The following is a 144,179-nucleotide window of genomic DNA, read 5'->3' as shown; positions in this document are numbered from 1 at the left end:
AGACAGCACGTAGGCGCGTAGACAGCACGTAGACAGCGCCTACGTGCTGTCTCGTGTCCCCCTTCTTTGTGCGTTGTTTTATTCGGCTCCGTCTTTGTAATCAAGGTGTACATGTGCGTTCTTTGTTCATATGCGTCGTTCAGTACTGACAATGTCAACTGTCGTAGAGCCGCTGTGGGATGACGGGTCTTCTTCGTAATCACCGAAATTGTGAGGTGTATATGTGGCTGTCGTAGGCACCACATGGCCAATAGTGGTCTTGCTGTTGGCGTAAAGCCCGACGGAATACAACCTTGATGTGTCGCAACAAGTTTAGAAAATGTGGCTTGAAGTCTTTGCGCCGGGAAAGCCGCTGGGTACGCGGCAAAGATGTCAAGTGTGTGCTCTGAGGTTGTCAACTGTGATGTATGTTGAAATCAAGTACTCTCAAGCGACCATGACTGTGGCGTGAGTCGAGGCTCATCGTGGTAGTCCAGCACACGTTCGTAGAGCCTGGCCTTGTAAACTTTCGATGCAGCGAATATTTGTTTCGCATGGTGTTCGCCCAAACCGTCCATCTGTACCGTAAAGACGCCCCGAAATAGTGCTTTGTACAGCTGCAGCATGGACCGTACCGACGGGCCCCAGGTTTTTCCGCACACGAACGTCATTACATGCACAATCAAAATTGGTCTCCGGTTCACGTAGATGCAAGGGGGAGGGGGGGGAGGGGCTCCATGAAAGGTCCCTGTCAATAATCACCCCAAAAAGGCGATGAGTTTTCTGGTATGCGATAGCGTGGCCATTGAGATAAACTGGGTACGGTGTCATGGGTTTGAGCGCATACAGCATTAACGCGCATTTTTTGATGGGCACACTAAGGCCTTGTTTGTGGAGATACAAACAAGTTAGGGTGGCTCTCGGCTAAATTCTTGTGAGCACTTTAAGACGAGCTACCGCAAAATACCAAAGACAAATATCGTCAGCGTACATTGATAGGCTAATTGATTTGGGTAACATTTCAGCAAGACCAATCATAGTTAGGTTAAAGAGAATAGGGCTCACTGTGCCACCCTCTGGGACGCCACAGTATGTATAATTGGCAGTGGGACCATCTTCGGTCTGCACAAGGAATGACTTTCTCGTGAAATAGTCACGGATCCACTAAAAGGTTAGGCCACCGATTCCAGCAGCCTCCTATGACTCGGGGATCGCGTCATGTGTGACATTATCGCATGCCCCTTTCACATCGAGAAAGGGCGCCACTGATACGCGTTTTAAGCATTTTTGTTGTTGTATGAACTTTGTGAGATGAATAACATTGTCTATCGATGGCCTGCCTCGCCGAAAGCCTGTCATGGAATCCAGGTACACATTGTGCCGTTCAAGGTACCATTCCAGACAGTGAAGGATCTTCTTTTCCATTACTTTCCTTATGCAATTTTCCAGGGCAATAGGGCGATATGATGTCAGGTCAAAAGGCGACTTTTCTGGTTTGCGTAGTGGTACAATCCGACTTATCTTCCATTGCTGAGGAACAACGTCTTCATTCCATGAGCGGTTGTGGTAATGCAAGAGCTATTGACTGGTCTCTTGTCCAAGATGGGCTAGAGCGGCATAGGTGATGCCGTCGGGTCCTGGTGAAAATGAACGTCGAGAAGCAGCCAAAAAGGCGTCAAGTTCTTCCATAGTAAATGGAATTTTCATTTCTGGGACCCGAGACACAGGCACGACACTCACATCTTCGACGTCGAGGGAAACACGCACACCAGCGATCCGTGCAAAAAATGCACTATATAGCAAGTAGCGCTCAAATTGCCAGACATATTAAAGGAACGAATGATATGGGAGCTTGCTTTAAACTTATTATACAGGGACGAAAGATATAGGCCGAGAACCCGAGTAAACGTAAAAAAAATAAATAAGAAAAATAAGAATAAGAGTAAAAAGTACAATGTCATGATACTATCAAACCCGGCTAACAGTGATTAAAGCTTCCGTTGGGGTTACTTGGAATAATATACTTGTGTTTCAAAAGGAGTGCTGCAAAGTTGAACAGAGACGAGAACAGCACGTATAAAGCGCCAACAGCCCATTTGCGATCCCAGAGGATTTTAGCAATACTTAAGTGCCTGTGTACACGAAGTGTCCCATCTAGAAAAACGTTAGCTATCTTATTCTTCATTACAATGTGATTCAAGACCGTAATTAAATGTTTCTCTTAGATATTAAATACATGTATAGCAATAACCAGCTGTTACGCAGTTATCTGACTTTTCACTGCAAATCGAACGTTTCCTTGCCTCTTCGCCTCACATTTCCGGAGCTGCTGGTTGCGTGCAGGATGCTGTCTTGCCCGATTGGTTGGTGCCGGACATTGGCCAAACAAATACCGGTTATAGCCCGAACTGAGGCCACCCAGGGAGGCAGGCAATGCCCGTAGTCGCGGACGTCATCTCTAACAAAAAACACGTCGTCATCTTCATTTCCTTCGTCGTTATTTCGACGATTTCATTCCACTACGATCATTCCTACGTTATCATGCATGCAGTAGCCATTCTTCCACCATCTTCACTTTACCGTCATCGCGGTGTTGTCACTTCGTCTTCATCATGATGCCATCATCACTCCTTGATCATCATGTCGACGTCATGAATGGCTCGTCATCGCTCCATCATCGTCATTCCCTCGTCATCCTCCCGCCATCGAGAGGCCCCGCAGAGTAAAGCAGTCGTGGTCGTTAAATGGTCCACGTACCGTCGTCATCATATACAATCACCATCACACCATCGTAATCATGCCGTCATCATGCCATCATCATTCCATCTATGAACAGTGGTTTTTGGCTGGACGAAATCTGGGGAACACCCAGAATTTCTCACTCTTCATTAAACCGCTGCACCGGAAAAGAAATGAATACTATGAGTATAGGTACTAAATTAATTTATCAGCGTCCGCTGGTTTACACTGCTTTAGGCTATAGGAACTATAGCAGCAGCTTCTGTACTGGCGATTTACAAACCAAGAGTAGGGAGTGAACAACATGTTCGCAGTGACAAGCATGCGCCCACAGCAGTGTAATGGTTTGGAAAAAAAAACTGATATAACTTGCTGCTTTAATCTAACGGACAAGAACCCTTTAACCTCTACCATTCTTGCCAGGCTGCTAAACATGCTAACCAACTCAAGGCTTCGAATTAAAGGATGCACTGATTTTAAGGATGAAAAGAAAAGTTCTTGCATGGAAGAATGGAAATATACTGCATACAAAAGTACAGCAACAGAGCCATCAACTTCGGTTAGAGATAACGTATCACCAGTGTACAGAGATGTTTGTTTATAACTTATAATGCATGCAAAAGAGAAACGGCACTCATGGTATCGCGTTATGTAGACGAGCCACACTCAGCGGTTCTTGGGGAAGTCTACGTGCGATACTGGCGCTGAGCCTCTTTTTTAAGATTACGAAAATTCTGGGATCAGGGGCGCGTGCGTGTGTGAAAAATGGGGGGGGGGGGGGGGGGGTAGGTTGCTGTGGTGCGACAGGTGGCGATCATTAAGTACACGGACAAAATTTACCAAGAAGTTCCAGGATAACTAAGCTAGAAAACTCATCTATATAGTTGGGCAGGCAGTGCCGATATGATGTGATGGATTGGCAGCCACAGGCATGCGTTGGGAATTACCTTTACTTAACCTCCCTTCGTGGCAAACTTCCCGTGACAGATCGGTGGTAAGCGGCAAGTGCTCTCGTCGAGTACCCTCCGCATAGTTTTACTTTTCTTTGCTTTATTGTGCTGTACCTGCAAGAAACGTTGTGAAGAGAGAAAGGGAATCTGTCCTCAGGGAGCGATGATAGGAAGGCAATGGGCTTTTCTTAAAAGCATAAGAGATTCTTGGGTCATTTGTGAAGACGAAGTCAACGTCCCTTTTCTGCATGATCACTCGGTTAAATAAAACTTTATTCTTTAGAATCCTATGGAAAGTTTAATCTAATTCTGTATGCTCGTCTTCTTGAGCTTTTTTTTTGCGAATATCTGTGCGCAGCCTTCTTGCCATAATGAAACCTTTCGGCAGAGCTTGAATAAGTTTGTGCTAGGGAACTATTTCAGTTTCTCTTTGCACGTAATTAGTGGCTAATGCAGCCTTATTTGTCCTTCTCTTTACCACATTGAAGAATCAGACATACCGTGCTGAAATTTCGTGTAAACGTAGCTATTGTAGAGATTATATAAAATAAAAACATTCGTTGATAGGGAGAAGCATCAGGGCTGGAATGCACAAACCCGGAAAGAAAGTTAAGCTGATCTATGTCTCTTTTTGTCGGGCCACCGACCCTGAGACACCACTCAGATTGTGATAGGGAGGGTAAAGCTCAATATAACACGTTTTGCACAGTGTATTAATCTGCTCCGTGTCAGCTTATAATGATGAAAAAGATGCTCAGCCGCTTTGACGACATTGAAGAAGCTGGAAGAACAACTCTTTATCTTCGTTCAAATAACAAGTTGGGTAGCTTGTACACTGCACACTTTTCGAAAATACATAAATATTTCGCACGAGAACTATTGCATCTGCTGTTTCTGACACATATCCTGAATAACTACTTTGCCCACGAAGCCACTGTATGGGACCATAAGTTTCCCCACAATTGGACCGGTAAACCAACCTTAAGAGTCTCTTTATTTCAGAATTTCACTAGTGGAGCTTTTCATTTCAATGGGGTCGTGTACCCAGCTTGTGCACCGAGCAACCAGCACACAACTAAGGGCACCTGCTCTTCCCTTACAGAATGAAGCAACAAAGAACCACAACGCGCAGTAATAAAGACATCGCGATGCGCACTTGAGGTTGTTGTCAAACCGGACAGTGTGCATCTTTCTCAGTAGAACTCCTATAGTGTGTTCTTTGCTGTTATATTCTTGAAAAAGCTTGCGGAAAATTACCAAATATTGTACATAGGACGAAGGCAAGGACGGGAAATATACGTTTTATTCGGTCTTGCTTTGCACAACCACAAAACATATTTCAGGCGGGAAGACACAGAAAGCCAAAAGTTCCTAGATAGCGCAGTGAGAGCGCCCTTCTGCCACCTGCACTAGAAATAGAAAGGTCTTCTAATCGCGTAAGAATTACGTCTGAGAAATGGAGGGGTTGTAATTGTGCTAATTATTGTGCCACGCGCAGCATAAACAGTGCAAAACACAGAAAGAAGAACTTGTCGGAAAACAATGGAGCATTCCGGCCACCACGGAAGCATTCATTACGGCCTGAGAGCCGCGCACCGCTTCTGTGTCGCTTCTGTGCAATTTGTCGTTAGGAGTAGCATCCACAAAGCATTATATAAGCGAACTTCACCTACTTTCGAGGTAGCTAACAGAAAGCTCGGTGAGTGTTGAGCGTACGCGAGCGCATCACCGTCCACGCGAAATCACAAGATGGTCACCCGTGACGTGACTGAGCATGCGCCTCTGTTTAGGCGTCACAATCATTGCAGTCTAAATATGTTCGCGCATACTTAGAGGGCGGTGTTAAGCTCTAGCCCGCTATCTTTTTTTTTTTAGTCAGCTCACAGTAAAATTGATAATGAAGAACAACTGAGGAATATGGAAGGAAGTAAATGGGCTGGGAGAGTATTCAGGTATTTGTACAGGAAAAACATTGATTCACTGTGGAGAAAAAGAACTAGGAAGCTTACCAGCAAGTATGCGGCCTGTATGGTGGCCAACATGACAACAAAGAACGTCAAGCGGAAACTCCTCGTCTCATATAATCTCATGGGTGGCGGCATTTGAAAAGAAACTTGCTATGAGTAACTAAAGAGGGGAAAACAAAATCAGGAAAGAATTGATGGTAACTCAAAGGGAAGCTCGTTACTTTTCGGAGCGAGACCACTATGCCTTAGAACGCGCACTTGTAAAGCGAGATAAGGAAGAAGAAGCACGTGCTTGCTGCGATAAAGCTACGGTAATGATGGAGCTCGTTTTATTAGAACGTGAAGATATCTGCGCAGTGGTCGCTTTAGGCACCTCTGGCCTTCTTGGAGCCCTTCGGTTCAACGAGAGCAGAAGGAAAGTAAACATGTCCGCAATAGAGATTAGTAAGAGGCGATTGCAAGATTGGTGGAAGACAAGTTGGGAAAAGACAAAAACAGAGACGTACAAAAGCAACGTTCACAACAGGGGTTCAGAAAGTTTGGTTATGGGAAGTCTTCACAGTCTTTTTTTTTCTTTTATTTTTTAACATACGGAGGGCATTAGGCAATATATTAAGAGCTTATAGTGGCGCAACCCACCACCCCGTTCCAAAGGGACGCTCATAGCATTCATCCATCCTTCTATCCGTGTCCCAGCACGAAGCACTCAAGTGGAGCTACTGTAATGTGGTCCTATACTATAATTCGTATTTTTTCTGCTAAGGGCGCCCAACGGGGCTAAATCTTTGATCTATGAATGTACATATAATAACCGACAAACATGGTTAACATGTCATTCTGTTACAAAATAAGTAGACAATTGTTTTTATTGTACTACTGTTATTAAAGTATCTGCTTTATTACTTGAATAAAGGTCTTGAGACCTCACTGACGTTTGATAAGCAGCATCCCACTAGTATTGATTGCAGTAATGGTCGTTTGTCGATTAAAATTGTACGTCAGTAATGTTTCCGAACGGGGTGGTCGTTTTCGTTCAGCAACAGTATGCAGGTTTATTTTAATTAGATAAAAATAATATCGCAGTCAGTTTATGCTTCCAACATTCGACAGCCACCACCAAGCGAACGTGGTTAAATATGGTGAATTTCATCAGCAGCGGCGTTTCTCTGGCATAACGACTGCATGCACGGCTTCCGCTGTTAGTGATCTGCCACGTCTGTCCGCGTAATGACATGTTGGTTTTTTTTTTAAAAAGTGCTAGCTATAGCGTGAAAATTCACCACTAGAACCGAGCACAGTCTGTTTGGAGACTAGCCACGAAAGCGGATTAACCTTCCAGCCTCTGGGTCTGTGCATCGGTGAGTAAAAAAGCACTGCTTCGCATTTTCAACTTTGAATTTCTTTGCGTGCGAGGCGGATAAAACAGATTCCTGTAGTCATTTTTTAAAACTGTAAAATAATAATTATCAAGTTATTGCTCTTCCAAGGCAATTCAAGTGAAGGTGTTCTTATTTTACCACTTTCATCAAATGCCCAACACGAATTACAGTATCAAAAATGGTTTTGGCTGTTCCTACATAAATAATACGCTGCGATATATCCACTGCACGTTACTTCAAATGTACTTCTGCGGATACTGTTGGATGAATTGCATTTCATACAGAACAAAATTATTGTATGTGTTACCTAGCATCTGTCAAAAAAATTTCATCTAATCAAGGCTTCACTGAGCACAGCCCAAACAAGGACACCATTGAAATAAATTAACACTCAAAACAGTGTTGTGTTTGTCTGTGCTCTTCTGTCATGGAGCGTATTGTGCATTGTTCTCAGTCATACATACCCACACCAATATACCCACATTTTCACCACAGTAACTGAGCCTTTTTTTTTTCTTTCGACTACAGCCTCCAAGCTGCTACTCATATTTGTCCACCCCTTTTGACACTATTTTCTCTGGACGTACACGTCAACAGTGAATTTGCTACCACTGTGCCAAAAGCTGCACAATGTATGTTTTTGAATACTTAACCTAGAACCGTTATTTGTCATTTATTTGGCTAGCTTTTGTTTCACCATATTTTGCTTGCATGCTTGTCGTGACTTCATCATTTCTCTTTTCAGGCAGACGGACAAAAGAGAGATTAATGGTCTGCGAGCTGCCCACGCCAAGCCACAAGAAAGTCAACGGTCACGATAATGACAACAGGTCCTCTTGAACTATGTGCGTCGCCATGAAATGTTTGCATATTTACCAGATAGAGGGATGTGAGCCCTATCGGGAGAGCAGCACTCTACAGTTTTGTATGGTACCGAGCGGGAATACTAAAATTTTAATTAGAAGCTTCCTCGCGTTTTATGACAACCGGAAAAGTACCATGTTTCTTTTCTAGTCTTGTTTCTTTTCTAGTCGTAATAGCCACGACGACCAAAACAAAATGTAGCAAGCTCCAATACTTACTAATGCACAAACTGTCATCTGCTCTTTGTAAATCAGCTTGACGAGCATTACCAAGAAGTATCGCATGCTCCCTCACAGCGTTACTTAGTTGCATGAAAATGCAAATAATTTTAGAACCCTCAAAAGCACTCAATGCCATTTTGGGGAAATTATACTTCATTTTGACAGAAACCTTGGCAGTCACTCTTCAGTTTATTATTCTATATTTCATTTAAAGTACCCCCAAGTCCATATGGCATTAATGAGGGGAGTGGTTACAATGTAGTAGGGTAAAGCAAATAGACATACAAAGAAAGTGAGTTCTGGTGGCGTAATTATTCTCCTGATTATACAATTTTAAATAATGTTTGGCAAAAAGTTTGTTATTGGTGATGGCTATCATACGTGAGGGTAGGTGCTGTATTCCAGAGATGTGCTAGGGATGAAAGATTGAAAGCAAGACTACGTATAACATGAATCAATTCCTACTTTACTGGCGATAAGCAACGTGGTTTGAAACGTACTGAGGCCGCAGTGTGAAGTCGTCGTTAAGTGTGGTGTGATTGAAACTGTTATTAAATAGCAAAAGACGGATGACTTTCGGGCGATTACATAGGGGAATAAATTAACTAGATAACTAGTTAACTAAATAGTTAACTTTTATTGAGGGTATACGCGTGGTACGGTTAAAATAAGAAAGAATGAAACGAGCAGAGTTATTTTATACTAGTTAAAGTGAAGTAATAAGATTAACGCTACTGGGGTTCTCTATTTCAGATGCATATTCAAGTTTAGAGCGAATTAGAGTCGTGCAAAGCTGTAGATTCAGAGTAGATCGTGCTTTGTAAAAGTTGCACCATAAGTACCCGAGCAAGTGATTAGCGTTGTTAATGATTTACCTTATATTAACGGTCCAATTTAAATTATTTGTAATGTGTACACCAAGATATCTATATCAGATAATGAAATCTCAGAGAACGTTGTTAAGGCGGTAAGTGCTAGGATTAGAATTAGATCTGGATATGCGCATTATTTTACGTTTGTTAACTACAAAAGGCTCATGTACAGTTTGCGTGAAGTCAATAACTAGGCTAGCCCTGCAGCATAAGAGATAGCTAGAAAATGCAAGTACACACAACCGGCCTACTCCACGCTTCTCAAACATGACAAATCGCTAAAAACAGTTTTTCTTTCTCTTCAAACAGCAGATGCCAAAGATGAGCAGTGTGTTCCCAAAAGCTTTTCGAAACATACTCCGAGTAAGTATGGCTTAACATTCAGCCAATCAGCAGTGGACGAGCAAGGGAAGCCTCAGCGGGGGAACGTGTCTTCGTCACGACCCTGACAAATGTTTGCTTGTTGATACGTTGGCTCCAGGTTGAGGCTCCTCTCGCCCACCTCTCTTACTCAATTAAAATGTTCTACTTGCAACCAATCTATTGGGCTTATTTGATTACAGAAACTAAAATGTTTTCTCAGCAGGAAACCGTAAATTGCATTTCACAACTGTCGATGAGAATTAATTGGTCTTACTTGTATGTTACTTAGTGTCCTTGTTTATTGCCACAATATTTGAAGAGGTCCTTGTAAGCACTGTTTTCTCCCCAACGTTCCGCGCTTTTCTTCGTGTACTCCACTTGTGCCTGTACGGCCGCACCTGAACACTAAATGTGCAGCAGAAATACAAGTGCAGACAACATGTGATGTAAAATTAAGCGTAACGTTTTTTCTCCATGCCTCTCGCCAAAGTGTAATGAAAGCAATGGGACATTGCATACCGAGCTTCTCTTGCAGGCAGTACATGTTTGCAGAGTGCTTTTTATGTTTCTTTTTTTAATATAGATGAAATCGATAAACGCAGACAATATACTATGAAACACGTCAAGCAGCACTGTACGCAATACAAGTACGAAGGTATCTAGGCATGAATATCGGTGTCTGAAGCTTTGTTCTCCCTGTTTTAAGTTCAGCTTTCAATTTCAATAAATAGATGACTATATGTGTTTCCGTATGTTGTAAGCTCAGTAACTGACAGCATTAACTCCACCGGAACTGTACGAAAATCGTAGGCATGTGCTGCATCAGTCACCATTGACAATATACAACGTAAGCTTACTTGTTTGAAGTGTGTGCTTTCCTTTTGCCACATGAGGCCTCTCCCTCACCTGGTGACATAATAAAGACCTCTGAAGTCATGTTAAAGCACCGTATACACACGATTATAGCCCCGAAAACGGTAACGCAGCGCCCAAAAACAGCGAATGAGCAGCGCAACGAGCCCCACCAGCCGCTACCGTAGAGGCCACATTTCTCATTATCTAATATTGATGATATTAGTTTTTTTTTCTAGCGCCATCTCTCGGGGGTCATATACTTTAGTTCACAACGCCACCGCTTCTCTTATTTCCGTTGAACTGTGGAAGGTACAGTCTCCCTTCTCTAAGTTTATGTAGGTATTCTGTGGGTTGACCGCGTTGGCCTCCTAGACGTACTATAGGATAGACGTACTAGATAGACGTACTGGGATAACATTTTCCTCACGCGCGGTACGCTGTATGTGCAAGTGAAAGAGGCAACCGTGAGCCTACGATGGCGGCCCGATCCAACACCACCTAGATAGCACAAGGCCTGTTCACTACGCTCCACGACGTCATGCTACTTGGCCCGAAATTTCCATTGCCAAGGCTGGCGTGACGAAAGCGGCGACGTCAAAGTCACTGTTGCTTGCTCGGGAGCATCCCCATTAGATTCTATGGCAGTCGGGCCAGGTAGCATGACGTCATGGATAGGAGTGAACAGGCCTTGTGCTATCTAGGTGGTGGAGCCCCATGCGCATGCGCGAAAAAAAGAAGAGAGAGGCGCGCGATTGGCTGCACCAGTCGGGACGTTGTTTGTCTCCGTCACAGCCCAACGCGCGCAGCAGTTTCTCTCCGGCTCCAAAGCGGGTAGGCCACGTGTCATACGTACTCCTGCGGAGAAGGCAGCTTTCGATGAGCACCGCCGCTAGCTTAACCGGGAATGGGCTAGTCTACGCCATGCCAATGGTACAGTTCGAGCGCAAGAACAGGCACGTGCAGCCGAGCGCAAGGAGCAACTGCGTACCGAGGATCCGGCAGGTTACCAAGCCGTCGTTTAATGAACCGTCGGAAGTGATAAACGTCGGGGCCACACGTTTCAGCTTCGCTGGTTAACCGTCTGTACTTAGCGCTTGGGGAGCCAGTTTTTTTTTTTTACATGATAAATAAATACCTCGATGTTCTTCGTTGTCACTTAATAACAGATTTACCGCACAATCACTGAAAGGGGTCTGGGACACTGCTTGCATAAAGATAACATGTCATTATATGCATCAGAAACCAAATATTTATTTATTTATGATTGATTGATTGATTGATTGATTGATTGATACTTAGTGTACTTTTTGTGCGTCGTTTATTCGAGCGCTCGCATTGAGCTCACTTAGTTCACGTAGTCAATAAAATACGCAAGAAATTAAGCAAGATGTGTCCCGCCTGTGCGAACACTGTAAATTACCTGAATTATTTCTTGGCCCTGTCTATAATTTGATGGACAAGTTTGCATCGCTACTTACTACACGAGGTACGTGAGCTAAGGTTTGAAGGCTGGTGTTAAGAAAAAAGAAATGACGGGCACAATGCTTACCACGAAGATGTTCTTTTCACCGAGGGTGGTTGGTTGTGAAATAAAAATGAATGCAATAATATATCTTGTAATATGTCTCCCATTTAAGGTAACACGATGATAATAATAAAGACCCCTTGTGTTATTGTGCACAACTAACAGTTTATTACCATTTAAGCAACTGTGAAGATTGCACTGTGATGTTCATACCGTGTTTTCACAAATATAAGCGAGCATCCAGTACAGCTAGAATAAACATCCTGAAAAGAAAATTGCATGGGATTGTAACGTTTTCTTTATCTTCCATTACGTGCGGTCGAATGTTGGACTCGCATTTGCATATGGCGCGAAGTCTTTTATATCTTTGATATTACGATATGTAACTCGGCACGAATAATGTACACTCACTCACCCTAACACATTTCTCGGCGTCCACTGGTGCTGACTCACAATAACACCCACCTGCACTGGCACTCAGCGGTTCTGACTCTCATTTCTATTCACGTACGGTCACCAACCTGTGCGCATTCTGCTGCAATCTCCCTTCTACTCGCCCCACTTGCGTACTCTGGTTCAGATTCTCTTTCTCTATTCATATCATTTTGCACCTTTCACACCACTCACGCACAGCTCCACCACACTTACCGGCAGTAACCTCGCTAAACATTCAAATGCTATATATACACGTAAATTCAAGAAAAGAACATACGTTAATCTGGAATACGAATACGATTCCGGAAAACTTCAAGCATTTATAGATAAATCTCGGCAAATTATACACCAATTTCCGCTGCAATATCACACTATTGAAGTCGATTTTATTTACCGGGACATCGGAACGTTACGACAATGGAACAAAGACTGGCTAAAGCATGCTTTCGTGGCTGTGCCTTCTGTTTGTAATGCACGTCCAACAAACTAGCAAGCGAGAGGTAGTTCAAAAAGCTAACGCACTGGAACCAGCCTAAAGGCTTCGAACATGGCAGAAGATATCTATAGCGTGCTGTCATGATTCACGTTGACGAAAGCGCACACTACCCTTTATTATAATTAGTTGACACGAAGACGAACTTCAGCTTTCTTTTTTTCTACGTTACCTACTTAAGAGCGTTGCAACCCAACGGGTAGTTCGGATACGCGAAAAACTGCCCGCCTTCCATTGCTCACTAAAGAAAAACAAGAGAGGAAGTTCCTAGTGCTTGAAACAAAAACCCGCTATAGCTTATGTTCTTTTTGTTTTCACTGAATGCGATGTGGTTGGCAAATGGCTTTGGCTCAGCACCGAGACCTACGGTGAGCGAAAGAGATCCTATACTGAATGAAGTTCGGTAATATGCTTGCAGCGAAAAATGCAGCGAGTGCTGACAACAGAACGTGAACGCTGCCACCCACAGGTAGTATCTCGGAATAGTTTGCCGGAAGAGGCACACGAGAGTGCTTCGGGTAATACCACACACAGATGTATATATATATATTTATATATATATATATATATATATATATATATATATATATATATATATATATATATAAACGAGAAGAAAGGCGGATAACCAAGGGCCCGATTTTTATAATTCATATCATAAGAAGCCAACAAACACTGACACCAAGGACAACATGGGGGAAATTACTTGTGCTTAATAAATGAAATAATAAACGGTAAAGTAATGGATATGAAAGTGGATTAAAAAACAGCTTGCCACAGGTGGGGCACGATCGCACAACCTTCACAAGTGGATGAAAAAGACAACTTACCGCAGGTAAGGAACAACCCAACAACCTTCGCATGCGAAGTTTGTGGGATCGTTCTTCACCTGCGGCAATTGTTTTTTATCCACTTTCATTTCCATTACTTTATCGTTTATTTACTCAATCTATTAAGCAGAAGTAATTTCCTCTATGTTGTCCTAGGTGTCAGTGTTTGTTGGCTTCTTACCATATGACATTATATATATATAAACAAAAGATAAAATTGTGGGGGCTTCCTCAGCCGCAGTAGCAGGGACCTCTCTTCTGTTTTAAGAACAGCGTTTGTGTTTGACGGCGCTCTAATGAACATTGCTGCAACAATGCCAGGCGGAATGGTGTCATCGTTATGGCCTGCATTGCGCCTGTGAAGTATAAAAAACAAGAATATAAACGGAAGACAGCGCCTTTTCGGAAAGCTGAACTGAAATCCAGTCCGTGTTATGCTATTTACAGTACAACTACTGCATTAGATGATCTAGTTCTTTGATTTATTTTAAAATCGAGCCTGCATGTATTGCAAGATGTATTTTTCTTTTATTAGACGTTATATCCGTCCATGTACTATCATGCATCTGATAATAGACAGTTTTGGTACTGCGTACGTTGCGTACGTAACGGCGTTGCGTACGCAAAATCGCTACGTCATGCAAAGTGCGCATGCGTAGAACGCTACACGAACGGCGCGTGACGCGCACGCGGCTGCTGCATATGCACGCATCCGATTTTTACGTGCGTACGTAAGCCTTGCGTGCTGCTCTCGCGGTTCTCGTTTGTTCGGGATAGCACGAGACAAAAGAGTTGCGCAAAATGGCGGCGTCGAAGGCGACCAACAGAAGACTGTACTTTTGAATGGCCTACGATTTGGCTTTGCTGCGTGAAGTTAACGCGCCGAAGCCATTCCCGGATCCTGCACGGTGGCAATACATAGCAAAAAAATATGAACTTTGTCTTTAAGAAAGAGTTCAGTGTACGCTGCTCCCGCGAAAGGATCGACCTCCTCTCGACGCAGTTCGTCGCCAATGGCCGTTCCAGCCTCAAAAAGCGAGTACTCTGCTTTTATTTTTCTCGATATGATTCGTGTATTGCATCCGTATTAAATGTAGAGTCTCTTAAAGGCCTAAATACAGCTTGACGTTGCGTAAACGCGCCCACACGATTCATAATGCTGGCGAGATCAACAGCGTCTGTAGTTCGACCGATGGTTCGACGCACCGGCGGGCGCGGCCAACGCGTCCTGACGCGTCCGGCGTCTAACAACGCTCGCTCGCTTACGTACGTAGACATTTCCCAGTACTAAAAGCCCTGACGTGACTCGCACTCCTATGTCCCGCAAAGTGTTTGCCTGCTGGGTGCATATCGTCATGACGCAGTACTAAAACTGTCTAATCTCTCTATACGGGCAAATTATTTGTTTTCATTTTTAAATGCGGCCTTTCTGTGTGTAAACGTAGACATTTCAGTAAAAAAAACACATAGCCTGAAGTCCAACACGTTCGCTTGTACCTACGTTGACAAGTTCAGACCGTTTTCCTTGTCGATTCGCCAAAATGTACGCTATTTACAAAGCTGGTCTTATCAGCTATTGAAGAAAGCCGGTGACACGAAGCAGCGAAAGCGCACACAGATAGCAGACGACAAAGACGAATGGCGAAAGAGCATCTGGCGGACAGTCTTATTGCTGATGTCGCGTTACAAGCCTGCAGAATTGTATCATGCGTAAATTGAATGAATGAATCCCGGTGTTTTCACGTGCCAAAACCATGATTTCGTTCTGAGGCGCGCCCTAGCGGGGGACTCCGGGATTAATTTTCGACCACAGGGGGACCTCCCACTGGACGGCACACGTGCATTTCTTTGCGTTTCGCCCCCATCGAAATGCGGCCGCCTCGGACGGGATTTGATCCCGCGAGCTCGTGCTTAGCAGTGCAACACCATAGCTTCTAAGCTACCGCGGTGGTTGCACGTAAAGTGCCGAGTGCTGGTTTGCAAAGCAGATTCTTGTGCATAATGGAAGCTGCACATTTGATACGCCCAATGCGCTATTTCTGCCTCGTCTTATTTATTTATTTATTTATTTATTTATTTATTTATTTATTTATTTATTTATTTATTTATTTATTTATTTATTTATTTATCATACCCTCAAGGTACGGTTGTACATTGCAGAGGGGAGGGGCAAAGTAAGTAAATACAGAGGCAAATCACAAAATAAGGAGGGAAGGCAAACAACATGGCAAAAAACATCGTATACAAAACAAGAATGGTAAATAGAAACTTGTGAGCGTGGCAAAAATACATGGCGGAACAAAATAAAGAAAGGAAAGAACATACGATATAAAAATACAAGCAATAATGTAAAACAATGGCATAAAAGCAGTTATTATACAGAACAAGCAAACGCAACAATTATTTATAACATGAAGCTTTGAAGTGTGCTTTTAAAGTTATTGGTGTCAATAATGCTTGTAAGTAATGCGGGTAAGTTATTCCAATCTTTGCTCGTTTGGGGAAGAAATTAGTGTGAAAAGCCGACGGTGTTGCAGTGCGGAATGTTTACCTTTTGGCGGTGGTCTATGCGAGATGAAATGTATGGTGGTGGTTGGACAAAGATAGAGCGTAAATATGTGTTATGGTAGTAGATTTTATGGAAAAGACGTATGCGAGATAGTTTTCTACGGGTTGATAACAGCGGGAGGTGAAGGAGAGCTTTCATGTTAGTGACACTCGCAGTTCTTTGGTAGTTGGTGAGAATGAAACGGGCTGATCGATTCTGTATTGCCTCTAGAGAGTGTATGAGGGTGTCATGACCGGGGTCCCATACTGATGACGCGTACTCTAGTTGTGGGCGAATGTAAGTTGTGTACAATAAGAGTTTTAGTGATGATGGTGCTTGAGAAAATTTTCGACGAAAGTATCCCAGCGTGCGAGTGGCCTTAGATGTTATGTGATCAATGTGAGTTTTCCAGGATAGATTGCTGGCAATGTGAACCCCCTAGTATCGATATGACGTTACACATTCTAGTGGGATGTTATTTAGCGTATAGGTGGGGCAGATGACGTTAGTACGAGAAATCCTCATAGTCTTACACTTTATTTATTTATTTATTTATTTACAAATACTGCTGTCTCAAAATTGAGACATAGCAGGAGTGGGTGAGTACATCAAGATAACATACAATCAACATGTCACATGTAAACGAACTTCGTCCACAAAACGCTCAAGTGGCAATTCTCGTAGATTAATATGTAGCGTGTTCCACAATTCAATGGTTAATGGTAAGAAAGAAAATTTGAAGCTATCTATGTGAGCTCGAAAGGGAACAATATTCAAGGGAGTGGCTCTTCGCGTTACACGTGCCGAAGAGCCAACGAATGTCACAGGTACGTCGACAAATACTAAAGCATGTACAATTTTGTGCAACATTATTAGCCTTTCACATGTGCGCCTATGTGCCAACGGCTCCAGCGATAGCAGGACAGCATACAGAGAAGGGGAGAAATTGCGATCGTATCGTTTATAAATAAATCTGATAGCTTTCTTCTGCACAGCCTCAAGCTTTGATACATCATATGCGCAGTGGGGTGACCAGACAACAGATGCATATTCTAGAGTGGGCCTCACGAGGGATCTGTAAGCTGCTAGTTTGCATTCCTTGGTTGCTGCTTTTAGTGTTCTTTTTAAATATCCAAGTCGTTTTAAGTGTTTAATTCCATGCGCCATGTACGACACCACTCATTTATGTTATTGAGATCCTCCTGAATTAGTAGAATATCTGAAGAATTAGTTATTTTACGATACAAGACGCAGTCATCCGCAAAAGGACAAATGTTCGAGGAAACGTGAGTGGGCAAGTCATTAATATAAATTAGTAATAATAAAGGACCGAGCACAGACCCTTGCGGGACGCCGGAGTCAACTGGGGCTAAAGGTGAGTTAGCGTCATTAGTGGTTACATATTGAACACGTGATGTCAGAAACGCGCGAATCCAATTAATTACGGAGGGGTCGATGTTTAGAACGCCTAATTTATGAAGAAGCAATGCATGGTTCACTTTGTCAAATGCTTTAGAGAAGTCGAGAAATATACAATCTGTTAAAAAACCAGAATCTAAATTGGCATGTAGGGCATTAGTGAAGAGGATAAGCTGAGTATCACAAGAGAAGTTTTTACGGAATCCATGCTGCATAACTGTGAAGAAGTTGTTATTTTCAAGAAAATTAACCAGATGTGTGTATATTATATGCTCCATAACTTTGCATGGTACAGATGTAAGTGAAATAGGTCTGTAGTTGTGTGGATCATGGGTTGGTCCGGTTTTGTGAATGGGGATTACTTTGCCAATTTATTGGAGGAGAGGAAATACATACGGGGTCACCCAAACTGGAAGAGCCAAAATTTAAGATAACGCCTCTTGTAGTTTTCTCGCGGTTCCGAATTACTGTAGAGTCTGAATTTTTGGGGCTTCTTCCCTCCCCCTTCTCATGATATTCCACCGTTGCGCGTTTATACCCCTCCTTCCTGAAGAGCAAGCCGGTGTACAGTGCCCTCTCCGATGGCCAGTTTCCAGCATGCTCCTCGTCACCTTCGCAGTTTCTATGTGTGTCGTCGTTATGCCTGTAAGCCCAATATTCAGAATATTTACTTGCGCAAGTGGGAATGACTTGACGCGTGATAAGCTATAATGAACTAATTTTATGGCCGACAAATTGCTACTTGGTTTTACAGTCGTTCGCTCCAAAAGACTTCGACAATCCAGTGGCAACGGCTATTCGATGACCCTGTGACAATACAGCGGCAGAGCGCCATACGCCTAGCCTATAGCGTCCAGGAAAGCGAGACTGTGGTACATTTGAGTGCAAACGGTAAATTATTGACGAGCTGAAGCTGCAAGAGCACTATTTTACAATTTCTCAAATTACCCTCCATTTTACAGGGAAGGATTGAAGTGTCAACACACGCCAACGAAAGTTAAGTTCAGGCTTCACCACTCACCCGTTATCAGAGGTTACATAACACTGCATGCAGAGGCAACAATCTTACCTGCTGCTCCCCCGCATCAAAAGTGATGGTTGTTAGGGCAGAGCCATCCTCTGTAAAGGGGACCGCCTCAATAGTATTAAAAATGTTCTCAACAGCTTCGATAAGTCTACACCTTCCAATTAATTAATCATTACCATGCCTTCACTGGGCAGCGTAAGGGCCACTCTTTTTCCCCTAAAGTATGTAGTGGTTATAGTATAGCAAACGATATGATATGTCGACTGTTTGTATTTCTCTGGTAACTATAAACGGGGGCCAGTGGCGATGCCCTGGAGGATTATACCATTAGGCGACAGGCCTCTTCAGTCGGCGATGCCACCGCTTCTCGTATGATGCTTGCTCAAGTACGGTGAAGAGCTGGGGTCAGTCTGCGTCGTGAGTGTACCCATTCGCTTAGCTGCGTCTTCCAACAAGGTGCTTTGTATATGGTTACAAGACATTCGAGACCCAGACGACCGGACATTATTACGATCTGAGCTGTGTACGGCTCTATCATTTTGACCAGTACTTGGAGTGCCTTTGATACGTATTCGTCTGCGTAGCGTGTTATTTTCTTCGTCTCTTAGATGACGGCAGGCCACTTGACCTAACGGATAGCCGCGTGGACAGTAAGGCTCGCGGTTGGCTAAAAAAAATAAGAAATGAGCCACCTGCAAGCGAACGCAAGCAGACACCAAGTATATCCGACCAGTCAACCTCCTGATATATCCTAACGTCGGTTGCCACATGAACTGGATACGCGACCGTGCCTCGGAGCTTTCGTTGTCATTGAAAAAACGGCGCGTTTTTATCGAGTGTCTTTTGCGCCAAACAAACTGCTAGCGTTGCAACTGTCTCATCTTGCAACTGTCGGAAGAGGCGTCAATTGCTGATTCATGGAAAGAGCGATTTGTAAGAGCTAGCCAATAAAACGTGTCCTATGAAAGTGCACTGCACTCTGTTAGGGACCGTATCTCAAGGTTCTCATTCTGCGCCGTACACAACCGCAGGCGTAACCACATGGTTATGCTGCAACCCGGCTGAAATCGAGGTCGCGGGTTCGATCCTGACCGTGAAGGCCGCATTTCAATGGGGTTGAAATGCAAAAAAACGCTCGTGTACTTCAAATTATGTGCACGTGAAAGAATGCCAAGTGGTCAAAATTAGACCCGAGACCCACAATACGACGTGCCTCATATAATGTGATCGCAGCTCTGGCACGTAAAACCTCAGACTTTTTTTTTTTATGCAACATATACAACTTTCGCATTTTCAATTTCATACTGATGAGCGACAGAACATGGCGCTTACATGAAAGATTTTAAAGCGAAGCGTTCTACGTCTCACTGATTCGTCCTTGAGTGCCGAAAACGCACTGCAGAAAAGCCAACTTACACATCTGCGCAGAGCACAGTTCACATTTGCAGTACCGCGCCAGCATCGACTGGCCGGCCGGTCAGCCTGATAACGGCGGGAAGTGACGAGCTCAGCAAGTGTAGCGCATGTGCACAAATTTCAATGGAAGTGCCAGTTGGGTCTGCTAGGCATGACACCACCCCAGTCGTGATTAACTGAGCCCAACCATCCCACCGATCTATCATTCAATAATACGCCACGCCACCTGGATGAACTATATATATATATATATATATATATATATATATATATATATATATATATATATATATATATATATCAATAAAATCCAGTAAATACTCACACCAAGGACAACATAGGGGAAATTATTTGTGCTTAATGAATCAAATAAAGAAACGATAGATTAAGGGAAACGCAAGTGTATGAAAAAACAACTTGCCGCAGGTGGGGAACGATCCCGCAACCTTCGCATTTCGCGCGTATTGTCGGATCGTTCCCCACCTGCGGCAAGTTGTTTTTTCATCCACTTTCATTTCGACTAGTTTATGGTTTCTTTATTTCATTTATTAAGCACAATTAATGTCCCCTATGTTGTCCTCGGTGTCAGTGTTTGTTGGCTTCTTATGATTATATTTATATTTAACATTTACTATTCTCGTCTATGCTCAATATATTTCCTTTTCAAGATCAGACTCTTTCACTAAAGCGGGAAATAAACATCGCGTTTAGGTTTATCCTCGACAAAATCAAAAACACATTTCGATGGCCGGATTCGCAACAGTTTATGTATTGACAAACATCAAGTTATTCTTTGCGAGAGCTACTTTGTCGAGTAATAGGATTGCTAAATAAGCGCCACGAGACGCCGGCTCAGATGCCTCTGAATCATAAGCCGCAGTTGGGATAAAATTTCAAGTAATCTATCAGCTTCGTGCTAAACCAGTTGGCATGCAACATATAACATGGGAGTTGTACGGACATAATGGCAAGAACAGTGTAAGGATTCCTTGCACCGTATTTGGTGCCTAATGACGCCCCGTCCACCCCGTCCCCCCCACACACACACATTCAATACCAGCTGACCCTTTAGTTAACGTTGGCGGAGCGCTACTGGGATCACTGAGGAAACATGAAAAATAAAATTATTTGGATAGAAAAGTTACATTATTTTTAGCCTAGGTATGTGTTCACAACTTGCAACTACTGTTTCCTCTCGGTAGTCATTCAGATGCCGTCAAAATAGTAGGCAAGAGTGAAATCTTGAAATGCTTTTAAAGTTTTTCAGTTGTGGTTGCGCTTCTTCAGGATCAAAAGGAGAACGACATAATCTGCAAGAACTTTGGGAGCAGCGATGCCACCTCTTTTTCTGAAATGAAAGTATGCCGGGTGTAAAGTTTAGATAATATAACGGAAACGTTTTATCGTAAAGACAAGAAGCATAGCTAAAAAAATGAAGCGATGCCATTTTGAACAATTTTCACAAAGCTACGGGTGGGAGCCAGTGTTTTTTCGGCAACTTGGTGTCTTGGTCCAAGCAAACAGAGCACTGACCCTATACCAGTATTGTGACAAGTATTATAAAGCTTAACGACTGCCCTAGACGCCCCAGGCAATACGAGGCCGCCTTCTTTACAACGCTTCTTCCCTGCTGTCTTCACAAACTATCAGCATTCTAGAAATGTGTTGGTTCCTGTGAAGAAGCAAGAACAAGTCAAAAGTCCCGCAGGAAGTTTTCCCTATAAAGCTCACGTTAGGAGAGAACTGCGTAGCACTTCACAAACTGAAATTCTTTTTTCGTACGAGCCACTGAATTTGTGGGAGCCTTGTGAAACATTGCCTTCGGTGCTATTGACAAAAAAGATGTATTGTCCGACTTCCCGCCCCCTCATCCCCCGCTGCAGCAGAAATGTTTACTTGTTCGCTCGTAGCAAAACGTAGCGTGAGCCAAAACGCCTTGCGGGGAACTTCACGGATAAAAACACTTGGTGTGACCACCAGCCTTGTGCATTGCCACGTAGAGCGGCAAATGTCTACCACCATCAAAATTACTGATGTGAAGTAAGCAGCAAAAAAAATAATATAAACACTGACATATCACGTGCACGTTCGTTCATACAGGTTGTGTTGCTGCAGAGAGTACGCTGTGCCTTTCGAGCTGGCTCTCCACGTTCGCTTTCTCGAGGTGACGATGGCAGACTTGTTTGCAGTGCGAAGCCGCCAAGTCAGGCGTACTTTCTGCAATGGACGAGCAACACTGGAGTGAACCTTGTGACCATGGAGTAACATGGTTCTTGAGCTTACTGTGCTCATTTCTGCGCGGACGAGAAATAATGGGAAAGCAAACACGTGTGGTAATGACGCGTTAGACGTTAGTAAACGATTGCTTTACCCCAACAAACTTTGACACAATTGACACAATTTGCGCAACTGCATCTAAAACCGTTGGCTCTCTGAGGCGCAACTTGCAAAATTCATCTGTTGACGTGCGTAAATTAGCATACCTGACATTCGTACGCCCGCAATTAGAATTTGCATCCGCTGTATGGTCACCACACCAAGAATATTTAATAACCATGCTGGAACGCATCCAGAACAATGCTGCCCGATATATAACTCGGAATTTTGATCGAAAGTCAAGTATAACCCAGATCAAGCTCGATATTTCTTTACAGCCCCTAGACATCCACCGCAAGATTGCTTTCCTCTGTCTATTTCACAAATATGTTCATTCTGATAAACCATGCATATTACCCCTCGAAACTCCCGTCCGTACGTCTTCAAGATTACATAATCATTTTAGCTTCAAGCGCATTTTCGGTAAAACCACTGCTTTCAATTTATCTGCTGTACCTCGTGCCATATCCCACTGGAATGGTCTTCCCGATGATTCGTCACGATAACTGATCGTAAAATATTTCGTGAACGCCTGTGCGTGCTTTTTACATAATATATTATCCTCTTCCTCTTATATATCTGCTATGCTTGATCATGCTGTGCTTTGTATTGTTTTTTTAGTTCAGCCACTGTACAGTTGTCTTAGGTTTATTTCTGAGTTGTTTCCATTGTACTTAACAGTTCTTTGTTACATAGCCCCCGCCTACTCAATGCCCGACAGGGCCTGTAAGGTGTTTTCTAAATAAAAAAAATGCTTCATTATATATGTCGGGCACGCATCCGAGCGAACGGAACACTATCACAGCCATGTGTCGCCAAGAGCAGTGTAAAATCGATCCTCTTGTTTATGCGCAACTGCCAAGCCGGATAATGTTTAGACGAAGGTATCCTGTTAGTGTTATATGTGGCGTTTTTACAAGTATACTTTTGCGCGACGCGCGTATGCTTGTAACGCCCATCCCGGATGGTTAAATGTCTGGATGGATTCGAGAACGGGATTGACACGGGGTACACGGCATTAAGGTAATGAAGAGCGTCGATAAAATAAAACTTCATGAGCCAGCCGTCAATGGTCGGCAACGCTAATATTGAGCACTACTCTTACTGGAACGGTTCCGTTTCAGCAACAGTCTCCAAGATAATCTTTTTCGAACATTTTTAGCAAGACCAAGTCACTTAGGTTTTTCACTCTGTTAGGCCGCTCCATAAAAGAGCTTCCATTTTCCACACACCCTCTTATGAGTCCAGAGGATGCCCCTAGATGAGCATACTTTAGAAGTGGGTTGAGTAAAAGCGTTGAAATCCCGTCGGCGTCCCCTCAGTGCGACCTATGTAACGAGATTTGATTGCGCCACTGAAGAGGGGGCTGTCGGGTTGCTCAAGAAACCCTCCCTGTCTGGCATTATATAAGTAGAGAGAATTACAGCGGCTTCTATAGTGCCCCTGACAGTTTGTCGATTGAAATTGAAGTTGCTGTTTCGACGAATGGCCATGCAGTACAATCTTTTGCGTTGGTACGAGCATTACGACGAATCGGCGCAGTTATTATTTTGCGATAATTATATATTTAAACACGTTTATTTGCCGTCAGCGGGGGGGGGGGGGGGGGGGGTGGAGCACTGTCTACATAACAGAGAGAACGGCATTTATAGCTCTTAGTTGCTCGTCAATGTGTCACTGTTATCGCCGTTGTAAAACCGGCTACCAATTATTGTTATAGAGCTGGAAACGCACACTGCTCTTTATTTGGCATTTATTTTTATCGTGTTTTGTAATAGCACGTGCCCTTTAGAAACAGCGTTGACAAGCATTGGCACAATCATTTTGGTCTGTAGAGGGAGCTCGTAACTTAACCATCTACATTAAATCATATGAGTTATTAGTATTCATATAAAAAAAAAGCTGTAACTTAAAATGGCACATACGTTGTCGCCGGAGAGGAATGCAATAATTGTTCAAGTGTGAGCAACGTCTAAAAACTTTGCAGCAGTGAATTATAAATCAGAAACCAATGATACTAAATGCTGGAAGCCAAATCACCCAGCTATTGGAGTTCTGCATTATCAGGTTACTAAACTTCGAGATAAAAAAAAAACTACATGATATCTCGTGCGAACGACGCAGCCCAAGTTTCTTATTAAAACATTTTCCGCACTTGGGTCATACTTGTTTGCTTTTATGTTGAGATTATTCGCTCTCCTTCATAACAGGGGGAGGCGTAAAGCTATTCCAAGCTTTCCTACTTCAATTCTGCAATCAGCCCTCCACGATTGGTGAAAAACTTTTTGGCCCACCCTCACTTCGCCTGTCTGTCAGGCGACGTCAGAAAAACCACGATAGCGCCCCATCTGATATGACGTGTACACACTGATTATGCATGGCTGAACCGAACAAAAGAAAAATAGCTACTTCTTATTCGACGCCTTTTCGCTATTAGACCTCGGCTATTGGCCAAAAGTTTTCGGGCTGCACCCACTTCACCTCGCTGTCACAGAACCGCGAAAACTCACTGCGTCAGAGTGACGTATACGCGTAAAAGATGTATCAGAAAGCCGAACAAAGCTGATTTTTTTTTCTCAATATCCGCAGGCTGTCGCGTTCGGAAAGGAATGAAAGATGGCTGCCGCCGATCGCTCAGGCGCTGCATGGCTACTCGCACCTGCCGGAGAGCATGGGTTTATCTCCATGCAATAAAACTTCTTGCGTGGCCGTGTAACGCTTTAGAGCACTTTCGGCACGTTTAAGTCCTCAACTCTTTTTAGCTGAGGATCCGTTCTAGTGTCATTCTTAAGCTTCCGTTGCATGCCACCGCGATTTTCGACCAGCCACCGCAAGCTAAGTAAGGGAAAGCGGGCCAATCGCAGGTGCCGGCACCCCCCTCTTCATCCGGATCTCGATTTCCAGTGCACTGCCTCGGCCCCATCGAATACCTCCCCACTTGAATGTGCTCCTCGCCTGCTATCAGCCAATTATATAACACAAGCCGCCCAGTGTAGGGAAATGGTATTCGTTTATAAAGCAAACAAAAGTGACCTCCTATAAATGAGGAGAGCGTTTGATTGGTCTCTTCAGAAAATCATGCGGGTCACCTTCCCATGCTTGTTTAGACGGTTATGCAAATTTAACGTCAGGAGATTGGAATAAAAACATATTGGAATAGTTTTACGTTATAGGACCCCAGGTTAGGGTAATAAATTTAGAAAAATTCAAGTGCTGGATCAAATTTTTCGCATCTCCATGTATGTAGCTCTTCCATCGCTGCCCTTGTTGGAAAGCTATTTCACGTACTAACGCCTTTTTTTTTTTTCCAAATAAATCGAACTTGTGAAGTACCCGAACTTGGTGGAGAAAGCAAATATTTCTAAGACATGCTAGTTGTGTCATGATCAAGGCAAATGTCAAGGATGGTGGATATAGCATCTGGGGAGAAAACAGATGGGTATTTACTTAGCGCATAAAATGACCATTTTTTATTGATATGATATAAGGAGATATTGGCGGACAATTTAATCGCTGGCTACTCCTTATCTTTCGGGTGGTTCCGTCATATCATACAGGGTTCAGTGACCATTAACACGTATTTACATAGTATTTGTAAGAACAATGTGTGTGGCACTATATTGCAGCTCATGTCGGACATTTCTACAAAAGGCCATGTGTCGCCATTGTGACGTCTTGGTACGAATCAGTGAATTCTGGTCCACTGCAGCCACAAGTAAACACGAATGCTGGCCCCTATGATAGAATAAGATAATTCTTATGTAGAAGAAGCTGCGAGTACTTTAGCCATCTGGAAGTTGAGGCAGAATCACCCATAATGCACGTCTCGTATGCATTTAACAGATAATTGCTTTCGCGCTACAAGAAGCTGATTATTTTCGTACCCATTTCCGCGGCCTGAAACTCAGCTTCACTGTGTAACTCGCCACGCAAACCAGCACGTGCAGCATACTGACAAAATCTATTGTACATTGCAAAAAGGGTGATGCAGCTTCATTTATGGGAGTTGGTTAACTTTTTTTGTTGTCTTAAGCGTTCTACAAAAGCAAGAAGTGTGCAGGAACAGCCGCAAAAGCTACGCACAAACGCGCAAGAGCGCACGTACAATGTCAGAATGCCATTCCTAGCGATGTTTGTTTGCCTCTTTCGTCATATTCTGCACACCGCTTTCGGCGAGGTCACGAGATTAATTGGTGAGACCACGAGATTAACGAGGAGGCCGCGAGATTAACTTCCACCTCGTCGCCCAAAGAGCCGTGCGCAGCCGCGGGTAAGTCGTTGTTTCTGCTGCAAGCTGCGCGCCTGCGAACAAGCGTTCATCGCATGTAGTACGTGGTCTCCTGCACATGGTCCCTCCACTGCCGGTTCTGAGCAATACACTCCATTGGTGCTGCTATAGTGCTGTGTATCGACCGCACTTGGCCCGAAGTGCTGCACAAACACTGTGCACACTTCTGGCAAGCGTCGAAGGGTTTCGTTTTGTGTTTTCGGTTGCAGTATTTGCGCTTGTGGTACCATATCACCTCCCGTATGTTGTTCTACGACTTGTGTCAACAAGTTACGAACCATGCCGGCCCCGAGTCGCTCCACACAAACTGACTTCGCGAGTGCTGTCACATCCACGGTTTGCGATGAGGCGCGATTAGACGACGCGATGTAGAGAAAGAGGATTTTGCAGTTTCTTTCGATTTTTATTGATGGGTATACCCCTTGAATAGGCTTTTATTTTATTTTGCTGGTGTGTACTCGGAGTTCTCGTTTTCTCAATAGTGCACACTCAATTAAAAGAGCGTTTGTAACCGATCAGGCGCTGAACCCGAGATGACAATACGGCAATGTTTACCTGCTTTCAGTTAAGTACTCATACATTATACTTTTCCTTCCTTCACCCTTATTACCCACAAATGATTGTCAAGGTCAATTGCATCATATCATTTCTGACCTAAAGAAGGCTATCTGTTATTTCTCGTCTTCAAACCATCTTCCTCCACTCCGCCCCCCCCTCACATGGGGAATATAAAATGCAGTTTGAAAGTAAAAAAAAAAAGTGAAAGCTAACGGAACGAGAGCGGCCGACAATAAAGCGACACGTCTTCCCGGTCTTTAGCTCTCTTCGCACGCTGCATTCCAACGCAATCAGTTCCAACCGCATCGACGATGTCTGCCTTGGAACTTCTTCACGAAATTTAATTAAAGTCCGGAAATTGAGAAACATAAAAGAATTTTCGCTTCTCCCGAAAGTGTACCCGCCGTGGTTGCGTAGTGGCTATGGTTTTGCGCTGTCAAGCGCAAGGTCCAGACATCAAATCCCGGCCGCGGCGGCCGCATTTCGATGAGGACGAAATGCTAAAACACCGGTGCACTTGGATTTAGACGCACGTTCAAGAACCACAAGTGGACAAAACTAGCGGGGTTCTCCACTACGCCGTGCCTCATAATCAGATCGTGGTTTTGGCCCGTAAAACCCCATATTAATTTTTTTTCAGTACGGTCTAAGGGCTTAGCCAAAAGCAGCTACCTTGAGCTCTAAGAAAATAGTATGCCATTGGGCTCACTTCACCGCATACTTATCCTCGAGCTGCACGTTTTGTTTAGTTAAAAGCGTTTGTAACCAATCAGGCGCTGAACGCGAGATGACAATACGGCAATGTTTACCTGCTTTCAGTTAAGTACCTACACATTATGTCTTGACGGAGTTGTACGTACGTAAGATGTGAAGCCCAGTCATGACACCTCGAGAAATAGACCTTTTAATTCCTAATGTTACATCAATAAGTTTTTCTCTTTTTTTCTTCATTTCTTTTTTTTGCGAGCATCATGTGTTAGCCGGTGATCAATTCGCTCCAGGGAAACCGGGTTCCCAGCAAAGCTTCGTATGAGAACTCCGTTATAAGCTCGACCAATCTACATAGTCGGCATAACGTTAAACTCTTTATTTCTCTCTGGACCGGAAACTGGCGAGGGTAAGACTTCAAACGAATACAGTATGAAGCTACTTAAACCTATGAAGGTTCACTAGGCTCTGGTTTATATTTACGCCCAGAGATTACAATTAAAAGTGCGGTCCACTTTACGCGCTCACGACATGAGAAAGCAGCCACCACGAGTGACCAGTGAATAAATATAATTTTATTATTCCAAAAATCGCTTGCAGAAAAGCCCAGATGTCGCATTTCCGAACCTTTATTCGGGCACTTCATTTAAATGCTTAAGAATTGCTCTTGTTCTTCCTCTGCCGAAGTGCCACATACCGTGGGGGATCGGCCAAGAATTGGGTGGATGAATTGGTTGAAAGAATTTTAGAAAAAAATTTGAAAATACTAGGGAAAGGCGCATTCCACTCAGTGTTCAAGGTTCAACAGCCATCATGGTAAAGTGAATTAAAAAATAATAAATAATCATCCTCAATTTACTGTCTTAGAAGGAGAGCCGACTGGTGTCAGCAATGAAGTATTTCATCGCTGTGCAAACATTCTAGTGGCTGAAGCATTTTTATTGCGCACAATTCTTCACCTTATCAGATGCAAGGCTTAAAAAGCAATATGGCCTTTCGGCGAGGAGTACGAACGACTGAAGCTTCCACAGTTTAATTCTTTTTTCTATTCAAGTAAGGCGGGTTGATTTCAACACCTTAAAAGGAGGGGAGGGGGGGGGGGGACACTGCTCGGTCGTGCTATTCCTAGACACAAAAGCCGCGTGTGGCACTGGGATCCGCGAAGCCACTGAAGACGCTCTCGAGGTTGGATAAGATAGCTCAAGTGGCTGAGGCGTTCTATACAGGTTCATACAGTACCAGTGGCACCCACGACGATAATGGAAGAGAGACTAGTCTAGAGAAATTTGACATCCCACAAGTAACGCCGGAAGAAGTAAAGAAAGCCTTGGGAGCTATGCAAAGGGGGGAGGCAGCTGGAGAGGATCAGGTAACAGCAGATTTGTTGAAGGAAGGTGGGCAGATTGTTCTAGAAAAACTGGTCACCCTGTATACGCAATGCCTCATTACCTCGAGCGTACCGGAATCTTGGAAGAACGCTAACATAATCCTAATCCATAATAAAGGGGACGCCAAAGACTTGAAAATTATAGACCGATCTGCTTACTGTTCGTTGCCTAGAAAGTATTTACTAAGGTAATCGCAAATAGTATCAGGAACCCCTTACACTTCTGTCAACCAAAAGACCAGGCAGAATCTCATAAAGGCTACTCAACAATGGACCATGTTCATACTATCAATCAAGTGACGGAGAAATGTGCGGAATATAGCCAACCCTTACATATAGCTTTCATTGATTACGAGAAAGCGATTGACTCAGTCGAAACCTCAGCAGTCATGGGGGCATTACGGAATTAGGGCGTAGACGAGCCGTACGTAAAAATACTGAAATATATCTATATAGGCTCCACAGCCTCCATAGTCCTCCGTAAAGAAAGCAACAAAATCCCAGTAAAGAAAGGCGTCACGCAGGGAGATACTATCTCGCCAATGCCATTCATAGCGTGTTTACAGGAGGTATTCAGAGACCTGGATTGGGAAGAATTGGGGATAAGACTTGATGGAGAATACCTTAGTAACCTGCGATTCGCTGATGATATTGCTTTGCTTAGTAACTCAGGGGACCAGTTGCAATGCATGCTTACTGACCTGGACATGCAAAGGAGAAGAGTGGGTCTAAAAATTAATCTGCAGAAAACTAAAGTAATGTTTAACAGTCTCGGAAGAGAACAGCAGTTTACGATAGGTAGCGAGGCATTGGAAGTGGTAAGGGAATACATCTACTTGGGGCAAATAGTTACCGCGGATCCGGATCAAGACACTGAAATAATCAGTGTATAACAGCTGTATCTTACCAGTAGTCACGTACGGGGCCGAAACTTGAAGGCTTACGAAAAGGGTTCTACTTAAATTGAGGACGACGCAACGAGCTATGGAAAGAAGAATGATGTGCGTAACCTTAAGTGATAAGAAAAGAGCAGATTGGGTGAGGGAACAAACGCGAGTTAATGACATTTTAGTTGAAATGAAGAAAAAGAAATGGACATGGGCAGGACATGTAATGAGGAGAGAAGATAACCGATGGTCATTAAGGGTTACGGACTGGATTACAAGAGAAGGGAAGCGTAGTAGGGGGCTGCAAAAAGTTAGGTAGGCGGATGAGATTAAGAATTTTGCAGGGACATGGCCACAATTAGCACATGACCGGGGTAGTTGGAGAAGTACGGGAAAGGCCTTTGCCTGCAGTGGTCGTAGCCGTGATGATGCTGATGATTAGGCTGCTGAGCACGAGGTCGCGGGATCGAATCCCGGCCACGGCGGCCGCATTTCGATGGGGGCGAAATGCGAAAACACCCGTGTACTTATATTTAGGTGCACGTTAAAGAACCCCAGGTGGTCCAAATTTCCGGAGTCCCTCACTACGGCGTGCCTCATAATCAGAAAGTGGTTTTGGCACGTAAAACCCCATAATTTAATTTATTTATGATGCTGATTATTATTATTATTATTATTATTATTATTATTATTATTATTATTATTATTATTATTATTATTATTATTATTATTATTATTATTATTATTATTATTATTATTATTATTATTATTATCTGGGAGATCATGACTGATTGACTTGGAAGCTACCTCTACAGGAGATCAATGTTCGGTCTTACTGAAAGTAGCAGACAAGCAACCATTTTTCCCGTCATGATGTCCCACAAGGCGAACTTCTAAATCCTACTCTATTTATTCTTCGTCTTGTCGGGTTTGCTGTATCGCTACCTCAGACGGCTGACGTATTGCTCAAAGCCGATTATATCTGCGCCTCGACTTTCGGCGTGACACGACCTAAAGCGCCCACAAGTATTCAGAAGATGGCAACGTTAACATCTCCATTCCTTCGCAGTCAAGGCTTCAATGTAGCTGCGAAAAAAATAGTATTAGCAGCATCTATACGAAAAACAATGACGTTCTAACCTGTGTACATATATGATCTGTCAATTGTGTACAAGGCGACCCACAGATCTTGAGGTCTCTTTGTCGATCTTGATGTCAACTGGAGCCCCCAAGTCGATTACCTGAAAAAGAAGCTTTCTTTTACATTGCGCATCTGTTAAATTTCTTTGAAGGTAAATCATGGGGCCCATATGTGCGTTCTATGTTACAGCTATACAGAGCGCTTATTCTCGCATTTCTACGGTACAGGGTTCCATCCTTATTCAATACATGCAAGACGCGCACTACGCATTACATCCAGGCACTATGAAACATACAAGTCCAAGCACTTAGAACTTGTCTTGGTAACCTTGGAAGGGGCGTAGGGGGAGTGGGGGGGGGGGGGTGCTTCAACAGCTGCAGCGATTGCTATTGCCTAGGGATCAACCAGTTACCACATGCATTACTGCTGACACCCTTAGAGAACACATTCTACATCTATCATGGCTAGCATTGCACTAATTCTTTGTAGTCCGCAGGCGACAGGGTACATTCTCCGGGGATGTGGCCGTTCACCGATACTCATTTCAGTGTGGCTTTAAGCCTGCGAAGCGCTAAACATCTGCATTCTACTTTCTCCGACAACCTTGCGTGTCCCTAGCAGTTCCTCGTGTTGCCAAGAAGTCAGGCATATATCACCACTAGCCTTGAAACGGCTGGCTCTATTTCTAAAATTCCTAACCTAACCAGTTCTAACAGCTCTACGGGAGCTGTGATTGTCCCATCAAGACGAGTTTATAAAGTTCAATCTTTCGCAAGTTATCACACCGACGGCAGCAGAACTTGTAGCTCTTCAAGGTGCCGTCGAATATGTGCTTCAACAGCCGCCTAATTGATGTACTATTCTTTAAGACTCCAAGGCCGCCCTAAAAACGCTACAGTGTACCCTGCGTCACGACTCTAACGAGCACAAATTGCATGGAATAACACACGCTAACCCCCAAGCTTTCGAGAACGGCCATGACATCATATTTCAGTGGCTGCCCAGATACTTCGGAATTACCGGCAACGACAGGCCAAATGAAGCCGCGGATTCTGCTCGCCAGCAAGATTGGTGCGTACCAATACTTCTATGAAAGACCGACGCACTGCAACTTTACTCACTTGCTTGTTGCCTCACACATCAGCGTTGGAAATTGCAGAATTTCACGAACTCAAGATTGTATTTATTGGACCGCGACTTGCGACTTCGCCTCCAAGCCGCGCGCCTCCCTTCGTGAAACCACATTAGCTTGCCGCCTGTGGTTCAGCGGTGCATTCATGAACGCTAATTCATTTCTCATCCGAATGACCACAGCGCTGCATTCCACTCTTGAGCATGGGATGAAACCATAGAGCGCCTTCTGTCCACTGTCCAACCTACGACTCTCAACGAAATGCTCCGCGTACAAATCTCAGCTGGTTAGACGACAGACCGTTCTCGGAGGCAAAGGTCATCGGAGCTTTGCCTCCGATGACCTTTATTGTGCACTAGGCCACCCAAACACTGATGCGCTTTTATAAGACAACCGCACTAGACGAGTGCTCGGCACTATGTGTACGGAAGTGCCATTTGCGGGTTCAAGCACCGCCCCCCCCCCCCAATCACTCACCTTGTCCTTCTTATCTTTCTTTCTTCCCATCTTTCTTTCAGATCTTCCTTTCCCCTTCCCAATGCGTAAGGTAGCGAACTAGGTGCGATCTCGGCTAACTTCCCTGCACTTTCTTCATATCTCTCCCTCTGCGGGCACGCAAAAATTTTTATCTTCTCATATGCAATAGCGTGTCAACTGACCGAAGGCTCAGCGTTCGGATATGAATGTGGGCTTGGTGACACCGCTGGCAGACGGATGCTTATCCCAATTCTTTTTGTCCAGATTGCTTGGTGGGCGCATTTCGCCGTAGGATCGAGGGACCATGCCGTGGAAATGGCTTCCTCTGACGAGCATGCGCCAGCTGACAGGATCATCGCGGTATCGTCAAGCAACCTTCAAGATCCGACGCCATATGTGCACCAGGCGTATCATCTTATCAACTCGGTGACATCATCGGATACTGGCGAATTCAAGTATAAATACCGGAGCCTGTTGGAAGATTCTTTCAGTGGGCTTGGTGACACCGCTGGCAGACGGATGCTTATCCCAATTCTTTTTGTCCAGATTGCTTGGTGGGCGCATTTCGCCGTAGGATCGAGGGACCATGCCGTGGAAATGGCTTCCTCTGACGAGCATGCGCCAGCTGACAGGATCATCGCGGTATCGTCAAGCAACCTTCAAGATCCGACGCCATATGTGCACCAGGCGTATCATCTTATCAACTCGGTGACATCATCGGATACTGGCGAATTCAAGTATAAATACCGGAGCCTGTTGGAAGATTCTTTCAGTGGGCTTGGTGACACCGCTGGCAGACGGATGCTTATCCCAATTCTTTTTGTCCAGGTTGGTGACAAATATTTAATTTCTTCTATTAGAGACGATTCAGTCACATTGACGGTGTTGCCAAGCCCCCAGTGTTTGCTCTGTTTATTGTTTGATTGCATGCATGTGATCAGATTGTTACTAGTAACCTCCGGCGATATAGAATTAAATCCTGGTCCTTCTGATTCTGAGTCCGAGACGCACTTAAACAGTGAATTACTCAAAAAAATTTTGAAAGAGCAAACCAAGACAAATAAGACTCTAGTCGCACTGACTACAAACTTGAAACAGGTTGAATCAACGGTCGAAGGTATTCAAGCTAAGATTACAACTATTGAGCAAGAACTTTGCCGAATCGAGAAAAGCGAGAAAAGGTTCGAGAAGTGTGATGAAGCTTGCAGAAACACTACTAAACTAGTTCTTGAGTTAACTGCAAAAGTCGAAGACCTCGAAAATAGAAGTCGGCGTAACAACATTTTGGTTTATGGCGTAAAAGAAAAAGAGGGAGAAGACTCAAAAGAACTGGAACGGAAAGTAAACGAAGAAATTTTCAAGAACATCCTTGGTGTTGAAATCAATTCCATAGAGCGCATCCACAGAATTGGCGCCAAAAACGCACAGCGCCCGCGTCCTATCATTCTGAGGTTTTATAACTACATCGACAAAACTAAGGTTCTGTCTTCCTGCTTCAAATTAAAAGGTACGGAAATAGCCATTTCGGAGGACTTTTCTAAAAAGATTCGCGATATACGTGCGAAATTATGGCGGTCTGCCGCTGAAGCAAAGGACAGTGGTTCTAAAGTTTCCCTCGTTTTTGATAAACTGAAAGTCGATGGCAAGCTGTATGTATGGGACACACTTAGAAATTGCAGAGTAGAGTTATCCCAATCCACTGCGTCTGCGACATCCCAACAGTTGCCTTCTCAGTCCACTCGTGCGACCACCCGTCAGAGCGCTAAGAAATGACAAGTGTCTAGCAAGACGCTCCGGCTTGTTTCACTCAATGCACGCAGTGTTCTTAATAAGGTACAGTTACTTGAAGATGTAATTTTGACTTATCAGCCACATGTTTTAGTGATTACAGAAACCTGGCTACATTCAGATGTGCAAAATACTGAAATAGTTCCATCTTCCTACACGCTAATCCGTAGAGACAGAGGATCACGTGGTGGCGGAGTTGCAATCGCGATAAAAAACAACATTAAATTTACTCGCTTAGATGGTATCAACAATCACGAGAGCATATGGTGCAAATTGAAATTTTTCGATAAGAATATAACTTTGGGTGGTGTCTATCGTCCTCCGAATGCTCCCCCTGAGTATATAGAAGCACTATATGATTACTTGCTGCGAAATACCAATTCACGTTCAAACATCCTTATCACTGGCGATTTCAACTTATCCGGCATTAATTGGTCCAATCTTTCCCATGACGGCAAGGATTCTAAAAATGCTGAGCCTCTACTACTAACTGCGTTTACCTTTTCCTTAAACCAACTTGTTTCCGAAACTACCAGGATTTCCCATTCTTCTTCCATTCTTGACCTTGCGTTTGCAAGCAGTTCGCTCCCAAACTGCTCTGTTAGTATCAGAGATGGGATATCTGATCATAAGTTACTCGTTTTAACATGTCCTATTTCTGGCTCACGATCACCCGTCAAGCCTTCTGACATTTTTATCAGGGACTACACGCATGCGGATGACAATGCAGTAGTCAGCTATATGGAATCCATGTTCCCATATTTTAATGAAATAAGAGATGTTAAGGAGTTGTGGTCATGTTTTAAAGAAATGATACTTCATTGTGAGCGCAGTTATGTGCCTTTAAAAAAGAAACGTGTCAACAGGGACTACCCATGGATGAATCGTGATTTGATTCATCTAAAACGCAGGATTAAACGCTGTCGTAAACGTGGTGACAAAGAACAGCTTCCAAGTCTTGTACAAACATTTCAGGAAAAAGTGCACGCAGCAAGAAACCAATTTTTTTCCTGCACTCTGTCCTCTTTCATGTTAGAACAACCCAAAAAATTTTGGCGTTATTTGTCCAAAGATAAAAGCGGTATCACAGAAATAAAAGAATCGGGCGTAATCATCGATGACCCCTCCATAATTTCTGAAAAATTCAACGCATTCTTCCAGTCCGCTTTCACGCTGACGGCGTCACACGCACATTTGCCATCTTATGCACTTCTTGAACCAATGCCTGAAGTAAACTTAAGCAAAGAGGGCATTCTTCACTTTTTGCGTACACTTGATATAAAAAAATCCCCCGGTCCTGACGAAATATCAAACGTTTTTCTTAAGAGATATGCGACCTGGGTAGCAGAATATTTGTATAAAATATACACAGTCTCGTTAGAATCTTGTGTGATACCCGATGACTGGCGCTCCGCAAGGATAGTCCCAATTTACAAGACTGGATCACCATTAGAATTAAACAACTACAGACCAGTTTCCATAACATCCACAATTTGTAAGATATTAGAACATATTATATTTAAGGCGATTATGATACATCTAGAAAATAACCAACTGCTTCATGACAATCAACATGGCTTTAGGTCCGGCCTGTCCACTGCAACTCAGCTGGCCGAGATAACCGATGATTTCGTAAATTCCCTAAATTTGAAGGGTCAGATTGACGCCGTGTTTTTAGATTTTTCAAAAGCGTTCGACGTTGTTCCACATGATGATTTAGTAACAAAACTGCATGCTATTGGTATTGAAGACAACATTGTTCGCTGGATAGCATGTTACTTAGCTTCAAGGAAACAATACGTGGCCGTTAACGACTGCATCTCTGATACACTAGATGTACACTCAGGAGTACCACAAGGGTCGGTGCTCGGTCCATTGTTGTTTCTGATCTATATCAACGATATCTATTTTTCAGTGCAACCTCCTGTAAAGATCCGACTGTTTGCGGACGATTGTGTCGTTTATTCCAGCATAAATCAACACGCTGATCAAGTCAGACTAAATGATGCATTGCATTCAATCAGTGCATGGTGTGATAAATGGGGCTTGAAACTCAATACTTCGAAAACGGCAAGCATAACATTTAGTAACAAAAAAGAACCTTTACAATTTGCTTACACCATTAAAAATGCTTATATTAAAAAAACTAACCAGGTGAAGTATTTGGGTGTTACACTCACAAGTAATTTAAGTTGGGAACCCCATATAGATAATATTTGCAGTAACGCACTGAAAAAGCTGGCATTTTTAAAACGAAAACTACGTCATGTGTCACCTGCTGTAAAGTTAACAGCATACAAAGCTCTCATTAGGCCAAAATTAGAATATGCGGACCTAATCTGGAGTCCGTATCAGCAATATTTAATTTAAAAAATAGAAAGGGTGCAGAACATGGCCTTGAGGTTTATCTATTCTACCTTTTCGCGCTTTTCGAGCGTATCAGTTCTTCGCGATAAAGCGAAGGTGAAAAAACTCGATCAGCGCAGAATGGTATCCAGATTAAAATTTATCTATCAGCTTTACCATGGTCACATTAACATACAGCGTGAACGTCACATAACCGAGCCGTCAATACGCTTTGCCCGTACACAACACAACAAAACAGTTAGGCAACCATTCAGTCAGCTTAGCATGCATCAATATTCCCTGTTTCCTCATGCTATTTCATTGTGGAATAAATTGCCACAAGAAATAGTTAGCGCTAATACCACACAATCGTTCGTTCATCTTGTGAATGGTTTTTCTTTTGATTAATAGCATGCACATAGGGAAAGCAATTGATTAATCATTGTCTGTGTTTTGTAATAAAATTAGGTGAAAATGCTGAATTGAGTGACCTGGTGTGTGTACATCGTTTGTCAGTACTTGTTGTTGAGTTGCAAACTACAACTGTTGTTCCTATATCGTATTTATGTTGATAAGTCTAAATTTCAAAGGCTGATGTTCCTGTATATTATATTTTGTATATCTTTATTATTGTTCTGTATTCTATTTTTTTTTATTTCCAGCCTTGTTTTGTTACTATTAATGTAACCACTCCTGCTTGGGCCCGAATAGGGCCTGCAGTATTTGTAAATAAATAAAGAAAATATTATGCTCCGACATAAAGGCCTTCACACTGCAGGCCATTCTGTCAGGTCACCTCATATGTGCGCTGCTATGCCTGCTAAATCATAGTGATCAGTGGGAATTAGAAAATGTTCCAACAGCCGAGACTTGGCGTGATGCAAGATATAATATACCGATTTGAGGTGAGGAAATTGACTATGAAAACGATAGATTTGCTTAGCTCTTCCCCCACATTGTAGTTTGTTTCTGGCCGTTTACCGGCAGGAAAGTGAACTTGTGTCATAGGTGTGCTCTGGTAGCTGTCTTGCCGAACAGACAACACGAGCCACAGGCTACGCGCCCGAATAGACAAATGGATGCTTGCGGCGTTCCGGTTATAGTGTACAACTTGGGTCACAGGGTATCTGCTACTGCGGACGTGCCTGAACAGACAACTTCGGCACTGCGTGTGCTATTCTTGGCCATTCTTGGCCAATCGTCAGTAATGGCATGGCAAGGCGACACAAGGGGAGCCGAGCGCGGTCGCGTGACGAACAGCCTTTGAAACGAAATCCAGGCCGGATACTAGGGATAAAGGGGGTCGCTACGGAACTTCAGTTGGGGTGCTGTGATTACAACAGATGTCTTGGTGTCATTTTTAATAGTTGGCAGTGAGAGTGCCACCTTGTGAGCCCGCTGATGTCTCTATTGAGGTTACGCGATTCACCGATATCTTGGGGATAAGCAATATGTCACACAAAAAAGCCATCGGTCATGTTGACGATCATTGATTTTTTCTGCCACATTTTTGTATGGGACGCTATGGCTGCTGTGCAGACGGCTTAATCAATGCGTGCGAGTGAGAACAAGTGAGGTGGAAACCTGTCAGGTGCTTTCCTCACTTGTACTCACTGGCACGCACTGAACATGCCTCCTGCATGGGACACAAAATGAATGATAATATAACTAAATTTTTTTCCGTCAAATAGTCGTGCCATCTCTCATCGCTAGGGGTGGCTATCTCGAAAAGAATCAGTGGTGATAGAAGCAGTTCGCGGAGAACTACCGACGCATTTACAGATTTACATAGAAGTTATATTGCAGGTAACAAAGGCAATAGATTTGAAAAAAATAAATGTAGAAAGCAAACATTTGAGCGTAATTTTTCTGCCTGAAAGCATAGGTAGAGATGTCAAGAGAAAGCACTGGGGACTTCGGTGTCTACTTTGTGCAACGCTGCATATCAACATCTATTCCCAAGAAAAGTTCGCGCACTTGCAGCTAGGAATTGCTGAAAGCGCATGAACCTTTTTAGCGAGTCTCCTCAACAGACAACGCCGACAGCTTTCTTGGCTGTGTTACCTTTGCGCTCAGAGCAGTACAATACAACCAGCATACAAAAATAAAGAAAAAGGGAAGTCGGCGTCTGAGGTGAGCGAGTGCATCAACCGCTATGGGTGTGTCCGTTTTCACAACTTCTGCGGAATCAGCATTAGGAACTTATTAGAAATTTTTCATTTCTATTTACGTTCCACCTTCATAGAGGGCAAGGGTGAATTTTTCATTCAAAAAGACAGTGTATGCATGGCCTCATGTCTTGCCCCGATTCTTAGTGACGTTGACGCTTTTTTTAGCAAGTTATGACAGATTTCTCATGGAACGCGTGCAACAGACGATCGTTGTAAAAGCGTTCAGATTTGTAGATGACCTTTTTTGGTTTTTTTACATATCTAACCCCTGTGACACTCAGCTTTGTGCCGGACAAATTGTTAACGTGGTTAGTTCCTGCAAGAAGAAACTATAACTACTGAATTTCCCGATAATAACAAACTTAGGTTCCTTGACCTTGAACTATTTTATCTGATCATGTGTGCTGGCAGTATTCTGCCCTCTCTAAGAAGAGCCTCCTACCTTGCGGCTCGGCGCATTCGAAACTTGTGAAGCGAACGATTTCCAAATCTTGCTTAGGGGCTGCCTGTCGTGGTCATGCATTCACACAATGTGCGGCTGTTTTGATTCCCAGGTGATAAGATTGTGAATGGCAGGCTTCCCGGACAATTTACTGTCCACCATTGCCGAATGTCCTTTAGCAGACTTAAAACATCCAAAAAGCTGACAAACGTGACAAGCAAAAAGAGAAATGTTCGCATTCATGAGCAGTGGGCATTCCCTATTTGCGCCGAGTGTTTCATCGTGTAAAAGAAAGTAGCACATAAGCCAGGCATTAGAGTTGTTTTTTTTTTCGAAGAATCGAGTTCTCCAGCGTGTGCAATAAAGTGAATAGGGAAGACACGGGGCCCCGCATTTCTGATAAGAAAATCCCTAAAAAGCTTGTTTGCTGCCGCAACGTAGCGTACGAGGCCCCCCTCTCGTGCGATCGATGCTACATCGGCCAAACTGGCCGCCGTAATAATGACCGCCTCAGAGAACATTCAAATTTATTGAAGGAGCGTGCTGGCAGCCACCTAGCCGTGCATAGCTCCTGGTGCGGCTGTCACGCACAGTTTCACAAATGCAAAGGCGCTACAGTGACCATCGTGCACGTGAGATATACTAGACCTTTTGCATCGACAAGAAAGGCGATATGTGTACGAGTGTACCTTCGATATCGCTCCTCACGAAAGAACTCGCCTATCTTGCACGTGGATGATGGCGACCATTTAGTTGTGCTTTTTTTACATTCTCCAATCGCGGCTACCTTCTTGACAATGTATTCCCACTGGAATATGTTCCCCGCTCCATCCTGCCTTTTCAAGCCTCTGTATATATTGCTGTATGCGCAATAAAATGTTAGTTGAAAGTCAGCGCTTCGTCCGTGTCAGACACGTCCCGTTATTTAGCGCTCTTACTTGCTTTCTCCGGCGTCTGAGTTTCGACAAAACAGAGCGTCCCAGCTCATCAGCTCGCAACAGGGCCAGAAAATTCTATTCCTAAATAACGTTAGAAAACCCGGAGACATAAAATAATGGCTCAAAAAGGATCCCGCAAGGTATCTGCGTAAAAAGTGGTAACTTCAGGCACCAGATAGCAGGATTTCTTTCTCCGTGTAATGGATAGAAGTCCTTCTGACGAAGTTAAGATACGGGGCAGAATATAGAACACTTTCTTGTTTATGTATTGGAGAAAACAGGGTATAAACTGTGAACATTCGCTTTAATATGTCTATTAGACAGAAGCCAAGAGTCGTGGTGCTCCTCGGCAGAGCATACTGATGCGTTGCGAAAAATATTGCTTAAGAGAGTGTTCGCAAAGTCAAAGTTGTCATGTCTGGTAATTATTATGTTTATGAAAATTCTTCAAGCTCAATTGCTGTATTTGCCGTTGGCATGATACAATCAAATACTCAGATACTCCAAGTGGAAGGTGTTCAATAGCGGCTGTGTAAGAACAGTGTTCGGAGGTAACTGGTTTCTTTATACATTTACAAAGGCACACGGACCAACCACTAGACGCATTCGGCATTATCAGGGGGTCTCGACAATGGTCATATTAAACGTGGAAATATTTCAGCAAACCTGTTGCGTCACAACGAATGTCAAGGTGTTGTTGAAACCATGTATGTATGCCGGTCACTCTGTTGGTTTACAGAAAATAATTTCAGCGCTGCGTACTCCGCTTAATATGTGGTAGGCTTGCGCAGTTACATTCGACATAAGACAGTCACTCTGTGTCGGGTGATTTGTTGTGGCAGCATAAGCTTAAGGGGATTCCTGTTAACATTTATCTCCGAAATCGAATAGATAAGCAAAGAAGAATGAAGGAACACTTATATTGGACGATAGCCTGCTTCCAAATGTTTATACTTGATTGGTACGTATAGTGTAACTATGGATTGAAGTCAAGAAACTGAAACTGAGAGCCACTAGTGAAACTCGAAGTGCGCCCGAATGAGTCAAAGCAGGTGCGAGTGTGAGCCAGTGTGAGTCTCGGTGGGCGCAAGTGTGAGTGAGTCAGCAGAAGTGAGCTTGAGTCTCGAGTTGGTTCCTCTGCATCAAAGTTTGCGTGTATCCTGCGTGGGTACAAATGAGCCGGGAACAAATATGACCGTGTGTTTTCGGGTCCGAAAATTCAGTGCGAAGCTGAGTCGAGAGGATGTCAAATAAATAACACACTGCGTATTCATGAGTGCGGGTACGTTGGAATCAGCAAACACGAATGAGGGCGTGTAAGTGAGCGATTTGCGATCATGATTTTAAAAGGTGGGCGGGAAGAGCACGAACATCAGGGAAGTGGAAAGGGCATCACCAACGCCGGTCATCAACACAATTGTTGCATTATTCTTTTACTCGAAAGATAAAGTACAAAAAAAGCGATGTGCAAAAATTCAATGAAAATTTGTACTCCTGTGGGCAGATTTGCAGGTAGCACAAAATTTGTTAAGTGTTCAAGTAAAATCATTCAGAACTGATTACTGTTCAATTAATTTTTCACGTTACGCCTCTTTTTGTTGCGAAACTATCAGCTCATTGCATTATTGTTACTGCTGGAGGCGATAACCTAACAATAAAGACACCGAGCCAACGAATTTTCATGGTAATAAAGAATTTTTTCATTATTTTATTCCGTTCCCCCAGCGCTGAGTAGCAAACCTAACGCGCGACTCGTTAACCTTCATGCCTTTCATTGCTTTTCTCTCTCTCTCGCTATCTCTATATCTCGATCTTACCATACTGCGTGCATTACATTACTCTATGTTAGTGCGCTCTCCCGAAAAAAGCTTTTTAGTCGTTGTTTCTTACGACTCTGTCAAAAGATTCTCCTTTGCATACCGGCCTCCATGGAAATGTGAACGCATTTCCGGTGGATTTGATGTATGACTAATGACACGCGGATTGCATAACCATGCTACAATTTCGGACGAAGAAAACCCCCCGATTACTTCTACGGCAACTACGTTCCGCTTTTGCTAGACGAGACGAAACGCCCCGGCTCTGTGTATTGCGCGAAAGCGAGTTCCTATTACGACCCAATTCGGCAGCACCGCTCCGACGTCGGAAGGAAGGCATGGCGTTGGGTTATTTGGTCTGTAAATGCACTCAGGAAGCTCCTGAAAGGGCTAAGAAAAACCTTTACGCTATTACATCTAGTTGCCCGAGCTCTGGTGCATATCAAATGACATTCATCATGTGTACGTCTTTAGCGCAAGGGGAAAAGATCGAGAGACGGTGGACCCTGAGGACAAAGGCGCAACCAAACTTCGCTGTCGACCAACAAGCCCGTTTTTTCGTGTGGCTGCGTCACACGACTGGCCCACTCCTCTGTGCCTCTATTTCTGGTATGAATAATTCAAGATGCCTCAGCCGGGATGCAATGAATTATTTTTCCTCTTTCGTTATGATCATGTTTATAAAAAATCTCACATCACAATACTCACTAGTTAGTCTGCGTCCCCACTGACAGCAGCTTGTCCCACTTGAGGCAGTGTCTGGCAGCCTTAGGTTTGAACAAATACAGCAAAATTGATTATACTGTCCGAATTCGTTTGCGGTGAGCGAAGTACACCACTTACCAAAAAGTAACAAAAATCTCGCGGATAATGTTTATGCCTATTAAAGTCCTCAACATAATTTTTGAATTTTAAGGAAAACGGACTAAGTTCTTTGCCCATGTTTCCGTCGGCAACATCGGAGGATCAATCAAGACCCTGTCTAAAATACTACCTTCAACCACATGTCTCTCAAATAAGTTTTCTAAAAAGTATTTTTTCCTATCTAACCAGAATTAATGTTGCCCTTATAGTGCTCCTTTTAACATGTTTGATCTCTTAACAAAATCTCGCGCTCCAAAAATAATTATAATACTTATAGATGCTCATCGCATAACTGCACTACCCACGTGCCATACTGTGTCTGCATCCGGAGTAAGTGCTCTGTCCTCGGTGCAGAGAGCGTGCGGTTCGACCATGAGCATAACCATAATATAAGACTTAGTGGGGCACCACAAAGAAAAGAAAAAAAAATATGGAATCCGCTATCTTCGCATGGTGAAACCATCGACACCCACGCGGTAATTCTCGACGCGGACAGTCTACAGCCGCATGCACCACACGAATGCATGAATTACGCTCGAAGCAAATGATAATTTCACGAGTGCTTTCGTTGCAACAGACCCGGGCACTTCACAGTAGATACGAATACGAGACGAGTGCCCTTCGTGCAGCTTTGTAGCACTTAGACCACCGCTCTTTCACAGAGGAGAAGATCTTGGGCCCGTGGACTCGTGCGTCTACTACGTGCAAGGCCACAAAGGCGCTGGTGCGTTTGTTGAAAAGCACCAGCCTGTATGACCACCTATAAGACTGACTCAGTGGGGCTCGCTTGTGCGCGTAACAGTGGAGACTGTGACCTTCTTTCTTCCTTTTCCTCTCTCAGTCCCCTTTCCCGCTTCTCCAGCGCAGGGTAGCCTATACCGGGCTCATCCTGGTTAACCTCCCTACCTTTCCCTCACGACTTATCTTTCTCTCTCTCTTCCGCTGAGAAGGTGACGTAATAGAGGCGCACATGTCCGCCGCTACGATCTGTATATTCGAAAATGAAAAGCTACATTTAAAAGCATGTGTCGACATCCTTCACAGACTACTCTGCTATCTTTCTTTTTTTGCGATATTCAATTCCGAACCCCGGTTACCTGTCGTAATAAAATGTGCTCGAAAACTTCGTTCAAAAGTCAGAATTCGCCATCCGTCGTGCATAGGGTTCCGTGAGAACATGCTCGCGAAAACTCGGATAGCTGGTTCAAGAGGTCTATTTCCAATCACTCAATCAATTTTATTATTATTAGACTTTATTACAATTGCAAAGGAAATGTAATACGCAAGGAGGTCCCAAAGTAAAAACTGTCAGGGGGATAGCATGTGTAAAGATATAGAATATACGATTAGCAACGAAGGTAAGAGCAGCGTGAAAGTACAAATCAACATATCAGAAGTATCTAATGAAACATCCGGTAAGTGAATATTGTACAGAAATGAGCAAGAATAATTCTATATTGAAATACACATGAAAGTACGAACATTATAGTAATGAAATAGGAGTGTAATGATTATGTAACAACAGTGCGAAATTCAACAATTTCTTCTGCATCGTAATGAAGCTCACCCAGCCACCCGTATTGCGGAGAACGAAATCTTCGTTAAAATTTTGCCTCGACGAAGCTGTCATGGAAGTTTGCATTGCCTCCACAAGTCTTGCCATCTTTACACAGTCACGCCTGCCTTCGTTCTACGGCACTCTAGATCGCAGCCTATCCGTCTCGATCTTGTCGGCAACGAAATTATGGCTGCGCGTGACAGGTTGTTGACACGAGTGGAAAATGGCACGCCACTTCAGCGCGGAAGCTCGAATTTCGTTTGCAAACATAGCAAAAAAAAAATTCATGTTCCCACTCCTGGTATGCGCAGATTTAGACATCGCACTTTCGTCTGCTTCGTTTTCGGAAATCTCAGGTACGTGGAATCGGAAGGCTAGTATGTAGAGTTTGTTTTGTTTATTTCTTGCGTGGTTTTTGTATTATACGATTGCGCAGTATTACGCAACCATGGCAAAATAAGTTATTCGCAAACTCAACCGTTAAATACCTTATTTTTGTCTCTTATTGGCTCACGCATATCACAAATACCCTAGTTCTGTACCTGTACCAGTAGTTTAGGTTTCAAAAGAAAAAGGGCTGAAACCTTGTGCAACATGTCATTAAACGACTATGTGAGACTTCTATCACAGCCATACAAATAACCATGCAGTAGATCAGAATCACCCATTGAAATAGAAGCATAGTGGGCTAGACAAATGCGTCGCTAAGTGATCTATATCAGGCAAGTGAGAGTATGTGATAGTGGAGCATGTGTGTAACGTCCACATTGCTGCCTTGCCTGCATTTTGACTCACGTGAAGTGCATTCTCAGTGACTTTCTCTTTAGCAGCAGTACACGTGGTACGCGTGAGACCTGGCTTCCCCAGACCGATTTATGCGATAAAGGCAGAATCTGATTCCAGGATTTATTGCCCACACAGAGGCCCCTTCGAAGCCACGCCGACATTCGCACGAAGCATATGCCGCTCACACTGTCAGTAAAAGTATCGGCACACTTTATCTGACACAACTTGGCGTGCTTACATTCACCGTTTTATTTTTATTCTTTATTGCGTGCATTAACTTTGCGCAACACTTCGGATACGGGTAAACCACGAGACAGAGAAGAGGGCTCAGACACGGCTGAGAAAAGCAGTGATTGTTCATGCTTTCGGCAATGCTCATCTTCTGTCGCGGCCGAATGATGTATCGTCGCTCCAATCACCTCCTCGTAGCTTTATCTAGCGAAGAGCCTGAACGCTGCACGCAATGACCAGAAAATCTCGCGAACACTCACACCGGGTGCAGGCGCCCACGCCAGCGTTTCTCAATCGGCTCGCCGTTTCCGGCCGGCCATTTCCGGTGGCGGCTGCCTTGCTCCACACCGCGCAAAGCACTCTAAACAAGTCGCTAGGTGGCAGCAGTGTGCGAGTGTTTGCCGCCGAAAGTGCTTGGTTAGAGTACATGGGGAGGGCTTTTGATTTCTGGCTGGCACTCGGCAAACACACGACACTGTTTGCAGAGAGAGAGAGAGAGACCTGTAAGTGGAGTAACCTCGTGATGGAGCGGCTTCCTCTAACGACGAGCTGCATTTGCCGGTTCCCTTCTGCAGCCTCTGCGAAGTTTCTGTTCGATGGGCCTCTGGCCTGGCAACAGGCAGAGCCAACCGCACGTCTCCTTTTCGTAAATGTTCAGCTTCCCAGGTGACCGGAACTCGGCAAACACTTTGCGAACGACATCGGCGCAGCGTACCACAAGGTGCAACAAAGTTAACGCCTTATTCTTGACGCAAGGGATCCTGCCGGTCTAAAAACTAAAATAAGTTATCCAGCACATTGGCGTTCTAGGTGCATCTGGCGCTGTGGCGCATCTCAGGTACCGAAATGAGTGTGTAGTGGTTTCCGCTTTACTTCCGATGGCAATGGAGTCTGGTCATTACCGCAGTCATTAAGAGCCCCTAGTGTGTGTAAGAACTGGCGTCTCGAATGAGCAGATATCATTGGCTGTAATGTATGCGTGCAACTGCATCTTATTCAGTCTGTTGCGTAGGCTTATTTGACCCTGGCTTTGTTTTAATCTCTTAGTGCATCTTATTTTACCCGATCACGATACATATATTTGGTTCCTAACATATGTCGCTGATATTCCTCTGTAGTTTTAATTATTTCAGTGTGCGACTGCAATTGTACTGATCATGGAATCAGCATTGCGGTGTTCCACTTTTTCAACTTTGCTGGCTGAAAATAAGCAAACAAGGATGATGTACTTCGTGGCTGTTTATTAAATGAGCGAAGGTATACTCTCAGCAATCTACGAGTATTTTGGTGTCTAAACTTTTGCATAACCACTGCATCGGCTAGCCAAGTTGCACAAAGTGGTTACCAAACGCTTCTTCATTACATATTTTACATGAATGGATCTATGATTAAACACGTCACTTGACGTCACTCAGTTCGAAGAACAAACTGGAATCATAAAGTATTCGTACAGTAGATTACATTCACATTGTTCATTAAATATCAGGAAAGTCTGTAGAGTGCAACCAGCCTCTACATATGACTATCATAGATAGCGCGAAAGCTTTCGCTTCAGTAGAAATACCTGAGCTAATAGAAGCACTACGTAGTCAAAGAGTAAAGGAGGCAAAAGTGAACATGTTTCAAAATTTCTACAGAAACTTCACAGCGACATAAATTATTCAGAAGAACATTGACAACGCAACAGGTAAAGTGTACGTCCATGTATCGAGACAATATTGTTATTAACTCAATGGTCACAAGAAATATTCAATATGCAAGATCCCGATAGCTTAGGTGTATTGATTAGCGGTGCGAGATGTCGTTTCCCTTGACAATGTCTTGCTCTGTAGCGATGAAGATTAGTGCATGAAATCGTTGAAGATCAACTAAGTTTGCTGATTATTATGGAGAAAGGCAATGTTTGGTTGTATGGCTGAGGAACAAGAGCTCATTAGCTGTAGTTAACCTCGTTGCTGTAGAAGAGTATGTTTCTCGAGGCCAGCTAGTCAGAGGGAATCCAAATAAACAAAAAGTCCCCAAGCTATTGAAAGTTTGTTGAAAGTGTATGTGGCACACTCTTGCGTCTCGAGTGGCAGCTTGCTGGTATTGTTGAAAAGGCAAAAAAATATAAGCAATGCGTTCAACTAGTACAAGCTCTGTTGCCGACCCCTAGAGCTCCAACAAAAAAAAAGAAAACTTCAGTAGAAGATACTGAGCCGCGGGATGGAAATTATAGGCCCAACGTTATGATGAAAAGGAGGAACGGGGACGGCGAGGGTATGTAGCGAATTCGAGAGAGAGAGAGATGAGGGAGGTCAACCAGATGGAGTCTCGTTAGCTACCCTTCGCTGGGAGTTGGGAGAGGGTGAAGGGAGTGAATGGTAGGAGACCCTAATATTCGACTTCGGTGTCTCTTAGTGGCACTCGCACCTCGGCGTTGGTGTTCTTTGGGTTAACTCTAGGCGAACGTAACGCGTGAACCGAACTTGGAGGCAACTGTTTTCCATTAATTAGCCAATTAAATATCATGCCACCTTCTTGTGTGTGACGTCATTAGTGAAGTCGTCACTTTCGCTTTCTACTTCTTGGTTTCCAGGAATTTCGCCAACGTCGTGCTCCCGTGGCGGGTCTCTCAAATCTACGATTCTGTGCTTTGGTGTGCGGTAATTAGTTATCTCTAATTAATTCTAATTATTCGAAACGCTCCAGTAACTCAACTCGTAACTAAACTTATGCCCTGGTATCATATCTATTCTGAAACGCGGCAATTTTGTACTGTACTATTTCTTCATATTTTTTCTCGTTTATATTAAATTTCGAACCACCCGGGAATAAACCGCGCAACGGTATCTGCAATAATAAAGTTCCTCCTCCTCGTCCTCCCCGGTCGTCTGTGATTTCTAATTCTGATTATTCCAGGCACTTCAGTAACTCAACTTGTAACTAAACTTATGCTGAGATGTCATATCTATAATGAAACCCATACATTTTGTACTGTACTATAGTATTTACTATACTTTTCTGGTTTATTTAAAATTTCGTCCCCGCTCGTGTCAGGAGGTGAACCGGAAGTGCTGCGCAAGAAGCAAGAGTGTCACTCGACACTCGTGCCACTTATAAGAAGGTAGGAAGAAGTAAAAGGGGTGTTAATGAACACTGTGTGCAGGCAGTACGATGTGCAAGAGCATAAACGGTCACTATAAACGGTTATAGGTCACAGAGGCCGGTGTAATTTGGCTGAGTGGCTGGGAGGTAAACTCACTTGAGTACGCCAAGGAATCCAGTGGTGTGATGAGAGCAGAGAATTTGAAGGGAAGCGCTGGAGTCTGCAGAATAAAAACAGCGGTAATTAGAGAGCGCTGCAGTGGCTACTGTCGTGCAGTAGACATGTAGTAGACCGTGCACGGGATCATGACGATGACGTTGATGATGATGCGTAGACCCTTAACAAACCACAGTGCCTTGTTTATCGGGTTGGGATTATTACGGACCTTGTCATGAGTGAGTAAAAGTTAAATGTGTAACATAAAGTATTCATTGCTGTCTTTGATGTACGAAGTCTCTTTTGCAGCATACGTTTTGAATGTATTCAAATAAATAAATAAATATCTGCTGATGTCGTTTACCTTGCTAGAAACTCTTTACACTACGTTAAACGAGACGTAATCAACAAAAAGTAACGAAAGTTTCGCTCGAAGTCGCATTTCATTAACGACAATAGAACATGCTCCGTATGGAAAACAATATGCGCTATTTGTAGTATATGCCATGTCATCCCAAAATGAAAGAAGTATATCGCACTTTACGTAAAGAAATATACAGTTCAATTCTATATTTTTCGATTTCGCACAAAACAAATCCTTTTATATTATTTATTTATTTTTCACAGAAATACAAAGCGACAGAGAGAGTTGCTTCAGGAATCCTACTGAATATCCGAGAAGCACAAGCAAATGAACAAAACAAGACCAAATGTACGAGGCACATGTGACATAACGGGGCAGAACTCCAGCTTCTCTCTCTCTCTCTCTCTCTCTCTCTCTCTCTCTCTCTTCTTTTATTTTCAGTTTTCAATACCGGCTGCTCCTCTGAGACATTGTTAACGGGACTCACCCAGAACGACTCAGAGCGCTTGCAATATTTATCACATTGAACCATCCAATGCCAAATCAAAAGCACGCAGTATATATATATATATATACATATATATATATATATACGGCGCAGATTGCCGAATTCTTCCAAGTTATACCTTCAGGCTGTTAAGGTTAGATCTATGGCTCAACTTTTACCGCGTCCTTATCAATGAATTATATTCAGTCGTTGTCTGGCCATTGTGCAAGCAGTAGAAATTATAGCGTAGACAGGGGTGATGCAGCATCCCAGCAACAAGACCACAGCATTCTCATTCCGCTTTCTAAAAGAGACGCTACAAGGCAGCTTCACCACATGGCACGCGCCCTCTCGTTGGCCAAGTAGAACAGTCCAAGTCTGAGGCGCGCCAGATTACACAACCCAAGCTCTTCGCTGCAGCTCGGACCTCCAGTCGGACTTCACTGATGTAAGACATGCCTTCTGCGCCGGCTTGTAGTTGGGAGTTGCCTTCACACGGCACCAATTGGAAAGACCGACAGTGCTGTTTGCAATATCTGCGGAAGCGAAGAAATGTGGAGAATTTATGTTAGCATTGTCCTCTATTTCAATCACATTGGCAATCATTCTCCAACACGTCGCACAGATCGGCCGCAGCCCATTCAGGTGCTACTCGAACACTGGCCTTATCGCTCGTCGGCCCACAAAGCATTGTAGGCACTTTCGTGTTTCTTGAAGGTGACTTGCCTGTTTTAAAGCCCTTAACTGCATGGTACCGTCCGCACGCGTGATCGAATTCAGCGAATCTTTCCTTCTCCCCACTCTCTCTCACGCACGTTTCTATACCCCCATACCGTTTCCCCAGCCTACATAAGTAATGAACGGAGTGCATATTCCTGCTGCAGTCCTTTGTCACACTAGAATCTCACAATTCGTCGTCCTTTTTATTTTTCGTTCTGTCTGCGAAGCTATCGAATCCACGCACTCTTACTTTCCTAATTCCCTCTACAGATGCCACTCGCACACAATGGCACGCGCATAGGGACACCATGTTCCTTGTCCATAGCCTCAGGGCAGGCACGTGTGTTTACATACTCAGTGCATTGATAAACAGAATTTGGGGAACTCGTTAACCTAGTAGTATAAGTGCCGCATAATGCCAGCGAGTAATAAAAATAGACACACACGCACGCACGCACGCACACACACACACACACACACACACACACACACGCACACACACACACGACTGCCGCTCGTTAGTTTGCTTATTGGTTAAATTTTTCATTCCTTTATTTATTTTTGTTCACGTGAGCCTCGAGGGTATGCCACAGACATTGGAAAGATGATGCCTTAAACCCAAATAAAGAAGGAATTTGCATTTCATTTTTTTGTTTTTGCTTCGGGCCCGTGATGAGTTATTTTGTAGTTCGTTCACTTTTTAAATTTGTTTCTTTATATTTGCCAGACAGGCCAGCGCCTTTTTTTTTTTTTTCATCGAGTCAGACCTCTTCAAGATTCGCGGCTATGACACCTACGTCGCATCCCATAAAAAGCGTGCGGCAATACTGGTTGGCAACATGCGCGCAGCGCCCCCCTTAATCATTGCATAGAACATACTTTCGTGGAACTCATCCAGCACCGGCCCACAACGCCGAGCCTCTTCCCACTAAACGTCTACAGCGCCCCTGCGGATGCACATGGCGACTTTGATCGCCTGCTGGCATCCGCGCACCTAATCGCCCAACAAAACCTCCTCTCATTGGTCAGGGATTTCAATTCCCCGCGCCTTGCCGGGGCTATAGCACTCGTATCGAAAAATACAACGGCTTGCGCGACACAGCGCAATCCATCACCTCATACTTTGGAACGCACCAAACACACCGACCAGAATGGAGAACAGCGTCTCGCGGGGCACTACTCCTGATGTGACCCTCACCAGAACGGTTCGACACTTCACGTCGATCCGTCTAAAGAAAGTGCTGCGCTTTGACCACCCCATCAGAGAGATTGCCCTCTCACGCGCTAGGACCAAAGTTAAGGTTGGTCGAGTCCAAACTACAGATTGGATGGCTTTCTGTAAGCAATGGCCGCACGCAAACATCTTGACCGTCGAAAAATAGACAGACTAACTCGTCGCGACGGCGACCAAACACACACCAAAACTCACTGCAAGCAATCCAGAAACGGACTCAAATTTACTCCATTTTTTTGGGAGGCCAGACAGTGTCTAATCAGACACCTCCGAAAGCGGAAACGAAGTCATGAACTTAAAATCCGTATTGGCCACCTCATGTTGGAAGCCGAGCAATATGCCGAGCAACTTGTCCGGCAGAACTGAAAACAGTTTTGCGTCCAGATACAAGGCACACTGGGCAGGCGGTAAACGTGTGCTCTCTTCCGAACCCTCATAGCTCGCACGGATGGCAGCCGACCTTCCCGATACCTGATGCAAAAAACTCTTTTACAAGCATCCCTGCAAGGATAAGGCAGCCCTTGGAGCTGCCTAAGCAAAAATTCCCTGTACAGAATCTCCCAACCCACTCCCCCAACATAACGCCAAACTCTGGCACCCCCAATCCCACCCTTGACTGGCTTTTCAGCAGCGCGGAACGGATAGCGGGATTTCGTAAACTTACTTGAAACACAACCCCGGGAAAGGACCGCGTTATCAACAGAACCTACCCCCCCCCCCCCGGAACCTACACGATACTGCCATACTTCCTCAGCAGTGGAAGCATGCCGAAGTTGCAGTGATTCCAAAGCCAGGAAAACCTCTCTACAACTTTAAATTTCCGGCCCATTTCGCTTACATCGTGCACTGGCACACTTTTTGAAGAAATGGCCCACAAGCGGCTGACACGCACCTTACCTCGAAGAGCAGGATCACCTGCCGCACATGATGTACGGCTTCCGACAGCCCCTGTCAGCCCAACGATGTCCTCGTTAAACTCAAAGAGGACGTCACTGACTGCCTCAGCAGCAATGCCAAAGGGCGCCATACTCGCGCTGGACGTGAAAGGAGCTTTTGACTATGTCTCGCACGCGGCCATATTACACAGCCTTTAATCCGCCGCCAGCAACGAACGCAAACAAGGCCTCAAAGAAGAGTATATCACATGCATACTAAAGGCGATAATTATCAGCCACATCATTTCCAGATCCATTTATTTATCCTTTCTTTATTTCAATTAAGAACTACAAATCATTACCCCTAAGATGTACATCGTGTTAATGTTGGCATCTTATCATTTGACCTATAATAATCAAGGCTCTCGGTTTCATTTCTTCTTGTTCATTATACACAGCGAGGCTCCCGAATCCGGCGGCTTTGATGCCTTCTGGTAGCATGTGTTGGTTTATTGACCAGTTTGCCTTCACCAAAAGGTTCACTACGTGACGCCTGCGGAAGATAGGATGCTCTACATCCACTGCCATGGCCGTGAATGGGGGCACTGACCAACGCTCCCGCGTTAGTTCTGGTAGACGGATGCACCACAAAGTGGATGGGGAAGCGGCGCCGCGGTAACACTATGTGTAAGAGCATCGCACGCGTAATGTGAAGATGTGAGTTCGTATCCCACCTGCTGGCAGTTATTTTCTCATCCACTTTCGTTTTCCTTTATTTATTGTTTATTTAATTCAATGAAGAACTACAAATTATTTCCCCTACGTTGTCCTTCGTGTCATTGTGCTGGCTCGTTACGATTTTAATATTATATATATATATATATATATATATATATATATATATATATATATATATATATATATATATATATATATATACGTGTTCCAAAGCGTGACAGGCGACAGCGGATCTCAAGTTGATGACCGTCGCTCTAGCGAAATTGGTAGTGCATCTAACGCGTAATGCTAAGGTGTTACGGGGTCGGTTCCCACCGGCGCCAAGTTATCCTTTCCCCCAAATTGATTTCTCTTTTCTTCTTTCCTTTTTTTTTACATTTCAATTGGAAGCAGAGCTAGTCACCTCTGCGCTTCTCTTGTCTTCATTCCCCGTTCGCTTTATATGGCCGTGATAAAATAAAATTGACTCTATCTCGATATATATATATATATATATATATATATATATATATATATATATATATATATATATATATATATATATATATATATATATATATATATATATACGTATGACCTCTAGGTCAGCAGTGTGGTCTGCCATCTTTTACTTCACAACAGAATAACCGCTAGAAAATAACGATATCAATGGAGAATAGCCCGCATCGGAAGAAAGAAATACCGACACATGAGAAAACGGTACCAGTTCAAGCGGCAGCTGTGGAGCCAGTAGGGATGCTAGAAAAGAAGAAACAGAGCACGTGAGACGCTTCTTTTCTTTTCTTTCCTGCAGGATCTATAAAAGGGGTCGCAGATGCAAGACAATAAAACTGGGTGACGGAACGCAACAAATGCGCTTTTCCACCTCTCGAGTAGATGAAGAAAAATAAAATAAACGATAACATGACGCCGGTATCGGCTCACGCTCGGGGATAGCTGCAAAAAAGTACCCTTCAAAATTGTAAATGAAAACGAAAAAAATTTCAGGTTGGCGGACCTGCATTCTCCTAGCTATACTGTAAACCACAGGCGCAGTTCTGCGCAGTTGCCGAGTTGCTTTTATTTCTGATGCAACGCTTCTCGCGCTTCTCTTTGTCTCTTTGGAGCTCTCTCTTTCTGTCATCTCCCCAGAATAGATGCTCACAGCAGCTGCCTCTATTTCTGGACTTATTTATTCTGTTTTTTTTTTCAGGCGTACCTTTGAGGCTAAGGCCGTCTCAGTCATCCTGGCCATACTTCGGCCTGCATGCATTTCGAAGTAAAATCAGACGAAGAGAGACGACGAAGACACACCGGAGATTGCGTTCGCTTGCTCAGCCAAGCGTAGCCCAAAAGCAACGAGCGTTCCCTTGGTGACCGTCCTACTACCATGGCATGTTTTCTATTTATTTTCTTATAATTTTTTGATGCAGGGGAGAAGGGGACCATGGCAGGAGGCAGGATGGGCTTTGGATTGCACTCTTTTCGATGTCTTGAGGAGAAGCTGTATCGAGAAGAAGCTGGCAATTTTTACATTTCAATAGCGATGAAGTTTAGGAACATGATTCGCTAGAGACCTAAAACAGAAGCGCTTTCATACGGCTGCTACCTCTCTTTTTGTCGTTCTTGTTCTAATAAAAGCACACGTGGAGATGTTATCTAGCATGAACCTGTACCTACAGCAGAATTCCAGCTTTCGCAATGTAGGGCTTACGTGCTGTCGGCGAAGTACAAGCACCACATTTACGTGCGTAGAGATTTTTGCAGCGAGGTCTTCCTCTACTTCAAGTTTGCATCGTGTTATGGCTGGCTTTTTACGAAAACCTGCTCACTTCTTCATGAAATGGCAGACCTACCCTTGTCTGACTAAAGTATCTGTGAAGAGGCAGTCGAAAACGTATCGTTGTTTTGTCACTGTTATGACGTCGAACGCAAAGTGCTCCGAACTGTGCTAAACCGCCTGCATCATAGATTATTCTCCGACGCAAAGATTCTTAGGAACATCGTCGCTTGCGTCGCAAACATAGAAAGAAATGCGGGCACTACTACAGTTGATGAAATTTACTGGCCTCGCGAGGCCTATTGCAGGAGGTGCTGGTAGCCCCACGTGTTTGCACTGCTAGTGCCTGCCGCTCTGCCTATTTTTGCTTTTCATCCCTTGACCCCTTTTCCCTAAGTAGAGTAGAAAACCAGGCGCGTGTCTTGGTTGACCTCCCCGCTTTTCCTTCTTCCCCTCCTGCTGCTGTTCCTCCTTCTCTGCTGATATGGAGGAGAATTTCCGTTGTTTTCATTTCTGCTCCGCCATCTATATTTTCACAACAGCCAAATTGATCAAAACGCGCTTATCACGATAGGGTAATCTAGCACGAAAGAAATTAACACAGCGTAGGGTGGTTGTAGACATAGGTCTGTGTACCGGTTTTGGGAAAATATATGGGGAAGTTACAGAGCGATACATTTAAATATCAAACAAAGCATTCCTCTGCAAATGTTCACTCTGACAGCCCACTCATCACAATATCCTTCGAGCCCACGTCAGCTCAACGGAATAATTTACAGTAAGATCCACACATAGAAGACTATATATCGAACAAGGTAGGCATAACGACACGCAGAATGCGTGGGTGCGTATTCGAACAAGTTTTTCAACCTGAAACTGCTCGTTTCAGTTTGAGAACATCGCCATTCGCGTTGTTGGGCGTAATGTCAGCAAAGGCGGCCGATCAACTGAAGGCAAAGCAGTTCTTAAGAACAAAATACTCCGTGGATTCGGTCCCTGTTTGTAGAATAAGATCACAGGCTGAGCATTACGCTAATATCGATGGTTTGCGTTCCCCGTGTATTTTAATTGTTAAATGGGAGCTGGGCCTAACCTTTAGGCAATGTTCTCAGCCACTATTCGCAAAAGCTAAAGTAAACTAAATTAAACAATTTGTTGATTTCCTTCTAGCTTTTGCTCTAGGCGTACACAAAGCCTGTAAGTTCTTTCAGTAATGTCAATCCTATTTATCAATGAGAAAAAGCTTTCAATAAGACACTTAACTACAATATTATTTATAGTTAACGAGTCCACTATATTAGCAATCTCAACACATTAGCCTGAGGCCAGGGAAATCACGAGACGTTGAACACATCTAACATGTGAGACTTTCAAAAAATGATTGAAACGCCGGCTGGTTGTCTGAACAAATATTCCCAAGTATTTAGCAAAGAACGCAGACAAGAAAATCGGATATGTTGTTTCTTACACAATCCCGTTATCATAATCACGTTGACCTCTCGCCTCCCGCTTTACAACCACTACAGCCATTAAGACTCTCATCTAGAAGGAGGTGAACTTGAACGCTAAAGCATAACTTCAACGTACAGCACGCCGTCGGAACAAGCCTGCGGTAAGATAACTAAAGGTATAGAACACCGCTAAAGCTCGCGCCAATGTTAAGACATATTAAGGAAAAAAATTGTGGAGTTGTTGAAGCAAGAAGAGCGCGTAAGAGTATAGATGACGCAGGAGTTTCTCCTCCATAAACATTGCAAAAAAAATATCCGCGCTCAAATTACCCCCTTTTTTTTGTTTCTGATATTTCTCCAACAGAATCGCGATCGTCCTACTCTAACTATATAGCTGAAGATTGCCGGCTTTTAGAGCGAGCGGCGGCTTGATGCGCTACAGACATCTATGCGCTGTTTCATTAGCGCTCTAATTTATTTCCTATTATGCCATGGTCCCCTTAATTAAAAGGGGCTTTTATCTTCGCTGCTGCCACACTTCATAGAAATTTTCCGAACTTCAATATTTTCCTTCCACTATTACTTTCCCAAATTTAGAAAAATTACGATGCAAAGAATCACGAATAATATTTATGAGTGCAGCTTTAAGACTCATGATTTGGTCGCTTTTGAATAGAGAGAGGCTTAACTTATTCTAGGAAATGCAGAGAAGTTGACCTGCGCTAGTATATACTCTGTTCCGCTACTTAGTACAGAGGAAGGAGGCAAAAGGACGAAAAAGAATGATGAAAGATGAGTACGACAACAAGAAGAACAGAGCCGGGGGGGAGGAGAGAGAGAGAGAGAGAGAAGTGCTAGCTATACAGCTAGATGTAGCTTGCATAGCAGTTGCTCGGGCCGAGCGTCTCCTATTAAATTGCGGTCATAACCACGCCATAGAGCTAAACGCTGCGTGAGCGAGCCAAACGCTACCAAAAGAAATCAAGGTGATTATAAGGAGCAGAGGTCCATCAAGTTCATCTCGTATCCAATGAAAATATCTACTATCATCCTAAAGGCAAAAGAATTGTTTAGACGTGGACGAACGCTTAATCCACCAAACACAACGTTCGTGTTTGCGCTATTTAGCACTCGTCCGTGTCTCAGCAAGTGCGCTGCCTTTAGAATATTTGCTAACCAACTAACTCGGCAATACCGCCTAAGCGAGAATATCTAATACATCAAGTGATTCGTGACGTTTAGCAACACTTGCTAAACGTCCCCACCCGCTGAATAGACCGGTATACATGGGAGACTTCAAGGTGAGACGAAACACTTCTCTCCTGAAAGTGCACGATGCCCATACGGGATGGTTACGTCCCTCCTGGTAACCCACGGAGACACAGTTTACGTTTCACTACGTCATGTAAGATCTCCCATTATTCGTACTACGATTCCGCCTGGACTTTCACCGGCTTCCTTCGCAGATCGGCTTTTCCGGAAATGAAACTGCTGACACACACGCGCGAAAAAACATTAAGGCACAGGTCGAAGGCGGGCAATGTTTGAAGACTCCTGGCGAGTGTTGAAGACAACCACGGGAACTATGGCTACCCAGCACAGGGTAGCCAGCTGGTACTTACACTGGCTAACCTCCCTGTCTTTCCTCCCACCTATGGGAAACACTTTCACTCTATGCCAGCCCTGCTTGACCAAGAGACTCAGTCTATCAGAAGCCTCCTGATTACGCCGTGATCCGTGAACACAGGCGGGGCGACACAAGCTAAGACTGTTGCCCTCATCAACGTGCTCATTCTGTTAGGCTCACAGTGACACGCTACACTACTCGTTAGAATGCCAAGATTCGTGGAACAGTGCAAGACTCCTTGACAGGAAAAATCTGTGCGCATACATATAGGATGACAACGCAAAACAGTAGTTTCTTCAGGGGTCTCGAGCCCAACAGGGAGCTTTCAATATATTACATACTAGCCCTCGTAGCTGTTTCTGCTGTCGTGCGGTAATTCAATGCGGCCAAAATAACACCTTTCAATAATTCTCGCCATCAAAGGACTGCAAGGGTAAAGTTGGCGTTTTCTACGCTGGCACGCCCTTCTGGCAGTCGCAAAACGCATGTTGGAGAACCCTCAGGTACTTGCCAGAAGCCTCAGGTACTTGCACGGCGGATGAAATGTACGTAGTGTCAAGCGAAGGCTACGTCCAGAGGAACTCAATGAGCTTGAGTTCGCTCAACATCATCATCATCAGCCTGGTTACGCCCACTGCAGGGCAAAGGCCTCTCCCATATCTCTCCAACTACCCCGGTCATGTACTAATTGTGGCCATGTCGTCCCTGCAAACTTCTTAATCTCATCGGTCCACCTAACTTTCTGTCGCCCCATGCTACGCTTCCCTTCCCTTGGAATCCATTCCGTAACCCTTAATGACCATCGGTTATTTTCCCTCCTCATTACATGTCCTGTCCATGCCCCCCATTTCTTTCTCTTGATTTCAACTAAGATGTCATTAACTCGCGTTTGTTCCCTCACCCAATCTGCTCTTTTCTTATCCCTTAACGTTACACCCATCTTTCTTTTTTCCATAGCTCATTGCGTCGTCCTCAAATTAAGTAGTACCCCATTCGTAAGCCTCCAGGTTTCTGCCCCGCACGTGAATACTGGTAAGACACAGCTGTTATACATTTTTCTCTTGAGGGATAATGGCAACCTGCTGTTCATGATTTGAGAATGCCTGCCAAACGCACCCCACTCCATTCTTATTATTCTGATTATTTCAGACTCATCAGCCGGATATTCCGAGACTGTTAAACATTACTTTAGTTTTCTGCAGATTAATTTTTTGACCCACCCTTCTGCTTTGCCTCTCCAGGTCAGCGAGCATGCAGTGCAGTTGGTCCCCTGAGTTACTAAGCAAGGCAATATCATCAGCGAATCGTAAGTTACTAAGGTATTCTCCATTAACTCTTATCCCCAATTCTTCCCACTCCAGGTCTCTGAATACCTCCTGTAAACACGCTGTCATCGTACCTCCCTGCCTGACGCCTTTCTTTATTGGGATTTTGTTGCTTTCTTTATGGAGGACTACGGTGGCTGTGGAGCCGCTATAGATATCTTTCAGTATTTTTACATACGGCTTGTCTACACCCTGATTCCGTAATGCCTCCATGACTCCAGAGGTTTCGACTGAATCAAACGCTTCTGGTAATCAATGAAAGCAATATATAAGGGTTGGTTATATTCCGCACATTTCTCTATCACCTGGTTGATAGTGTGAGTATGGTCTATTGTTGAGTAGCCTTTATGAAATCCTGCCTGGTAATTTGGTTGACGGAAGTCTAAGGTGTTCCTGATTCTATTTGCAATTACCTTAGTAAATACTTTGTAGGCAACGGACAGTAAGCTGATCGGTCTATAATTTTTCAAGTCATTGGCGTCCCCTTTCTTATTGATTAGGATTATGTTAGCGTTCTTCCAAGATTCCGGCATGCTTGAAGTCATGAGGCATTGCGTATACAGAGTGGCCAGTTTTTCTAGAACAATCTGCCCACCATCCTTCAACAAATCTTCTGTTACCTGATCCTCCCCAACTGCCTTCCCCCTTTGCGTAGCTCCCAAGGCTTTTAGCTCCCTTGCCGAGCACGTCCACATCTTGTATAATGCCACGGTTAGTGCAGAGTATGAAGTCTATTTAATTTCTAGTCTCGCCATTCGGGCTCCTCTACGTCCACTTTCGACTATCCCACTTGCGGAAAAAGGTGTTCATTATACGCATATTATTCTGTTCTGCAAACTCTACTAATAACTCTCCTCTGCTATTTCTAGAGCCTATGCCATATTCCCCCACTGACTTGTCTCCAGCCTGCTTCTTGCCTACCCTGGCATTGAAGTCGCCCATCAGTATGGTGTATTTTGTTTTGACTTTATACATCGCCGATTCCACGTCTTCATAGAAGCTTTCGACTTCCTGATCATCATGACTGGATGTAGGGGCGTAGACCTGTACGACCTTCAATTTGTACCTCTTATTAAGTTTCACAACAAGACCTGCCACCCTCTCGTTAATGCTATAGAATTCCTGTATGTTACCAGCTATATCCTTATTAATCAGGAATCCGACTCCTAGTTCTCGTCTCTCCGCTAAGCCCCGGTAGCACAGGACATGCCCAATTTTCAGCACTGTATATGCTTCTTTCGTCCTCCTAACTTCACTGAGCCCTATTATATCCCATTTACTGCCCTCTAATTCCTCCAATAGCACTGCTAGACTCACCTCACTAGATGACGTTCTAGCGTTAAACGTTGCAAGGTTCGCTCAACAATAGGTGACAAGTGCAAAAGTCTTATCAATGCTCATTTCTCGCAAGCACCTGCATCTATAGGATCTACTTGAGCTCCATGAGCCATTGTGCAATCTCACATAAGCGAAGTCAGCAAAGGTTTGGGCATGCGATATATAGTAAGGGATGTTTACTTCGATGGCTTTATAGAAAACGCGATCAATTATTACATATCGACTCGCTCTTTACCAGCAAAGCCACAGTGTCCAGGTACCCATTGGAAGGTAATCGAGTGACCATAAAAATTAATAACTTGCCGCGCCAACTTTGCGTTCGACACTACTGTCCACTTACGCGGCGCCAGGCATAAGACAAAGCGACCAGCTTCCCGTATGGCAACAAGTTTTCCGGCTGTTGAAGACAACCTATAGTCCAATCTGAATTTAAGTGAAGGGTCAGGCTATGGGATTACAAAGGCGCCGTCGATGGAGCCATGACAGATCCTTCCAAGTATGTGTATACAGAAAGCCGCCGCACAGCGCTACCAAATGGCCAAGGGGAGCGGATGGATGCAGGTGCAGAAGGAAACCGAGACTCCTTCGCTACCCCAGGTACTTGAAGGCACACAAATAATCTAGGCAGCGTCCACGGAGGCTTTTCTAGGAAGACGATAGTGTTCGTAAAAATTTATTTTCATAGGACTTATTACCTATGGCCAGCTGCATTTGCTAATTACAAGTCTAACATCGCGACCGGATTACAGCTGTCCAGTACCACCATATGCAGGAATTTGCTCGCACAAAAAAATTCTAGCGTAATAGCCTTTTGCGAACATTGGCGCAGATTTTCAGGTATTGCAAAACGCGTTTTCTGTCTGGTAGAATTTGGTACCGACTAACCAGGATGCAGTTCACCAATGACATTGCCCTGTTGAGCAGCACTGGCGATGAAATGCAACAAATGATTGAGGACCTTAACCGAGAAAGCGTAAGAGTAGAGCTAAGGATTAATATGCAGCAGAAGATAAGGATAATGTTCAGCAGTTTGGCGAAGGAACAAGAATTCATTAGTCAGCCTCCAGAGTCTGTGTAGGAGTACGTTTTTCTAGGTTAATCCCTCACAGGGGACCCTGATCATGAGAAGGTAACCTACAGAAGAATAAAAATTGCTAGGAGTGCACACTGCAGGCATTTCGAAATCATGACTGGAAGCTTATTATTGTTGTTGAAAAGAAAAGTGTACAATCATTGCATTCTGCCGGTGCTAACATATGGCGTTCGTGTTGTCCACTTCTCTCCTCTTGTGTCCTGTCTGCACGCCTCACCTTTTTTGCATAATGAATCCTTACCAACTAGCTCAGCTTTCTGTCATACTTAATGACACTGTTCAATGTAGAGCGAAGTTATCGGCGTTTTTTTTCTTTCTCTCTTCTTGCATACTTTGCGATGCTCTGTCATTGCTTGGCTTGCTATCACTCAAATTTGTCAAAGTGCCTTAGTGAATTACCCATGTTACCTTCATATATTATGCTGTTCTATTCCGTATATATTATATAATCGTTTGCCTTCAATAAAAAAAACGTTTGTTTTGAATACAGCGAACGTCCTGTCTATTCTCTTGGTATTTCTTCCTCTGTCTGCATTCTGTCACGCAATCTACGTATAGCTATGCAATCTACGGAACCAGAGCATCGAGGGATTAGTAGTTGCTTTTCACAAGACCACTGTTAATTAATATAATGCGCATTATTTAGTTATCCCCTCTATTCAGAGGATGTTCAGATTGTTTCGCATGTTTCACTTCAGATTCGACTTCTTCAGCGCTAAAAATCTACTAAAGGCATTCCGATTTTTCCTCATTTAATGACACGTGGAGTAGGCGTGCACAGTTCACAGTGCACAGAGCGCAGCGTGCGATATTTATTAACCTGTCGTGAACCCACGCGCAGTTTGAGAACTTCAAAAACGATCGTGTAACGCTTTTGGGCTGGAACTAGCCCCTACAGTGACTATCATCAGACCTACTGGTAAGGTAATACATGTCGGTGTGCACCTTGCGTTAACACGCTACGTATGAAGGAAACAAGCCATCGACCTCACCACGCCCGCTTTATATGTTAACGAATAAACTTTATTGCTCAAAATGGAAGTTATTACGTAGTCGTTGAGGTGCAGTATGATGGTGGGTGGACGGGGATGTTAGGGATGCATTTGCCAGATCCGGCTTCTGTGATGTTATTTAATGTTGGAAACGCATGTAGGACCAAATATCTTGTTACTGCAACGTGGGACGTTAAGCTAAGTGAGCCCACTTCGCTGCACTGCAATTATCTTCCAGTGCTCTGCGTACCTGCGGCTTCTGCGAAAGCTAATTAAATTTCGACTCCCACAGGCCTTGGTACTACTAGCATGCGTTTATCCCATATAGGACGGAAACTTGGAGGTTAACAGAGAAGATCGAAAATGAGTTAAGGACCGCGCAAACAACCATGGAACGAAAAATGTTAGGCGTAACGTCAAGAGACCGGAATAGAGCGGTGTGGATAAGAGAGAAAACGGGCATAGCAGACATTTTGTAGTTGAGATTAAGAGCAAAAAATGAAGCTGGACAGGTCACGTAGCGTAGGGAAGATAACCGGTGGTCTATTAGAGTTAACGAATAGGTGCCAAGGGAAGCAAAGTGGAGTCGAGGAGGCCAGCAAATTAGGTGGAGTGATCAAATTAGGAAATTCGCAGGCGCAAGTTGGAGTGAGTAAGCGCAAGACAAAGGTAACTGAAGATCGCAGGGAGAGGCCTTCGTCCTGCAGCGTACGTAAAAATAGACAAATAATGATGATGCCGATTCCTCCGGATTAATGTTCTAGCACAGTATACGCATATAACTTATACTGCACGTTATAGGGCTTGCACTAATAGAGGAGCCAAAACATCCGGAGAAGAGTCACTGACACTGCATCTGCTGCTGTTAACGCGAAACGATATCAAAGTTGCATTTCACTTCAAGCTCTGTTGTATCTAGGCTAATAACGGCCGCCAGGAACTTTAGCGATAATATTTTGATGTTATTGGCGATATTAAGGGGCGTTCCAACTCTTCTTATTTATTTATTTATTTATTTATTTATTTATTTATTTATTTATTTATTTATTTATTTATTTATTTTTGGTATGAGTACTCTGTTTCACTACAGGTGATAACTTGGCGAGAATTGCAGCACGGTGCGGGGGGCTCGTGGTCCCTGCCTATTAGCCCATTTACTTTCCCGTCATTTCTTTCTCACACCGGCGCTCTCATCGACGTGTGGTTATCTGCCACTCAAGTTAATGCTGAATAGGGCTTGGGATGCAATACTGCTGCACCAACGCAGCCGATACGCAGTATTAGTAACGAGGTAGCGTAAGGTACTACATGGGCAGAAATCGTTCATCAGCAGTTAGTTATTCACCCAAGCAGGGATACAAACGCAACAAAATTTTAATACGACTCGACTAATGCGTCGCGTGTATACGCTTCTTCCGCCTGTTTTTGTCATAGCCAGACACCGAGCAAATAGCCCAGTACTTAGCTATGACGAAACATGCGTTACTTACATGCGTGCTAGAGCATTTCGCTGAGAACTCTTTAGGTGCAGATAATATGATCTCTCGTAAAAGAAAGCAAACTCCGAGTGAAGGCGATCGTCACACAATATGCCACTCTGTTTCTCTTCCCTTAGCAGCAGCCAACTATGCTCAGAACGTGCAACAAAAGCTGCTATATGGGGTGCTTATGGCGTATACGCAGTAAACAGAAACTGTTTTCTGGGTCGGTGGTCACTTAAGACACTGCCACGAAACAACACTTCTGCAGCGGCACACAGGGTCCGATAAAATCTTTTGTGGATGGCAAATGTCTTTTGTGGATGGCGATGGCAAATAATTTTCGCAATAAAGGCTTGTTTAGGCAGGAACCGGCGCAATGACCACTGCTAACGAATATATTTACCTGTTGCGGCAGATACGAAAGGCACAACAACTCATAGACAGCAACTCTCGGCCCAGCCGTTGTTCATTATCGTGAAAAGCGCACAAAGGACGAGTTCACGCAAAGACTTCGTTCTCGATACGGAGCTGACTCTTGCGCTAATTGTGTCCCGAACCTTCATCTTAGTTTTGTAGGAGCAGCAACGGGCGATAGCAAACTTGGCACCGGTTCGGGCTTTAACAAAGCCATAGACTTATCTGATGATTTTTCCGGTAATAAGCATACTGACCGTGGCCATGACGACCATGCAGAACGGCAAGGCACGGGTATACCAGGCGTTTTATTTCTGCCAGATGAACTTATTTTTCTACATATTGGTGGATTCTACGCTTACGTGTGGATTGGAGATATACGAACCATTAATTTCAATGTCGACTTAAACTGCCTCCCTTCAGTGCTTCTTCTTCACTTCTGTGTATCTCAATGCTCCTGGTTCAAAGCACGCTCTGACCGCATTTCGTTCGCTTTTTTCCCAACACTCGTCTGCTACTGTTGCCGAATCGCAGTTCGAGGTCGCGGGTACGATTCCCCGATCGTTATCGCCGCATTCCGATGGAAGCCGAATGCAAACGTGCTCGTGTACCGGTCCTTTCAGTGCACATTAAAGAAACCCCAAATGTCAAAATTATTCCGTTGTCCTACACCACGGCGTCCGTGACGACTTACTGTGCAATTTCAGGACTTAGCATCCCACAATTTATGCTCGGTGTTCAAAGGGCAAGTAGAAAACAAGAAACTCACTTGCAATATCGCAAGGTTCGCGCGTGCAGGGTAGCAAACCGAAGGCTTTAAATCTGGTTCACCTCCCTGCCTTTCTCTCAGTTCCATCTCTCACTTCACGCGTATACTCGACACCTCCGCCATCCTCACCCTTTGTTGCTGCGTAGCTCTCACTGTATAGTTATTGTTTTGTTTTTTGTTTTTTGCATTTTGCATTCAGCGAAGAGGGACGTAAATACAGAGGATAAAGCACACGCAATGACTATCGACGGCATTCATTTAGTTGAACATGGTTCACTTGGAGGTAAGATGAGTTAGTAGTCGAGGGCTGTTAGTGAATTTTAGTTGATAGTCAGCACCTCTCCTGTGTCCTGCGCTCACATGTCCCCGTTGCGATGCAACCGCCCTTGGAATATCAATTTGCTTGCATGCCCAACTTGCCCCGCACAAGTACTTATTCTTTGCTTGCTTTACTCTGTCCCCTCCGCTCCATGACCCGCCCCCCATTCTTTTTTTTTCCCGCATGCAAATCTTGTTCCGAAGGATGGAATTAGACGACTACAGAGAACATGAGAACGCGATTTCTGTCCTGGAATTAACACCAGAAATATTTAAAAACTTAAAGGAGTGGAACGCGATAGTATTCAAAGATCCCGGACTGCTTCTCACGCATCGTGGCAGCTGCATCTTGTGTAACTGTAATGTTTACCGGGAAACACTGTCGGCAAACGCTATGCATGAAGGCGAGCTTTCTGGTTGAAACGCGGCCTTTTGCGTTGGCCGACCCCGCAGATTGTGCACAGCCGCACCAAAAAAAAAGTTAAATCATTCCCAGGTTTCCGTTAGTGTTGAGGACTTTTAATACTCAAATCTGAGAAGATTTAGCATAAAAGACATGTGCTGTCGGTGGTTTTGTTTCATACCATTTGTTTGTGATATAGCATTCTGAAGATTACGAGGAATAACTTTTTCAAGAATGTAAGAGAGGGTCTGAGCAACTTCGGTGGTAGAGTGGCTTGGTAACATGCATATAGCAAGGCGTGGCACATACATATATATGCATACATACTGCATATACATACATATATATGCAGCAATTTTTTCTCGCGGAGAACTCCACCGGCGCCGACACCGAATTTTCTGCGACACAGGGTCCTTAGCGCTGCCTCGTTAAAAAGCAGCGCGAGTCCGCATTGTCATTTAAAAGCCCGAGAAACAGACAGCGCTAGGGCCAAGGTGGTCAAGTCCAGCCTTGGAAAGCTTTTTAGGTAACAATGAATAATACCAGAATAAAAGCGCCAGACCATGGCTGCTTCTTTCTTCTTTGCTTTGTTAATACAGCTTCGGGTTGTTGTTTACTTTCATTTGTTTTTATTTTGATTTTGTTGCTCTTTTTATTTCTTCTCTTTTTTCCATCGTATGCAGAATAGACTCCAGTTAATAGGCCGAATTTGAGGCTAGAAAGTGAGTGGCCGTGACCAGCCGACTGCAATGGCAAGGAAGAGGATTTCAGCCCTGCAAATTTCCTCTTCCGTAGGAGGTCCGATGCCCTCTTCCCCACAAGAAGCAAGCTACCGTGTTATCTTCCTTGGCGTGTCAGGGGTGCCCACTTATGCTAATCGCGCATTCTCGCCCAGCACGGTACTTGTCATCCGTCAAGTCCAGCGTCATCGTCCATATCTCTTGCTAATCGACTTAGGAGGCAAACGTTGCGCGAACATTAAATTGCTGCCTAAAAGTACGGGCACTCGTGTTTTTTTTTTTGTCATCTCTGCAAGTGAAAGCGCGAATCTCTGAGAGACCTGCTAAAAGATGCGTTTTAATGAAAAGCACATCACGTCCAATAATGTTCTGAGTAGCCTTAGTCAATCACTAGAGTAAGTAAAGACGTGCGTAGCTAAAGCAATAAAAAAAAGGAAGGAAGTGCAAGGCGGTTTAGCTGTCGCAATGTGTTATATCAACACACTGGTGCTTGAGAAAAGAGATATGAAATGCAGAAGAGACGATGAAGACAGCAACTGTCCACACTCATACGGTAGAGCGTGCTGTGATGACCCACAGCCTGTCATTAAGCAATTTCGCTTTCAGACAATTTCCGAGATTGTTCGAATGACCCGCAAGATAGCTCACTATCGACAGCCTTTAGCCCTGTGTATATATGCATTCAAATACGTAACAACTGTTTTCATCACTTAGTTTGTTAACTCTTTTCATTCTTCTTTTCTTTTAGTCGTGTGTGTACCGCCGTTTGCGTGACCCGGTTACTTCGGCCACTTCGCATTTCTTTCTTCTTCTGGCCAATAAAATTGCCAACATGACATCCACCGCACTTTGCGGTGTTAGACTGGCCAGGGACATCAAGATTAGTGATTCTCAATAATCGCGTATGCTGTTGGTTTTGCCCTTTCCGTGTGAATAATGTGGACGTCACTGCCGGATGTACACCATCTTCGTTAATCGACATCTCGACCCGTGGAAGCTAGATTGTCACCCACGACGAACATGCTCGATGAAATTCTTTAGCAGTCAGGAATATGTAAAAGCCACTAAATGTTATTATCGTAAATTGGATATCGAGGTTTTGTTTCTGGGGGCAACTTGTTTTTCCAACGTTTTCGCATATTTGTGTTTCCGTGATCATTTTGGCTATGTTTCCACGACTGCTGTACGTGTGCGCCTGTTCCTGAGCACTAAGCTCTCGACCAGCGAGGAACGTCAGATGTACTTCAATGGAAGCATTAGAATTTTTCGAACTGCTCAGAAACATCAGTTTCTATCAGGTAGTACATGAACTTTACAACTGTTCGCAATATAATGCTGTCTACCTTCCTTGCACAAAACTTTTTCTATGTCTATAAATAAAAAAATTATGAGTATCCGGCGCCATTTGACAGGAACACATTCTCGAATACAGGTATTTTAAGAAGAGTGCTCTTTTTCCTGTCACTTAAATGTGCTTTAGTTCATCCTTTCCAATGAGTTCCATTCATCACAGCAGTTTGTTGGTAATGACACTACGCAGGTGGGCGTGATATCGCGGGTTTTATTTCCCGCTGAAAGAGGCTGTATTTAGTGGGAATCAAGCGCAAAAACCCTTGAGCACCGAATTTTCCGTGCATACTAAGTAGGCCGGGGTTGTTGGAAACACCCTAGATCCGTCCGTTATACGTTGTCCTTCATAGTGCTGGGCTTCTTGGAAAAGGGCTCTCCATAGTCGATCAAACAGTCAACGGATAATTCAACCAGCCAGTCAAATTAATTGACTTGCCATAATTTTCGACCAATTCGGTATAAGCCGGCTTTCACTGCGTAGTAATGAAAACTTTTGCAATTCAGTAATTCAGACGCGACTCGTGTAAACAAATTTACGTGCCTCCTAAATGCCTTCACGCATTTAATGAAATAAGAATCGAGCATCTCCTACGGTGCATAAACGGAGGTCCAACTTGCTTTCTGCACAAAGAGATATGATTCTATCACGGAGTCACGTCTTACATGAGATGCACCAACTGTAACGGAAACCCTAGCTGTAAAAATGAACGCTAGAACAGGCACGTCACAAGCACAGGGGCACCGCGTGAGTTTCTTCGAGCCTGCCTTCATTTTCTATGTTTGTAAGCCACGAGGGCTGCCTAAAATCACTTGGTAACCTCATTTCTGTGCAGGGAAATCTGCTCTTCACTTTAACAACGTATCGGTCTTGGTGCCCAGGCAAGCACACTGGAATTTCATTGTAGATAGGGACAACGTTCGATCCGACGAACTTACTTTCTGCTTTATTGCCAGTTACAGTAAAGGAACAAACTTCTAGACCTTGCTCACATGTCTGCTTCAGGAGGAGTAGATAATAGAATATATACTCATCCCGGGTATATATTTAGGTGTAGATATCGGGATAAGAGTAGCCAGCACACTGTAAAATGCATTTCAAGTGATGTTTCTCACTACTGACGGAACTGAAGGTTTTTCTCCCTTCACATGGAAAGAGAAGCGACGTGAGGCATAGCGCATATTGCATTTAGCTTGCTGGGCCATTTGTCACGTGGCTTGCGGCACCAAGTCAGCAGAGAATGACTGTGTACATATTATTGTCGGAGCACATGTCCCATATACAGACACTGAAGTGAGCTTAAATGAAAGTGGCGTATACGTCAGACCTCGAATATGTGGCGGTGCTCTAGAAAGAGATAGGGTTTTGGCCAAAGAGATACGATACCAATTTTAGGAAGTTCGCGAATGAAATTGAGAGTGTCTAGTCCCAAATACGACAAATCTCGCCGGCATATGACTTCAGTCACCATGAGAAAAAAAAAACAATACATGCCAAGCTTTGAGGAATATTCTGCTGATAAATATCCTTAGGCGCATAGAGTGGGGCTGCTGAGTCGGCGCATTTGTTTTCTCTTCTTCTTGCGTCAAGCATTCGCGTGGCAGCGCTCCGTTCGCCTATATAAACCCTCGGCCGACTTCACAAAAGTTTTTGTTTGTAAGTGCTATTCCCTTACTGGCCTGCCTCACCCGCTAATGATTTGCTGAAGATCCCGAGTGGCTAGCATGTGCTCTCACGATTAGATTGAGCGTAAGAAATCTTTTGTGTGTGAATGTGGGTTCCTGGCTATACAGACAAAGTAGTTTCAGGGAACAACCCAGACGTTTGAAAAGGGTGAGCTGTTTGAGAATAAATTTAAACTCTAGTACCACATGCGTGGAAATGAATGTACACTTACTGGGCCCCCCACGATCGATATAAAAGGAGACGTCTCAAATTGCCTTGAAGAGGCCGTATAGCGGCTAAAGACACATGCCCTGGATAAGTTTGTCGAATGAGACCATATGTTCAGCGAGAAATCTACTGCTTACATCTTGCTGCACATAACGCGCGGCTGTCGTAAAAAAACGAATCCGTTGTTCCGTCTAATCTTGCTCGCAACTATAACTATTGACCTAGTTTTCCCACGTGTAACGAGGTTAGTGGTAGCCGTCGCCATGTGAACGTGTCCGACAAATCTCCTTTTCATCTGGAGAGGGGGAAAAAGCGCGAAGCAAACCTTTGCTCGTCGCTGACATGCGCGAGCTGACGAGGCGCTGCTTGACTGCATGTGCTGCGGAATGATTTGCAGACATTTTAGCTCTTTAAGAGTGACGCGCCCGGTGTACAATTTCTCGTGATCGGCTTCGTTTCCGGCAAGGCACGAATAGCCCGGGGCCTAGATTAACTGAACGAGGCGGCAACGGGAGAGGGATGTGTGTGAGAGTATGCGGTTTGCTTGAAGTGACATGAGGCCTCTGGTGAAGTTGCGGATAACAGTGTTGGAGTCGATAATGAAGCAATTCGTTGGGCAGACTAAAGCGATGGAAGCTTCTTCGCCCTCTGCGGGTTGTACGCTGCATAAGGAGTTGGTGGCGGTAGGGGTATGGTACGGCCCCGTGACCACAGCTAGGGCCATGGTCGGTGGTTGCGGGAACTCCGCTGCGTCTGCGTAAGCTACATGCGTGGCACCCCCGTAACGCTTGAGTTGTATCGCAGGGTTGGCGCGCCGTCCTGAATTGTAGCTAGGGTGCAAATTGCGTAGGATGGGAGGGATGAGGTACGCGTCTCGGATGTCCGAAATCGTGGGTACCTTGGCGCCGGTCTCCTGTATGAGGCCGACGGTGCAAGTCAACATAGCGGTCACTGCACAGCGGTCACACTACATATAAGCTTTGAGCTTCGGCATTGCCTTTTAGCCCTGTAAAGGAGTAATATCGAAAGGCGAACGCATCCAAGGGGTCCGACCACTACTACGCCACATTAAGACCTCTCATGGTCATGACACATGATTGGATAGTGTGCTATAGATCTGTAAGCCAGCATATACCACTGCTTAGGTCAATGCTCGCGAAGTCTGCAGCAAGTCGCTCGACCACTCGACAAGTGTGGTTCACACTGTACGGTATGCTGTTATTACTAATCGAACTTTTCTATTCATATGCGGAAACCTCCTCAAACAAGTGAGGTCGTCGTGCAATGTATTTACAGATCACAACTATCAAAGTAAGTTAGTTATTCCGCAGCAGAACAATGCCCACGTTGTTAGCATTGTCATGCTTCTTAACTACTCATAGTTGCTAAACCACAGCTTAGAACTGTTGTGACAACGTTGCAGTAAGATCACATTCGTAACACGAATGTTTAGAGATACCCAACTGATTTCCGAGGCTGATCGTAGCCTCAAACACGAGCACACGCATCGCACTATAGGTGCTCCGTCCGCGTCACCGCATGCAGAAACTCCGGCCATGACGACTTAAACCACTTCAGTACATCTCACAGAGCCGCTTCCCACGTAGAAGATGCCGCGTCATCCTAACTCCACCCCGGGAGTGCGAAAACAACCACCAGAAACTGCCGCCGAGCGTAGAGCTGACATACAACGCAGAGCGCTCGCCCAAGCCAGCATGCGCAGACTGCCTAAAAATGGCACCACTGCCTACGCAATATGACGGCGCCCATGAAGACAAGGTATGTATGGGGTGATAATTTTTCAGTTTTACGGGATACTGAAAAATCGCCTGTTGCAGACAAAATAACTCTAGTCCTTGAGAGGCAGATATATCTTGCACGAGAAATTGAAACAAATAGATAATTACAAAAATTCACAAGCTAACTTCCTAATCACCTCACGGAACATATTACAATTAACGAATTGTAGTCGGTGATCTTGCCTGGCGCAGCCACTTTTAATGAATTTCACTAATGACACCAGTTCGGTTATATGCGCCATGAATGTCACCTTATATGTGAACTGTTCTTGCACTTACTTGTTTAACAAAGCGCTCTTCTATACATTGAAGAACAAATGTAACTGGAACACCCATGTATTTATCCCACACTTTGAGAAATAATATCTCAAAACTGGTGCCATCCTGGAGATCCAAGTAGATACGTCTTGGAAATGCACCGGCTACAATTCGTAAATGGCCATGTGTGCGTTGAAGCAATTAATTAGGAAAGTAATTAGTAAAATATTCCTAATTAGTTGAATATTCGTTTCTATTTCTCGTGCTAGTAATGTCCGCCTTTTCGCATAATCGAGCTAAAGGACAAGAATCATGCTATCTGCCACAGGCGATTTCTAAAAACTAAAAAAAAACCTCGAAAAATAGAGAAAACCCCGCATACCGGAAAATGAAGGCCCGGGCCCGTATTCCCAAGAATGTTCGTACACTAGAATTGTTCACAAATGCAAATTTCATAGGCAATCACGATGTTCGGTATATTACTAGCGAAGGCGACTGGGTAATGACGAACACTGTTTACGAAGAAACAAAAAACATTCGCTAAATCGTTCGCCGTTCTCTTACACAACGAAACGCAAAACACGCGAGCTTGTGGTTATCTATAGACCTAGCTTTTCGGAGTTTAGCAATGACTATCGGCGCACCTAAACCCATATGAGACAGATATTGCACGCGGGGATGAACACTTGAAAAAATCCGACGACACCCAAGCACTTCTTACGAGTTGTGAACGCGAAAGCATTAATCTCCAATCGAACGGCGCTGAGTGGTCCTTCGAGTTTCGCGCTATGAGTAATGTACCATAGTAATGTACCGAGCAAGCAAGCAGCAGCGTAGGCTGCGGTGCCAACGCCGCAAGCCACCAATGCCGCGATGCCCTCTCCCCTCACGCAACACCCCGGGCGCTGTAGCCACCAGAAGGTTTTTGTTTTTCGCCCAATCTGCTTCGTCGAGGCGCACAGCTTGTGACGTGGCGTCGCGGCCAATGTCATGGCGAGTTTAGGTGCCGTTTCTCTGCTACGGACGACAGCCGCCGACTTTTTCGCCTAATGGGCCATTTGACGCTTTCGCGTCATTAATTAATTTAATTGCGGTCGAACAATTGAGGGATCTCGCTGGAAACCAACGTTTCGACAAGGGGACGTCGAGTACCCTTGCGAAAACGTTGGCTCCCGCCTGACACGCCGCTTGTTCTACCACAGTGGATTGCTGCAGCAAAGTAATAGACGGCATCAAAAGAGTCTCCGTGTGTAACAAAGTCGTGTGTTGCCCAGCTGTACCTATATATGTTCCTAAGACCCGAAAGCTGCTCAACAGCTTAGTCACTTTCTATTTCTAGCATAAAAAGAATGTAAAAAAAGAAAAGTGAGATGAATAACTAGTCGCTTTAGTTTAGTATACCGACTGTGACTTTACAAACGTGAAAAATCCACCTTTTTTTTATTCAAATACCCCGATTAATCGTTCAAAGAATAGTTTCCATCTATGTGGACCGACTAACCGTCACCCTTATGTTTGTCCCAATAAAATACACTTCTCTCGTGCGTAAACACAGAGATCAAGGAAGTAACGTCGGCTGGCGGGTTTCCGTGCTCATGCCGCATGTTTCATTTTCATGTGATCTCACAGTACTGGAAACGAACTTCAACAGTGTTTTTCGTCGCCTAGGGCGAAACAGCCGTCAAGACCAAATCAATGTAAATGTTGCCAAACGCTGATGCCATCAATATGACCCAACCACTTCCTTACAGTTCCGCAGGCCCCACCTGCCTTCCCATCCAGTATAAATATCTTACGCAATCGTCTCCAAGTCAACCTTGAAACGAAATGAATGCAATGGGCAATATTACGTATATAGGGTGCCTGCAGAAAATATAAGAAAATATTTATGAATATATCGACAGCAGAAAAGACATAATACGGTAACGCATGATCCATATAGAGCCGTGTATACAATGCGGACGTGTGCCCGCCATTCCAATAAAAGCAATATTGCACGTTCTAAATGACCTGGCACAAAATATTCACGTTTTTTTCTGTCCCGCCAATAATTTTGTTCCCCGAATAAAGCATGTATACTCCTTCGCATGCGCTTAATTTATGTTCGCCAGTAATGAATCGAGAAAGTACAGTTTCGAAGGTATACGGTTTAATAACTCGGTGGCGTTATTTTCTCAGGAGTAATTAACTGGCGCGTAAATTATGCCACGCAATGAAGTCACGAAATTTTGTCCTCATGTCTCGTGCAACTTTACTGCTTCCATATCAGTCGTAACGAAGATTAATTTATTCACTAGGCCATCGCCACTTGAACAGCAGGAGGGTACAAGTGCGGGCGTGCGTCCCATAATGTATTACTCGGTAAAGTGGTTAACTAAAGGATAACTCAAACGCTATTTGGATACGCCAGAGTGCATTATTTCTCCTAAACGCCATCCATCATAGTGATTAAGTTTCACAGTATACCGTTCAATACTATAAGCACGGAACTCCCCATTACTCACATCCGTGCTTAAATTACAACTCTTCCGTCATGTTTAAGCTTTTCCGGAAGACCGCAGGCGAGAGTGCTAATATTGGTTGGGAACAACTAATGCAGTTTCTCCACCAGCTCACGCACCGCGTACAAGGACACGCGCAGCTCTTTTCGGAATCCTAATAATCCACCGTATATTTTCAACGTGTGGCGTCGAACAGACAAAACTTGCGGGGGGGGGGGGGGGGGGAGGGGGTTCGTTCTTTTTTTTCTTCGATTTTATGTTGTAAGCACCCTCGCAGCTGGAAGTATCTGGAACATAAAATAAACTATGCATTTCCTCGTCGCATGCAAGAATGCTACAAGTCTCTGTTTACTAGCCTCAAGAGTTTCTTTTTTTTTTAACCTTGACTACTTTACCTGCAGAACTTCAATAAACTGAAATGTCGCACACTCACTACAATCACCATTTACTTTCTGGGAGCGACTCTGTTTAACTTTATTCCACCTACTTTTGTACAGATCCTGTTCGTGATTTTTTTAATGTTATTAAAGCAAGATTCAGTCGAATGTGTTACACCGAGTCTGCAATAAAACTGGTTTCCCAGATATCATGCACAACGCTTTTAATAAAGACAGATAATTATACTGCAATAAGACCAATTCCATGTTGCTTGGTTAACCACCAGTGATATTTTAGTCCGGATCATTCAATAGGCAATAAAAGGTATTTAGCTAACTTTTCTTATTCGTGATCTAATACGCTAGATAATCTTAGGGATTTGTCGATAATCCTAAGTCAAAACGAGATGGTTCCAGCAACTTACACATTGTGTGTTTATCTTAATTCACCGCCGACGAGAGAAACTCCGAAAGGCCCTAGTCAGGTAGCATCACTGTTGCCTTTAGCCTCGGCACCATGACAATGGCATATTGTGAAATAAATGAATAAGAGATCAACTATAAAGAACACTATGTGACTATGGGATATCACTATGGGATAGCTGCGCCATCAAACAGTCGAAAAGAAAGCACTTTAATGAACTAATGAAAATTAGTTTGGATTACCTAACTGTATGCAAAGAACTAAAACATTACTAGTTATTTATATACGGGACTCCAAACAACATGAGCTTCGTCACATTTACATAAAGTAATCTATTATAATAATAATGATATTTGGGGTTTTACGTGCCAAAACCACTTTCTGATTATGAGGCACGCCGTAATGGAGGACTCCGTAAATTTTGACCACCTGGGGTTCTTTAACGTGCACCTAAATCTAAGCACACGGGTGTTTTCGCATTTCGCCCCCATCGAAATGCGGCCGCCGGGGCCGGGATTCGATCCCGCGACCTCGTGCTCAGCAGCCCAACACCATAGCCACTGAGCAACCACGGCGGGTTTAAAGTAATCTATTTTCACACACCCGCATGAAAAGTACAGCTCTTTTTTTCAAAGCCGTGAAGCAAATACGTCTACTCAAGCCGCCGCACATCGGTACTTGCTCTTGAGTGCGTTGTAAAAAATGGCAACGGAGAAAAAAAAACTGCACTTCGGCGTCATTGAGCCGGTGAGTTTGCCGTGAGCTCTCAATTATCTCCATAGAAAATGCCAATAGCGAAAGTGTAACTCTTTCTTTCGATGCGCGAAGACGGCCGCCATCTTGTTTTCCATGTCCTGGGTTCGATCTCTGCAGCGTCGGTCACACTTCTACGGCCGTCAAATGCAAACACGCCCGTACTTAGATTTAGGCTCACGTTAAAGACTCGAAGCGGTTGAAAGTAATCCCGAGTTCCCTTGCTACGGCGTGCCTCCTAATGAGGTCATGGTTTTGGCGGGTTAAAACCCTGGAACTGACTTTTTAGTACGAAGGTTTGGCGAAATACTGCGAGATGTCTCGGCTTCTCACACGTGCACTGATCGCGTGCGCGCACATGGTTAGTCTCACTTGTCCGCTTGCGGGCGCTTTTTTACAGTGACCGACGTAATTACCTCCACGACAACCCAATTCACACGGGCGCCTATAGGATAGCCCGATCGTAGCCCCCTATCACCTCTACTAATGCATCGAATTTCCAGCACGCAGCAACGTTTGGCCCAGCAGATAAATGCTGCTTTGCGATAACGCGTCTGCGAATCTTTCGTTTCCGCTGCCGCGTATGCTTTTACGTGTTCGAGGGCTTACATTCACGAGAACGAGCGTTGCAGTACAACTAACTAAAAAGAAAAGTTAAAATGGACCAGCACGCGACCACTGGCCGCGTTTGCGACCAGTGGTCGCAACCAGTGGTTCGTTTGCGATTGCGACCAAAGCCACGCAATCGAACGCGCTCGGGCGCGACGCCTTCGGTGCTGAGCTCTACGGCGATTTCGGCGCGACGGCAGCCGAGAACAGCGAGGCGCGTACCTAATGAGCGATATGTCGCTTCCGCATCCATTGTCGCATTTCGCGTGCTTTGTGCAAGCTGTTTGCACTGCTAAAAAAAATTTAATTGTGGGGTTTTACGTGCCAAAACCACTTTCTCATTATGAGGCACGCCGTATAGTGGGGGACTCCGGAAATCTCGACCACCTGGGGTTCTTTGACGTGCACCTAAATCTAAGTACACGGGTGTTTTCGCATTTCGCCCCCATCGAAATGCGGCCGCCGTGGCCGGGATTGTTTGCACTGCTATCAGAGGTGTGACGCACCACACGAATTGTTGCGTAGGCAACGCGTAGTTTGGACTTCCGAGGAACAGCATGAATACGAGGAGCGGCAAAGGGAAGCGAAACGGCAATACGACCAGCGTCGGCGTGCTGCCAAAATTACTACTCCCATTACTATCATTACTCTAAATTACCATGCCTACCATTACTATAAAACAATAAAGCATTGCATAAGCCTCCCCCCCCCCCTCAGCAGTTTTCATGGTGGTTTTCAACAGCTTCATCGCACATCCATTTTCGCAAGGCCAGGATGACGAATAAATGATTTTTTTTTCAGATGCAAGTGTTCTCAGATGCTTTGCGCCGCTCTTCGATTGCCTCACTCATTCTCTTACGATTTTCCCGATTTCGTTCTTTTTTTTCCTCTTAAGTAGTTACTCAAAGCAGGCTTCTTTTCCATTCCCGCCATGCATAAGATTGTCTCAGCCTCTATGACATTGCGTTTGACGATCTTTGTTGCCACGTTATTTACTGTACTGGTCGCATATTTGCTGGTAAGCATCCTAGTTCTTTTCATCCTCTGTAAATCAATGTTTTTTCTGTACAAACATCCGAACACTCTAGCAACTCATTTACCATCTTCGGTATTCTTAAGTCGTTGTTCAAAATAAATTGTACCCTGAGCCTGTCTCACTTCAAAACCTACCCCCCCCCCCTTATCACCCTGCACACCTTCATTTGTAGCGTCAGCGTGAGTGTCCAATGCGAGGCGTCCACTGCCCTTTGGTTGCCATCGAGTGCTATTTGTAACCCGGAATTCAAGCAAACAACCGCATTTTCAAATGTAAGTCTTGCAACCATTACACTTTCCCACATGCCCCAGAGCACCTCGTGCATATTGTAGCCCCATATCGCTCTGTATTTCATTAAAGCCGCATTTCTCTTTCCCTTTACTGTTACAGTTTTTTTTCTGTGTTTCCATATATCTATTCCCTTCGTTTGTTCATACACCAAGGTATTTATATTCTTTTATGCGAGTTATTTCCTGACCCTGTATTGACACTGTCTGTTGACTTTTTTCATTGAATACCATAACACCCGATTTTGTAACGCTAAATTTCGGACCTGAAATCTCGCATTCCTGTCCACAGATCTTAATTAGACAGGCGTTGCACATTACTTTGCTTGTTAGCTTAGATCATCCAAACGCCTACCTATTCTGAAGCCATTCTGAAGTTCTCCTAAAATGTCATTATTCTCTGCCCATGCTTGCAGTTTTAATTTCATTGCCTGCATTGCTAGCTTGTAGATTACCAATGTAATGGTCAACGGTCTATACGAGTGAATTCTATCTTTCTCCCCTTTACCTTTATAGGTTAACTTCGTTCTATTTTGTCACCAATTGTATGGTATTCTTCTATCTTTTAAAGTTTTTCCACTGCTTTCAGCAGAGCTTTCTTACTTCTTGGTCCTAGTTCATTAATCAGCCAAACGGGAACCTCGTCTAGCCCTGTGGCTGTGCGCTTAGGAATTTTCTTTTCGGCTTTCTTCCAGTTGAAATTTGTCAGCACCAGCTCCTTTTCTGTCTGGTTCTTGTTCATGCTCTTCTTTTTCTATAAAACCACCTCGTCACTGCCTTGAAATGAGTTGGCTGCTATTTCTCTGGTGTACCTTAACGGCACATCTTCTTCCAGTTTGTTTTCATCTTTATCTAGGATATGTTGTTGCAGTGTTCCATATTGTCTGCCGAATAACTTTATGTGGTTTCAAAATATTCTAGACGCGGCCTTCCTTTTTTCACGTATTTCTGACATTCACCTTTTATATTTGCTTGAACCAGAACTTGAATAATAGATATTATCTTCCGATATACTTCCAATTTTCTCTGCAGCAACTGCGTATTTCTTTTTTGCCTGTCTATGATCTCGTGATGCTTCTGTCGTTCGTTCCCGGTTCCACTAGCATTTCAGTTTACTTTTTCCTTTCTAACAAACTTGTTGGTTCTCTTTCCTTGTTTCTCTCGTCATTACAATGAGGAGCTAACTATATTCTCTCTCCTTGCTTGGCCATTTGCCAAGTTCTTCTTCGACTCTAGAAAGTATATTTCTTACTTGTTGAGCGTTTAAATATGGACTGGCCATTATTCACTCCTTGCTCTCTTTCCCAACTACATATCCCATTTTCAAGATGATACGTTTATAGTCACTCCCTGTGTCTCTATAGCCTTCCTCGTCAATGACCATTTCTCTAGACTTATCATAACTACCTTGTGCCATCAGACAGTAATCAATGGTCGAGTGCCTATTTACGACTTCCCCAATGATCTGACCATGGTATTTAGGCTCCGTATTTACGGCAACGAGGTTACGCTGTTCACAGAGATATAGCATTAACTTCCCGTTGCTATCGGTATAACCATCTAGATCCTGTATGTGGGTATTCATGTCACCTAACACGATAATTCTGGCATCATTCCCGAACCCGTTAATATCATCACCTAGGCATTCCACGAACTCTTGGTTCTTCTCTTTGTAATTTTTTCCCGGGCATAAATACGTTACATCCAGCCAAGTTTTCCTTCCACTCATCGTGCCTTCCAACCAAAGATGTTCTTGACACTTTCAATTTACTGTTTAGCATTTGGCTCCATTATGTATCAGCATCCAGACTTCCCCTCCCTTTTCTTTCTGATTTAGTTTTGTTGCACCCTTCTCAAGCGTAATTCTTAATCATTGGTGGCTATTCTAAATCTCTAAGATGCGTTTCTGTAACCGCATACACACCTATCTGTTCTATATTTAACTGCTCCTCAATCTCTAACCACTTTTCCTTTCTTCTGCCGTCCTGCATGTTTATGAAGCCGGCGAGTTCTACTGCTTCTTCTTTTCCGCATTTTTCTGTTACTGACGGCGATGCTAGTCTCAGGTTCCCCTAGGGGACCTTCTTCATTACTACCTACTCTGGCCTCCTGAGCGCTCATGGGACCACCAAAAAAGCAACTGCGCGACCAGCAGGTCGCCAGCTCACTTCTCGCTCAAGCCTAGTGATTGAAGTGGATGCCGTCTCGTTGAAAACCACCATACCTTCGCACTTCCCTGTTTACTTCTACGGCCTCAAAACCTTTCTCTCGGCTCCTTCTCCATATATCCTCATATAGCCATAACTACTCATTGTACCTTCCTGTCGCGTACAGGCCTCTCCGACACCGTGCACACCACGATCTGCTCCTTAGGGGACAACTCGCGCAAGTCGTTTGCCCCATAGTCCTGCCACTTGCCTGTTTAGCAGCCATTTAGCCCACCTACTGTTACTACTACCACCTTGTGTCCGTGGGCATTTTTCTGCAAGCTTTTCTTTTGCTCATTCCATGACAAAACCCAACGCCCACACTGGAAATGTCCAACCGGCACTCTTTTGTCGCCTTTCATCCTCTCCGCAATTGGCCCTGAACACCTAGCCAGGTTTGAGTTCCACTCTCGCCTACTGCAGACCTTCTTATTCCACAGGCATCGGTCGCCATCTGTCGGCGCATTATGTGACTGCTTAAGTGGGAGACATGGCCACGGAACTCGCGCGCAGTCGATCTCGAAGGTTATGCGGGAGAAGCGATGAATAAACGTATTTACTAAGGAAGCGCAAAGGCTTTCTTCTACTTCGAGAGCCGGTTGGTCCACAACACTTGAGCTTACATAGAAAATTAAGGTCGCCATAAAGACATTTATCGTCATCATCAGCCTATTGTATGTCCACTGCAGGATGAAGGCATCTCCCAGCGATCTTCAATAACCCTTGTCGTGCGCCAACCGATTCCAACTAGCAACCGCGAATTTCCTCATTTCATCGCGCCACCTAGTTTTCTGCCTTCCTCTACTGCGTTTCCCTTCTCTTGGTACCAATTCTGTAGCCTTCATGGTCCAACGGTTATCTAACCGGCGCATTACATGACCTACCCTGCGCCATTTTTTTTCTCTTGATATCAATCAGAATATCTGCTATATCAGTTCGCTCTCTGATCCAAACCGCTCTCTTTCTGTCTCTCAAGCTTATGCCTAGCATTCTTCGTTCCACCGCTCTCTCAGCTTGTTCTCAAGCTCCTTTGTCAGTCTCCAAGTCTGCCCCATATGTCAGCACCGGTAAAATGTAATGATTATACAACTTCCTTTTCAATGATAATGGTAAGCTTCCAGTCAGGAACTGACAATGTCTGCCGTATGCGATCCAACCCATTTTTATTCTATGAATTTCATTCTCATGATCAGGGTTCCTTGTGATTAATAGAACTAGGCAAACATACTCCTTCCAAGACTCTAGAGGTTCACTGGCAATCCTGAACTCTTGTTCCTTTGCCCGGTTATTGATCGTTATCTTTGTCATCTGCATATTAAGCTTGAACCCCACCCACTCTTACACTCTACGTTAATGTCCTCAATCATTTGTTATAACTCGTCTGCAGTGTTGCTGCACAGAACAACGTCATCGGCAAGCCGAAGGTTGCTGAGGTATTCGCCGTCGATCCTTATTCCTAAGCCTTCCCAGTTTAATAGCTTGAATATTTCTTCCAAGCACGCAGTGAATAGCATTTGTGATATTGTGTCTCCTTGTCTGACCCCTTTCTTTATAGGTATCTTCCTACTTTTCTTGTGTAGAATTAAGGTAGCTGTGGAACCTCTGTAGATATTTTCCACGATATTTACGTAAGCGGTCTGTACTCCTTGATTACGTAATGCTTCTATGACTGCTGGTATCTCTACTAAATAAAATGCCTTTTCGTAATCTATGAAAGCCATATATGAAGGCTGATTGTACTCTACGGATTTCTCGATTACCTCATTGATGACATGGATGGGATCCATTGTAGAGTATCCCTTCCTTAAACCTGCCTGTTCCCCTGGTTGACTAAAGTGCAGTGTTGCCCTTATTCTATAGGAGATTATCTTCGTGAATATTTTATATAATACTGAGAGTAAGCTTATGGGCCTATTATTTTTCAATTATTTAACGGCTCCCTTTTTGTGTATTAGTATAATGTTGGCATTTTTCCAGTTTTCCGGGACCCTGGCTGTCGATAGACACTGCGTATAGAGAGTCGCCACTTTTCTAAGCATTATGACTCCTTCATTTTTGATTAAATTGACTGTTATTCCATCTTCTCCTGCCGCTCTTCCCCGTTTCATGTCTTGCAAGGCCCTTCTGACCTCATCGCTAGCTATAGGAGGAGTTTCTCTATACTGTTCAATATTGTTTCGAATAGAGTACTCCTGAGTCCTCTGGGTACTGTACAAGTCACTATAGAATTCTTCTGCTTCTTCTACTATATCTTCGAGATTACTGATGATATTAGCCTGCTTATCTTTCAGTGCATACATATTGGTTTGTCCTATGCCAAGTATTCTTCTCACTGATTTCAGGCTGCGTCAATCTTTTACGGCTTCTTCTGCCTTTCGCCAGTTATAATTTCGAATATCCCTTATTTTCGCCTTGTTGATCAGTTTTGACAGCACCGTGAATTCTATCCTATCTCTTGAGTTGGGCACTTTCATTCTTTGTGTTTTTTTTATTAGGTCCTTTGTTATTTGGGACAGCTTGCCTACTGCTTGGCTTGGTGCGTTGCCTCCCACTTCAATTGCTGCCTCTGAAGCCAGCCCAGTTACGGTTTCATTCATTACCTCTATGTCATCTTCATCTCTCTGTTCTAAGGTTGCATATTTGTTTGCAAGCACCAGCCTGAATTTGCCTGCTTTTACCCATACTGCCTGTAGGTTTACCCTTTTTGTTCTTGACCAATTTTACTATTTCTCTCTTCAAATTGAGGTGAATCCTCGCTCTCACTAACCTATGATCACTGTAGTTTACCCTGCCCATCACTTCTACATCCCACACTATGCTGGGATCGTCAGAAGACATAAAATCAATTTCATTTCTTGTTTCCCCCTTAGGGCTTTTCCAGGTCCACTTTTTGTTGCTGCTCTACTTGAAAAAGGTGTTCGTTATTCTTAGCTCATTCCTTTCTGCGAATTCTACCAGCATCTCTCTAGCGTTCCTAGAATCGACGCCGTAGTCGCCAATCGCTTGTTCGCCAGCCTGCTTTTTCCCCACTTTTGCATTGAAGTCGCCCATTACTACAGTTTACTGAGTTTGCACTTTTCATATCGCTAATTCAATGTCTTATATTCCCTCATCTTTTAAAATGTTCAATACTTAGAAGCATTTCTCTCGCAAACCATACTTAGTTCAAGGGAATTTTCCATGTCTCAATAATTTCTCTTGTCGTATTCGAGTGCTGATTGCCATGTTATCGGTTGTTAACGTAACTGTTTCTCAAGTCTCTAAATTTATTAAGGCACTTTTTAGCTTGCGTACCATGGCCACGCACGTTTATATCTTCTTCCGTTTCTCTACCGTGGGTGCGCTTTAGAACCACGGCGCTGCAATTATGCTTCAGTAATTTTCCTTAGCTTTTTTGTTCCTCCCTTATACTCGTTCTCTTAACTACTACACGGAAAAAAAAGAACGTCCAGGTGTTGATAAAATTGCATAAACAGGCCTGGAGTGCGGCCTGGTCCCGGTGACCAGAACCGGTAACGCACTCTCTCACCAGAGCAGGATTGGCCACCCTGGTGCAATACTTGGCCACAACCTCCTATATGAATACAACAATCAAGCCCCGGCCCTCAGTCCCCAGCAGCCGCGAAGCAACTGACCACGGCGGCGGTCAGACCTGCGACGCAGCAGAGGGTGCTAAGAATCCCTGGCTCCGAACAGGCCGCCGTTGGAATATGAATCTGGCAGCGTTTAACGTTAGAACGTTATCTAGTGAGGCGAGTCTAGCAGTGTTATTGGAGGAATTAGAGGGTAGTAAATGGGATATAATAGGGCTCAGTGAGGTTAGGAGGACAAAAGAAGCATATACAGTGCTAAAAAGCGGGCATGTACTGTGTTACCGGGGCTTAGCGGAGAGACGAGACCTAGGAGTCGGAAGAACTGATGGTTGGGCGAGTTGGTACGAATTCATAGAAGACGATGAAGACGACCAAAATTCACAAAATGCAGAATAGGTGTTGTGCACCGGCTTACATTGACCTGTGGCAACCGGTCAATGTAAGCCGATTGGTGCATAAACACCAGTCTAAAAGAACATGAACGTTCTCTTGGTAAAGAAAATCATTCGCACTTGTCGAACCACTGCAATCTATGTCATTGTGATCCGACATTTTTTTAACACTGTCATTTTGTTTTCAGATAAGAATAAACTAACACGTGAAATCACAGAGGCATGTCATATCAAAAAGTGCGCTGAAAGATGCATAAGCACACCATCGGTTGTAATCACTGAAAATGAATTCTCTTTTTCAAATACTGGTTGAACCTTCTTAATCTGCTTTTAATCTGTTTCTGTTTTACTGACCACTCTTGTTGCACATGCTCAGCGCTGATAGCTGGGGTATATATGTTCTGTATCTTTACGAAAATAAAATAGCTGTGAGTAAGCGCTCGTGTGTCCCTCTTCACTGTGTCCTTGTCAATTGTGCACGCAAAAATATTTTACTATAGATAGGAGTCGGATTCCTGATTAATAAGGATACAGCTGGTAACATACAGGGCATTAACGAGAGGGTGGCAGGTCTTGTTGTGAAACTTAATAAGAGGTACAAATTGAAGGTCGTGCAGGTCTACGCCACCACATCCAATCATGATGACCAGGAAGCCGAAGCTTTTATGAAAGCGTGGAATCGGCGATGGGTAAAATCAAAACAAAATACACTATACTCATGGGCGACTTCAATGCCAGGGTAGGCAAGAAGCAGGCTGGAGACAAGTCAGTGGGGCAATATGGCATAGGCTCTAGGAATACCAGGGGAGAGTTATTAGTAGTTATTAGTGCTATTGTGCATTAGGAGAGTTATTAGTGCTCGGCAAGGTACGCTGCAGTGACCATAGGCTGCTAAGAACTCGAATTAGCCTAGACTTGAGCAGGGAACGGAAGAAACTGGTAGACAAGAAGCCAATCAATGAGTTAGCGGTAAGAGGGAAAGTAGAGGAATTCCGGATCAAGCTACAGAACAGGTATTCGGCTTTAACTCAAGAAGAGGACCTTAGTGTTGAAGCAATGAACGACAATCTTATGGGCATCATTAAGGAGTGTGCAATAGAAGTCGGTGGTAACTCCAGTAAACCTCAACCTCAGCTAACCAGTAAGCTATCGCAGGAGACGAAAGATCTGATCAAGAAACGCAAATGTATGAAAGCCTCTAACCCTACAGCTAGAATAGAACTGGCAGAACTTCCCAAGTTAATCAGCAAGCGTAAGGCAGCTGACATAAGGAACTATAATATGGATAGAATTGAACATGCTCTCAGGAACGGAGAAGCCTAAAAGCAGTGAAGAAGAAACTAGGAATAGGCAAGAATTAGATGTATGCGCTAAGAGCCAAAGCCGGCAATATCATTACTAATATGGATTAGATAGTTCAAGTGGCTCAGGAGTTCTATAGAGATTTATACAGTACCAGTAGCACCCACGACGATAATGTGAGAGAGAATAGTCAAGAGGAATGAGCAATCCCACAAGTAAAGCCGGAAGAAGTAAGGAACGCCTCGGGAGCTGTGCAAAGGGGGAAGGCAGCGGGGGAAGATCAGGTAGCAGCAGATTTGTTGAAGGATGGTGGGCACATTGTTCTAGAAAGACTGGCCACCCTATTTACACAATACCTCATGACCTCGAGCGTACCAGAATCTTGGAAGAACGCTAACATAGTCCTAATCTATAAGAAAGGGGACGCCAAAGACTTGAAAAATTATAGACCGATCAGCTTACTGTCCGTTGCCCACAAAGTATTTACTAAGGTAATCGCAAATAGAATCACGAACACCTTAGACTTCTGCCAAACAAAGGACCCGGCAGGATTCCGTAAAGGCTACTCAACAATAGACCATGTTCACACTATCAATCAGGTGATAGAGAAATGTGAGGAATATAACCAACCCTTATACATAGTTTTCATTGATTACGAGAAAGCGTTTGATTCGGTCGAAACCTCAGCAGCCATGGAGGCACTACGGAATCAGGGTGTAGACGAGCCATATGAAAAATACTGAAAGATATCTATAGCGGCTCCGCAGTGACCGTAGTCCTCCATAAAGAAAGCAACAAAATCCCAATAAAGAAAGGCGTCAGGCGGGGAGGTATGATCTCTCCAATGCTATTCACAGTGTCTTTACAGGAGGTATTCAGAGACCTGGTGTGGGAAGAATTGGGTATAATAATTAATGGAGAATACCTTATTACTTGCGATTCGCTGATGATATCGTCTTGCTTAGTAACTCAGGAGACCAATTGCAATGCATGCTCACTGACCTGGAGAGGCAAAGCAGAAGGGTGGGTCTAAAAATTAATCTGCAGAAAACTAAGGTAATGTTTAACAGTCTCAGAAGATAACAGTAGTTTACGATAGGTAGCGAGGCACTGGAAGTGGTAAGGGAATACATCTACTTAGGGCAGGTAGTGACCACGGATCCGGATCATGAGACTGAAATAATCAGAAGAATAAGAATGGGCTGGGGTGCGTTTGGCAGACATTCTCAAATCATGAACAGCAGGTTGCCACTACCCCTCAAGAGAAAAGTATATAACAGCTGTGTCCTACCAGTACTCACGTATGGGGCGGAAACCTGGAGGCTTACGCAAAGGGTTCTGCTTAAATTGAGGACGACGCAACGAGCTATGGAAAGAAGAATGATGGGTGTAACTTTAAGGGATAAGAGCAGATTGGGTGAGGGAACAAACGCGGGTTAATGACATCTTAGTTGAAATCAAGAAAAAGAAATGGGGCATGGGCAGGCCATGTAATGAGGAGGGAAGATAAACGATGGTCATTAAGGGTTACGGACTGGATTCCCTTGGAATCCAGTCCGTAATAGGTAGCAGGGGGTGGCAGAAAGTTAGGTGGGCGGATGAGATTAAGAAGTTTTCAGGCACAATATGGCCACTATTTGTACATGACCGGGCTAGTTGGAGAAGTATTCGAGAGGCCTTTGCCCTGCAGTGGGCGTAACCAGGCTGATAATGATGATGAATTCAACATCTTCGTAAAACTGATCTACTTCTTCCTTATAGTGACTGAATGTAGGGGCGTAGGCTTGTACTACCTTTAATGTACACCTCTTATTAGGTTGCATACGGTTACCGCTACACTCTCATTAAGCTGTAGAATTCGTCAATGTTTTCCGCTAATTGCTTATGGATTAGGAATGCCACCCCGTATTGCTTCTTATCTGGGAGACCTCTATAGCAGAGGACATGGCCGTTATTCAGCAATGTATAAGCCTCACCAGTTCTAATCTCACTAAGGCCGATGATATACCAAACAATGTCTGATACTTCCTCATAGAATCCTGCTAAGCTAGCCTCACTCGACAGAGTTCGGCTGTTAAACGTTTACAGCGTCAGTTTCCATGCGCGGCCTGTCCAGACCCAGATATTTTCAGCACCCTCTGCTGCATTACAAGTCTGACCGCCGTCTTGGTCAGGTGCTCGGCAGGTGCTGGGGACTGAGGGCCATGGTTTAATTGTAGGAATCATCAGGGAGGTAGTGGCCGAATACTGCACCAGGGAGGCTAATTCCTGTTCTGGTGAGGGAGTGTCTTTGCTCAAGCTTAGTGAGCCTTCCTAATTTGGTTGTACCTGGAGTAGTATAGCCCCACTCGCCCTCGGCATCTTTTGCCGGTGTCTGGCGTCACTCCAAGGCTGCAGATATAGTGCATTGGAGCAGTTTGAAGTCAGGCATACCACCGTTAGGTGTTTAAAAAAAAGGAGGAGCAGAATTCGAAGTTTGTACTATCACAACCGAGCATTCGGCATAGCTCAGTCAGATAATCCCGCCGGCGGCGAGGCTATCTTATCGCCGAAAAGTACACCCCAGAGGGCCCTACATGCCTAAGAGGTCCGTCGATTTAGCCGCCCTGTGCGGATTTTCCCGATCGTCATAAGTTGCACGATATATTGTCAACTCACAGCGATCCAACTCACATCTTGAAATTTATGTGAAACGAAGTCAAGTGGTCTGCATTAAATCCCACACAACTAACGGCAGTGCGTACAGGGTACAGGGTACAGATAACGTACAGTGTGTACGTATATCCACCACGAAGGTCCCGACTATAATCATCACACCACCGCCGACAAGCTATGCCGAAATGCGCACACAAAATCAGGCAAATGCACAGCGTTAGCCGTCAACGGAGTGATGTCACCAGTACGAAGCCGATGTATGATACTCGTCTAGAAAAAAATGGTGACGACAAATTTACGCATAGAGAAGTACAACACACATCTAGCTAGGTTTAAAGATACTGTGCATATTGTGTCTCAGTGGCACACACCCATTCTGGAGAATTCGGCAAGATTGGATACACAACCAGTGGCGCACGCCGCATGGCTAAATCGGCATGAAATCATGTGAATCAAATAAAAGTTCAATATAACGTGCGATGTCGTTGAGACGTCGGTGTGTCTTAGAAATACCTATGAGCCGTCGTTACGTGTCCGGGTTTTATGTAGAATTTTTTTTTTTTACTACGCAGAGCAGTGGCAAACTTACGGGCACTACTTTGTTTTTTCACCATAGAGGGGTTATATAACCTAAGCCGGTCTGTTGCCACTGATGTTTGGCGAACGTATAAATTTCGTATGCATATATCGACCAATTTCTCCGCCGAGATACTGAGCACGCGACAGCGACAGCAACAGCAGCCACCGCGAACTCGGGAGGGTGAGCAAAGAAATATTTGCTTTAAAAGTAAACCAAAATATGGACGATGCCCTTTTAGCAGGGCGCTCCTCTCTAAAGATACGTTGTCGGTTTGATAGGCAACACACCGAGGTGATTTAAATAATGTTATTTCCTTTCAAGATAACTGACTTGCTTGCCTATACTTAGTTACACAGTGACTCACTCATCCGCTTACTCGCTTGTTTTACTTAATTACGAAAGGCCTGGAAAAACATGGCACAGGCATTGTTGTAACTAAGAAAGCAGGCAGCAAGTACACACAGGAGAGCACTGCAGTCTGCCTTCTGCCTGACAAGTTGAAGGCGGCAGAAGTAACGTGAAGTATGGAAACAACGCCAAAGAAGACATAAACACGAAGCGATAAAAGAAAGGTTCAATAAGAAAGAAAGAAAGCAAGAAAGAAAGAAAGAAAGAAAGAAAGAAAGAAAGAAAGAAAGAAAGGAAAAAAGAAAGAAAGAAAGAAAGAACATCCTATAACGTCCTGCGCCGCTGCAGCAGACGTCTCATACCGTGCTCCAGATATAGACGCTCGCTATCGTCGACCCACAGGCGCGCGTTCATCGTTTACGTTCACGTCGAGAGCTAAACTCACACGCAACTTCCGCCTTTATGTTTCTCTTTTTTCCTAAAAAACAATAAAAAAGGGTACTTCACCTCGCAGCTCGCAAAACAATTTTTTATTCCCCTTTCATTTGCGACGGCTGCGTCTACACTTTACTCCGCAAGTTTCTAGGCTCCTAAACATTCTAGTGAAGAGGCCCAGGCAAACTTCACTTTCTCCCTCTCTCGCTCTCCCTGCTTTCCTGCTCGTCGTTTCTCCCAGTTGTTGTACAGCCAGTGCACACTTTTCAGGTGAGATTGAAGGCTCTTCCATGTGTGACCAGTGAAAAGCGTACATAAACAAAAGCTAAATCAGCGCGCGCCAACCGGGAAGCGCATGCTTTTCTCTGACGGCGCACTACAGCTTCAGTCACAATTTCTGTATTCTTTCTACTACCGTGCTTCAGGCTTTCAACAAACTGGAGAGCTCATGCGGAAGGTATAGGCGCTGAAAAGCTAGGACTTAAATATATAATGTCTAGCAGAGAGGCTGGTAGTCTTCTTTTTTTTACTTTGTGTAACAAACCCGGGCACAAGCACCGAGAAGTTTTAAACCAACCCACGCTAAACAAACTTAGGCGAAGACACGAGGGCTTTGCGGTTGTGTGCGTCATTTTCCAGGTGGTTGGACGTCGCGCTTCGCGAAGCAACTTTTGCGTCAGCTTTCGTCTGTTTTTAGCCGAAGCATTTAGTTAGTTAGTTAGTTAGTTAGTTAGTTAGTTAGTTAGTTAGTTAGTTAGTTAGTTAGTTAGTTAGTTAGTTAGTTAGTTAGTTAGTTAGTTAGTTAGTTGGCTAGTTAGTTAGTTGGCTAGTTAGTTAGTTAGTTAGTTAGTTAGTTAGTTAGTTAGTTAGTTAGTTAGTTAGTTAGTTAGTTAGTTAGTTAGTTAGTTAGTTAGTTAGTTAGTTAGTTAGTTAGTTAGTTAGTTAGTTAGTTAGTTAGTTTGCTGGTTACTCGGCTGGTTAGTTGGTTGGTTAGATGGTCAGTTAGTAAAAGCAGTAGCCCTAGTAGTAGAAAAAGTAGTAGTAGCAGTAGTCGCAGTGGTACTAGTGTTTTAGTAGTGGTAACAGTAGTTGTAGTGGTAGTAGAAGTAGCAGTATTGTACCGGCGGGGGTGGAAGTGGTGGTTGCAGTAATATTGGGCGAAGTAAGAGGAGAGGTGGTGGAGGAGAGTGAAAGTGGTAGGCGCAGATAAATTCAAATAATTTTGTTGGGAAGTGTTCAACTGACATCCTTCCTTTGAGAACAATATTTTAAATGTTAATATCATCATCGCTTTAAGGTAACCACGACAACGGCTTAGGTAGCGCAGTGAAATTGAGATTATTCTTACTATTACTAAAGTCTGTTTTTAATATTGCACAAGTTATTATTACTATACTTATAATAATAATACCTGCTATTATAATAATAAAATGTTTATTGTAGTGCCCAGGCACAGCTACAGAGCCTTCAAATTGGTGCTCTTAAGAAAAATACCCGAGACAGAATGTACCGAGAACTTCGTAAATGTGGTAGACAAACCAGTGTGAGATAAATAGGGATACAGAAAACGAGCATAACGGAATTAATCACACAACATGATTATCTACATTTATACAAAACACAAGAAGTTAACTCTGAAGTACGTCAATACAAGCAGTATACTTATTACTTTTTTTTTCTTTTCTAGTAGAGCGAAAGTACAGCAAGGGCGGACAGAAAATGCAGAATGTTGCCTCGTATACTATTGCATCAGGGAAAATTGCACGTGATTAAGAAGCTTTGGGCAATGTATAAGGCCGTGGGCCAGCTTATAGAGGAACAAAAGGTCTGATTTCTTGTGTCTTAATTTTAGAGGTGTGAGTTGAGGTATACTTCAGAGGGCTGGACTATGGTCGCCAGAACGGCAAAAGCAGTGAATGAGAATGGGTATCGATTTATTTTGGATGCGTTCAGTGAAGTCAGAATTACATTTGCACGTTCCGTCCCAAACTGCAGACAAATATTCTAGTAGTCGAAGGCACCACAGTAGAATATAATTTCAGAAAGGCAACAGGGGGGTGGAAGTCATGCGATATACGACAAACAATCCCAAGAGCTCGAAATGCACATTTCGCACACTTAGAGTGTGAAGAGAGACTTAGGATTTTGTCGAAGTAGATACCAAGATCTTTCATTTCATCGACCCTGGACAGTGGAGTATCCCGATGGGTGTATGGAAATTGCACATGGTGTGTTTACCTTGCATAACTTAATACCATAGTTTCGGAAGCAATAAATGTAGCCTATTGTTTCTGCGCCAGTTTGACAGTGAAAAAAGAAATGTCTTTTTGGAAGTCAATGCAGCCATGAACACTGCTGATCGTCAGTATATAGAAGGAACGAAGAGTGTTCAACTGCTGAGGAAATGTGATTTATAAATGGTAGGAAGAGAAAAGGGCCAAGGACAGGTCTTTGAGGAACTCCGCTAGTGACCTTACAGCTAATATAACTCTGTCCATTAATGCCAATGATGCTCAATCTATTGCTTAGGTAATCTGATACCAGGGCAGTGATGGAAGAAGGCATATGTCCATTCGCGCGAGTTTTGTGATAAGGAGCTCCTGACAAGCTACATGAAATGGTTTACTGAGGTTAAAGTAAAGAGCGTCTGATTCGCCCGTACTATGTATCACACTGGATGCATGTTTCATAAATGCTTCATAATACTTAATAAATAAATAAATAAATAAATAAATAAATAAATAAGTGAATAAATAAATAAATAAATCATTTAATCAACCAATCATTTGTTTACCGTGCCCAGAAACAACACTAAAGTCGGAGTGCTGCCTCACGCATACATCAAAGAACAAACAAAAACTGCAGGGTAACGTAAATAAAAACTAACCCTAAATAAAAAAACAAGTTTGAAAATAAGAGTGAGCAAACAACAAAGTGAAAGGTAAGTACAAAAGAAAAAGGAGAATGGCAGTTGAACAAATGTGAAACTATGACAGAAAAACGCAAAGCTTGGAAAAGAAAAATGACAGCGAGTGATAAAAATACCAAGATCATGAAAATAATCGTTATAAAAAATCTGCATTCTGTGTACGGTTGGGCCTTGGGGCTGACAAGCAGGAATACGGAAAGGCCTATTTTCTCTGGTCACCTTGCGCGGAATACGAAGCGTGATACGACTGAGAAGTTCGGGGCAGGTTAAAATACCCCGAAGGAGTTTGAAAAGAAACAGAATCTCAGTGAAATTACTTCGGCAGCGAAGTAAGGGCAGTTACAATAGTCCAAAGGTGCTAGAACAAGATACAGTGTCCGTGTTAGCAAAGCGGTAATAATATATACTCAGAAACTTTTTTAATGTGTAAGCATTCTCTGGCAAGTACTCCAGGAAGATCTGTCGGTCTCATTTAGACTTATGCCCGCAAAATAAATGCATAATTGGTCAAGTTAACACATGTAGTCGTTATAACAGTGTAATAGTAGATTATTGGCAAGCGTTAGGAAAAAGACTTCAAACCGGGATTCGAAGCCTGTGCTGCAGCGTGGCAGCAGATGTCTGTGTGAGCCACATTACATTCATGGGAGTGACAGCTAGTTGCTTTGGCCACAGTTTACATCACACCCAGCTTCAAGTCAAAAGGACATTAAAATGTTTCTCTCCGTTTCCTTAGTTTCCCATACTCGGGGACAACTTTCTGTGGCTCTGAAGGGAATGCTACGGGGGCGGAGCTTCTGCAGATGTGTTAATGCCCCAAGTAGTCCGCCAGTGTTTTACAGTGCTTTTGGTTGCTCGGAGAAGACGCTGAATCGACGCCGCTTCCACGTGCGACGGTTTCGCGTTTGCCCAGACGCGGAAGGGAAAAGCCGCAAAATAAGTAAACCTTTACATTCAGTTGGGTGTTTTCTCTTATTTAACTGTTGCTAATTAGGTATTTATGTTTTCTCTTCAGCAGCTTAAACTAACGTGGATGAAACGCGGGAATCTTTTCAGAAGCGCTCCCACGTGTTCTGTCTCCGTAGTTTTCCATTCACCGCCACAGAAAGTTGTCCGCGATTATACAGCCCTACAGTAATGCATAAGCATTCATTGGCGTGTGCCCCAAAACTACCTGTCCATCCCGTGAAGCTTTATATCTGCAAAACAAATGCATAGTTGGTAAAGGCAGGCAATCGTAATAATAATGTAGTAGTAGATTAGTGGTAGCGTTAGAAAAAAAAACTTCTGTCCGAGATTCGAATCACGGACAACAGTGTGGCTGTGTAAGCCACATTACATTCATGAAAATGAGAGTTGCTTTGTGGCCTGTTTACATCACACGCTGTTAAGAGGTTTCTCTCCATTTCCTCAGTTTCCTACAGTCCTACAGTAATGCGTAGGCATTTTTTGGCGATTACCCCAGCAAAATCTGTCCGTCCCGCGACGGCCTTCATCTCCAAAATAAATGCGCAATTGGTCAACTTACCACATGTAATCGTAATGATAGTGTAATAGTAAATTATTGATAGCATGAGAAAAAGAAATAAAACTGATTACGCCACCGTCGCTGCGTCAAGGTAGTAACAACAAAAGTGACAGTTTCGCCAGAAAGGCGAAGCATCGACTGCGATAGCGAATTAGAACACAGCCATACGAAGTAACCATAGCACTCTTATCGGCCGTGTGTACTTGTAAACACTCGCTTGCTAACTAGATCAGCAAGCATGGTGTCAGCGCGCGCAGCAAACATGAACACAACCTTCGATGACTGCGGACGCTCGCGGTCGGAACACTGGCGTGAGCAAGCGCGGCAGCAGCAGCACCAGCGAGCGAAGTGCCCTTCGTGCTGTCTATCACTTCAACGCAAACTGAGCGCGGAGAAGACACAGCGGTGCACAAAGCTACGAGCCGTCGACGCACCTATTGGCGGCGAAGAGTTACGGAGTCGCCATCTATCGGAAGCGCCTCGCTGGCGTAGTATGAGGGATCATGCGGCGCGCTCCTCATAGGTTTTGCTGTCAGCGCTCACTGAAAACACCACGCGCGAGCTCTCCCGGACATTTCTATAAGTACTTTCGAAACGAGAGAAGTTTCTTACTGTCTAAATAATAATCTTGGGCAAACGGAAAGCACACAATCGTTTACAGACGCTATCTCCTTACCGAATACGTACAGTGAATGCCACTGCGCGCGGTCGCCGCGATGGAGTCTCCCGAACCGGCTTCTTGCGTGAAAGGTAGGTAAACGCTGAGAGCTAACTATGTGAAATATGTTCTTATAGTGTTTGTATAACTAAATGGAGCGTAATAGAACGAAGCCTCAATGCAGCGATCGCGCAGATTCGCAGCGGCCGAATGCGCGTCTGCATGCTTGTCCGCGCACTGTTTCGCTTTCTCCGCACGCGCGTTTTCGCACCGTGTCATGAGCTTTAGGCCGCACAATATGAGCATTTGACAGTATACAAGCAACCATTGTTGCGTGGGCGCTATCAGAGCTGTTCAAAAATAATTTCATTGTAGAGACTTCGACGCCTACGGGGACTGTGATGTCCCGTCGCGACGATTCAATCTTTTTTTTCTTCTAAATTCTTTGACCTTTCAGTATTATTTCTCGAGTTGCGTCGCACTGTATGTTTATCGGTGTTCTCAGCGTACAATTTCCCGCTGCTCCTTTTTTGTATTCGAGTGCATTAATTCATAACACAAACATGACCATATGCCATGCTTTTTTTTAAAAGTGCTTCTTACCGCTGCCTTTCCACACCACTGAACTTGCGAGTATCTATAGCATCGACAAGTTCATAGACCAAACCGTCATGACATTAGTCGGGTAGCGGACTCGGGCGAGCGTCTCAGTGCGCGTTTTCAGAACATCGCAGACCGGGCGACGTAGCAGAAATCTTCCTCGCGTCTGTGCTTCCTGCATACCCGAGTTGTAGCCGATGACTGTTTGCCGGTTTTATGCTTCGCGAGCCAAGCTTCACGCTGCTTCTTGTCCTGCGGCTACGTGTGAATAAGGCTGACAGCGGCCTCCGTTACGTGCGTCCGGCCCTGCGGAACCGAGCAGTAGCCTACCATGTTGCGCGCCTTCAAAGGCAGCCACTACCTATTGTAGTGCTTTGAAGCGTTGTAAAGGAGACACTCGAAGCGGGAAAATTTCGCCACTAAATGAGGACCGCAGCGTACGAGGGAATTTAAACTCGTTTTCAGCTCTCTTCGGCGCGCCCGAAGCAGCCGACGCGGCCGCTATGTCCACGTGATCCCTCCTAGTACGTCACGCCGACGGTGGCGCCAGCTTTTCCAGTGGTGGAGCTCGAGGCCAATACCCTGCCCCCAACGCAGATCGCTCTGAAGGCCGCGCGACCGCGCGCAGCAGCCACATACGCAGTTGCAGCCGAAGTAGAATGCCCCTCTCCCCCTCCTTCCCCTTTCCCTGTGCTTGGCAACGTTAGTTGCCTCACGCGCGACGGGAGACGGCGCGCTTCCTCCTGGCTCTCCCCCCATTCGCGCGGGCGAGATTGAACCGCGATCATCGGCTCCCCTCGCAGGCGCTCATTCACACACTCTCCCTTGGACATTATACGGAACAGGACGCCGACGGCAGAAATGTACCTGGAGTGTCCATATAATTACTATCGCAATGCAGTTTTGACGGCCTTTCGGCTCAGCTTATGCGATATACCTGCAAAACACACGCATTATTGGTCAAAGTAACACGCGTAATTGTTATAACAGTGTAATAGTAGACGATTCGTAGCGATCAGTACACATGGATAAGCTACCTAAATAAGTAAGCAAAAGCGAAGTAGCAGCCGAGTCAAAGAATGCTTACGTATTGTTTGCCAACTCTCAGAATTTCTGCGGCATATTTCTGGGCCCAATTACAGTGCAAATGTTGGATCCAGAAATGCCATTTCAGAAGACCGACACGTATTCGAGTTGAGGAAGCTAGATTGTTGTGTGCACCTTGCGAAACGGCGCACCAGAACTGAATTCCCTCGATAGTCTGCAAGTGTGCAAACAAGAGGGCGCATATCCCGCATTGGAAAGTGTTTAGCGTAAGCATAAAAGTGTAAGGTTTTATCAGAAAGCACACCGAGATGACCGATCTCACAAACTTTATGCAGTACTACAGAATCTACAGAATAAGAAACAAAAAATGCTTACTATTTTTGCGTGTAAAAGTCATGACTTTGGTCTTAGCAGCATAGAAGGTGAGGTTATGTTTGCACCATTTAGAAAAGGAAAACAGGTCAGACTGCAGGATGCCACACTGCCCCCCCCCCCATTAACAGCATGAATTTCCTTTAAAATCTTGAGGTGATTGAGATAGAGTTGCAAAGAATTCTTATTAGCAGAAAAAACGTCATCAATAAAAAATAACAAAGGAGTGGCCCTAATACTGATCATTCAGGGACGCCGCTAGCTGCCATATAAAAAGAAGACGTTTCGCCATTGACGACTTTGCAAATGTCAGTGCACATTTCACATCAAAAGTTTATGAGAACTTTATACCCATACAGTATCGGCATTGAAATTCGTGCGCTCCGTAGATTACGCGGCATCCGCGAGATGCCGTGACGAGCCCGCTCGATTACAAAACGCCCGTGAAACTTTGTGCTCAGATGGGGCTCCTTGCGTTATGTGATTTGCGGTGCATGGGCGTTGCCGCGAAATCCAGCTCGAGTTTACAATGTTCACGCTGAAATGTCTTTTCGAGCGTGAAAAGGACCCATTCTAGACAAAATTCAGAATGATTTCCGGCGCTGGGGGTTGTTTTGGTCGGCGGTGCATGACAGCGCAAAAAAATTTAGGGGGACGGGGGTGGGTGTCACGCGCGCACACGTAAACATGAACACATCTCGCTCGATGACAGCGGAAGCTGTCTGTGAAAACGCTGGAGTTAGGAATCGCGGCAGCAGCCGCGAGCCAATTGACCTCCGTGCATCTGTCGCTTCAACGCGTACGAAACGTTGAAAGCACGGCGCATACGAATCCACCGGAAGTACGCGCACTCTGCAAACATCTCAGATCGCTTTGAAGATGAGGCCTGCGTGGGCGCGTACTTTAGCCACGTCGCGGATCGCTTTCAAGACACTCGAGTGCCGGCAACGCGTCCCTACGGCGTCCGCCAAAGGCATCTACTACGGCGTCCGTGATTCGCGTAGCGAACGCCGTAGTAGACGCCGCGGCTGTGTCCACTCTGTACGGAGCGGCGGGCGAGGAGTGCATCGAGGCACAGTAGCAGCTGCCAGAGAAGGATGCCCCTCCTCCCTAACCTCACCCCCCCCCCATGCCGCTCGCGCCACAGGAGAGGGCACGCATCCGGGCCGCGTTCCTCGCCCGCGCACGCAAGTTAAACCACGTTCGCCGGCTCACCCTCACATGCTTTCAGTCATACAGAACCTCACGGCGACGGCGACATCATAAGTGCGCCTGGAGTGTCCATATAATATATGTAACGAATGAAGCATCCCAGATGAAGCCTCTTCTCTTCTCAGTCTTTCTGAACGACGCTACACCAGTAATGCACCACTTGACGTTTTTTTTTTTTGTTTTTTTTTGCATCCTGACGACTTGAAAGTACCCAAACACGCTAGAGATGCGCACGACAGAGCCGGTTCTGACATGCCCGGTCTAAGTTTTCTGCGTGACATTCAAATAGGCCAAATTTGGCGTTCACAGCCAATTATCAGTTAAAATCAATTATCAACATGTAATTATCGTATATCTCATTTAAGCGAAATACAAAGAAATAACAGGCGTTCACTACGTCACACATACTGCCCCGAACAGCCTGCTGGGGCTCGCAAACTAGAAGAGAAGCGACCGGCGAAACCTGCCCTGCCTGCTGCGATGACTCACTCTGTGAAAACAACAATGCGCCGAGTCAACGGCCCATCGGCGCCACCATTTCTGCTGCGACGACTCGCTTGTTAAGGACAACAATGCGCCGCGTCCCCAACCGAGCGGCGCCGGGATGTCTGGACGCAATCGGCAGACCAAGTATTGTTTGTGGAGTCGCCGACGCCTTCACGGTTTGATTGGAACTCTTGGAAGAAGAAGTTTTGTGGCGCCGTCTCACGGGTCTTAGAAGTCGTCAGTCAATGGATAGACGCGGCGGCCACTGTCAGCGGAGTCGACACTGGGATCAAGAGGCGCCTGCTCGGGGCAGGACCCTTTTCTGCGAGAACCCTCTCACCTCGGCGTGATCAGTGAAACCTGTGCGGAAGTGAGTGTAACCCTCCCCCTCAAAGGCGGGTTGGCGACGATGACTTTGGACTCTCTCATCGGTCGAAGGTTGAACGGCCGTTTTCCCTCACCTAGGTATCTAGGGAGGACATTTAAGCCACCGTCGTCGGCTATTCAGTGTGCATTCTCTTTCAGTCATGCTAGACAGATGAACTGTAACGTTTTCATGTAGATACTGCAAATAAATCCCATATTCCTCGTTCTCGATGAGAACAAGTCTCTCCCTTCAACAACGTCCTCAGCGTGAATGAGTTGGACAACGGCATGGGCCAGCTACCATCTATTTCATGCCCGAACCCAATCCTTACAACACACAGGGCTATCACCGAAGGGCTTTTACGACGCCGCTCTAAAGACGCAGGTGTCGACGGAGCTGAGACGTAGCGCTGTTTACACGCAGGTGGCCGTTAAACCGAGCCTCGACGCGAGCGACGATATGCGTTGACTGGGACGTATTCCAAAGGAGTGCACGGAACAAAACACGTTCGTTTGTAATTTGCGCTTGAGCATACTTCCTAGTTAATTGGATGAACGAAACTGGGAAGGACTAGAGTTTTATTCTAGCGTACAAACACGGGGCTGTCCTTTTCCCTCCCGTAGAAGCCCATGTATTGCACAGCAGAAGGGAATTTCTCAATATTTGCTACTTCACTGTGAACTTCGTTATTACGAAACGTAAATAAAGCTAGGCGCAACGTTAGAGTATTCTTAGCAGCTAATTATCATACGATTTGTTTCGGGATAATTTCGATAAAACAAGAGTTATAGCCATTTTCTGTAACCGTACTCTCTCTGTAGATGCCCATGTATTAACAGCAGGCGGGAACTTTGTATCGCTTACAGCTCCACTGTGAGCTAACTAATTATGGCAAGTAAATGAAACTCGACGCTGTGACACAGTCGTCCTAGTGGCCAATTTCAGTATATTTTTTTTCTAGATACCTAACTTTCCAAGATACCGGAGGTTAGCCATAGACAGATTCGCTGTAGAATGAGGAACGATGAATGACGAGTTCTTTTAAAAGCAATAGTTAGCGCATATCCGCAATGTATGCAGGGCTTCAGAAGACGCACTGAAGAGGGCCAGGCCAGCTCAATGCAATGTTAATAAAACGTCGGATTAGGGCAAGATATAGGTAATCGGATGCTATTGAATAATTCCTCAGAAACTTTAACGGAGGTGTAATTAATAACTGCAATCAACAACATTTTTTGAATGAAGTAATTGTAATTGTAATCGGTTACTTCATTTTTTTTTCTGTAACGTGTACAAGCATGACATGAAGGCACCCTATACTCCCGGACAACTTTCTGCGGCAGTGAAAGGAAAGATACAGGAATGGAGCTTCTCCACACGCGTTACCGCGCCAGGTAGTGGGGCAGCGTTTGGTAGCGCCTTTGGTTTCTCGAAAAAGACGCTTACTTCCACTTGCACCGATTTCGTGTTTGCCCAGGCGCAGAAAGGAAGTGCCGCAAAGTAAGTCAACTTCAACACTCAGTGCTGTGATGATTTGTCTTATTTAGCTATTGAAAATAACGTTTTTAAATAACGAAAATAACGTGTTTACGTTTTCTATTCTCCAACCTAAATTAACGCGAACGAAAATTCGGATCCTTTTTTTTTCAGAAGCACTCTCGCTTGTGCGCACTTTGTCCCCATATCTTTCTCTTCATTGCCACATAAAGTTGTCCGCGAGTAAAGTCAAGTCCAAGATACAGTGTACTGTATCCAAGATGCGTGTTAATGAAGTTGACCGCCAGACTCGGCATTGTGTGACAGCGGGCACTGCAATCAATGGGCGACACAAAAGTTTACCGTGTGTTCTGAAAGTCACCCATTTTCGAGCAGAAAACCTGCCTCGTCATATTCAGCTACATTTGGTAACGCTTAGATAAAAGGGCAATAGAAAATAGCAAAATTCTTTAATTCTAGTTAATCGCCATTGGGCATCTCAACATGCTCAAGAAATGTATTTGACAGAACTGGATGTGGCACCATAGCGGCTATGAAGGCCATTTGCTATGGCATCTCACGTGTTTATCACGACTTCTCCGCTTCGAAAGAAACTGCTCACTGTGTGCAAGGCTTGTCAAGGGTGGCAAGTGCTTCCAACTCATGACAGGTTAGAGCGGTGGGACGTAGTCCCATCTTCGCAGTGTCCTAATTGCCCACTTCAGGAATCCAATAAACATATGCTGCGGCAATGCGTCGTTGCCAGGGTATATTTTGGAGGGTCGTGCATACTGGTTTCCGTGGCCTTGGAATTAACCACTTTATCACATCTGGTCGCTGCTGACGTGGCCGCTTTGAACGACTTTTAATTGCTGCGGGGGCCTTTTGTCTATGCCATAACCGGTGCGAGGCAGTTGCCGCGGGACGTCGTCGCCACGCTCTGTTTGCAATTCTGGGGAGGCTCCATCTTGAACTATTGTCGTTTCTGTCATAGGAGTTGTTCTTCCTTGGGGAAGAAGAGTTCCTTCGACAGTGGTCATGCTGTTTTCTGTCTGTGTCTGATAGACGCATTCGGCTTAATTTCCGACCAGCCTGGTTCATTTAGCCAGGCCATCAGAGGTGTTCACTGCATGTACACAGAATCTAGGTGCATGTGACTTCTGTGTGTGTGTGTGATCTCGTATACCTGATCATTTTTGTATATACCCATCTCATAGCAACACTTCAAATATATGTAAAATGTCTCTGTCGAATCATTATTGTACGTAACCATTTTGTACACTGTATATATCAACATCATTTTATCTAACCAGACAATTAGTTACTGTGCAACTGTGTGTTGCGTGGGTCTATGTGATTATGTCTTAGTGAGTGAGGACTTGGACACTTCTTTAAAAACATGCCGCGCATACAGCGTTTCGTACTTTGTATATGCGATCATCCTAGTGGAATTGTGCCGTGATTGTGACTCAATGTTCGTATCGTCTCTTGTTGAATAAACTTTTTCTAAACACACTGTCTTTTCTATGATTCGTCGAAGGGATTCTCTTACAAGCATCCACGAGCAGACACACACATGAAACGAAGAGAGGCGGTACTATGCAGGTGTGCACAGACGCACTCTCTCTTGTCCCCACACTTCCAACACGACATACAAGGTTTGCCTGGTAAACCTGCTTGCATGGCATGTGGCGGCTTCCCGGATAATGCTCACATTCTGTGGGATTGTCCGGGGAGCCATCCCGCTATTCAGGCTAGCCTTGCCAGACTCTCGCCCACCCAGGAAGCGAACCCACAGTGGGTTCGGTTCCCACCTGCGGCAAGTTGTTCTTTCATCCACTTTAATTTGCATTAATTCTTCGTTTCTTTATTTTCATTTATTAAGCACAAGTAATTTCCCCTATGTTGTCCTTGGTGTCAATGTTTGTTAACTTCTTATGATATGACTAATAAAATCGGGACCCTCGGTGAACCCCCTTTCTTCTCGTTGATATATATATATATATATATATATATATATATATATATATATATAAGACATTGAATTGTTAGCGCTTTCGGTTTAATGATACGAGACGCGTGACTCCAGTGACGTATGGATATACCGGAGTGCGGCACACGATGATTGTATTCACTTTCCCTGCATCTACGATTATACTATCAGACATTCAGTGGCCAGCGTCTCGTGAAGCGTCGCCCGCGCTGTAAAGTGACATTTTTTTAAAGCTTTCTTTCAGAGCAATGAACGCTTGCGTGCTACTTCGTGACCTCATGCCTTCCTAAATTAACGTCCTCGCTGTGCGACGAGCGAAAAGAGTACGGACAACCGAGGCCCTGGATTTTTTTTTTTTTTATGCTGCCACCATATGAAACGAGCAGCCACCGAAGTCAGAAAAAGCCTCGGGGAAATTAACCCTCATTCGTACCTGAAATGTAGAAACAAAAAGAAAAGGAAAGGGAAATCAAAGTGGGGACAAGAAAGGAAACTGAGCACGTGAGAGCCAAACCCCCACGTGCCGCATTATGTGCGCAGTGCGTTATTATTATACCATGACGGCAGCCATCCTCCCGCCTGCTTTCTTCCGTATTTATGTCCCTGTATGTGTGCAGCATTAGACCTGAGACAGCTAGCCAACACCATTCATGGCCCCAAAAAAATGTTGCCCTGCGGTTCATTTTATTATTTCGCTAAACACTGACCAGGGCACGTATAACGAATAATGTTGCACAGCCTTCTGTACTGGTCCTACAGATGTGGCGGTGACCGGCTCTGTTATCCACGGAACCGCGCAATAAAACAACCAAACGGTACCTTAATATCCTCACAGCAATAAATATTTGCGTTCAAACACGTAGTTCTGGTCTTATTAGTATTGTTATTAAAGCGAATATTTCTTTGCCTTATTCTCAGGCGTCTGTTCCCTCTGTTTCTCACAGTTGAAAGGGAACCAATTCCTCAGACAGCGTAGTTATATTAAACCCCAGGAATCCTGCTGGGATGTCTGTATACATTCGTATCGTGATGACCTTACAGGAGATATTGGAGAGCCGAAGGGAACTCACGATGCATCATAAGTAAACGAACTAGCAATCACGTCATTCCAGCGCTCATCTGTTGATAGTCTTATCAGAAAGGCCGTGGCTCCATTTAAAAACTCAGCAGTGGGCGGAGGCTAACTTATGGCCAGCCCGCCAGAGGCGTCGACGGAAAGTTGATTTTCCCTTTTTAAACATTCCGCCACGTAAGCCTAAATGATGCGATTCACGCTGCCCGGTATACCCTTACAAATGCCTCCACGGCGGCAAGTATGCATCCCTTTTCCGTCCATCTGCCCATGCGCAAATACGTCCACCATTCCCCTGATCGCAAATCCAAATTCCCAGCTGGAGGACGTGCTCTCCAGCTGGGACCCACGTGACCAGTGTCACCTTGTGTAGCTAGCCCAGGAGTCCGCTCAGGCAGCAGGGATCCACGACTAATTATGCCCACACCATTGGCACGGATTAGGAGCAAGAAGTCGAAGCGGTCGGAGCATTCCTTTTAGTTTTTATTTTCGGAATGAACTTTTTTTTTCCTCCGGCAAAATCGATGAAAACATGAACATAGGCGTCAAACACTACGAGCGCATACCTACGGGCCAACCCATAACTATACGCCCACTGGCAGCCTACCCGACAGCCCTCCCGGCCGTAATACCACCGTGCCGGTCAACGTCCTGTTTCAGGCAATGATATTATTGCACACACCAGCGTGGTGCACCGGAGGGTTCCAGAACACCGGTTATTGCGACTCCCGCCGGAAACAACCGCCAGGCCATTAAAGCCGGAGCTTTGCAATGCGGCTGTTTATCTGGCGTGTAAAGCATCCACTACCGCCAACGCCAGCACTAAGAAAAAAAACAAGAATCCAGGCAATGATCTTCCTGCAACTCAAACTAGGACGAGAAGTATATAGGACAGAGGACAAAGGAGACTCCTACATTTTCTAAGGCAGTGGTGAACATAACGAAAAAAGTGGTAACGCCAATTTTTCGAACGACCTGCAGGCATCGCGAGGCATTCGGGAAACGACTATGAATCGCTACGCGGTTCAGCAAATAGCCTCTGAAATGCGCGGATGCAGAAGTAATCTCTGCATTAGCTGAATTTCTGGAATTGTAAGATAGCTGGCAACGAAGATGCCACCCGAGTGACACCAGAGACGTTAAGACTTCTCCCCGGCACTGTGTACCAGCTCTCTTTCCGCTACACCAAAGACGACGTGGAAGCAGAGTTGGACCACTGTGACATAGCCCAGCAAGTGAAGTTTGCGCAGACGAGTAAATTTGGCCTACCTACTTGCAGAGAATGATAATGAAATCCCGAAAGACTGCGCTATGTAGAGCGGCTTGCGTGATCCAACGCAGCCTTCGAACAGGAACGACAGTTATGCTGGTGCTTCTGGCTGTCTTCAGCATGAATGCAGCTTCAGCTTCGGAAGGAAACGGGGATACAACCGCTACCAACCGCGAGCCGCCGTTGAATGTAACCAGCACCCGATGTGGCCGAGGCGCTTTGGCCAACGTTCGCACCTTTTGTTGCAACTACGCAGACCATTAACGCCACTGGGACTTTCACTTCTCAGAACTACTACCAGATGTGCCTACATTTGATTCAGTAAACATGGACATGCCAGCAGTCAAACGCGCTGTGTCTTCGAGGAAACACCTGTGAAGATTTCACAAATAGCTTGACTCTTTACAAGAAAAGCAGCAAAATATAATTAAAGAAAGAAGTCAGGCAAGGAATGCAATCTCTCTATTATTATTCGCTACATACTTAGAAGAAGTATTCAAGCTATTATACTGGGGAAGATTAGGAGTGAGGGTCAATGGCGAATACATCAGCAACGTATGGTTTGCAGATGACATTGTAGTGTTCAGCAACGTTGGATATTACTTGCTACAAATGATTGAGGACCTTAGCCGACAGAGCATAAGAGTAGAGAGGGACAGAAGAAATGGGAAAGGCATGGAGGTTAACCAGATGGGTAGATCTGGTTTGCTACCCTGCGCTGGGGAGAGAGGGGAGGAGGTAAAGTGATAGCAAAGTATAGATAAAGAAAGAAAGGAGCATAGCCATACAATCACAGTCAAATACTGCCGCCGTATGCCATCACCACACAGCACAGTAGCACTTGCAGCACTGTAAACATCTGTTCAGGCTACAGCCGCTTGTCCACTTATGTTGCCCTTAAATAGTGCAACAGTGCCCTCGTCGCCCTCCGCTGCGATGGTTTGTGATTTCGGCATTCTAAAATAAGTTCCTCTTTTAGAGTATGGTTGCAGAATAATATGCGGAAGACAAAGGTAACCTTCAACTGCATGGCTAGCTAGCAAACGAGGATTCGTGATTTGCTGTCAGCTTCTGGAATCTGCAAGAGGACACGCTTATCTATAGCACAGTTATTCACAAGGGAGCTGGGTCATGTGCACGGAATTTATAAAAGAATAAAAATGGTTTCGAGTGCACACGGCAGGTATTACCATAATATGCCCGGCAGATTATCAATATTTATTTATTTATTTATTTATTTATTTATTTATTTATTTATTTATTTATTTATTTATTTATTTATTTATTTCCATACGTTCAAGGCCAACATGCCGTTACAGAATAAAGCAGGTGTAGCTCATATGGACATGTTAATGCGTACCGCAGGCAGGGGCACTATAACGTAAAACTATTCCAAACTTTTCTATTCCTATTCTGCAATCAGCCGTCCGCGATTGGTCAAACACTTTTTTGGACCACCCCTACTTCACCTGTGTGTCACGCGACGTCACGAAAACTATGATAGCTCTCCATCTGATATGACGTGTACACACTTATTACGCATGATTTGACCGAACAAAAGAAAAATTGTTATTTCTGATTCGACGTCTTTTCGCCATTAGCCCTCAGCTATTGGTCAAAAGTTTTCGGGCAGCACCCACTTCACCTGCCTTTCACGCGACGTCACAAAACCGCAAAAACTCACAACGTCAAAGTGACGTGTACGCGTTAAAGATGCATTAATATGCCGAACAAAACTGAATTTTCTTCTGAATAGCCACAGGCTGTCCCGTTCCAAGAGGAATAAAAGATGGCTGACGCCGATCGCTTAGGCACTGGCGACTCGCACTTGCCGGAGAGCATGGGTTTATTTGCGTGTAATAAAACATTTTGCGTGGCTGTGTAACGTTTTCGAGCCCATTCGGCACGTTTACGACCTCGTTCTGCCAACTCTTCTTTGCTGAGGATCCGTTCCAGCGTCATTCTTAAGCTTCCGTTGCATGCCGCCGCGATTGTCGACAAGCCATCGCAAGCTAATTATAGGAAAGCGGACCAATCACAGACGCCGGCACCACCCTCCTGATCCGGTTATCGATTTTTAGTGCAGTGGCTCATTGAATCCCTCTCCACTTGTGCGTGCTCTTCGCCTCTTGTCAGCCAATTAGATAAGACAAGCCGCTCAGTGTAGGCAATGGTATTGCTTTTTTAAGCAAACAAAAGTGACCTCCTATGAACGAGGAGAGCGTTTGAATGGTCTGTTCGGACAACCCTGCGGGTGAACGCCCGGTGCTTGCGTCGGCGGTTACGCAAATTTGACGTCAGGAGATTGGAATAAAAACATATTGGAATAGTTTTACGTTATAGGGCCTCAGATGGTGGAACAGTGAACTGATAACATTCCAAATGCAAAAAAAAAGTAAGGGTCACAGCAGCACAATCAGCAAAGTAAAACATATAGTAAACAGCAAAAGGCAATACAAAGACTATTAGAGAAAATAGTAATGGACTATAATTTTCCAGTGCACGTTTAAATAAAGATGGATCGGAAATAGTGACAATGGAAGGGTGTAAGGTGTTCCATCCCTTGCTGGCTGATGGAATGAATGAAAGAAACAACTGATTTGTTCTGGAAAAAGGAACGTGATCTTTAAGGCAATGATCTGTAAGCGATGATATGTAAGATAATTCTGAGATAAGGTTACGTCTTATCTAGATGCTCAATATAATAAATTTTATAAAAAGGACACAATCGCGCTATATTATCGCCTAAGCGCTAGCAATGGGAGTTCTAGAGTTACCTTCATTGATTACACGCTGTATAAACGCTGATAATTGCTTAGAATGAAACGTGCGCTACGAGCTTGCACTGATTCTAGCCTGTTGACAAGATATTCATGGCTTGGAGCCCATACACTGGACGCATATTCAACTTTAGGCCGGATAAGTGTTCTATATAGTAACAGTTTTAGTGACCATGGTGCCCTAGAGAAATTTCGTTTTATTTAATGTTTTATAAGTATAATGTATGATAATATTGTTAGCCCAAGACAAGTAACAAGTTATGTGGTTGCCTAAGTACTTGTATGACGTAACCTGTTCTAATGCTTATCCATCAATATTATAAGTCATGCTGGTATGAAAAACCTTGTTACGAGACACCCTCAGAAGCTTACATTTATCTTTAACTGCATTTGCCATTCCTCACAAGAATTTGATAGCTTAGCAAGATCAGACTGCAGAAGTTCACTATTGCAACTGGAAAAAATCGCCCTGTAAATCACACAGTCGTCAGTAAATTACCTTATGAATGAATTAATGGCACGTGGCAAATCATTGATGTAAATTAGAAACAACAAGGGACCAAGAACAGACCTTGCGGAACTTCGGAAATTACGGACTTGGTGACGAATCGGAGTCGTTTACATTGACAAATTGCAATCGAGTAGTTGGAAAATTTTTTATCCAATCAAGAATGTGTGGATCCAGATTTAGTCCGCGAAGCTCGAAACACGGGAACTTGTGGGGAACCATATCGAACGCTTTGCGGAAATACAGAAAGATGCAGTCATTGTTGAGTCCTCTATCTAACGCAGCAAAAAGATCATTTGTAAACGCAATAAGCTGAGTCTCACAAGAACAGCAAAGCGCACAATCATTGTACCCTACCAGTACTAACATATGAACAAAAAAAATGGAGATTAACGAAGATGAATGGAAAGACGTTAATACCACGCAACGAGTGGTGGAATGAAAATTGATGGCCGTAACGTTAGGGACAAGAAGACAGCGGCGTGGATTAGACAGGAAACGGAGGCATCTTATATTCTGTTTCACATTAAGAGTAGGATATGAATTTGGGGAGGCCACGTTATGCGGAGGGCAATTAGGCGGTGGTCTATTGAAGTCACAATATAAGTACCAAGGGTCGAATTTCGTCACGTCACCGAATTCTTTGCTGTCGAGGACGGCAAATAATTAGGTGACGTGACGAAATTTGAAAATTTACAGCCAGACGATGAGGTCGGGTAACGGAAGACAGGCGTAATTCGAGAGCGCAGGAAAAGCGTTCCTACAGCAATGGACGTAAATATGTTGATAGCGGTAACGATTGTAAAAAAAAAAACATTCCCAAGTCCTGCAATGATACGGTGTATCCATACTACGGGCGGCTCCGGAGGTAACTGTTCCGTAGACAATTATTTCTACAAGAAATAGATCCGTCATTAAGGAAACTCGCCACATCACACGGCCATTATTGGAGTCTCTCCACTCCTGCATCCATGAAGCGCAGCTACAAACTCGGTAGATCCCACGCATTGTGTGGAATCGATGTAAGCTTTGTATGCTGTTTGCTTTCATTGAACATAAGTAGGGGTGATGTTGGCGGCGAATGTGTAATTTCAGCGTTTATTCCAAAACGAGAGTGGTGAATCGATGTTACACGTTACCTTGCGTGCACCACTGCTATTTGTCTGCGTAATACGCAGAACACACAGGGAGGCGTGTTTGCTTAAGGCGTTGTTGGGCGTCGTGGTTCATAATGTCTGAGAGAGTTGAGCATTACCATTGCCTCACATGGCTTATCTTATCGCGACAGAAGTGTTAAGCATTAATTGAATTACGGGGCTGTACGTACTTCAATCAATGTCATTGTACGTATGCATTGTACGCATACATCCGCGGTTTGCACCACGTTTCGCTGCGTAGCGAGGACGCTCCGGTTCCGCAGGACGCTTCCTTTGAGCCTGGGTGTCCTCGACACAGAGTGCGCGCTTTGGGGCCATTTTGCTGGGGCGTGTTTACGTGCTGCTTCTGCATACGTGGCCAGCACGCTGTTGAGACGCCAGCTCCAAGCGCTCTCTTCAGGCTACGGACTATTGTAATGTTTACACTGTCACAGCCCTGCACGCGACCTCCACAGCCTAGTACCTGCATTTTCGTCCTGCAGGCAAGCACAGTACCTGCAGGAAAGCACAGCATGTGCCATACGCATAAACTGTGCAATGCTGTCGTGGCGACACGGGCCGGGATGCGCGGAGGCGAACGCCATCTGGTGGTGTTGCAGGAAACCCTTAGCGGCACACGCGGCAGGTCCATCACAGCAGCGCCCTGAAAGTCGGCATAAGAGGCAAAAAAAGTTTCACTTTAATGAATTACAATCCCCGCTTCATACCCAATCCCCTTCCTTCGACACGTGTACGGTTTCTTGCGGCAGAAGTGTAAGCACCATTTCGATAGACGTAATACGCACAAAAGGAATCTTATTCAACCAATACACGATGTGTCAACTACTAAGGGAAGTTTATTGGCGTACTGCCAACAATAATGCAAGTAACCAAAACTTGAAATTGCCATAGAATATATCTTCCGTAGTCACCATGGTACCGCGTCCCCTGTTTGCAACAATATTCCTATAATACCGTAACTTTCCAGACGCCTATTAAAAGGAAATGATGCATTTTGTTGTTTTTTTTCTCCCTTTTAATTCAATTATTATCAATGTTCACTTACCATGACCAGGCAGTTTTTATTTTTGCTCTGATATAGGTGACCTCTAGAAAGTAGAGTACACACTTCGACCACCTCTTCATGCGGCAGTCAGCTGTCACACAAACGGGAGGCTGGTGGTCAACTCCATTAACAGGCATCTTGGACATGGCTACGAAACCTACATATACACGAAGCCCGTAGGGGTGTTTATGAAGGCCCTCTAGCTTTAGCTGTTCGATATTGAAACGTTTGACTATTTAAATTTGATACAGTAAAACGAGCTACACTTTCTGTCTGTACCTTTCAGCTTCTGTACAATGCGTTTCGCTTTTCTGATGACAAGCGGTGACATGGCTGCGCGTCGAAAGGAGGACCTGTGAGATGATCGAGTAAAACACCGTCGCAATGGTCGCCACCACAGATTTCCCAACTAAAATTACTAGGAGGAACTTTGGCGCTGCGATTTATTGACTAGCATAGGAATGGCAATTAGTACATGCATTAGCCTAATCTTCGTGCTTGACGCTTCCGTGGTTTTCGTGGTTTTATTTACCAGTTATCTCCCTTCATTGACCTTAATTACGAGAAAGTCCTATTTTAACGTGATAGCGTTAAGGGCCCCGTGTAGAAGAAAATTCACTGTTGGTATCAGCTTCAGCGGCGGCGATTGTCCGTATGAGAAAAAAAAACATCCAGAACCACGCATCTCGATCCCACAGGCCCTCCGCGTGGCGCATAGGCCTTGTTGAACTAATTGAATTTTTCAGAGTAAAATTCGTTAGAAAATTCGTAAAGCACGACTTACACACAACCTCCAGACATGATAGCGTCAAAATGTAAATTTGCATATACGAGAGAACATAATTTTGTTACGCGGATACTCAAACAACAAACCCGTTTTCGAGCTGCCGTTTGAGGTCTGTCTTAGTAGGAGCGGTGCGCCCCTGAGAGCTCGCCTTCGTGCATAGCGTTCGCCGCCAGCGTTTCCAGGAAAACATTGCGGTTAATTACGTTCCATTTGCCGGGAAGCGTGAGAATCAGTGAGGGGTCTTTGAATGCTGTTGCGCTCCACTCTTATAGGTTAAGCTTAAGCGTCCTCCAAACTTTCTTCTTTTTTTCTGAATGCAGAAAGCAATATTATTTTGCGCACATCTATATACATTGCTAATTTCTAATTGTTGAATCTATAACACGATATCGTGTGAATCACGGGAAGGCGGGAGAGTTTATGTGGATTCATAGGTATACAGATACCTTGTAAGCGCCGTGAAAAACAGTGGGAAGGCGGGAAAAGGAAATTCAAGACGATGAGCAAAACGAGAACAAGGTGAAAGCGGGAGCCAACGTTTCGACAAGTGGGCTTGTCTTTTTCAAGGCGACATATGCTTCCCTCGGCACAGTATATATAGGTAGGGTTCTTCTAACGGGGAGAGGGGGTAAGCTGGGTAAGGATGGAGAGGCGGTAAGGCGTTCCCGCACCCACCTGCCTTTCCACTTTTCCAATTGCCTACCAGCTTGCCCAGGGTTTCCAGACTCAGGTCCTTGGTTAACTTCAATGCTCTAATTTCCTGCTGTTTTGGGTCAAAATTAACAGGCTTGAAGTGTTGTTTTTTTAATTGCTGCGATTGCTTTTGTTCCTAATGAAGCTTTCGGAAGTGCAACAAATCATCATTCTTTATCGGCCTGTATCAGGTCCATATTATTATTTTCAAATATGTGGCCATTTTATTAAGAGGCAATCTCGGGGCTTTCTTGAAGTCGTTAATGGCAGATTGTTCATTCGCCACTACCAGATGTCTTCTTGCGTCGTCGCTAGCCTTGCCAACGAAGCTACGTGCCAAAGCCAGCCACTGATGGGGGTTCCAGTCGAGGTTGAAATATTGTACAATTACCAGCCCACTGGATTTGCCAAAATTGCTTATGGAGCGTTATAACGAAAAAAAAAAAATAAAGCTATTCCAAACTGCTTCTATTCTATTTCTGAAATTAGCGCTTCGCAATTCTTTAAAAAGGTTTCGGACTACCCCACTCCACCTTCCTCTCACTCAAAGTCCCGAAAATTGTGAATCTGATATGACGTGTAGACACTGATCATGCCTCATCAGATCGAACAAAAAAATATTATCTCTCATTCCACACCCTTTTCGCCGTTATAGCACTCCCCTAATGGTCAAAAGTTTTCGAGCTGCGCCCACTTCGCCTTACTGTCATGCGATGTCGCAAAACAGCGAAAACTTGCCATGTGAGATTGACATGACGCTTTTAAAATGTCATTATATGTCAAACAAAGCTGAACTTTTTTTTCGGTGTAGCTGGAGACTGCCCGTTTAGAAAGAGATAGAAGACGCCTGTCGACCAATCGCACTGATACTGGCTACTCGTAGCTGCCGTGCAGTACGGACTTTTTTGCGTATAATAAACATTTTTACGCGGCAGTGCAACGCTGTAGAGCTCTTTCGGCAAGTATAAGACACTACTCTGCCAACTCTTCTTCGCTGAGGATCTGTTTTATGGAGGGATTTTTAACCTTCCGTTTCACGACACCGCGATTTTTGCCCAGCCACTGCAAATTAAGCAAGGGGAAGTGGGCCAAACCCATACGCCGGCACTTATGTACTTTCACTGTTATGTAATTTCACTGTGCTGACTCGGCCACACTGAAACCTTCTCCACTTCTACGTGCTGCTCGCCTCTTGTCAGCCAATTTGATAAGACCTGTATAAATAGGCAATGGTGTTCCTTTTGTAATCAAACAAAGGCGAACTCCTATAAACGAGGAGAGCGTTTGATTGGGTGGTTCAAACAACAATGTGGTTCACCACACGATGTTTGCATGGCAGTTTACGTTAATTTAACGTCAAGAGATTAGAATGAAAACTGAGTGGAATAGTTTTCAATTATAGGGCCCCAGTAACATGACCGATTTATGACCAATTTACCGACTACTGATTTATGATCAATTTAGACAAAGTGAGATTTTCTTGCAGTAAGCCTTAAAGATTTGTAAAGTTCGTGCTTCGCCTTTTTTTTTTTTTTGAGCTTACGAGTTTTCGGGGACTCTTGTAAAAAAATACCTGCCAACACCCCGAAATATTTCGTAATGTTTACGAATTTGGGCCCGTTTTACGGTTTTACGAATGTTGCGTCAAGTTTTACAGAAAGTTACTTCTGTTTGCGAAAATGTATTGCACGTAGGTCACCATATTTTCCATTGCAAGTGTTGTGATAATAAAAGGATGCAACAGGTATACTTCCTTCGAGCAAGTTTATAAAGTTCTTGAAGGAGCTGATATTGGCAACAGCTAAATCGCTGAAGAAGTCACTGTGGTCCAGAAATATGTTGTTGGTTATTATTTGATGCTGCAAGTTTGTTGCTACTCGGTGTGTTTCGTCTAAAGGTAAATCCTCGTTACTCAAATAACTATTTATACCCCTGAAAAGACTTGAGCTGCGGGCAAATTTTTCTATCTTCCCCACTCGTCACCTCAGACTAAGCTTACCCCATGCCATCCGGAGCAACATCACCGCACCTCCCCAAATTTGCAAATGTACCCAGCACACCACGCCCTGCGAAGGGAGGCCTGGGTCATACACAAGCAACACGGAAGTCAACACTCTACAAACTACATGAATGCGCGCCGCTTTACCCCAGACGAGCAGCCGCAACAGCCGTTGTAATCGTAAACAAAGAACATCGGAGCAGCATTTCATTCCCCTGAAACAATCCCCTCCAGGCTAGGAAGCGGTCATAGTCCTCGCTATCTCCCAAACAAAGTTTGAAATCATAGAGACCACCTATCAACAAGCGTGTCCCAGCTTCACCAGTGGCAGAATTCATACCAAGACGCTCAGAATCATTAGTCAAAAGCCGCCAACTACACCACTCACGATCACCACGGCATTCCTGGCAACGAAATCGCCAACCTCGTGGCTTAAGATTTGACGCGCCGAGCCGGCGCTGAGGAATCCGAATCCAAGCGCATGCATAATCCAGTCTCGCACCAAGATGCCGCACAACATTACTAGCTAACCAGCAGAACTTACCCTTCCCCCACACAAGTGAATAACTAGAAACCAGGAAATATTCCTCCGAGTGCTACAAGTCAATGCATTCCCACATCCGGCCGGAAATTATCTGATAGCCCATACACAATTCTCTCCGAAATGCCGCGTCTGCGGAGAAACCGAGTCTATTAGGTATATAGTAGTAAACTGCAGACCGGCACGGCTAACTCCTCCGAACCCTTATCACACCAAGGAGCTTTGGGAGAAAGCTTTGGCCAGCCAGGGCTCAGGACGGTTCCCCATCTCAAGGCATTCCGTAATGAGCCCGCCTCTCCAAAGCTACTTTCACATAATAAAGATGTTTGTTCTCTGTTTCTCTCTTGCTATCTTCATCCGGTGTTGCTCGGAAACACCAAGGAATGATTCGCCTTAAACTGTTCCCACAGCTTTTGGGATCCGCATATTATTTTATCCTATTCCACGCTCATTCACTGCTAGTGTTTTCTTCGTTATTACTTTGTGTGCGACGGTATTACCCCTCCCTGACTCATGCGCGAACCAGTTGCCGCAGCAATTTGTAAACGACTCCACAGCCGGAGGAATGGCTGGAGTCGGCTTATTTCTATTGTACACATGTGGCAAAAGACCCAGCACAGGTTAGTCAAGCAAATTATACCCAGAATAAAGTCAAAACGGCCCGCGTTTTTTACTTGCGCTGGAGCTTTCCCGTAACGCACTCTGCCCATTAATGCACTTCATATATTCAGCAAAAATGAAAGAAAGAAAGAAAGAGAAATGCAGCAATAATTTCATGCAAAAATATATTCCCGTTCCTTCGAATAAACCAGTTGACAGTCAGCACCCGTGTGGCAAGTATACTGTTCGTCTGTGGTGTTTAATATTTCCATAAAGATAGGTTTCTGAAGGAAACAAAATTTCCACTGCAAATCACAAAAACATGGGGACACCGCAGTTAGCAACTTGACTGCCCCATTTCGCAACTGAGTATAATGTCCCTTCAAAAATTCTAGAAGAGAAATAAAGACATTTTGACAGCTACACACACTGGCCTGCCTTTGAATCGAGCCCTCTTGAAACCCTCTCGTGTCCCCCCCCCCTCGCCCCGCCTCCAGTCTGCAGCAAATTACTAATAAAGGAAGCCGAACTGTCTCGAAAGCGTATGCGTTTACGAAAACTTGTCGCCCAAGCCGCCGCAAATAATTGGACATTATATGTGGGGAGGGGGGTTTCTTCAGATTTCAGCATGCAGGTCTCGACGTAACATAGGCAGAACGACAAACTTTTTGGGAGTAAGACACGTTTACTAAACGTTTTCGGCTGGTGCACCAGCCTATGTCAGAGTACAGGAAGTATACAGGATATATAATTGTCATGGATGTTGCGGGTGTCTGTGGCCTGACCACGAGTGCAGCGAAACCTCCGACAGGCTTCTCCTGCTCCTAGTGGTCGACTTCGAACCCATCCGGCCCTCTTCCAGCGTCTTCTTCATGTGGTCTATGGAGGCCTTGCTGGAGATCGAGGAGCGTCGCCTAGTCGCGGCATTAGCGACCGTGCACTCGACTGCAGAGGAAGCGGGCAGGTTGGATGTCGCAAGCAATGACATCAAGAGCAGGAGCGCCGCCGTGGCGAACGCTACGTCCTCGCGGCCGAGTTGCTGCAGCACCAGCGTTGCACTGGCGCAGAGGGCGCCGATGTGGCCGCTGGCGAGCGCCCAGCACAGGGCCACACCGCGCACGGCCGTGGGGACTATCTCCATGACGTACGCGACGCTGATGACAATGGCTACGACAAGGATGCCGCGCGAGAGCGCCAGTAAAATGGTGGCCGCGGGAAGGAAGCTGACGACGAAAGTGAGTAGACAGTGGGTGAGGCCGGCCACCATCGAGGCCACGCGGAGCACCTTCACCATCGCAAAGCGGGTGACCGCAGTGTGCATTGCCGCGTAACTGAGCAGGCCGCCAGCGAACGCGACGCCCATGAACCAACCACTGCTGTTTTCGCTGTCGTCGCTTCGCACCATCATTGATATCACGTCTGTGAAGACGGCGAACATGAGGGAGAACAGGACGGCGAACATTATCAACGCCCGCCTCCGGACCGAGGCGGCGTCCAGCAACGGGCCTTCGGCGGAGGAGGCGGCGCCGTTCCGGTGCTTCCAGTGATCCCTCTTGACTTTGTCGAGCAGGCAGGCTGTGCCGGCGAAAGGAAAGTGGTTCATTTCGGCCGCAATCAGCATCACGGCCTCGGCACCTCCCAGGCTGCCCTTGGCGATGAGCCATCGCGGCGATTCTTGCGCGACCGCGAACGTAGCGAGCAGAAGCAGTGTCGGCGAGAGAAACGCGGCTTGTTTCAGGGCCCAGCTGATCTCCAGGCTCCTATTGATCACAAACCACAGGTCGCCCAGCACGAAGCTGGCTGTCGCGGCAAAGATGAGGTGCAACGGCCTGTGTTCGTGGGTGGTAACCTCGAAGCAGACGAGCACGGTCACGGCGGAGCTGACAGCCGCGCTACCGTATACAAAAAACTGCGCCAAGGTGTAAAGCGCGTAGTCGGTGGCCAGGCAGCCAGCTACTGTCGACGCAATCGTAGCCGTCGAGGCTGCCAGTTGAACAGGCATCCTGCCCAATAGGTCGGCCGCGGCACCCGATAGCAGCAAGAACGCGCCGGAACCCGCGTGCTGCGCCGCCATTGTGGCGGCGAGCAGGGGGCGTCTTCGGCAAACCATGTTCCAGACGCTAATGACTGATGTCGAGGCTTGCGCTTGGTCGTAGTCCCACTCGTAGCACTCTACCACAGCGTCCGTGTTTTTCGGCGAGTCTCCGAGACTCTCGAATACGGAACAACGACTGCGGCGTCCATCGGCGCCCACAGGTATGGCATAGTTCTTCCAGGCGTCCGCCGAGACGTTGTATGCGGCCGGTCTCTTGCACCAATGGTCCACGTCGCGCGAGATCAGGGGAAGCAGTATGGAGTGTCCGTTCATCAGGAAGATGGTGACGGCGCTGAGGATCAACAGCCGGCTCTGGAAGACTCCGTCGCCGAAGCCTTCCTGGCAATCGAAGCACTCGCTCGTCAAAAGGTCGGCGGCTGCGAGTCGCCGCGGTAGAAAGAGGTCCATGCCCGTTCTTTAACACGAAGTTCTCGGTCCAGAGCTATAGATGCTTCGGCGCTTCTTCTGACAGCAAGGCCCCGAACACCTCGAGATGACTGCTTCTTCGTCTTCACACGTAGTGGCACACGCCACGCGACAGAATTAGGAAGAATGACGTTAAAAAGAAGAGCATGATTAGAAGAAGAAACTGAAATCACTGTATCAAAGCGTTATTCGGCAGCTTCTTAGACAGCGAAAAAGATAATGAGAATGATGAAGTATGTGATGTAAAACTTATGTACATGAATATCTTTTCAGAAAAGAAGGGATGGCATCGTCGTCACGCCATGGTCGTCATGCAGGCTACGGGTACAGTGTTCGTCCCACCATTGCCGTCAGGCGCGCTTCATCATACTATTCTCATCATACCGTTGTCATGCCATCATCGTCATTGTACCGTCGTCATCCAGTTGTCGTCATGCATTCGTTGTCATACCGTTGTTGTAATGCCGTCGCAGTTATTTCGTCGTCAGCATTTTATAATTAGATGAAAAGTGTCAATGAGAAAATTGTAGAGCAACATGAAAAACTGCCGATACAGCTTTCTATTGCTCGATACATGCCATATGAAAGTCTTTTCAGAGCGTGAAACAAGCGCGCGAATACACACAAAGTTGTGTCATTATCGTTGGCATTCGCGTCCTTTCCGCTTAGATGGTTAAATGTTGTCGGTCGTCAGTTACAATTACGTCACCAAGCAGTCATCAACTGTGACGTATTCGTCAGCCATCATACCCATAGATTCGTTACAACAACTAGCGTACGACTTCAGCGATTCCTGGAGCAGTGCAGCAGGACTTCTGATAACAGCACGCTGATCTAGTGCGTAGCTAGTCCTGCCGTTAGCTCTAGCGCACACCGCGCACTTTGGTGACGTCTGTGGAGGGCAGTGGCGGTATCGCTTCATGACATTTGTTGCAAAGCAACAAATCCGCCGCAGTGGACGCCTAAATTCCTTCGTTGCACAGGCAAATTCGTTGTAGTTGGCTTCGTTGCAGAAGCATTTACAATATAAATAAAAAACTGGCCGACGATTACGATAATCATTAATGGGTATTTCAGCGCAGCTCGATGCTTCCTTTCACATCGCGATGCATCCGAGATCGCGAGAGGCAGCGCGTGGGCGGCGCGCGAGCGCAGTTCACAGCAGCCGCCATGGCAGACCTCCCAGACGACGCGCGCCACTCTAGCACCACCTCGTAGCCATCGTCGCCGCACTACGCCTTTCTTCGCATGCTTTCGTCATGCCCTCCTCTTTCGCTTTCCTCCTCGCATCTTTCATCCACGCTTCGCTCCGCATTAGCTCTTTCATCCTTCGCCGTGCTCATTCGCTCGGTTACGCCGACGTCGAACGCTCGCTGCAGGAACGGGCTCCACAGATGCATTTTAAAGATAGCAATCTGGCCAAGACATAATCGGTCCTTCGTTATGCAGGTAATTTCGTTGTAGAGGCGTTCGTAGTAGAAGCGTTCGACTGTACAACCAATCGGCGCAGCGCACGCAGAACCCTAAACTGCATTGCACTGCATATCTTTTTTTTTTCTTTTGCTCTCTTACTGTCATTGGAATAGGCAACTTACGCTCTGAGAAATTCGAAATACCATGAACGGGAACGCCACAAGGCTCCGTCATTTTGCCGATGCTATTCAATCTGGCGATGAGCTCACTACCTAACGGACTGAAATAAATAGAAAGGATTGGTCACGCAGTACATGCTGATGACCTGACTGTCTGGACTACGCGTGAGCGTCGACAGACAAATAGCAAGATGCTCTGCAAGAAGCCGTTGAGAAAACGGTAAAGTACCTACCTAGAAACATGTGGACTGACGTGCGCACTAGAGAAGTCGGAGCTCTTGGTGCTAAGAAAGCGCACAAGAGGCCGACAACTGCAGCATATAACAAACCCAGAAGTAAGGGTAGGAAGCATCATGATTCCGCAGGCTACGGCGCTTCTCATCCTCGGATTCCTGATTCGAAAGCACGGGGCCGGGGTAGCAGAGTTGGAAAAAGTTCACAGAACAGTGCAACAAGTAACCCACTTGATCAAAAACGAGAAGAAAGGGGGTTAACTGAGGGGTCCGATTATTTTTAGTCAAATCATGAGAAGCCAACAAACACTGACACCAAGGACAACATAGGGGAAATTGCTTGTGCTTAATAAATGTAATGAAGAAACGATAAATTAATGGAAATTAAAGTGAATGAAAAAACAACTTGCCGCAGGTGGGAACCGAACCCACAACCTTCGCAAAGTTATCGTTTCTGCATTACATTTATTAAGCACAAGTAATTTCCCCTATGTTGTCCTTGGTGTCAGTGTTTGTTGGCTTGTCATGATACCACTTGATCAAAAGGGTGACAAGCGAAAGTCACGGAGTCAAGGAAAAAGACTGCCCGAGAGTGCTACAAGCGCTGGTCACAAGCATCGCCACGTACGGGACCCCTTACATTGACATGAAGAGCATACAATATAAAATCAACGTGCTTATCAGAAAAGCCTCCAAAACTGCCATGGGCCTATCGCCCTCCGTGGACGGACGGACGGATAGACGGACAGACGGACGGACGGACGGACGGACGGACGGACGGACGGACGGACGGACGGACGGACGGACGGACGGACGGACAGACGGACAGACGGACAGACGGATGGATGGACGGATGGATGGACGGATGGATGGACGGTTGGATGGACGGATGGATGGTTGGATGGATGGATGGATGGATGGATGGATGGATGGATGGATGGATGGATGGATGGATGGATGGATGGATGGATGGATGGATGGATGGATGGATGGATGGATGGATGGATGACTTTCTTCAGGTCCGTCGGTGCGCGAGATTTGTGCGCAGCGGGCCGCTTCATGTCCACAGCGAAATTACTCAAAGTGGGAGTACACAACACATGGAGGAGCTCGGGGAAGCTTACAACGTCAACCAGCTGGAGAGATTAACGCTGACAAAGAGAGGAACAACCCTGCTGCAAGATCTGGGCTACCAAGTCGAGGATAAGAGGCACCTATCTCAGCGTATCCCACACGAGATCCAAGACAAGCTACACGCAAGCACCATGCCCAGAAACATGCATGCCGAGTGCGACAAGGAACTGAGACAGGCGAGAATACAACCGTTCAAGAAAAAACTCGAACGCGCCAGCAACAAAGAAAACGTGAGATACACGGACGCAGCCGCGTACAGAGCGAACGACCCATTTGCAATCAGCGTGGCTGGTTGGTTGCTATCAGCGGGAGAAGGGCGAAGAACATACAGCCACGTCCACACGCGCCAAGGACGCGAGCACAGCAGAGGAGATGGGCATAGCCCTGGCCATCGCAATAGGCAGGAAGACCTACACTCCAACGTCCAGTCACGACGATGAGGAAGCAGATCAGTTTTATGAAGATGTTGAATTAGCGATAAGAAAAGTGCAAACGCGATATACAGTAGTAATGGGGGACTTCAATGCAAAAGTGGGGAAAAAGCAGGTGGGTGAACATGCAATTGGAAACTACGGTGTCGATTCTAGAAACGCTAGAGGTGAGATTGACAAGGAAATTTATTTACCCGTAGGCACACTTACAGCTGTGGTAGGAACGAAAGGTACAATGTGAGGTACATCACATGTAATACATCATACTTGATGTAAACACAAAAGATTAACAAATGAAATAATAAATGGTGTCTTCTTGACACTGGCTTTGTCACCCACAACAACAACAAGAACAACAAAACTCATTACCACATCCACGCAAAAGCATTGTTGTCGGCCTCGAATTTATGAAAGGTACTCGGGGCACATACAGACACAGTCTGAACTCGGGCAACCGAATTGAGCATTATTCTGGCTGTAGAAAGACTTTGCCTCGGGAGACGGTTATGTACCGCGTAGACCAGCGGCGAAGAAACTCGACTTCACCGAGTTTGAACAACTGTTCTTCAAGATGACCCCATATTAACACCCGTAGTTTCCGCATTCTGGGGTACATTGCTCTATTTGTCTGTCGAGATCGTTCTGCGATGTTACGGAAGCACCACAAAATGTAGCTAGCGCTGTAGTAGACGAGACTCGCAAACCGATCTCGGCGCTGTGGTGGCCGCACGATGGATATTCCGAACATTCTTGCAACTAGCTTCCAGAAGGTGCGTGCTACAACGCAGTCCTTTACTACATGCGCGTTGGTCTCTGTTTGTGCGCAATATATGCATTTATCATTCGCTACCATATGCCAGCGTTCAAGCCTGTCTTTTGTAGGTAGAATGCCCCACTGATATTGCCAATGAAAGTCCTTCACTTGAGAGGGCAAATCAGGTGAAAGCACAGCTGTCCATGTTTGTGTAGTAGCTGTCCGTGGAGGTACAGCTGTCTCACACAACATTTCACAAAGCCTGGAAACTGGTGTCGCACGCCACTTTGTAATTCTTAGTTGTACAAGCTGGCTTTGCAAGCGCGCAGCCGCCGCATACTGCGGTGCTGGCGTTACTGCCGTCGGAAGCAAGTTGCCTGTACTCTGCGGCATAAGCGTTCGACGGTAATGGCCCAGCCAATAAAGGAGCAGTGGCCTACCAGGGTACTCATCATCATCAAGTAGATCACATGTACACTTAGTGCACAACAGCCTACCGAATGTAACTATGCACGGCAAGCTCCATCCTCCGCTGGATTTTGGCAGACGCAAAAATTGCTGCGCTACGTATTGCGACTTGTTTAGCCAGAACCATGAGAAAATAAGTGAGTTTACTACTCGAACTGTTGGTGACGGCGGGAGAGCTACCCTTGCAGCAAACCATAGTTTACTGCACAATACGTTCTTGATGAAGAAAGCCCTTTCTGCCAGCGGCAGTGGCGACGCAGTCACTGCTTCTGACTGTTCTTTAATGGAGCTGACAATTTCTCGCCACGTGTGAGGTGAAACACCACTTGTACAAAATTTGATACCTAGTATTTGCATATGCTCGGTCTGTTTAATGTCCCCTGGTAGCGTTATTTCGCCACGACCTAAATTTAATGCTTCACATTTTCTCATATTTATTTGCCCCCTGACATTGAAGCATATTGATTATAAATACGAAGTACCTCTACAAGACTGTCCCCATCCCGTAAAAACAAAGTGATGTCATCCGCATACGCCGATACTTTTATGCACCCGGATCCCGGCATAGGAAGACCTCTTATGAGCGGGCTCTCGCTAAACCGCCTCAACAACGGGTCAATCGCAAGCACAAACAATATGGGTGACAAAGGACAACCCTGCCGCACTCCCCTTGTCACATCAAATCTAGGTGTTAAAATGCCGTTCAGCAGTAGCTCAGCTGTTGTTCGCGAATACAACATCCGCAGGATGTCTACAAACTCTTCAGGGAAGTTATAGCATCGCAAAACCGCAAATAAGTACTGGCGTTCTGAGCGGTCAAACGCTTTGGCTTGGTCCAAGCTTACTAATACTCCTGAAGCTTCAAGCGCTGTTGTGTATTGTATGATATCACGTGTTAAGTTGAGAGACGAAAATATACTCCGACCCGGCACGGAACAGGTTTGATGTACACTGACTATTTTCGGCAATAATATCTTCATGCGATTTACAAGAAGGGTTGTCAATATTTTATAGTCTGTGTTGAGCAGCGTTATAGGCCTCCAGGATGAGGGTTCTGCAAGGTTGGAGTCTGGCTTTGGCAAGAGCATTACGCGTCCCCGATTAAACGATTTAGGAATACCTTCCCGTGCAAGAATGCCGTTAAGGAGCGACACTAAGGCAGTGCCAACTTCCTCCCAGCAAGATCGGTAAAATTCGACTGGTAAGCCATCTGGACCGGGTGTTGATCCGCTGTTCATAGATCGTATGACATCAAAAACTTCTTGCAGATTTGTTGAAGACAATAAATTCTGGCCTTCTGTATCTTCTACTTGAGGTAGGTCAGCGCAGAAGTCTAAAATTTCTTCACTCAATAGCTCTGCATTATAAATCTTTTCCGATGAAAATGCGTCTGAGAACCAGTTCCAAAAAATTCTTTCGATATCTCGCCTCGCACCACTCTCTGTGCCATCTTCTATAATAACTCTTTCAATGAAAGAGCTGCCATTCTGCCTCCTGCTGGACGCACGAGCCAGCCGCAGTACCTCAGGGTCGGAAATTGGCCTGTTGGTCATCCACGCCTTTGCAGAGGTGCGAGAGTACCAGCTCATAAGTCTATGGTAGCGTTCACGCTGAAGATCTAGGTATTCGCGGATTAACTGTGTTTGGGAGGTACCGTCTCGTACTATTCTTATCCTTCTCAGGCACTCACAAAGCTGCTCGGTCTCTTTTCTTTTTCTTTTCCTGCTAGCTGCTATGCATACTGACCTCCACCTTTCCTTTAAAGTATCCCACGCTTCGATATTGCATTCATAATCGCAAACTGCTGTAGCCACTGACGCTTTTAGTTCGGTTAGAGTCGCCTGGTCACGCAAAGAAGCAATGTCTAGTCTCCACATGTCAGTGCGTTCACCTGGCCTTCCCTCGAGGTTCAATATGACAGCGAAAGGGCGATGATCTGAAATGTGCCCGGCGTCCGCGGGGAGATCGAGGATGCTGCACTGGACAATTTGCGTTGTTAATTCAGGGGGGAAATACATTCGATCTAGACGACATTGTGATTGCCTTTGCTGCCATGTGGCGCCAAAGCTTCCGCCATGCATATGGACCCAGGCACCCGATAAATTGTAGTCTTTCACTATACGAGATAATTCAGCTGCGTGCGCATTGGAAGCGTATTGTCGTGGCCCTCGTGTGTCGCGCATGGGGTCGAGCACACAGTTAAAATCGCCAACGATAAAGAACGGATGGTTGTCTAACAAAAAAGGGGAGAGTCTCGCGAAGAAGTCATTGCGGTCTGACCATACGGCGGGTCCATAGACATTCAATGCCCGAACTTTCCTCTCACCCCAGAAAAAATCAAAAGCTATTACACGACCTTCCAAGTCAAAAAGGCGGTGACTTCCACGTAGAAGCACCCTACGAAAAACCACCACTCCTACACCGCGACATCTCCCGGGGCTATATGAAAAATAAGCTTTAACAGAAAATTCATCGCAAAATCTTTTAACTTCCTGCTTGTTTCTCAAGTTACACTCCTGAAGAAACAGGAGGTCGACTTTTTTCTCGCGAGCGAAATGGATTACTTCCCTTTGCTTATCTATGCTACGAAATCCTTGTGCGTTAAGTGTCATTATGTGCAAATACATGGTGAGTTGGTTGCGTACAGAAATAGACTAAGACAAATGGCTTACCACAAGCTAGTTGCGAACTGAATCGGCGTCGTACATCAGTGCAACAGCCAAAACACGGCAAAGTCAGCAATGGCTTAGGAGTATCACAGCGGCTAAAGCGAAACGGGCACTGTTCACGTTCTTCACACAAGTTAGCCGGAAGCAAGCTGATTACTAAAATACCGAGGTTGCAGACGCTCGCACAGGGACGGAAACGCGATGTCTGCGCCAAACACCGTTCCGTCAACGCTGCGTGAGCTTCGTAGCGGGGAGGAAAGGAAAAGCAGCCCTTACGGGCAGCAGATGCAGTGTAAGGCGCCATTGTTAGTACGTCTCCGAATCGGAGACAACGTCCATGGTAGTGGTGTCTCGTGGCATTTTCTTGCATTTCTTGGAGGGTGTCACCATTGGTTCTGATGACGTAGAGCTCTCTGAAGAGAGCACTCTCTTGGCTTCTTCAGACACTATTTGCGAGCGCGTGCGTCTCTCATTCACCGCTGTACTAGTACCACTCGCAAGCGCAGTCGTTGTCTTGCCAACCGGTGTGATCCTCGACGGACCGGCCGCGACTTCGGGGAGGCCGCGATGGCGTCCAGCCGCGTTCCCGCTAGCGTTCGGTGTTGGACCACATGCAAGGAGCCGTTCCCGCTGTGATAGCGTAGACTGGGCGTCTAACGTAGGCTCTTCATCGTCTTCCGTGGCAGACGACGCCATTGTGGCAGGTGGCGTCTCGTTGCTATCTTCGTCAGTAGAGGGAGAAGACGCAGCGTCGCTGGCATCGGGGGACGCTGGCGTCGGCGCCTCTGGGGCACGTTCTTTTCCTGGTTGATCTGTGGCTTGCGTCTGTGCTGCCTCTTCAGAAGTATTCTCGCCCTGTCCTGGCTGGGCGGGCGTCACTGGTGTCACTGCAGCAGCATACGAACGTGGCAACACACAGTCAACAGTGGCGTGCTCGCCATTACAACGTCTGCATGGCGCGTTGCACGTTGCAGTCGCATGGCCGAAAATGGCACATCGGGCGCATCGAGCTGATGTGCAGGTGGCCCCAAAATGACCTTCTGCTCCGCACTTGGAGCACACTCCCTTCATACCTTTGTATTCCAGCATTACCCGAAAGCCAGTCACCATGATGAAATTCGGTGGAGGTTTTACCATCTCGAGCTTGACCAGTCGGCTGCCATTGCTGATGTCCTTCCTGTCCTTGAAAACGACGTCGGAAATGCCTCGGCACTTCCCATATGGTGCAAGTGCAGCAATCAGTGCGTCGTCACTGACACAGGGTGGGAGACGGTAGACCGTCACATAAACCACTGGAGTGCCCATGCGTTCCAGCGGTACGACCTTGTTGGCGAGCAGCAGGGAACCTTTTGCCGCCATCTTTTGCCGCCATAAGCTGAGAATAATGAACACTTTTTTTCAGGAAACGTAGCAACAGAAATGGACCTGGAAAAGCCCTAATGGTGAAACAAGAAATGAAATTGATTTCGTACTTTCTGCCAATCCCAGCACAGTGCAGGATGTAGAAGTAATAGGTAGGGTAAAGTGTAGTGATCATAGGTTAGTCAGGGCCAGAAGTCACCTCAATTTGAACAGAGGCAGAGTAAAATTATTCAAGAAAAAACAGGTCAACTTAGACGCAGTAAGGGTGAAAACAGACAAATTTAGGCTCGTACTTGCAAACAAATATGCAACCTTAGAACAGATTGATGATGATGATGATGATGATGATGATGATGACGACGACGACGACGACGACGACGACGACGACGACGACGACGACGACGACGACGATGATGATGATGATGATGATGATGATGATGATGATGATGATGATGATGATGATGATGATGATGATGATGATGTAGAAGTAATGAATGAAACCGTAACTAGGCTGGCTTCTGAAGCAGCAATTGAAGTGGGAAGCAAGCCTAGGCACCGACGCAACCAGTAGGCAAGCTCTCCCAAGTAACAAGGGACCTAATAAAGAAACGACAAAGAATGAAAGTGTCCAACTCAATAGATAAGAAAGATTTCGCGGAACTGTCAAAACTGATCAACAAGGCGAAAACAAGTGTTATCCAAAACTATAACGTGAGAAAGACTGAAGAAGCCGTAAAAAATGGACGCTGCCTGAAATCAGCACATTCCACAAGAGTGCCATCCTGGCACTCGACGTGAAGGGAGCCTTCGACAACGTCTCACACGAAGCAGTGCTAAACAGCCTACAACATACCAACTGCGGACGGCGGACATACAACTACGTCCGGGACTTCCTGACGGGTAGAACGGTGACCATAGGCCTGGGGAATCTCAGGACCGAGAAGTTCCAAATACCGCAGAAAGGAACCCCCCAGGGGCCGGTGATCTCCCCGTTGCTGTTCAATATAGCGATGAGGGGATTGCCGAACCTCTTGGAGAACATCAGGGGTATCCGTCACGCAATGTATGCAGACGACCTGACCATGTGGACGTGCACGGGATCGGCGGGCGAACAACAAGACGCCCTGCAGGAAGCCATCGACAGGACCGAGCATTATCTGCACCGCTGCGGTCTTTCATGCGCGCCGGAAAAGTCGGAGCTCCTGATCCTCAAAAAGAGGACAAGAGGGCGGCCTCCGCAGGAGACACCTGACCCAACGTTGACACTAAATGGAGTCAACATACCCAAGGTGGACACACTCTGTATTCTGGGCCTCACTCTCCCGAAGGACGGTGCCGGTCTCGCCGCCATTAAAAAACTGCAAGCGACAGTTACCCAAGTCGCGCACTTGGTGCGAAGAGTGACAAACAAAAAGCACGGCCTGAAAGAGTAGGACACAATCAGATTAATACAAGCCCTGGTAATCAGCAGAGTCAGTTACGGCACCCCGTACCTGGGTCTCAAGAACAGCGAGAGAGACAAATTGAACACCCTAATACGAAAGACCTACAAGCTTGCACTGGGGCTTCCACCGACGACTTCGACGGAGAAGCTACTCAGCCTGGGCATCCACAACACTTGGGACGAACTAGTAGAGGCCCACAAGACGAGCCAGATAGAGCGACTCAAGCTCACCAGCACGGGTAGGGACACGCTAATAAGACTGGGCTACCCAGTCGAATATGAGTCCAGAAAACAGCGGGTTCCTCTACCCCTGAGGGAGAAGATCACGGTGGCCAGCATCCCGAGAAACATGCACCCTGAATACCACAGAGAAAGGAGGCGAGCGAGAGTGAAAGCTCTGCGTAAGGCCTACGAAGGACCAAAACAAGGAGAAGTCCGATACACCGACGCGGCGAAGTACAAGAACAGAGCGGCCCACGCTATCAGCGTGATCAACGGCCAAGGACAAGAGGTAGCAGCGGCCTCGGTAAGCACTCCAGACATCGACTGCGCGGAAGAAACGGCGATAGCCCTGGCGGCCACTACGGGCCAGCGAGAGGAAGATCTAATCACGATCATCACCGACTCACAAACAGCATGTAGAAATTACCAAAAGGGCTGCATTTCCAAACAAGCCCTGAGCATCCTCGAAAAGCGAGACAATTTTCCAGAGGTGTACATTGTCTGGGCCCCGGGACACGAGTCCCTGGCGGGTAATGTAGCGGCTAATGCCGCTGCCCGAGATCACATTCTCCGGGCTATCCCACCAGGTTCACGAGCACCGGTAGACCAACAAGATAGCGTCCCGAAAAGATACGCCGATATCTTGAGCCACTACAGACTGGGTAGAAGGATCTATCCACCCCCGCATCCCCAGCTGACAAGAGAAGAGGCGGTGATCTTCCGAAAACTACAGACCTGCACATTCCCGCACGGCACCCTGCTACACGCAATGTACCCTACGACCTATACTCACAAATGCGCCTTCTGCTCTACGCTTAATACCCTCTACCACATGGTATGGGAATGTCAACAAAATCCATCGACACCGCCCATCACCGGACCAACCGTCGAGCAGTGGGAGGCCCAACTGATAAGCTCGAGCCCTGAAGACCAGCATCGCCTGGTGAGCAGGGCCAAGCTATCAGCTCAAGCCCACGGCATCCTGGACTAGGGACGCCGCCCACCTCGGACGATTTTACCGTCGGCTCATTTCAACTAATAAAGTTTATTCCTCCTCCTCCTCCAGCCTGAAATCAGTGAGAAATAAGCTTGGCACAGTACAAACCAAGATGTATGCACTGAAAGATAAGCAGGGTAATATCATCAGCAGTCTCGAAGATATAGTGAAAGAAGCGGAAGAATTCCATACTGACCTGTACAATACCCAGAGGAGTCAGGATACCCCTATTAGAAACAGCAATTAACAGGATACAGAAACTCCTCCTATAACTAGTGATAACGTCAGAAGGGCCTTGCAAAACATGAAACGAGGAAAAGCGGCAGGAGAAGATGGAATAACAGTCGATTTGGTCAAAGAATGAGGAGACATAATACTAGGAAAACTGACGGCTCTATATACGAAGTGTCTAAGGACTACGAGGGTCCCAGAAAACTGGAAGAATGCAAATATTATAGTAATCCAGAACAAGGGAGACGTTAAAGAATTGAAACATTATAAGCCCATTAGCTTACTCCCCATATTATATTAAATATTTACCAAAATAATCTACAGTAGAATAAGGGCAACACTGTACTTTAGTCAACCAAGGGAACAGGCTGGCTTTAGGAAGGGATACACTCCAATGGATCACATGCATGTCATTAATCAGGTTATCGAGAATTCCGCAGAGTACAATAAGCCTCTCTATATTGCTTTCATGGATTACGAAAAGGCATTTGATTCAGTAGAGATACCAGCAGTCATAGAGGCATTACGTAATCAATGAGTACAGAATGTTTACGTAAATACCTTGAAAAATATCTACAGAGGTCCTATAGCTACCTTAATTCTACACAATAAAAGCAGGAAGATGCCTATAAAGAAAGGGGCCAGAAGGGAGACACAATCTCTCCAATGCTATTCACTGAGAGTTTGGAAGAAGTATTCAAGCTATTAAACTGGGAAGGCTTAGGAGTAAAGATTGACGGCGAATATCTCAGCAACCTTCGGTTTGCCAATGACATTGTTCTATTCAGAAACAATGCAGACCAGTTACAAAAATGACTGAGGACCTTAACAAAGAGAGTGTAAGAGTGGGGTTGAAGATTAATATGCAGAAGACAAAGATAAGGATGAACAGCCAAGCAAAGGAACAAGAGTTCGGGATTGCCAGTCAGCCTCCAGAGTCTGTGAAGGAGTACGTTTATCTAGGTCAATTAATCACAGGGAACCCTGTTCACAAGAAGTAAATTCGTAGAAGAATAAAAATGGGTTGGATTGCATACGGCAGACATTGTCAGCTCCTGACTGGAAGCTTACCATTATCATTGAAAATAATAATAATAATAATATTTGGGGTTTTACGTGCCAAAACCACTTTCTGATTATGAGGCACGCCGTAGTGGAGGACTCCGGAAATTTTGACCACCTGGGGTTCTTTAACGTGCACCTAAATCTAAGCACACGGGTGTTTTCGCATTTCGCCCCCATCGAAATGCGGCCGCCGTGGCCGGGATTCGATCCCGCGACCTCGTGCTCAGCAGCCCAACACCATAGCCACTGAGCAACCACGGCGGGTTATCATTGAAAAGGAAGGTGTACAATCAGTGCATTTTACCAGTGCTGACATATGGGGCAGAGACTGGGAGATTTACAATGAAGCTTGAGAACAAGTTAAAGGGACACTAAAGTGAAAAATGATTTCTTCTGCGTCAGTAAATTACCGTTCTGCAACACCAAAAAGCACAACTCTTACAACGATAAGACGTTTGGTAAGCCAGAAAAAGCGCAAGAACGAAATACGGGTGGCGACGCCTATTTAAGTTCCCGCACCTGGGGGCTGTGACGTCTAGCATTTTGACGGCATCTTCTAGGGCCTACTAATTATACATTGCGGTACGGATTGGCTACATTGTGTTCTAAAGGAACCAAATATTACACATGGCAAGTTACGGGAACCTTTATTCAGCCAACGCAGCCCAAATGCGAAAACATACTTTGGAATTCCTGACGTCACGCTGACGTACCCGCTCTGGGGTTTCGGCGCGAAATTCAAATACTGATACTTGAACCTTCATCTTCTCATCTATTTCTCGTCTAAACTATTTTTTAAATGACTGCCTGCAGGGTTCTCAAACAATGTTTCATTAGTCTAAACTGATTTATTGCTTCGCTTTTGGGTCCCTTTAAGAACTGGGCAATGGGCGATGGAACGAAGATTGCTAAGCGTAACGTTAAGAGACAGAAAGAGTGCGGTTTGGATCAGAGAGCAAACGGGTATAGACGATATTCTAATTGGCATCAAGAGAAGAAAATGAAACTGGGCAGGTCATGGTAATGCGCCGGTTAGATAATCGTTGGACAATTAGGGTTACAGAATGGGTATCAAGAGAAGGGAAATGCAGTCGAGGGCGTCAGAAGACTAGGTGGAGAGATGAAATTAGGAAATTCGCGGGCGCTATAGTAGCAATCGGTTGGCGCAAGACAGGGGTAATGGAGATCGCAGGGAGAGGCCTTCGTCCTGCAGTGGACATAAAACAGGCTAATGATGATGATGATGATGATTACGAAATTGAAATACGTTGGAAAACGCGACCTACGCATTTGCACGTCTCAACTTCTGAACGTCTAAATAACATATACACATAATCACACTATTATTATTATTATTATTATTATTATTATTATTATTATTATTATTATTATTATTATTATTATTATTATTATTATTATTATTATTATTATTATTATTATTATTAAAGTCGGGTTTTGTTGACTGAGTGCACACCAGAGCTCCATGAGTGCGGAGGAGAGTGCAGGGTAGAGAAAACAGGCGCTATACTAGTTCGCGTGCGCCAGCTATAGTCTATGGCGCCCTGTCTAGGCCACGGGCTACACCGAAGCGGGCTAGTGTAACAAGGGACTCTGCGTTAGGCATAATGTCCTGTCGCAATGTTTCGAGATCCATGTATTTTAAAATATCGTTGTTGTTTCGTAGGTTTTCGAATGCCTAGCACATACAATACGAAGTGTTGCAGATTTGCGATGCATACGGATTTACACAATGTGCATTTACTAAGGTTAGTGACGTTAAGGCCTTTTCTTTGATATGCAAGGGTTACGTATTATGCTTGGGGGAGTGGCTGTGTTGTACCAAACTTTATTGATAAATATTTCCTGGGATCTACTTATACTATATTGTACATAATATATACTCATATACTTATACTATATTATCTACTTACACTCCATCTCACAAGTCGTTCGCAGCACTGTGGTAGCTGCAGGACTCCATAGCCAACAGGAATACCAAATGCCCCTCGAGATGTGTTCATCCGCGCCGCGTCGTCTGCTCATTGGCTGCTGAATTCGCTGCAACACGACGTGCGTACGCAAAGGCCCTCACATGTCACTTATCGCTATAGTAACGTACCATTTATATAGTGGCCTATAGTAGGGGAGGGGGGCTAAAGCGCCGCGCGAATACATGGGGGAGCGTGATGCTTTTCCGGGGAACTTCCTCGCCACGGTGCTGCTGTGCCGGAGGAACCGTTAGAGTTACTGTAATGCCCCCTATTGGAGCACGCTTCCCAAAGGGAGCATATGCAGTAACTCTAGGACCCATGGGCTTTCTACGCTGTGTAATCTGCAGCAAAAGCGGTAGTCGTCTGCTACGTGCATGTTATTTTGGTCGCTGTTAGCCGTCATTGCGATAATTTAAGTCCTATAAAATACTACGTCACTGCAAGGTAATACTGCAGCGACTCATCGCACTATAGGACGCGTTTGTGTACTGTGAATACGGGCATTTTGCATATTTCCTTCTATTCTGGCAGGTTGGTCACTGCAACGGCCAGCACTTATGCAGCTGTTTCAGGCACATATTCAGCGCCTACTTCATCGTGAGCAGAGATATTTCAATTTATTTAAAGGTGGCATGACGGACGTAAACATGCTGCAAAATAGAATAAGCGTGAGATGGCGCGCATAACCAGGAGTACAAGCAATTATAAACGGCCTTCTCATGCTAACATTTTGCGCCCTTCATTTAATTTATTTCATGCGTTTTATTTGTTTTAGAAGACTGTCTCCCACGCTCTTCTGCTTCCTTCTTAACATGAAAGCAAATTTAGCAATTTATTCTGTATGCTTGCCGGTTTGTGCGTAGCAAATACAAATACTGATGAATTATAACGTATCTGCAATTACATAATGAAAAGAGAAAACTGACAACAAAGATAACATTTCACGTTTTACTGTGATTGAAGGCAACAGCAGTACTGATATTTAAATAGCAATGTTTTTAGTGCATCAAGAGCGCTAATCATCAAGTGCCCCGGGTTTTTGTCTACCTTTTCACCAAGAGTGTTAATTCTCACGACAACTATGTCAATATAGGACAAACACATATAACATCGCCATGCGCAATAGATGCTTGCTAGTTTACGTAATAACCATACGGTAAGCGATAAGTTGCTCGACAACTATCGCATCGGGGGGCCATTTGCATATGATAGCTTGAGAGAAGTTACATGTTGATGATTTATGAGATGATTCACGGATTGTATAACAAGTTTATTGTAACAGTTAAACATTTAAATCACAAATGAGTAAACGCCTGGGCCGGTAATAGATACTTATTTGAATCTAGAAAAAAAATGTAATTTTCTGTATAAATGGAAAATTTTTGAAAAGGAGGAGAGGCCGAGCAAATGCAGACGAAGTAAATGTAAGATTCAATACTTCTGGTGAGTCGAACGGATGGCTCCGCGTCAAATCACAACCGGACCCCGCTCATTTCTCTCTTCTCATTAGCCTTTCATACGCAAAGGCCCTACGCTTCTTTAAATCATACGGCGTAATCGTAGTATAATGTCGTCCCCGTGTTACATCATCACCTCCAGTCTCCTCTCCTTTCTTGTTTTTTTATATTGAGCTATCGCACGACGTAATGACGTCCCCACACTGCACCCCCGCTGCCGATGTTCCTTTGCTTTCTCTCTTCTCTTCGCTCATTCCATCGTCACGCTCCTCCGCCGCATTGCTAGGCATTGTATCGTCCCCTCCAACCTTGGTCTCCTTTCCCTACCTCACGAACTGAACTTACTTAAAGGGACACTAAAGGTTAATATTAAGTCAACGTGGACTGTTGAAATACTATCCCAGGAACCTCGAAACGCTTGTTTCGTGCGAAGAAGAGACCTATTTTAAGAGAAAGTGCGTTCTGAAGCGTCCGCGTACCTCTAGCGCAGTTCAAATCACCCGCCCTCCGATCGAGGAGTATTGACGTCATGGTCTCATAGTGACGTTGCGCCGTCGGTGAGTAAAACGGCGAGCCCGCAGGCGGCGCTACGGCTTTTCTGCACAAAACGCAAACGCGCGGCCAGAAACAGAGCCAAGACAAAGCCGACAGCAGCGCGAAAGCGGAACTATGGTGGCTAGCGGAAGGGAAAGCGCGCGACGATAAGCTGGTTCTATATTTTATGACGCCAACTTCGACGCTCCTTGCAATGGATGACCCTGACAACGACACATTAGCTCACGATGCCGGGCTCGAGTTCAGCGATTTAAGCACTGGTGAACGTGACGTGCTGTTGAGGGCTCGCGCTGCCGGCGTCATTGCGTATACTACTACGACGACGGCCTGCTTTGAAAGGCACTTCATGCGACTTCAGTAAGTCGGCGTTGAACTCGTAATCCTCTGGACGAAAGTGTAGCGAGCACACTACGTGATTTTTCGGCTCTTTGCCAGCGCACTGTGGCAGAGGTACGGCTCTTAACCACTTCGAACGGAGAGGTTCACTCGTTGGCACACAGGGATAAGTAACGTTGGATTCGCCGCTGCAACTGCCCTTGGCCAAGTTCCGCGGACCGTTCGCGCATCCCAGGACATCACATGGACGTGGCATTCTCGCTGCTTGTTCCGAATGCAAGTTTCACGAGCCAGCAGGACCACCGCAGCACGACGCGATAACGAAACAACTGAAACTCCAAAGCGCGCGCGGAGCAAGGTCGAGGGCGCAGAGTCGAGCGAAAACGAAACCTTTCGATCACCCATACTACTCAAGGGTAACGTAAAAATCTTATTTTTTTTCTTAGAATCGAATAGAAGTAGACAAGTAGCATTTTCTTCAGTCTTATAATCTAATGCAATGGTCTTTTTAATACGAGTAGTTGAGTACTAGTGATATAAATTATTATGAGGAGTCCTTTCGTCATCGGGCTAGTACCGGAATGTTACTGGGGGGTCTCAAATCGTGTCGTTCATTTACCTCAATTTCTCGGTTACTAAAGCTCTGTTGGCGATTATATTGACGCCTTAGACGTTCTAGAGCATTGCTTTATAACTTTAGCTTGACTTTCTGGTAACCTTTAGTGTCCCTTTAAGCTCGCTGCGCCGGTAGCTCTTCAATTTATTTATTTATTTATTTATTTATTTATTTATTTATTTATTGTTGATGTCGCGCTCGTGCTTGCTTAAACCGCATGTAATCTGCAACAGTTTTCTAAAGTGATTGAAACAACACCTTTGCGTTTGTACATTCCTTACCAGATTTCTGATTAGGCAGTTATTTTATGTACCAAAAATGCTGGCACGTATATATTTAGGTTAACATTATCTGGATATCTGTAAAGCCTCTTTCTGTGGGACGTATTTTGTGCAAGAGCTCGTGGAATAAAGTTTGTTTATCTGGCATTGTTTTTCTTTCGAATGTCTGCATTTAATACAAGCTTCGTCTAAGCACGACGAATCTCGTTGCTGCACGCTATCGCTGAAGCGAAATGAACTAACATTATTATGGCGCTACGGCCATCTCTACTCTCTCTCGTTTCCTTTATGTCTTCTGTCTGTGCTCTTTGCATAATAAAGTAATAGTCGAGGCGAACAAATTGTCGAATGAAGACGTGTGGATATGGCTGTAAACCACTGGCAGCCATGACAACCAGCGAAGCTCTAACTGCACCTATATACTGCAGTTGACTGCGCGAGCAATTTAGATTTTTTTTTTCATTACTCTTAATTATTGCATGCCTCACTTTTTTGCCCAATTACCCATACGAATAACTTCGTTTTCGTTCTCTCCTTGTGCGTGCGACTTCATGTTGCGCGTTTCTACGCACATACAGCTCTCACATTACCGTTGCTGAACTCTATAGCACCGGAACTATAGCCGCGCTAATGCCGTTCGACGCATGATTTCTTTTTTTCTTTATCTGGCTGCCCCAGCAAGGCAACGGTTAAAGGTGTTCCAGAAAGAACAGCGCTTCAAGACGCGGGACACAAGGACACAAGGACACAACCACACGCACACACACTGCGCTGCTGTTTCTCCCTCGTGTCCCGTCTCGAAGCGCTGTCCTTTCTGGGATAACGGACCTACTAGCCCGCAAGTCAATCCTTGCAAGGTTAAAGATGGGTAAGTTCCATGCTTTACCACATCATTCAACTTAAGTAGCCTCCAAGTGTCTTAAGTAGGAGTGGGGTGCAAAGAACTACAGCACGTAGCAGACCTCCCTCACTTTCTGCGCGCTTCCCGAGCGCAGAAAGCCCACGGGCTCTAACTATTAAGTGTTTCAATGTTTAAAAAGTAGCGCCATCCTTTGAACTTTGCCGCCGCCGCCGCCGCCGCCGCGAGGGCTGTCCTCCTTTCTTCCTTTCCTGCGCCCTCCGGCGCCCGTCTCCCCTTTCGCGGTTGAGGTGTCCTCTGCTGAGAGACAGTTACTGCGCTGCACTTTACCCCAACCTTTCCTTCCCATATTCAAGAATCTCCTTCTCTCTCTATCTCCCCTTTCCGTTTTGACTACCGCCGCCCCGTGACAACGCGCGCTTTCCAATCTTAATTTTTCATCCGAGAAGTGCGCGCTTTCAGACGCTTCTCCGGCGCCATTTTTGATGCAATGAATGAATACGCGCCTTAGTGCACGTAGTGTATTGTTTATATGGTGACGATAGCTTCCGTCGTGAACGTGTCATTAAGAACAGCGCTCTTCCTTGGCACTGTTTCTACTCCTCGTCATGAGTTGCTGCGCCCATGGTTGCCGTAATCGCTTCAATGAGGGAAAAAAAGCTTTTTACGCTGCCGTCCGGCAATCATGATGTGGAACAAAGAAAGATATGGATGGGGCACTGGATCGGAGGCGCAAACTTCGACGGGCCGCAGTCCGCAAGCCTTGTGAGGTAAGTAGGACGTTTCTTAATAACACTGTGTATCCGAGCTATTTATTCCCAGCCTATCACACGGCGCTATGTTACTGCAGATGTCGTGCGCTCGTTCGTTGTGCACCATGTCAGCGTAGTTTTCTTCTTAGAGCAATAGTGCGCACTTTTTTAATGTTTAAGCATTCTTTGGCGAATACCACAGGAACATTTGTCCATCACGCGAAAAGTGATGTCTTGTCTCTGCACAAGAATGTCTAATTTGCTGACACTTAATTGTTATAATAGCGTAAATTTAGACGATTAGTAGCTTTATAAGCGATATGGAACAATTGAAACTGAAGAATGAAAATGATCAGAGAGAATGCCCATGGATACAAAGGGCTCCATAGAAATTGCATGGGAAGCTAAGGGTAGGGGCGGGCCAACTTGAATTTTGGGGATTACCAACAGAAATTTGGGAGTGGGCCAACAGAAATTTGGGGGAATGCTTCCGCATACTTATAAAACTCGGTGGAGTTTCTGCATGCTTCTTGACATAAGAAAAACGGAGTGATACCCAAAAGCTATATGCGTTTTTAAGTGTGTGTGTTTAGCCGTGGAAAAAAAATACAGCATCAGTTAAACTGTTAGAATGCTCATGAAACAAATCAGACTTCCACGCGATAATACTTTAGGAAAAAAACAGTATTTCACCTTTGAAAATTCTGTGGGAAACGCTACTCATTCGATCAAAATTTACGATATTCTTTCTGATTCTTTCGTTAATGTTTGTCCATAACGAGTCGTTTTCGGGGCGTGTGATGTTTAATTCATGTAGGACTTCATCTTCTATTTATTATTTAGGTTAATTTTTCGGATAATCAATTTGTGCCTTTCATTATGCGCGATTTTGGCAAAAACAAGCTGGAGGCGGACGCTGTACCCAGCCACTCTAATGTTATCAGCCAGAGAGCGCAGTCAATGCCAACGTAATAAATTTTAATCTTTATTGTAAGGCTCTAGGCTCTAGCCACATCATTCCTGAATTCCACATCATCAGTATGAATTGCTGGTGTGGCTTCAGTCACCGCTTCCGTTCGCCTTAACGACGTAGCTATATAACTGAGCAGTTACAGTCGGTGGTACTCAAAACAGATTTGTAGCTTCCATTTCTTATGAATACCTTGAGGCAGTCGTGCTTCATAGTTACTTGCGACAATTCACATACCGTACTCAGCGAAAACCCGTACAGAGACGCGAACGTGTGCTCCCACGCTATGCCTGTTTGACTCCAAAGCATACATATTTTTACACGTTTTTGCCCTAAAATTTCCTTAGTAACACTTATTCTTCTTGCCAGGGTTGAAATAAGGCTCTTGGGTGTAATTTCAGCGCGACAGGAAATAAACAGGAAATAAAACAAAATTGGCAGTGGCTTAGCTCTGCTATGCCAGGATATACGTAGCGAAAGCTAAGGCATAGCATAGTTAGCCTTGGTTAATCTTGATTGTAAGTCCAGGTTAGTCTGGTTGTCTAGCTATGTGCGGCGTTTAGCCAGTCGTTCGGCGCGCTGTCCGTCTGTTTCCTGGGCGATTCGTTTCCTCTTCATCTCGTTCCGATGTCGATTCCAGGCCTCCTCCCGCTTATCAGAATTGTCGCCATCCATACTGCCACCACTGCCGCCTCAACTGTGGTTGCGGCGCACGCGAGCTCTTCTTTTCAATCCGCCGACATGTTCTGAGGCATGCGACGCAGCTGGCGAAGCGAGCGGAGGCGAGCGCAACGACGAGGAACGCGGTGTGATGTCATACCGAACGGCGGCGGCGGAGAGGCGCAGCGCTGCGCAGCGGAGAAACACCTGGGGCTCGGTGCTTACCGAGTATAGTACATACTGTATATACTTTAGTATATATATATATATATATATATATATATATATATATATATATATATATATATATGCCCGCGGCGAGGTGTGCTCTGTGAGGTCATGTGCCTCCTCGGAGCACCGCCACGGTGAAATCGCAAGTCCGCGGCCAGTAAAGCTTTCGCTTTAAAAGCGCCGAACTAAAGTTGTCATACCGTTCGCATTAACACGTGGTGTCGTCTGCTATCTGCATCGGAAAAGGGGGCGCCACAATCGAGAGGCAAGAGCAGGCTAAGAGAAACGAGTGCAAAGCGGGGAAGGGCAACAGAAATGGCGGAAATGGCGCTACTTTAATCATCAAGGAACAATAGCGGACACCCCCATAAAGGCCAGCGGCCGAATTGACTGTAGCGCACCAAGCGGATGGGATTGACTTCTTCCGGTTTCGGGCGCGCGCGTTTTGAACGCTAGCTTTCACGCGCTACGCGGGCTGCACTATTTTTTGTTTTGCTTCTGCTGCTTAATCGCATGAGGTCTTTGGACGGAATCGATTATTTAATTAAAATGATTGCGAACGATCTCTACAAGCCTCCATCGAATCTGTGCCACATGCAATTTCATAAAGCAAACGCAAAACGCCTTGTAAATGTGGAAATGTTTATTTCGCTCTATATAAATGCTCATTCCGGGCTTGTTGTGCGTTCATCCAATGTTGTGGCACCAGGTAAGCAGCAGTAGTTCCCGTACGAAAATCCACCGGACGGTATCAGCAGAAAAAGGTAAATTACAAGCATGTGCCATTGTGGTATTTAGACCTTATACGAATACTGCGTGTAGAGGGGAAACGTGCGAAAGTGGTGAATGGGAGACATTACAAACAAAAGCTATTCGCTTTTACATACATCGCGCCGAATATACCAGACCCATTCCAAGCCGTGCTATGAATTATGAAGAAAGCATCTGATCTCCAAACATTCCTCCGTTTGCGGGCATTATTTCCTGCACTTTAATAGCCCAAATGCACGGGCGACTACGCGTTTCCAAAACTACTTGGCCTCAGCCGACGCGATAGTACGCTACATACACAGAGGTGGCCACAACACAGACCAGACCATGCTAGACGCTCGCAGAATTCCTTCTGCTTGCACGGAAGAGAAATGCGTGGGTGCAAAGCCTGTTCTCAGTCGTTCAGAAGACAGACTTTTCGAGTTCTTCGTTTTTGAGCTCTTCGGCGTTATCTTTGGCCCCCGCGTTCTGCCGGCGCAAGCAACACACTCCAGTGTTATCACTCTTAGCAATCGCTCGTCGCGTCTTCGATAAGCGTGAGTACCGAAAGAAGGTATATGTTGTGGGACCATATAAAATGATGAAAACGAGAGCAAGGTGAAAGGGGGAGCCAACGTTTTGACAAGCGGACTTGTCTTTTTCAAGGGACGAGTGCACCTGTCGAAACGTTGGCTCCCGTTCTCACCGTGTTCTCGTTTTGATAATCGTCTTGAATTTCCATCTGCCGCCTATCCTCTGTTTTCACTGAGGCCATGGAAAGCGTCACAAAATTGTCTCACTAAGATTCAGTACACGCCAAGCTGTCCCCACGGCCGGCCTGCTTTTTTGCTAACTGCGTCACAACCCCAGGCGCGGCGAGCTTGCCTCAAAAGTATCCCAAAGGATAACGAAATTAACTACAATAATTTTGTTGGTCAGAGAATGCGTCACGAATTTGTCCCACTTCACGCGAAACTAATTGCCGCACATGGCCGAGCTGTTTTTCGCTAACTGCGTCACAACGCCGGGCGCGGCCACTGAGCTTGAAAAGTATTCCAAAAAGTAACGAAATTAGTTACAATAATGTTGTGGGTCAGAGAAAGCGCCAAAGCTGTCCCGGTAGGATTCAGTACACGCGAAACTGCGTCACACGGCGGAGCTGCTTTTCGCCAACTACGTCACAAAGCCGAGTGCGGTGAGCGTGCTCAAAAACTATCCAAATAACTTATAATAATCTTGGGCCTCACAGAAACCGTCGACAACATCTCCCAGTAGGAGTCGACAAATCAACTTAACTGCGCAAGGACGGCCGAGCTGTTTCTCGCTAACTGCGTCACAAGTCTTGGTTCCGTGCCGTAAAAGCCAAAACTGCCTGAAATGCCTTACAGAATGTCAAACAAAATTTCTCACCTTGCCGTAGTCCAAGAAAACATCGGGGGCACAACAAACACGCTACATCCAAAAGAGACGCGTCGCCAACAGGCGAACTTCGCATGCGCAATCATCGGTGGCCTGTCTGGCGCATGACGCATGCATATCTGTCGCGCCTGGCGTGCCGTTAGCTTGTTGCTAGGTGACGCAAGAAAAATAAATAGCAAAGTATAAGTTCATTTATACGCAAAAATTTTGAGTTTTAACGGGAAAGATTACCAAAATAAAACATCTGTAAGTTCATTTCACATTCTTTTTTTTTTTTTTTTTGACGCTCGCGTCAACGAATGCATGGGATTAACACTAGGCGTGACGTGTTTCCTGTTGCCAATTTTCGCCGGTGTCCCCTCTTGTTGGATTTCTTTTTCTATGATTGAGGGGCTTTAGTCCTGACGGGTTCTGATTTAACGGGTCCGGCACAGCAGCGGCGCGATGCGGCAGTTCCCCGCAAGAACCAATTGCGCGGAAGCTGGCGCTTTGGACACTCTCCCAGTATTTCTAGGTCACTCTAGTATCATATACTAGGTAAAAACAGGAATCCAATCCTGCCATTAATCAGGCAGTTGCGTACGCCCGGAACTATATTCCGCTGCGCAAGGATATTGCCCGTTTCCGCCTCGTACCTTCGGCGGCGCTGCAAGCTACTTTTCTAGCACTTGTGCATTTGAGTTTATCTTGGTTGGAGATATATATACTTGATATAGTGGCTGCAGTACTCTGGTCATCTCAAGTCGAGAGTTCACTGAGATGGAGTAGTTGTCGACTCAGTAATTGTTGTGAAAAGCCTCAAATACTCGACAACGTCACAAACAAGTACAGCTTATTTCATACAACCCGTTCAAAACGCATGGCAAGCGCAGCACGGCTTCAGATTTAGATAGGCTACACAAAACGTCACCAAAAGGGAGGATGGCAGTCACGTGGTAAGACAAACAGCAAAAGAGCTCGCCAGTACAATGTCGGCCATACAGTTAGCGTGTCGCCGACAGATGCCAAATCGGCCTTTTCGCTTCTTTTGAAACGCAGAGGGACGCTTATTATTACTCCCGTCTCCACCCATCTTCTCTTATTATTATTGTGCGCGCGCGCGCGCGCGTGTGTGTGTGTGTGCGTGCGTGCGTGCGTGCGTGCGTGCGTGCGTGCGTGCGTGCGCGTGCGTGCGTGCGCGCGCGCGCGCGCGCCTGCGCGCAACAGAGGTCTCTTGTGCCGCAAGACCACTACAAGACGTTTCGATGACGTGCTGAATTGTCTTCTTCACGCACGAAGCTGCGCTGCATTTGGCGCGCATTTTGAACTGGTCATATTAACATGGTAACGTAATAAAATATTTGTGACACTCTCGGAGGAGTTGAGGCACCGTAGCGTAATGACTGCGCATACGCCTATCCAATAAACCATTAAAAATGAGGCTACACTTTTCTGTCAGTACTCCTTCAATAACAGGTGGAATATATTCTGGTAGTTCCTGTCGATGGTAGCTAGCTTGCATGCACACTCATTTCTTCACCCCGGGCCCGGGGTCCTGCAAGTCCGCATGTACAGGCGTAACTTTGGTGTCGTTCTTTTGCCGCTTTGGCTTAGCGGTAGCACTATGTGTGCATACGTCTTCAATACTTTGCAAGGCTTCAAAGAAGCCGATTTAAAAAAAAATGACGAGGATTTTAGGCGCCAATACCACGTTATGATTATAGGCACACCGTGAGCACGCCGTAGCGGAGAATTCCGGATCAATTTGACCATCTGGGGCACTTTGACGCGCACCCAATGCACGGTACAAGGGTGTTTTTGCCCTTTGCCCTTATCGCAATGCGGCTTCCGTGGCCGTGATTTGACTCCACGCCTTTTAGGCTTAGCAGCGCTACGCCAAAGTCCCGACGCCACCACGGCATGTGGAGTCGGTTACGGGCCCCCCGTTGTTGTAAAGCGATGTCCAGACTGCGAGGAGTATGGCCTGAGTGGTCGTTGCATTATTCAACCTACATGCACAACCTAATTAGCCTCTCCGCTCGATGGCCTGCACCAAGCCAGCGCCAGTCGTTCTTTTTCGAGTGCAGCGTCAGTCAAGATTGCGTTTGCGGTATCTGGAAAGTGCTTGTGTGAGACATTCTCCCTTGCCTCATCGTTTCCACTCACGATTGGCTTTGTTGCCTTGAAGGGATCTAGCTTATAGGGAAGGCAAGATGGTTGTCGTTGTTATCTGGGTCATTAGCTTTACTTACCTGACCTATGCTCCAGAGAATGCTGTAGTCTATGCTATTGTAAAGCACTGCTTCGGTATTTTGGATTATGTCTTCTAATGGTGGCACGAATGCGAGTTCATGCAGCTTGCATGTATTGGTGAACTTCGAACGGGAGCTCCGTAATCATCTTAGTGCTTGGTGTAAAAAATAAAGATAATTACATTAGGCCTCTTTTTATACATTTATATCATACATTAACAACACTGTCTATGGAAACAAAATGAATGCAATTTATTCCTCGATCTCACAGAACCGTATAGTGAAATGAAAAACTTCGGTTTTTACGGGAAGCCGGTACATGGAGCCTATTTTGCGACCTTTCAATTTGCTTTATAACAATGATCTTCCCCCTGATATTATTCACGCGCGTGATTTGCTACTTTCTAAATGCACAGCAGAGTATATTCAGTCCGTCTTATGTACCGCCGCTTTCAATTCTAGCGACAAAATTTTCAAAACCCCGAAACGTCCAATGTTTGTCATACTTGTTCTGAGTACAGAATAAAGCGATGAATAGTGATGTATAAGCTGCTTGCTCAGCTCGCGGATCGAGACCTCTGTTTTAAAGCAGCGCGCAATCAAAACTAGAGGTAATCTAATCTTATCGACGGGCGTTGATGACAGCCGTAGTTTGCCAAAACAATGTCCTCCGAGACTATGCGATTGCTTTCGGCGTCTGTAATCATCAAAAGCAAAGCCTTCGAGATTCGTTCTTTGCTACTAGGTGAAAGCCGTTGCTGAAGCACAAACTCCAATGACTTTAATGGGACTTAGTTTGGACACCAGCTATTACAAGTTAGAAAGCTTTTGGTATTTGCTGAATCGGCATTGCTTCTTCGCACACTACCAAGCTAAGTCATA

At 45.1% G+C, this 144,179-nt stretch overlaps 1 long non-coding RNA gene across 1 annotated transcript; it reads right to left on the bottom strand.

Moving 5' to 3' along the window:
- Positions 1-49,021: 49,021 nt before the first annotated feature.
- On the bottom strand, positions 49,022-141,139 carry LOC142570945 (uncharacterized). Its single transcript, XR_012825718.1, has 3 exons — positions 141,058-141,139; positions 109,897-110,044; positions 49,022-49,085 (listed from the first exon to the last, which is right to left on the bottom strand). It is a non-coding gene; the product is annotated as an uncharacterized LOC142570945 (long non-coding RNA).
- Positions 141,140-144,179: the final 3,040 nt, after the last annotated feature.

Source organism: Dermacentor variabilis, chromosome 2 (genome assembly GCF_050947875.1).
Source record: "Dermacentor variabilis isolate Ectoservices chromosome 2, ASM5094787v1, whole genome shotgun sequence".
In the NCBI taxonomy this organism is placed as follows: domain Eukaryota; kingdom Metazoa; phylum Arthropoda; class Arachnida; order Ixodida; family Ixodidae; genus Dermacentor; species Dermacentor variabilis.
Note: the sequence above shows the minus strand (reverse complement) of the source record. Positions and strands in the feature narration are given on the sequence as shown.